The sequence below is a fragment of the Abramis brama genome, assembly GCF_963993115.1.
Source record: "Abramis brama genome assembly, chromosome: 19".
Taxonomy (NCBI): Eukaryota; Metazoa; Chordata; class Actinopteri; order Cypriniformes; family Leuciscidae; genus Abramis; species Abramis brama.
This window is the reverse complement of record NC_139981.1, coordinates 10,462,734-10,606,912: the sequence shown is the minus strand read 5'-3', so window position 1 is coordinate 10,606,912 and position 144,179 is coordinate 10,462,734. Positions and strand designations below refer to the sequence as shown.

The 144,179-nt window shown below is 36.9% G+C and overlaps 8 protein-coding genes across 11 annotated transcripts; 3 read left to right on the top strand and 5 right to left on the bottom strand.

Moving 5' to 3' along the window:
- Window positions 1–20,342: 20,342 nt before the first annotated feature.
- On the bottom strand, window positions 20,343–25,441 carry emx2 (empty spiracles homeobox 2). Its single transcript, XM_084092961.1, has 3 exons — window positions 24,574–25,441; window positions 23,088–23,272; window positions 20,343–21,587 (listed from the first exon to the last, which is right to left on the bottom strand). The coding sequence occupies exons 1-3, from the start codon at window positions 24,962–24,964 to the stop codon at window positions 21,420–21,422; spliced, it is 744 nt and encodes a 247-aa protein (XP_083949087.1). The 5' UTR covers window positions 24,965–25,441; the 3' UTR covers window positions 20,343–21,419.
- Window positions 25,442–30,280: 4,839 nt separating this feature from the next.
- eif3s10 (eukaryotic translation initiation factor 3, subunit 10 (theta)) lies at window positions 30,281–42,655 on the bottom strand. Of its 2 annotated transcripts, none has more exons than XM_084092959.1 (22): window positions 42,477–42,655; window positions 41,589–41,779; window positions 40,909–41,045; window positions 40,540–40,703; window positions 39,658–39,857; window positions 39,191–39,399; window positions 38,831–39,002; window positions 38,487–38,591; window positions 37,561–37,659; window positions 37,335–37,451; window positions 36,954–37,139; window positions 36,518–36,865; window positions 36,307–36,411; window positions 36,043–36,156; window positions 35,690–35,812; window positions 35,366–35,519; window positions 34,994–35,175; window positions 33,179–33,258; window positions 32,546–33,081; window positions 31,983–32,112; window positions 31,297–31,460; window positions 30,281–30,933 (listed from the first exon to the last, which is right to left on the bottom strand). In XM_084092959.1, exons 1-22 carry the CDS (start codon window positions 42,523–42,525, stop codon window positions 30,740–30,742), a joined length of 3,759 nt encoding a protein of 1,252 aa, XP_083949085.1. In that variant the 5' UTR covers window positions 42,526–42,655; the 3' UTR covers window positions 30,281–30,739. The 2 variants fall into 2 exon arrangements, with proteins under 2 accessions (XP_083949085.1, XP_083949086.1); XM_084092960.1 differs by having other exon boundaries at window positions 32,561–33,081.
- A 1,684-nt stretch (window positions 42,656–44,339) lies between these two features.
- Window positions 44,340–48,778, top strand: dennd10 (DENN domain containing 10). Its single transcript, XM_084092795.1, has 9 exons — window positions 44,340–44,836; window positions 45,159–45,355; window positions 45,945–46,024; window positions 46,233–46,381; window positions 46,620–46,731; window positions 47,158–47,258; window positions 47,341–47,448; window positions 47,527–47,621; window positions 47,773–48,778. The coding sequence occupies exons 1-9, from the start codon at window positions 44,797–44,799 to the stop codon at window positions 47,938–47,940; spliced, it is 1,050 nt and encodes a 349-aa protein (XP_083948921.1). The 5' UTR covers window positions 44,340–44,796; the 3' UTR covers window positions 47,941–48,778.
- A 141-nt stretch (window positions 48,779–48,919) lies between these two features.
- sfxn4 (sideroflexin 4) lies at window positions 48,920–53,939 on the bottom strand. Of its 2 annotated transcripts, none has more exons than XM_084092796.1 (14): window positions 53,764–53,939; window positions 53,579–53,644; window positions 53,312–53,374; window positions 53,191–53,217; window positions 52,498–52,552; window positions 52,326–52,351; window positions 52,158–52,211; window positions 52,016–52,078; window positions 51,825–51,893; window positions 51,272–51,362; window positions 51,024–51,139; window positions 49,644–49,729; window positions 49,435–49,552; window positions 48,920–49,318 (listed from the first exon to the last, which is right to left on the bottom strand). In XM_084092796.1, exons 1-14 carry the CDS (start codon window positions 53,800–53,802, stop codon window positions 49,241–49,243), a joined length of 951 nt encoding a protein of 316 aa, XP_083948922.1. In that variant the 5' UTR covers window positions 53,803–53,939; the 3' UTR covers window positions 48,920–49,240. The 2 variants fall into 2 exon arrangements, with proteins under 2 accessions (XP_083948922.1, XP_083948923.1); XM_084092797.1 differs by having other exon boundaries at window positions 53,579–53,630; window positions 53,764–53,922.
- On the top strand, window positions 53,926–56,856 carry prdx3 (peroxiredoxin 3). The gene is made up of 7 exons (XM_084092798.1): window positions 53,926–54,354; window positions 54,875–54,992; window positions 55,079–55,220; window positions 55,446–55,581; window positions 55,848–55,951; window positions 56,113–56,278; window positions 56,610–56,856. The coding sequence occupies exons 1-7, from the start codon at window positions 54,319–54,321 to the stop codon at window positions 56,658–56,660; spliced, it is 753 nt and encodes a 250-aa protein (XP_083948924.1). The 5' UTR covers window positions 53,926–54,318; the 3' UTR covers window positions 56,661–56,856.
- A 1,212-nt stretch (window positions 56,857–58,068) lies between these two features.
- Window positions 58,069–71,682, bottom strand: tm9sf3 (transmembrane 9 superfamily member 3). The gene is made up of 15 exons (XM_084092794.1): window positions 71,436–71,682; window positions 67,146–67,341; window positions 66,723–66,845; window positions 64,542–64,702; window positions 64,301–64,378; window positions 64,063–64,194; window positions 63,665–63,831; window positions 63,385–63,479; window positions 63,104–63,234; window positions 62,068–62,207; window positions 61,754–61,822; window positions 61,520–61,666; window positions 61,207–61,290; window positions 59,914–59,990; window positions 58,069–59,806 (listed from the first exon to the last, which is right to left on the bottom strand). Exons 1-15 carry the CDS (start codon window positions 71,526–71,528, stop codon window positions 59,739–59,741), a joined length of 1,761 nt encoding a protein of 586 aa, XP_083948920.1. The 5' UTR covers window positions 71,529–71,682; the 3' UTR covers window positions 58,069–59,738.
- A 1,550-nt stretch (window positions 71,683–73,232) lies between these two features.
- LOC311069207 (lysophosphatidylserine lipase ABHD12-like) lies at window positions 73,233–80,529 on the bottom strand. Of its 2 annotated transcripts, XM_084092198.1 has the most exons (14): window positions 80,417–80,529; window positions 78,973–79,116; window positions 78,489–78,574; window positions 78,297–78,390; window positions 78,053–78,172; window positions 77,465–77,495; window positions 77,337–77,382; window positions 77,096–77,225; window positions 76,908–76,945; window positions 75,073–75,161; window positions 74,691–74,773; window positions 74,460–74,538; window positions 74,222–74,346; window positions 73,233–73,987 (listed from the first exon to the last, which is right to left on the bottom strand). In XM_084092198.1, exons 2-14 carry the CDS (start codon window positions 79,047–79,049, stop codon window positions 73,960–73,962), a joined length of 1,026 nt encoding a protein of 341 aa, XP_083948324.1. In that variant the 5' UTR covers window positions 79,050–79,116; window positions 80,417–80,529; the 3' UTR covers window positions 73,233–73,959. The 2 variants fall into 2 exon arrangements, with proteins under 2 accessions (XP_083948324.1, XP_083948325.1); XM_084092199.1 differs by lacking the exon at window positions 80,417–80,529 and having other exon boundaries at window positions 78,973–79,133.
- On the top strand, window positions 80,525–138,217 carry srbd1 (S1 RNA binding domain 1). Its single transcript, XM_084092197.1, has 21 exons — window positions 80,525–80,615; window positions 81,096–81,163; window positions 81,428–81,731; window positions 82,566–82,817; window positions 83,011–83,177; window positions 84,249–84,366; window positions 84,476–84,614; window positions 85,767–85,863; window positions 86,045–86,207; window positions 92,700–92,803; window positions 93,729–93,836; window positions 93,920–94,077; window positions 95,875–95,965; window positions 96,051–96,158; window positions 108,199–108,290; window positions 113,846–113,928; window positions 125,202–125,308; window positions 126,728–126,895; window positions 127,618–127,767; window positions 134,890–135,074; window positions 137,589–138,217. Exons 2-21 carry the CDS (start codon window positions 81,096–81,098, stop codon window positions 137,879–137,881), a joined length of 2,955 nt encoding a protein of 984 aa, XP_083948323.1. The 5' UTR covers window positions 80,525–80,615; the 3' UTR covers window positions 137,882–138,217.
- Window positions 138,218–144,179: the final 5,962 nt, after the last annotated feature.

Sequence of the window (144,179 nt, the reverse complement as noted above, 5' to 3'; positions counted from 1 at the left end):
TTAAAATCTTCCAAATACATGATATTGCAATAACATCTCAGCTAACAGGGAGCGTTCTTTGGCTGACATTCTGGCAAGGTTGCTCAATGTTGTGGACAAATGTTCCTAATATTAAAGTTGTCTGGTCTTTAATAACATTCTCAAAACTGTTTTTTCTTAAAGAGCCCCTATTATGTATTTTTTGAAAATTATCTTTCATGTAGTGTGTAACATAGCTCTAAGTGAATAAAAACATACTGCAAAGTTTTAAATCTGAAAGTGCACCGTATATAAAGTTATTGTCTTTCAAAAGTAAGAGTCGACTCTGAGTCAATGAAATTAATCGTTTTTCAAACGAGTCATAATCCGTTTTGTTGTGGCGTCAAGACGAAACATTAGCATTATTGCTCACTTGCACGCGCAGACACCAGGGAAAACTTGAACCCCCTCAAACACTTCAATGCAGGATTCGTAAACCACTTGCTCTTGAAAGATGGTGTTCAAAATACTTAGTTTTGAGTTTTATATTGTGTAACAGTCTTACTGAAATACTTCTGTTAATCAGTTATGGGCCACTATTACCTAAAACTGTGTCTATTAATGCAGATTGTCTGTCGTTCTCACTACTTTGAGGAAAGATTAAAGCATTAGTTCACCCAAAAATGAAAATTCTGTCAGTAATTACTCACCCTCATGTTGTTCCAACCCCGTAAGACTTTTGTTCATCTTCAGAACACAAATTAAGATATTTTGGATGAAATCTGAGAGCTGGCTCACTCCTTCATATAGGCGTCTATGTCATTTCATTTTGCCGACCCAGAAAAATTAGTAAAAACATTACACGGTAGACCAATCACAATAGACTGAGCTGTCTGGCCAATCAGAGCAGAGTAGCTCGCGGAAAGGATGGATTTAGAGAGATTGATTCATCTGACGAGTCGTTTGAGAATCATTGAAAATGTGGTGATGTGCAAATGTATTTTATGAGAAAATGAAACAGTTTTTTGACCTTTAATGCATGTAAACCTGTAGGAGACTCCAAAACAACATTAGGAAACTTTAAAATAGCATAATAGGGGCACTTTAAAGATTTAGTTGACAGGAAGCAAAGTTAGAGAGAGAGAGTAGGATGGGATCGGGAAAGGTCCACGAGCCGGGACTTGAACTCGGGACGCCCGAAGTGCAACTGCGCTATATGTCGGCGTGCTGCCCACAAGGCTATTGCATGGTGTCGACAGCATAAAAATGTTAATCATACAGTACATCATACAGATGTCTTTCCTGAAACGTTTTAGTTGGGCCTTCCTCTAAAGTTTTTTAAATGTTGCTACTTGTTTCAGACCGTTTAGAGAACATTACAAAAGTAATGTTCCCATAACGTTTGCGAAATTATAAAATGGACCGTTCCCTTAATGTTTTCTCTAACATTTGCATAACCAAGAAGAAAACGTTTTTTAAAATTAAAATTATTAAAATTATAAAAAAAAATTAATTAGATGTTTTGAATGTTCAGAGAGCATTTAAAATAAATGTTTTCATAACTTAATGGTAATTAATTGGATTTTATTTCTCTTGGCTTTTAGTTTATCTTTTGATTAAGGTACTTATTGTGTAATGATCAAGTATGTGAAAAGATGAGTGAGAAACAAAGGCTAATTTTGAATAATTTAGGTGCCAAATTAAATAAAATGTTTTAATATAAAATTTCAAATAATAAAAAGTGCTAAAATATTATCTAATTTATAATAACTAATAAATACTTGATCTAAGTCTAGTTCTCTTGGAGAGTAGAGTAAGGATGGAGCGTCTGGCCATCATATTCTCCATTTACATTATCTTCCATTGTCAACTTAACTTCAGACAGGCTGTCTATACACTCTCAGAAAAAAAGGTACAAAAGTTGTCTCTGGGGAAGTACCCTTTCAAAAGCTACACCTTTGTGGTACACCTTTGTGCCAAAAGAGTGCATAAGTACCTCAAAAGTACATATTGGTACCAAAAGTGTACATATTAGTACCTAAATGGTACATAGAACCTTTTTAAAGGTAACCTTCCCAGTGACAACATTTGTACCTTTTTTTCTGAGAGTGTATGGAAAAGTATATGCAGATTTAAAAGTGAAAGTAATGTGAAACCAACTGCATTCTCCATCACATTCCTGGCTGGACTTCAACGGTCTACGCTCCCGAGCCACTGCCACATCAGATCTGGCACAGCTATGTTAATGAAAGTTTAGAGGTAAACCCAGAATTTAGCTTGAATTCTCTGGGCTTGGGACAAAGTTGTCATGCATAGGCCCCCACCCCTATATTTAGCAGTGTTTTAGTGGGCGTCTTGTCGTCGTAAAGCCGGGAATGTTTTCAGCGTAGCATTGGGTATATCACAAACTAGAAGAAACTGCAGATCTGATCACCTCATAATAGCAGAGAGAGAGGGTTCAATCCCTCAGACACGTGTATTCATATGCATGTTGATGACCGCAAACTTTGGATTTCTCCATTGCAAATATTTCAAGATTTTTGAAGATACAGTTAGCTAAATAACCAAAAGACTAAAACAACACTTCTTACTTAAACAATAGTGACTGTATTTCAGCTGTTTTAACTTTTCCAGTAACTAGGCCTACTTATTTAGATACAGCACTGTTTTTATTGCATCCAAGGCTTTACAGTAACCCTAATTGAGACAATCTCTGTTACGTGCTGTTAAGGAGGTCTAAATCATTCTGCGTAAACGATCTGTCTGCCTCCGACATAAATCCAGGTTTGGTACAAGAATCCTGTAACCAAATAGAAACTACTGCAATCCTCAGACTCTCTTTAATAAATATAAACGTTCTTATGTTACAAACACATACAAACTCTGACATATATCAGAACAAACAAAACCACAAACCTTGTTTAGTGCTTGTTTGATTTCACATGCTTATCCTTTCTCTCTCACACACAGACCTAGATCCAGATGTCCTTTGCTTTCAGTCCAGTCTGTCTGCCAGCAGAGGCAAGAGAGCCGTCCTGGCAAGAAGACACAGACAGATGAAAGAGAACCAATGGAGACAGAGAGTAATGAAGCATAGGGGGAAAGAGAATAAGGTATGAAGATAGATGTATATATATAGAGAGAGTATAAAGAGAGAGAGATGTATATATAGAGAGAGTATAAAGACATCATTCTCCCTGATGTCTTTATTAGCAATTCACCCTGGGAGCTCTTCACTGCTACTTGAGTCTAGAGAGACAAATGTGCTACATGTCCATTTCTATATCCTCTCTTACACTCTGCCAAACTGTCCCGTTTCATTTCAATTTTCCCTTGCACCTGTGTGGAGATGTAAGGTGACCAGATTTCTGGAATAGAAACCAGGGGTATTTCTAGTTCAGTGCTCAATAGATGAATGTAATTATCTATGAATTTAAAAAAGAGGTACGTCATCTGACTTACTACACTGAATTAATGTAACTAAAATGAATCGATAACATGTTGCATTGAAATATTTATTGCATACATCTAATGAGATAAAGAAAAAAACAAAACATAAATTTTGAGATGTTATATGGCAATATTACAGACTCTGGAATTGAAGCATACACTACAGTTTAAAAGTTTGGGGTCTGTAAGATTTTATAATATATAATATATTTATTTGACCAGAAATACAGCAAAAGCCTAATTAATTAAATAAATCATTTAAAATAACTTTTCTACTTTAAATTTTTAATTTTTTTTTTAACATTATTGTCTTTACCGTCACTTCTTTTTAATGTATTTGTCTTTGCTGAATAAAAGTAGCCTATTAAAGTAGCCTATTACATTTTTTTTTTTATCTTACAAACACCAAAACTTTTACAGTAGCCTATATATGAACGGTATATGGTGTGTTTTTGAAAACTGTAAAATTTTGGTGTTTTCAAAAATACATTTGGTTTAAATATTGTTTTTATTTATTAACTAGACAGACAACTGTTGTGCATACTCTCTTGAGTGTATGTACTTTTTTGAATAAATACTTACTTTGCAACCACTAAAAAAGTATGTTATATATACTATGAATGTGTGTAGTATGAATGTAATCCGGATGTATATTCCCCATATTGTCATTATCATGTGACCTGCCGGCGTCAGTTACGTTGCATCACTGCCATTCACAAATCCACTCCCATGGCCTGATGGTATGCACACTTCAGAATCTCGCTGGAAGAAGGTCATCCGGGTACTTTGTGTCTACAGTGAGTTCGGACATTCTCTTGTCACATACTGTTTTTCGTCTACTATATAGTAGAGAAGTATGCGATTCCGGATGCAGCCGACCTCTGCCAAACCCCTCACTGAGCAAGTTGTTCCTCTCAGCAGGGCTTCACAGGTGTGAGTGATTGTTCTTCCTCCACCCCCTTCCTGTCTGTTTTCTCCTCTTTTCCCTTTTCTTTCTATCTATTCTTCCCCTGCAGTAGAGGGTGCTGTCTGGGCTACGACTAGAACTATCTTCAGATCACATCCTTCCCCTCTAGCCTTTTTCTACCCAGCTCACACATCCCCTCCGACAGGGGAAATTAGGGCCAGTTTAATAGATCTCAGAGGCCACTAAACACCACCCGAGATTGCTCACTGATTGCTGGGCTTGACTCGTCGTCCACACACGTTCAAACACACGCTCTGAACCTGCACACACCCCTATAGTGCTTATCTTTGCCTTTGGCCAAAATCAGCTTCTTTACTCCTCTTCACTTAGAAAGAGCTGTCCAGAGAAAATATATAACCCACTTAATGTAGCACTCACCTTCTCTGAGGAGCTGAGAGATAGTATCATATGTGGGAGTTTCCCTGCACAGGAACCAGGGGTTTGTGGCTTCCAGAGAAACATACAACTGGTCAGATGATGCATTTAATTGCTCTGTTAATATAATAGTGAAGGATTCCATTTGGTTTGTGTTGTTTTAACTTTTTCAGCCCACACAAGCAAAGGATTATCTGTTTCTTCTTGAACAAGCAAAGATGCCCTGTTATTTTTAAATGTGACGAACCCTTTTTGGAGTGTTAATGGCCTTTATCCTTTTAATCTGTTGTGTTTCACAGCAGAGTTGTGGATCCAGAACCCAATTTTGATTCGTCACTCGTCACTGTAGTTTATTAGCACCCTTTGGGGTTGATCAACCTTTGGGTAAAAATGTCAAGCTCCTTCAAAGTATTAAAACCTTTGTGGGTTGTCTCTCATGTCAGGTTCCTAATTCTCCTGATGTACTGTTTTATAAGAGGCCGTGACCTAAGAGTGTGGCCCCCTGAGAACGCTCTGAGCATGCTCTGCGCAGAACAGCCAGGTGCAGCCGGCTCAACATGGCTATCAAAACAGAGAGATTTGTTTTGCCTGAGATGCAGCCAAGAGAAGAACCACTTTAAAACAAATCTTTTTTTCTTTTTCTTTTTTTTTGAGTAATGCAATGTTGTTATGTGTGAAACCGCGGAAGAAAGTTTTGGCACCCGGTCAAGCCTTTACATACAGAGGGAAAAACGTCAGCACAGGCTGCAGGAGTGCAATAGAAGGTGTGATTTATGGGATGAGATTGTGAAGAGGTTATATGGTTTACATGCTGTATGACTGGGTTATGATTGCTTTGACTCTGAGGTTTTTCAAAAGTATGGTTCTAAAAGTATATCTATTTATTTAGTTTTTAAAAAAAGTCACAAATGCATTGTTCATACATTGACACATGAGCATGTCCTTAATTTTAATTAAAATTCATTTTGATATATTTTATGGACATACAGTAAAAATTGTCTGTGTGTCATATTAAAGTGAGAAAATTTTTCATAATTGTATACTTCTTTTTTGAAGTATAATTGTATAAGTTCATAATTTGAACTTCTGTTCAAAAGAAATTACTTTTGTTTAGCAAAAACACAATCTTATTAAAAGTGACAGTAAAGACTTAAAATCCTAAAAGAATATATGTCACAGTTTCCACAGAAATATTAAGCAGCACAAACAGTTTTAACATTGCAATAACAAGACAAGTTTCTTGAGCACCAAATCAGCACAATAAAATTATTTCTAAAGGACAACTGAAGACTGAAGTAATGGCTGCTGAAAATTCTGCTTTGCAGCACGGGAATAAATGCGATTTTTAATATGTAATTAATAGTATTAATACTATAAACCTCTATTTTTCTAGTGTTGTAAGGTATAGGCTCAGGTTTCAAGTGTTGATTAGTAAAGGCTGAAGTGTTTCACATATGACATGACTGAGATGAGAAGTCTTTCAGCACTCGTGATGTCACTTGAACTGAAAAGGAATTGCAGAAATAAATGTATTGTCCATGTAGACGGTATTTGCAACGTCAAACAATTCACTTCCCTCAAGGAGACATTTAGACATCTTTTGAAGTAGCATAGTAAACCGATAGTTATGTGAAGACCAGATGCATTTTTAATAGTGCAGGTAAATTTTCGCTTACCGGTAGTTTGAACTTTTATGAGTTCAGGTTTTTAGGTCTTTTTGCAAGTAAGGAACTTTGCTCATAGATTTTTACTCAAACAAGTGTTTTGATTCTAGATAGCATTTCTGTTTCCCAGGAATTGAACACTAGCTCCTTAATTCAAACTATATTTTTAAACTCATACCTTGTAAAGTGCACACTGCAGTCTGTGTTCATAAATGAGTGGACATTGGCAAAAAGGCTTTTAGCTGTGAGTGTAAACAAACGCTCTAATTCTAGATAATAGTTCACTGCACATGATGCTCAGGGAGCAGCAATGACCAGTCTCAGTGGCTTCATTATCACTCTAATTTGTATTAGTGAGGCCTATTCTCAGAGGAATAATTATGTATCTAGTGTGTGCTCTCCTAATGAGGTTAAACTTAAGTCTTGCACTGAATGGGGGTCCAGTCTTTCCAGTACGTGAAAAAAGTGTAGTTCTCAGTGGTATGCTGCCTTTTTCTATAATTGCTGTTTGTTCGCCGTACACTATTATTACGTTTAATAAGATGGCAAATAGGCTTGAAAATAATACTGCCCTTTTGATATATGCACATGTTAGTAATCACATTTGTAATTAGAGCTCACCACTTAGTTCCGAGAATATTAATGCAACGTATACAAATGTACAATAACACAGCACTGTATTGCATTAGGGATTCGCTCCATATCTGCTATCACAGTAGCTTATCACTGAGCAAAGTGCATGTTAAGATCTCTGCTTTAAACAGCCCGATCCTGCTCCACAACTCACCTAAAGCCATTTAAACACTCTGACCTGTAGGAGATACAATCACAGAACACTCTTATCAAATAGATGGAATCCTGTCATCGCACAACCTCTCTAACCTTGTCTCAAGAAGCTGAAAATGTTGAATCCCCACTCAACTGAAGGTTACCAGATCAATCACTGTGTTGATGTTTGTTGGTATCTGTATTATCAGAGCTTTCACAGCTTACTTGGGTTTAAATATCAGTTCAGTAAAAATCACAGAAAACTTAAAATTACTTTTGCTGTTAAATTCTTGTGCTTAAGGATACCGTCTGCACCTAGATTTAAATCCCAGATTTACACAAAAACCTTTATACTGTTTTCAAAAAAGGTTTACATTTAATAAAAATGTCATGTGGTGTAACCAAGAAAAAAGTGACAATTTTGTGCACACATCATTGTTTTCAAAAAGGTTTTCAAAAAGTAAAGTTCAATGTAAATTATTATTCATATTAATTATTAATAATAAATATCATTGTTTTTTTGGGTGAACTGCACCACATGACATTTTACAACCTTGCCTTGTCGTGAAAAGGTCCAATTATCAAAAAAAATTAAAGTTCCCCCTGTGGTGAAAATCAAGTTTTAATGTTGTTTATATGTCTGTGGTGTTTTTAATATGCTTTAAGACAAACCATGTACAAATTCATGTCAACACTATTGCTGAGTATTTTCTCCTTAAAACTGCAGAGAAAAAAAAGTCTAAGAAATTCTGACAACAGAAACTACCTTGTGACCAATCAGGCCAATGTGTGACCTGGCAGGGTGGGGCTTTTTTGCATACTCATAGAACCAAGTATACTAAATGAGGCAAGGATGTAGAGTTACATTCAAGCTATTTTAAGGCATGAAGAATTTTTTTCAAGGAAAAACTTTTAAATATGTAATTTTGGTGATCAAAGATGAGTTTTAAGGGCTAAAATTATTGACTAATTGGACACAATTATGAGGATCTGCAGGGGTCCTCTCTATGATATCATATCGGGGGTCTGCATGTTGGTTGCACCACATGTGTCTGATTTTGCCAAATATTTATAAGCAGTAACGCTGTTTTTTAATACAGTTAAACAAAACTATTTAATATGGTTTTCATTTCATTTCATCTTTTTTTCTTCATTATGATATATGGGTGGTTTATGTTGTGCATTTTTATTGATTGCATTTAATGTACTTTTGAATAAAATCACAGACAGGACAAAGAAATGAGTGTCATTTCATTGACCCTTCTGTATCTGAGAACCATACATGTTATTTAGCTATGAAAATTCTGATGTTCCACTAATACTAAACTAATGGGGCACGAACATTAAACAAACTCCAATTATCTTAGACACCAGACCAAAGTACCAACTAGCTCAACACCACCAACTCACCCAGGCCTCCTCTGTCTCTTCTCTTCCTCGCTCCTCGTTAAAAACACCTCTTTTTTCTTCTTCTGCAAGGTTAGGGAGGCAAACCAGCTTATCAGTGATGGAGAGGGATTTATTAGTGAGAAAAAGATAATAGCTACCCATAGGGCCATAGAGGCCTGATTTACTGCCACTAATATTTAGGATTCCTACAGCCAGGCAGGCCGGGACTCTTTATCTTCCCCCCTGCCTGCGGCGCTGAGAGGTGCAGGGTCGAGGCCGGACGATGAGGGATGAACCCCCACGATACCAATGCTCTCACTCGCTCAATCAAAGCAATTTCGGACACAGAGTGAAGCGAGAGGAGGAAGTTAGAGAGTGCTTTAGGCATCTGTTCTAGCCCAGCGCAGAGATCTGTCAGGTACCTGCTGAGAAACAGACTTCCCATCATAGGCTCTATTTTTAATCTGTCATAGGAGTCAAGACCAGCAAACCATGGTCTTTATTCTAACATTTTCCTGTGTTCACATGGGCAGCTATTCACTGTAATTCACTAAATAAAACATTATCATTTGAAGGTTAACTGTTCCACACATACTCTCCTTTACAAAGCTAAAACGTGTACATACGGGGTCATGTACTGTTTCAAAAAACCTACACAAACACTGTGCAGTCTTATTTATCATTATTATTAATTCATTATTTTAATATTTGTTCATCAAGGTAATCTAATCTGTAAATCATAATATAAACCACAGTTTACCTCACTCATGACTCCACCGAACAGCATGTCAAATCTGAACTTGTAGTATCCTATGGAGCCCCGAAAGTAACTTTCTAATTAAATTGTGCACACAAAGCATGTTAGCACGCACGGAAAATTCTTTATGCCTCGGGAAAACAATGGTAGCGGTAGCGCATGAGCATGCAAAACAGTTTGTCTTTCGCGTCATTTGTGCATAGCGAAAAGTTTCTCGTGGTCACGGTAAAGTCTGTTTTTGTTTTTTCTCGATGTCACTTTAACTGCTCTGAAGGAAACCGACGTTACCTGAAAGATTTCTTATTCATATTAATGGAACCAACAGTCACATTTATTCATGTAAACAATGTTGTTAAGACACCCCAATTCCACCTTTATTCATATCTATTGATCACTAACTTACTCTTGGGTGTATTTAGAGACCTCCATATTGGACACTAAAACAAATCTTTTTACTTTCATTATGTACATGTTTATGTACCCATGTCTTTTAGTGGTATAATATATTTATAAAGAATTGTAGTTGTATATACATACAATCTTGTTTTGATACTTAGAGTCTTCACTTCCTTTACCTGAGCACAGGTGACATATCTTCAGGGCTGGATACACCGTCCAAGATGACAGAGAGCCTAACATATGAGGAGATATGCAGCTGTCTGTCCATGCTGATCCTGCGCTGACCGGGAGGCAGAGGGGACTTCACACAGCCGCACTTAGATGAGAGGGTCACGGGTTCAAACCACAGGTGTTGTGCCCTGCAGCAGGACACTTCCAGTCTAAACAGTGTAAACGGTTTTCAGGAATGTGAAAGTGCACGACTGGATCAAAGGAGCCAGCCAATCAGGAATCCTGTTTACACTGTATCTTTTGGAGAGACTTTGGTTAAGCCATCCTGGTTTAATTAAGTGCTGAGCTGTGACGAAGATGTAAGCTGTGTTATTAGCTGGCTTGTCTCAGTGTAATGAGGTAAACATAAAACTGAGATTTGGGGTGAAATCTACAAATGATATCACCACCACAACTGATGGCCAGGGACAGGTTCTCTTGTGCATTCATTTACCTTTTTGCATTTTTACCTTTGTTGCACAGACTATACACTCAAGCTAAGCACTCTATAGTCAACATGAAATGGAAGTTGCGTTAGCCTTCTTTTCCCTATTGTGATGATGTATATCCGAGTGAAACGGCTTCTCAAACAAAAACAAAAACAAAAAATAGTAGGGCGGGATTTGGTTTTGTTCATCGGGAATTGATTGGATGGTTGGATCATTGTGGTTTGCTATTGCTGTGATCTCATGTGAATGACGCCTTCGCGCCAGTAAACGTCATCATGTAGGCCTAAGTTATTTTGATTAAAGATTTCGAGAGCATGTGAATTTTAAAAACAAATAATGAGGATCATGGATAATAAATACTGCAATAATCCATTAAAACTTTTTAATTTAATGGTGGCTAAATTAACTTGTGCCCTTTGTTGTTGTTATAACAGCATAAGTGACTTTGCTTGTTGTCCTCACCCATTTAGAGCCTATTAATCAGGAGATTGTTGCATATATGTTGCAACCCATGTCACATAATCAGTGAGTGTTTTTCACCATTACTTTGTGCCTCAGGTGGTAAAAGCTCTGCCCTACGACTGCCTCACACCCTTTAGTGGCAAATAACACATCAGTGGAGCAGGTGGAGCATATCTAGCTGTTAAAAAAGGGGGGCACCACAATAACACAAAGGCATACAAATATACTCAATGGGCCATTGAGCAACTCATGAACAAAATTTCTCTTCTTTCTTCAATAAATTCCTGGCATTCTCTAATATTTAGGCTCTATTTGTATTAATATATTTTAAAATGCAAGGCATCTTATAAAAAAATATGACTGTGCAAGTGGACACATCAGAGTCTGGCAACCACAAATTAGCTTCACTTTAAACTCTTTTTTTAGCTGATTCAATTTCTAAATCTTTCATTTCCTTTTTCCACTCTGAAAGACATCACGCCTTCAGAATATTTCATCCTTCTCGCATATCGCCACCTCTTTAAAATAATCTCTTTGCCCAGGCAGAAATCTTACCGACAGATAATCGGAGATAAATATGCTTAATTGAGGCCAAGTGAACTTTCTCTATCCGCACCACAGTCAAGCAATCTAAAGTAAACGTGCTAATTAGAGCAAAGCTCTGTTCCTGCAGAATGCTGAGTGGGCCGGGCTGCTCCAAAGATGCTTCTCTACAGCTCAGCCATTAACATGGGGAGGTTCGCATACAAATGCATTGCACAACATCACAGGGGTGTTAGATACATAATATGCAATTGCTATGTTACTTGGTCAAATTAATGTTTTAAAATCTCCAGCATCTGGGTGAGAAAACTAGTTATCTATAAAATGTGTGTTATTGCAGATCACTTACTGTTGTATAATCGAAAATTATGGGGATCATTCACAAACAAATTACATCTTGCATGTAAACAGAGGCACAATGAACAGGTCCGAGTGAACCACACCTGCTCTTTTATGCAATGCAGATTCCTCCATTTGCCCGTTTACAAGTTTACATCTCGGCTAACTGAGATTCAAAATGTGGGAAAAACAGCTGAATAGCAGGCGGGAGAGATATAAGCGATTCAGGTCAGACTGAGGTGAAAATTAACATTTCTCTCCGTTTTTCTGAAGGGAAGCCTAGTGTCTGTGGTCAGACAGCAGGCCATAGCGCTGATGAGACTGGACCACTAACACCCAAGGGAAGCAAGTTCCTAATTACCCATTGTGCTTGACAGAAGCCTCTTAATTACCAACTTCATTAGCTTGCTGGTCTTTGTTTTTCTTCAGAGGGGGCCAGTAGGATGGGGGTGGAGGCTCGTATAGAAGGAGAAATGAGTTGCTGTTTTAGCACCTTTTCTCCCCTTTCTGAACAATTCTCTCTCTCTCTCTCTTTCTCTCTCTCTCTCTCTCTCTCTCTCTCTCTCTCTCTCTCTCTCTCTCTCTCTCTCTCTCTCTCTCTCTCTCATTCTATCCTCTCTCTGAGGAAATGTTAAGACCTCAGTCAAGGATCTAATTAGATTCATGGTGAGAATCAGACACCTTTTAACTAGCCTCTGGAGTCCCTAAAAGGACAGCAAGTGACTGGGCAGGAGAGAAGAAGAGCTTCTCACAATCACACATGTACACACCACCTTTCACGTGTGAAGTGGCCTGCTTTACTCTTTTCTCTCACTTAGATTAAAAAGCAACCTCTAGTGAACACAAACCGTAAGACTATGAAAAGGTCCAATGTACTTAGTTCTAAATGTAGTTTTATTTAATATCAAATATAATTATCAGCTTGAAAATGCAATGTAATCCAAAAATGTGTTCATATTGCCCCAAAATATGGCTAACACAATGTTTGAGGATCCTTGATACTAAAAATAATACAATAATTATGTGAATAGTTTATATGATGATAGTATTTGAGAGGGAACTTTTCTTAGATAGAAAAGTATTATCTTAATCCTCCATTATTAGCCCCAAATACTATGAATTAATTATTTTATTTAGCAGTTTCTGCTCTTCTCACATTGCTCTGCTGTTGATGGATATCTAGTGAGCTTTCCCAAAACTGTGGGCTATCAAAACATTAAGGTCAAAATGTTGAAACTGTGGTCCTGGGTTTGTTTTTCAGGCTTTGCGCATAACTGTCCAGGGGTGCGTTTCCCATATAACGACGTAACTTGCATCGCTGTCGATGCTAGTCACGACTGTTTCCCGAAACCGGTCGCACCTCTGTCGTTTGAACCACGTTATACAACAATATGACTATGACGTCAGTAATAACTTCTGCCAATTAATCGACTAGAGATCGATCAATATTAGTATAGTTCATTTAGCCTATAAACAACAGAAACCGTTCATTTTTAAACATTCAATATTTGAGGTAGGCCTAGGCCACACTTTATCCGTAGCCTATTGATGCGGTTCAATCAGTCAGCAGCTTTCTTCGGAATCGTCCACGTAGCCTAACGTATTTTCACGTAAAACATTTTTACGATAATTTTTCTGACATGCTGCTGTAACGAACTGAGGACTATAGCCTACTTAGTTGTTTTTTTTTTTTTTCTGTCGTTTTGCTTTATTTGATGTTTGATTTATCGCGGGTTCCCTCGGAATTCCCGTAAATGGCGCTGATTGTTGACATGATTGTTGACATGGTTGAATATTTAAAAGGGAATAAAGACATAAAATGTACTGAATGTTAGCTTGCTTGTTGTGTCCAAGGGCATGATCTATTTAAGTCCACATGTTATTTTATTTAGAAACTATGCTAGTAGCTATAATAGTAACTATTTAGAGCTGTAGTTCCAGCCACTTGAATTTGCGACTAAATTTGTTCTTTGGAAGTTGGAACTATGGTTTTTGGTTAGTAACTACGGAAAGCCAATGATGCTTTTGGTAAATGCACCTTAGGTCCAGTTATTAGTTCTATTAATTATTCAGTTCAAAACAATATTCATAATCTATGCTACTTACCCAGACTGGAGTCATTCTTAGAAAGTGAACAGAATTCCTCTTAACCAAACGTTTGGATCTTGTTCACCCTCCTCTCTGCTCCAATCTTTCCCACTAAATTCCATTAGCCAAACATGGATCATTAGCATTTTTTTCCCCTTTAAGAACATTTTTCTTTTTGTTGCATGCAACTGCAACTGTTGGACAATGTTTGGTCTATAAGCAACTCACCAGTTAATTTGGGACTGATTCCAGTTTGAATCAGGGATAGAGTCTTTGACTTTCAGAGGTTGGCACTGACAGTGAGTTATGTCAAGTGGTTTAGTGTTTCTGTCTGCATGAGAAATGTCAAAGGATTGACATAAGTCCCAAACTGAAAATGAAATGAGTCTGTGAGAATGCCAGACCACTGTCTGTGTGTGTGTGTGTGTGTGTGTGTTCTTGTATCAAGAACTTACAAGCAATTTGAGTGCACATAGAGTAAGATACCAAACATTTTAGATAATACAGATCAAGTTGGCCTTAGTCTTGAAATATAACTTTCAAAACTGTCAAGGCAGAATGAAATGCATAATCGTATAACTTGAATGTCTAATTTAAGACATTGACTGAATCTAGCAAAAAAAAATTGTGCTTGTGGTAGGCTAATAGAAATAATTTCAGCCTGAAGATGAGTTTAAGATCAACCGCTCATTAATTGTCACAAATAGGCTACATTCTATTCTTCTATAGACAAAAATAAAATAAAAAAATCTGCGAATAAAATTGCCATTGTAATTGTTTTAGCTTAAAGATGGACAAAATTATTTCAGTTCGCCACAAAGTGTGTTGTCTTAATCAAAGCTGACCAATGTCTTTCAAAACATACACTAAATGAATAGTGTTAGCATACCATTAACTTAGACATGAGAGGAGTGACCGCAAAGGCAGTAGACGAGGCGAATCAATACGGCAACACATGTGATATATTTAGTGAAGCCATTGTTTATTTTATTTAGTGAATGAATCGAGGATTTTCCAAACAGCGAGGCCTCAGAGATATTTTATCAGGTGTACAGTCCTGCCATGTGGAATACATTAGTACTTTAAATGGAATGCCATTTTTAAATTATTATTAATATTATTGTTGTTTTTATATTATTATTAATATTAATATCACAAAGTCTAAACTCAGAAACAAACTTTAACTTTGCACTTGCACGCTCGGCTTACGCCTCCGTAAAAGGCTCAAATATAATTTCATTTGAGAGAGAAGCTAAATAAGCTTGTCTACAACACTAATGTGATACTTTCAAACGTCGTGCATTGCTTTCAAATATAAAATAGGCTACGCAAGGCAGTGTGGGCTACTTGGGATGAATTCCATTGTTTCATTCATATATGCGAGGTGGCCAGTCCACCAAGTGGCTCTGCAGGAGATCCAAGCTGCAAGCTGCCTGACAAACTGACCGACTTTTACTATGCATTTACAGTAGGCTACTGTTAAAATTCCGTTATTTTGGCACTATAGGTGTAAGCGCTTCAGGTTTGTTTCTAGGCCTACAATATTTGTGGTCTGTAGCCACGTTCATGCGTGCGCAATTTCGCTCGCTCACTCGCTCTGTATGCGTCTTCAGACACCAAAATATGTAGAAGTGTGCTGTCTGTGAGATCAATCCATAGACCAATGGGGAGATATAGAGATTGTTTAATTTAAAGCTGAAGTTATAGATTTATGTTAAGTGAATTCTGTCTTCAGAGTTTACAGGTGTTACAGTTGTCTCTACTTTTACTTTCCAAAAAAAAAAAAAAAAAAAAAAAACGTTTACTTTCCAAGAAGCAGTATAGGCTAGTTTAAAGGTAGAACGCTAGTTGCACTTATATTGGTCCTTAGATAACGTTTACCAAAAGCATACAGTTATCTAACCAGCAACTAAAAACTTTCCTAAGTTAAAACGAAACAAGTCTGTGGCGTGAAAACTTTAAAGGATTATTAATAAAAAAATTACTATCATAATTGCAAGGCCATAACACTTTACAAGAATAAAAAAAGTAAATGTAATCTAAAAAGTGCTGGCAAAAATCCCCTTTAAAACAATGGTCCAGTCTGTGTAGGCCACATGATAGGTCCAAATTTACATGAACGATGACAAGGCTTAACTTTATAGTCCTACCTTGATAAGAATAGTGATTTCATAAAAAAAAAAAGACCCTTCAAGAAACAGAATTTGAGAGAGCTATTGCTATTTTCACTTGCTCTTCCTCCTCCTCCACCACATTCTACGATGGCAGGTTCAGCATGGCAGTCACATATTGGACGTTGGTGATTGATTGCAGTTATGAATGCATTGGATCTATTAAGTTGTCGACTAAAACAGCACAAAAGAATAGGTTAAAAAAAATGCAGTGTCCCTTAAAATGATTAACAATGCGTTGTATCTTGTTATATTTTATCACATGCATTATCTCCACGCAGCTGAGCTGTCCTGCATTTCTCATTGTCTTTAAAAAAATATTATAATAATTCTTCCGAAAGCTCAAATCATTTCTTCATTAGCCTAATGGATATTCAGAAAGTTTACTTTGATTATGTGCGATTTTGATGTTTGGCAATATTTTCACGCCATCCTAGGTAGGCTAATATTGTCGGACACAGCCTATGGGCTACTGGCGAAAGTTGCGGCCACCTTACAGCACAATGTAGGCAATAGGTTTATGATCTATGGTAAAAAAAAAAAATAATAATAAAAAAAAAAAATAATAATAATGAATGTGTATATATATATATATATATATATATATATATATATATATATATAGGCCCTATATATAATTATTATTATTATTTTGTTTTTTGGGTTTTTTTTGTAGGCTATATAATCCTTAAAAAAATCTATACAATGGTCTTTATATGATCTAAAGAGTGTTTGAAGTAGGGAAACCCAGTTTACGTCGTAAACTTTTCCATAGCTTGTCTGTTGAGCGACTTAAAGGTTTTCGTCCAGGATCATTTTCGTTTCCAACGTCACCATGAATAAAAATAGGGTAATTTTATACAAATAGCTAAACATAAATGCATTTTGCCATTGCAAGACTAATGCATTCACCTAATAATCGTGCCAAAAATTTCCATTATATATGCTATTAATAATAAGTCGACGCGTTTAAGCAATAGATTTTTAACACGTTTTAGCATTTGTATTCTGTAAATGAGATCCGACTTTTCAATGCGGATGAAAAACCCGGAAAATGTAATGACGTTAAAATTGTCAATGAAATGACGCTTTGTGCCATTATAGTACTGCAGGTGAAAGCCATAACAAAGCAAAGGTAAGCCCTGGATGGATCTCACGCTGCGGGCTCGATAAAGTCTCAGCAGTCACACTGCTGTCACCCGTGTTTTACCTTTGATCCATTGATATTTGTGTGTTTAGTGGAGAGGCGGGGATTGAGCCTTCATGCAAGGGTTAGAAGATTTGACAGCTGCCAAAAGATAAGTACAATGCACTTGACCAAGGATACAACAATTAAGGCCTATGGAATAAGGTTTAAATTCTCACCGCACTTGCATTATCTATATTTAACCTAGATCTGTCTTTTAGAAGTTAATTGTGCCTAAATTTCCTCAATAGGCCTAAATAACGGCGCAATTCACAGTCCTTCTTAAATCGTTTTAAGAATGGAAACTCATAGGCCTCTTCTTCTTCGTTAATAATAAAATGAGAAACTCAATCTAAGATGATGATATTTAATTTGTAACAACTATTTTGAAGGGTGATTATTTTGTAATTGCTCATTAGTCTTGTATATTTATCGCTGTACCTTATGGCAAGGCCGCGGGAATTGTGCAGGGGGTTGATTCTCCCATTACAAGGATCAGTTTCAAAAGCAATTTGTGAAACTGGATAGATTGTGTTTGTCGTGACGTCACATTTCAATCCATGCTATAAATATAACCTCAAACCAACATTAGTGGCCAGTTGCAACTGGAATGCGGCCCTCAGCAAATACAAAGTCCAACGAAACTATAAAGCAAAAGCCTGCAAATAATTTAATGACCTTTGATCAAAAGACAACTATTGTTTTTTGGGGTTTTTTTTTTCCAACTGTCAATAAATTGAAGTTGAATTGGCTACTGTAGGCTTCATCAGTTATTCACCATTATACTTTTAAATTGGTCAAGGGTAATCTTACATCAGTATAGTGCAATACATTTATAAGTTGCTAGGTAGTATTTTTTTTTAATCAAGGCATAACTTTATTTTGCAAAGCAGCCTTAGACCGTCCACCGTACTGTAAAACTGCCTTTAAGTGGGATCAGCGGACGTAATTAAAGCTAGTAATTGCAGATTAGAGGTTTTGGGTCATTGGGGCTATTTGATAGGAGGCTGATTTAAATGACGGGTAATTATTTAACATCTCTCGTATGGCGCAGGTTTTTCACCTGTTTAAAATCCAGACCTCAATAAAAAAAAAAACACTGCAAGCAAGGTACACCAACTTTTTTTTCTCTCTCACTGTATGATGAATCATGGCAATGGCCCTCTGTGATTGATCGTTTTCCCTCTGCACAAGCGTGGCGTTGTTGAACATTTAAGTTAATGTTGCTTCTGAAACAAGTTATCGCAGCACGGGGTAACTTAAGCGGGTCAGGAGGTTCTCAATACAGCGAGTCCCATGGCCCGTATGCTTGTTTAGAAAAGCAAATCGATTAATAGGCCTAGCCTATACAAGGTCGAAGTCATAGTCCACCGCTCACTTTTTTTGAATAATGACATTTCTGTGGGGTTGAATCTCTCTAAAATATTTCAATTATTAATTTAAACACATGAGTTGATTATAATGTGAATAATTAGTTCGACACATAATCGAATTAAACACGTTGCATATGCTTTGGAAACACGCTTGTAGAAAATAGAATACATTAAGTATAGCATCGGCTCTCTAATTAGCCTACCTTATTTTACTCTTTATTTTGCACGCTGAGACTTTAAAATTAATTTAGTCTTCTCAACTCAAATACGTTAGCAAATAATACAAAGTTTCTAAGCCTGTTCTGTTTAGTGAAATATAATTTTCCTCCTTTAAATCCAGCTAATTGTCCACCATTAAATGCAAAGCACCAGTCGCATTTAAATCGGCAATGCAAAATTAATAAAGGGGAGCAAGCGGTGACGAGGGGGTGTCCTGTCTTTTGAGGCACAACGGAGGGAGAAAGTGCGCCAAATTTGTTTGCAGCGGATCAAGGCTCACCGCCTTCACTGCACTTTCTTTATCTTAATTCCAACTTGAAAAGATATAATTATCTAGTTTGAACAGGGCTGCTATCAAATCCTTCTTTAGGCAGGGTAGGGAACAGCTCGAGTGGATTGTGGGCTCTGAGCCGCTCGGTGTTGCCCGAGATAGGAGTAATGAAGTTGTGGAGTCCGGAGATACAAAGGGCATTAACCTCATTAGCATGAAACCTTTTCTTCTAACTATTGTGGGACCCTTTCAGCCTTCTAATCCCTCTATTTCAAAGCTGGGTTTGTAATAAAGCTTTTAGGGGTTTTTCAAAGCTAATAGTATTCTCCGCAGATTTTTTTTTATTACCGTTATAGTCCACAGACTGTTCAAAAATCCCCTTATATAGAATGTGTATAGACCTCTGAAAATTGTAACCTTTATCAAACTACAATTAAAAGTTTTGGGGACAACACGAAAACGCTCAGTTATTGTCTTTCTTTGCATTTCGGAAAATTTGGTCACGTAAATAGGCTAATAGTATTTTTATGCTATTTTACTTATAAAAAGCTAATATTAGCTTTCTATAGCCTATTATTCATATATGAAAAAAACAGGAACTAAAAACGAAGGCTAGATACATTCCATCCGTTGCTGCCGACAAGATTTTAAACAAAGCTCCTATTTTGCGGCACATTGCAAACCTTCTCTTATCGCACTGTGAGAGGTAGTCAGATTGTACTAAATTATGTCCAACCAGGCCCCCTTGGATCCCCGGATTAACAGATTAAAGTGGACCACTGGGCAATGCATCCCCTTTCCCCCACATATTACTCGTATGATAATTGCCTAAACTGATTTGCACTTTCACAAAAGCTCTCAGGACTCTTTGTAGCTTGAACAGACCAGACGCTGCTCGTCTACCAATGGAAATAAAACTGGTTAATGCCAGTCTATCAGACTGAGCGGCAAATGAGGCAAGAAAAAAACAAGCACTTTGCTCTGGAAAAACCGAGCTCAAGACCGTTGTTAGCATTCTATTTGTGTTACATTTTAACCAGTCCTTTTCCCCGTTACATAGCCTACTTTATATACTCAGATTAATTACGCAGCTGGCGGAATATTCCATTGATAACTCCATTGAAAAGTGATAACTATACCTCGCTTGTTTGTCCTAAATGACAATGACACCAAGGGACCGAATCAAAATAAGAGAATTAACTGTCAGTGCAACCCATTCAATACTGTCCTATAATATTTGTCCAAAACAGATATAATACAATGCATCCTAAACCATTTACTATACAGGGCAAACGTTTCATTTTGGCATCTTTTTGTAAAAACAAAAAGGCTTTAATTTAATTCTGAGCAACATATTGATAAAACTTTATTGACAAAATATTGACAATTACATACTTCTTGGAAGTATACTTTGTGTTAAAATTGTAGCAAACTTAACACAAACACAAAATTATTTACATTCTTGTAAAAGACGATTTAACATAAACATTAGCTTTTAGTATCTCTATACATGGAATACGCTCAGTGCTTGAAGTTTTGCTGCCTAGGCGGCCGTCAATTCTTGCATTAATCCTTCGAGGCAACTCTTTAGAGGAGGGGCGAGTCCCGATCATATATTCGCACCAAGATTACGGAGTCATGGTAAAGCTTACATTTTTAAGGAATGTCATGGAGAATTTTCATTATAATTACTATTGTATGTGGTAAACTTTTTTTTTTAATATAATCTGGTTTTAAATTTGTTTTACTCCTTAAAAACACTATAACGCAGCACTGCTACTTCATATTGTTTTCACAATCACTTTAACACGAGAATCATAAATTCAAAGACTGCACACTGTTGTAAAATAAAAAAAGAGGAAGAAGCACACAACATTTCTCAGATTAAAAAAATCGAATCAAAACAAATTTACTTCGAAAAAGGTCAAATTAATTAACCTACCAAAAATTCATTGCTCTACCATGCAATTCAAGTTTTACAAAAACAGCTGTATATTTTGGTATCTTGATGTGGGAAGGTTCACGTCTTGAAAAAATAAAACGAGAGGGAAAAAACCTCTCAGAAGTGCAAATGTCCTATGCGCATTTGAGCTATTTTGTAATAGTGGTGATGAGGTGGTGCGGGTAGTGTGGTGGGGGGTGGGGGGGGCGCTGCATGTAATACCTGTCAATCACCTTGCCTTGGCAACGTGCAATTTATTGACAGTTCCCTTGTAGTGACAGCAGTGCCACCAACAGGATCTCTCACCCTCAAGCTGCCGATCTCGAAGAATCAAAATGTGATATTGGCTTTACCCTCTCCCTCAGTCAGTACACAGCATCCTTATCCGTGACATCCTTCAAGCCACGCCGCTGTCCCGCGTTCGAACAGTTCAAGTCTTTTAATCGTCTGAGGTGACGTCAATTTCCTCAGGGCTTCCTTGTTTTGTGGCCATTCTCCATCGGTTTATGTGATGAGTTCCTTTCTTTTTTTGTTGTGAATCCGACCCTTCTTCCTCCAGTTTCTGACGCTTGAACTTCGTCCTTCGATTCTGAAACCAAACTTTTACCTGGGGCGAGAGAAAAAAGGAAAATAATCAGCGTAAAATACAACAGCTTTTCGCTGGTCTGTGAATAAAAACAATTAAACAAAGAGAGTTGGCCTGACAGAAAGTATCACTAACGTGCCTTAAGAATAACTAGGGCTAGACGGACAAAGAACTGCCAGGTATCTCACAGTCAATCTAGTCGCGAGAGCATTGGTCGACTTTCATTTAGTGTCTTCGGTCTGAATAAATTAAAGCAACATAAAGAATTTAAATGAGGTAGCCTATTAAATACAATATTACTGATATGTGAGTATGAGACTTAGGCATGGCTTTCCTTTTAAAGTGCACCTGACCTGTTTACTAACGACAGGTTGTATCATCTCTATCATTCCCTGCTGCTACTTCAAACTCAAACTTAACTGATGAGAGGAAATTGACTCCGTATACAATAGAAGCAGCATGTGAGTGTACAGAATAGTGTGATACCAGTGAAACTTCACCGACACTGTCGCTTTTTATCACGGATATGTTAGCTGGCCTATTTACAATTCACCCCCTCATTTTATACATCCCCGTAAACCTTTTCTATTAGCATACATTGGTAAAGTTCAGTCTTTCCCTTAATTCATCACCTTTATCATTCATATCATCCGTAAAGCTCACAGCTGACAACTTGGCAAGTGAGGCACATTTAATGTGCATTCAGTGAGCTAATTGAAGCATTGAAGTGGCCCGTACGTAGTCCATTTCTCTCTCTTGCTCTTCAGAAAAGGCGCCGTTTAGAAAAGGGCCGGTGCTGTCACTGGGACAATAGATTCCGACCGGGCCACTGAACGATACGCGCAAATACGATCTTAAATATGCTTAGGGAAATTCATAGAATCCGCCTCATTCTTTTAAGTGTCCATTTAAAACGGTTAACTGGTTAATTGCCAAACATTTCCCACAAGAGCCCTCTGCCTCAATCGGAATCGTTCAACCTCATCAAAAACAGGGGTGAATTCGAAATGGTGGATTTAACTCACTCCAGATCATTCAGCTTTAAGAACAATGCTTAGCTCTTTCCGCATGTGGTTGCCAACAAAACGCTAAACAAAACAACAACATTTTCAAAATGTCGCTAAATCTGTACAAATAGGTTAATATATATATAGTAATATATAGTATGGCCACTTACTTATGACAATAGCCTACTCATTGCGACTACATGCAAATATGCTGGCAAAGAGAACGAATAGGCTAAACGTTAAAAAAAATATATATATATTTAGGCCTGCATGAAAAAAATAACAATTTAAAAGCTTTAATTATTAATTATATCATTCAGAATTGCATTTTTGTGACGCAAACACTGCATATATATATGTATTAGGCCTACATTTAAAGTGGCCTATAACCATAATATGTAGCCGTTTCAAGGACGAGCCTATTGATTTCAGTTGTAATTTAGGCCGTAGGCTATTATATCCACAGCACCATGCGCACAACCGCGCTAATGAAGACAGGTAAACATCTTCTTACCTGAGTTTCTGTGAGGCTAAGGCTGTGAGCGAGCTGTTTTCGTTCCGCACCGACGACGTAATGATTTTTTTCGAAAGCATGTTCAAGCCGTAGTAGCTGTGATGGTGAAAAAGCTGTACGAATCCTTTTGGGCTTTCTTGCCAGTGCATTGTGCAATAGGAAGCTTTCCGGACTCGTTTCGTTTCCTGTAATGAAAATGATGATAATCAAAACCCATATAGTCTCCCATTATATAAGCATTAATTTTCGATATAATTGTTAGACTACAATCATTGTTCTCATGAATTAATTGCCTACTATAGGGCCTGAAGTTTTAAAACATTTTATAGAATGCAACATCTTACTAAAAATATAGCCTGCAATAATATAAACATTTTCCGGTCATCTCAAATAAAAATAAGCAAGAGTTTTTTTCTGATGTTATCGGCACATAGTGATAGTGCTAATGTTTTCAGTGGCTAATTAAATAGTGACAAAATAATGTTAATTTACCGTTAATCATTCAAAATATAATGCTCACAATATTATTTTCCAACACTTTTAAATTAAACAAACGGAAATATAGGCTACGACTGTTTTTATTTCAGAACTTAAACATTCTCGAACTAATTCAATGGCCTTGAGTATCTTGAACAGTGGTAAATAAAGGTTTCCATACGAGTGTTTCGGTCAACAGCTGGGGTGACAAATGTTCCCCAATATTTTAATATTACAAAAGTAAAATAAAAGAGTTATACTTTGCTATAACATATATGTGTAATTTTAGTTTGATATGTAGCCTATTAATACGATAATATCACACTTATTAACGTTTAATAATATTAACGTTCATTTTTAAGGGAACAGTTTTACAACATTTAGGAGCCAGACAAACGCACTTTTAGATAAAGGCGAAATTATAATTTACTAGAAGAAGAAAAAACGAAAATATAGGCTTCTGTTCTATTCATAAATTAATTTGTAGCTCCTTTTTTCATAGTGATATGAATGCGTTTTTGTAATATATAAATGTTTCACATATATTCAACTGCATTCGATGTGTTTTATCATAATTAATTTTAAAGAATTGAAACAATTTAGGCTACGATAAAATAAATAGGCTATTTAAACCTGTTAAAATAATTACTTAATTACTTTTTAATTACTAACATATCAAATACGAAAGTTATAAATACTTTACTTGTGAGTTTTGAACCAGCTATAGTAATAAAGCCGGGTTCCTTTCTTCCAAAAATTTACTGAGGACCGTTGTATAATGCCATAGGCTACTTCACTCCACAACATTAGCCAATATTTTGATACAATAAAATGGTTATATATTTTTGTCGATAACATTAATTTTAGGATTTCTAATATATAGCACAAAACTGATATTTGGCTAAATATCAATGAAAAACCGCCGTGTCCTTGGGCCGTGTGGCCTTTTTTTTCTCTCTGGATGACTGGTCAAAATAATTGGCGAATAAAATATTTTGTAGCAACTTACCTTGAAATCTGTGACCCAAGTATCTATATCTATGTATCAACCACGGGTAAAAAGTTGAAGGGTCCCTTTGCTGGCTTGCGAAAAGAGGGTGCGGACTGTGCGAGGACGACAGTGGGTGAGCAGCCAAAGCATGAGGAGGAGGTACTGAATGGACTGGGACGGCGGAGTTTTGAGGATGTGAAACAGCCTCTGCGAACACCAAGTCCGGGTTTGAGTAGACGCCCCTGCCGCTGGAATGAAAGCCGTTTAAAAATGGATTCATCTGGCTTGAGTTTGCATAGCTGAGCGCCGCTGGTCGTATGGGCTCCTCGGATCTCGACGCTGGCAAAGGATTATCCTTCGCTACCAAAGACTCTATGGTAAAACACCTCTTCGGTGTAGGTTGAAACATGGTTCACCAGGCAGGATTCCCCAGTTTAAGTGAAAACGGTACACGCGTTAGCACTAAAAAATACTCCACACCCAAGACCAAAGTTTTGTCAGCAAGAGACAAGTTAGTGGCAGCTAAAGAAAGGGTAAAAAAAATCTTTCAAAAGCACACAGCTCAACACATCGTGAGAGAAGTGGCCGACTTCTCCAGACAATCCATGAATGTGATCGGTTCCTCACCAGTTGTGCTAGCGATTTGTTAGTTCATGAGCCTAATTAGCTCTGGAGTCACATAAACAGTTTCCTCTGAAGCCTGTAATGGCTTGGTGATTGGTCGCTGCCGCTCGCCTTAAGGTTGAGGGAAGAGTCTTTAAGTGCGTCAATACTGAACGAGCACGGAGAGGCGGATTCAAGCAAAACGGAACGGATTCGCCCAGAAACAGAGCTGTGGAGCAATTTACATACGCAGCTGATCCCATTGAGAGACTCAAGGTACTTCAGCATGTATTTGTGTTGCACACAGGGCATAACGAAGCTTTTACACACGCTGTGCCTCAGTTCTTAATCAGTGCACGTTTAGATGCATAACTACACATGCTGATTTGTACTTGACTACACAAGTATCAATGCGAAGCATCGTTTAAACAAACGACTGTTATCAATGCATTTCTGTCAGAAAAGAATCAGTTCAAATGACAATCTCTGCGTATATAACCTATATCAAACTTTTGAAGGTTCCACTTTTCTGTCAGTTCGGTGGGTCTGTCAAACGCCCACCTCTGTATTGTCTCCGCGTTTTCATTTTCTCCGATGGGTTTGTGATTAGTTTAGGGATGAGAGACTCTCTTTCTCTATTGGCCAGGAGACAAGGATGAGGCTTATTAGACACAGACAATATTTTCAGCCCTGTTTGTTTGTCGTATGACTACAAGAGTCCATTACCCTCTAACTACTCATTAAATTAGCTGAGTTCAATCCCATTATGGGTTACTAATGTGCATTCTGCATCTCGAAAGTTCAGGTATGCACAGTTGACAACGCGATATCTCTTGGGTTTAGAGTCTGTTTTGCAGGGTGTGAGGTAGTTCGGTGATATCTTAATAATGTTTTATTCTTTTTACTTTACATAAATCTCATACAGCACTACAATAGCTTAACATATTATTGGGTGCAAATTTAGGCCATATTAGTAGCTATAAAAATACGGAAACTGCAGACATTTTAGCACAAATTCTACACTTCAATTTCTACCGTTATATAGGCTATAACAGTAAAATAAATACATAAATAAAAAACTATTCTTCTTAATTTGTCCATGTTAAAAACTCGCGTTTTATGTAGGCTAATTTTTACAAGTGTGTTTTATGGCACGGCAGTGAGCCCATAGTGCAATGTGGGAATGAAATATTAGACTAAATGTTTACTAAATACATCTACATTTTCCCACGGTCATTGTTAACTTCAATAATTTTGCCTATTGTTCTCAACACCCCGCATTTGTTAAAATAAATTAACAATTGATCAGCTATTGGTTTAACGTACGGACGCAGCATGACAATGGGAAGTGGTACACGATTCATATGCTGCATAAAACATGCATAAGGAATTCTTCTTAGAACTATTATCCTTTCCCTTTAGCTTTTAGGCTTGTGTTAACGCACAGTGAGTTTATGGAGTAGTTTAGTTTGAATTATATTTAATTATTATTATTAATATTATTATCATTATTATTATTAGGCTAAATCTGAATATATGAATGCCTAGGCTATAGCCTATTAATTAGGCTATTATGTCGGTCTATTTTGCTTGCGTCTTATTTATTAGCAAATACTGTTGTCGGCGTGCCGGATTCATAAAGAAACTTTGTTTTTCTAATCCTTGCTCAAATATTCAAGTTCTTGATTCTAAAAAGAATCCCGAATCTTCATGCGTATAGCAGACAGATATCAAAAATTAGCTATCAATTCAATATTTAAATCGTTCGAGGCTATTTTTTAGTATGAGTTAAGGTCACTTAGTTTTTTCTATAGCCTGCTCTTCCGTGCAGTAAATGTTCTAGGCTATTTGCTATCGCACTTTTTGACTCCAAACAGCTGATAGGCCTAGCCTATACCCGGCATTTTTTCTTTAACTTCTATATCCTCGGCCACACATAAATAAGACACTACATTTCGATTTTTATTATGAATTTATCGTTTGCTGATGTAAATAAAGCACTTCGTTTGGAGAAAAACGGCAAAATAAATTGTGACACAAATTTGTTACACCTCTGTCTTTAGTGAATTTTCTAAATAAGGCATATAGAGGCTTTTAAAATCGATTTGGATATTTTACATTATAATTTCAGCTTTGCAAATAAAGAAAAAAAAAGGAATGTGCTGGATATGAGGATCTCCTGCTCTTCGATCTGGCACTGTGTAAGTGTAAGGATAGTGCGACACCAACTGGTACTTTAACTAAATGCACTTTCCAACATTTCTTGGACGTATGCTTCACAGTCGGTCGCAGCAATGGGAAGCACAGTTTTACTGTCTCGCTTGTCTACATTGCTAACTTAGTTTTTTCCAGGAAAATGACTGTCCAGGACATTTATCGTTAGCGCATGTTTACAACACCTATCGATGACGTTCAACGACATCGAAAGTTTTCCTTCATCGTCCATGTTACCACCTGCAGTTAGTGATGTTTCTAAAGCTTAGTTCTACCGGTCTCCCGTGGACAAAGAATGACAAGCTCATGACAAGCTTTGACTGTATGACGAAAACATTCAAATCCCGAAATTAAATTCACTTGAAATCAACCCAGAATTTGTATAGGCTATAGCCTATAGGCTACTAAACATTTGCAACACTTTGCGGTCCTAAAAACGTAAATAAATCGCATACAACATGTCAATACAACAAGCAAAATATTATATAATATATTATTATTATTAATAGTATGCCTAAATGATTGTCAGCTGGTTAACTTTTCAGATCTCTCCATTTACTCTTCATATTTTACGCAGGCAGTTCAATTGATCTTGAACTCTGTCGAAAGGAGGCTAATATTTAAGGGTTCAAAATAATAATTTGTTCCCAGTGCAATAGGCCTATATCGTTCATTTGTATCAAAAACACTAACACTTGATCAATATCAGCACATCGTTTAAGTCTCCAAAACCTAGTGATTTTTCTTCTGTAAGTAGCCTATAAAGAAAAATGTTAAAAAGTTGCCGGTGACGTAGTCCTAATCAAAGGACAAAAGCGCATTGAGCTTTATTCGACAATTTATTCGATCCATCCTTCAAAAATGTGCCGGATACGCAATAATTATGTGGATTGCTTTTGAAAAGATGTTATGAAATGTAACTGACGCCCATGAACAGCTTTTCGTAGAGCATTGCAATAGAAATGTCAGCTGAATTATGTTATATCGTCAAACTGCAGGCTTCACAATCATATTCAGTGTGCAAGATCAATTCCAATTCAAGAATTACCTCAGAGCTGTTCCTTTCACTCCATGTATAACTTAAGCACAGATCTATCGAAAGGAATTATTCTGGCATTTATATTAATCTTTCCACAAGCAAGCATTTTTTGACAAAATATTAGCCTACTCAGGTTTTTGTTTTTCTAATGATTTGCATTTTGAATTCAAGAATTGTATTCACACTTAAAGCGCATTAAATATAATTGTAGTGGGCCAAAAGCAAATTCATTCAGAAATTGTAGCCTATAGCCTAGCCTACTTGTTGCTAAATTTATATTTATCAACATAGTTCATTAATTCTATTGAGTAGGCCTGCACAACATGTTTGTCTGAATGATAAAAAACAAACAAACATGAAATTCACTTGCCATAACTTAAACACGCAAATTAATAGTCTACGAAATATTATGCTATGATCACCTGTTTTAGGGACGCTAGACTAGATGAAGCATTTGACAGCTAGCGTTGATCAGTTTGAATCTTACAAAAGTCACGTGTAAAATACGTTAGCCTACAAGCCATAGCCTATAAAATATTGTCCTAGACCATTAAGTACAGCAACTGAAGACTTTACAAGAAGCCTTTCCCACTATTAAACATTGTTTCTTGATCTCATGTTCATTATTGTAACATTCCAGTCTTCCATGCCGCTTAACGGCCGTCAATTTTTTTTTTATTTTTTTTTTTGCGAATATGATTCGTTTCTAACCTCTTGCTGCTAGTGATATGTTCGGAAAGAGTATGTATTTTATCGATTTTTAAAAATCGATTTGGTTCTGCGAGACTAAACTTATAAAGATGTTTATAAGTAATTAACCTATTAAACATGATTTTGAGTTAATGGCTGGCCTGGAACAAAAATGTTCTAAAGGCTACGCAATACGACTGTTTTGTTTTGTACTATAAGAGTAGCCTATGGAGTGTCGTTCAAACAAATTTATCAATGAAATTCTGTCAGAAAATAATCAGTTCAAATGACAATCTCAGAACATTGATAGATGGCATTGGGTGGCAGATGCAGATATACGTGTCGTGTAAAAAGGCATAGGCTATCCCACATTCACAAGCAGCACCCCTCCAGATCGAGGTCGGCGGAGTTTACACACGGTGACCCGTGGTCAACCTTCACAAAGCAGGTCTTAGCAAATATAAGGGTCTAATCTAGTTTGGGAGTTCATAACCTCTTGCGTGGGAATTTGAGGCTCCAATTGTGGGATTATTGGCCTTAATTGTGGATTTTCCACTAGAATGCAACAAAGACCTCTAACATAATTGTTTCTCTCTTTCTTTCTAGTTTTTTCTGCATAATGATATAATGCGAGCAAAAGTTTATCACCCTCGCAGCGGGAAGAATCACGATCCAAAGAAGCCCTTGCATGAAACTAAGAACTCGCATTGATGAGGTTTACCGAGGATTACCTCTTATCAACGTGTGCGTGTGGTCTTTCCTACCCCAGTTAGTTTAACCAAGAGCCAGTACGTCTTAAAAAAAGGGGGACGTACCACCAAAAACTTTCCTGAAAGAAAAAGGCCATCCTAATCGAGATTGAGACTAGATTATGCCATTGTTTTTTGTATAGATCTCACTCTACTGTTAGAATTGCCTGCATTTTTTTGTGTCCTATTTGCCACAATAGACTGCAAAGTTAATTAACATAAGTTAATAGATTATAGGGATCAAATTAATATTACTTGGTTTATTGATTTCTTGACATTTAGGTGACACCTAGTGGCAAAAAAGAAAATCAACCATTGAAATACAAGTAAGGCTACTCAATCACCGATTCTTATTCCAGCCAGTTCCATTTATGACAAAAAAAAGCATGATATTGTCACCTTCTGTGTGATAATAACTGAAATTAGTCACTTAATGAGCAAACGACTTTATTAATAAAGATTTTTTTTCATATTTCTTGAGGGCATACAACCACAGCATAAGCAGCAAGGACACAGCTGTAAGGATAACCTGATGATTTCATCTTAAAACCTCAGCACTACACCTCTGAGGTCATGTCTGCAAAAACTTTTATGTTCTACAACACCCGCACCTCAAAGAAAAAAAAAAAAAACCGTCTACTTAATTTTGTGTGACCAATTTAATCCTCTAAGCATGCATAACAAAAAGGAATGAGCTACTTTTCAAATGCAAGTTGAAGTTTTTAAAAAGGGATGAAATATAAATTGCCATGTTTGAAAACCCACAGTAAGTGTAGTAATTCTATGGCAAAGCTTTATGCATTTCATGTTAATGTAAGCAGTGACCTGTACTGATTAGAGGACACATCAAGGCTTAGTACATCAAGCAAAAAAAACTGATGCTTTAGTATTAGCGGCGGACAGTGGTCCAGCCATCATCATCCGTCTCGTTCTTGGTCCGACGCTGGATTTCCTTATCTTTGTCAGAGCGCCAGGTGCTCTTCTCACCGCCCTCACGGTCCCGTTCACGTGGTCTGGGAGGAGCATCTCTTTCCTCCTTGCGCTCCTCTCGTCGCTCCTCTCCACCACGACGCCATGAACCACCTTTGAGTTAGGAAAAAAAAAAAAGATAAAACTGACCTCTTAAATGTGCCCCAAGCACATTTCACTGACAGGTCCATGACTTTATACTGACACCTACTGTTGTGGATGTAATTAAGTCTGACTTATTTTCTTTTCTTTTTTACATCTGCCAAACCAGCAATTTCACAGTAAATGTATTGTCATCATTGCTATTAATAACTCTGGTCACTCATGATCCAACTATTAAACAGCTTTTTCTGGGCCACTGATAAGTGTCTTCATCTCAGGCAAGTGTACATTTTAAATCAAATCTGTCAAAAAGTTCAAGTTCTTTATCCAAACTGCACTATTAAAGGTGTATTTAAGACAGATCATAAGACTAACCTTCATCTTGGTCTCTTTGGGGGGCTCTAACATCACGTTCACGGTCTCTGTCATCTCTGCGTCCCCCTAGGTCACGGCGTTCACTACGGTCAGAGTCTTCACGACGAGAATCACGCCAACTGCTCGGCTCATCACCACCTCTTCTCCAGACACTCGCTTCTTCCCTGCACATGCACACACATTCATATTAAACTTCTTGGACTTTTAAATACAAAAAAGCCTAAACCAGGACTCTTATGCTGAAATATCTATGCTTTACTAATTTCAGCTGCTCACTCAAAAAGAAAACCTGCATTCTTAACAACCGTCTACAACATATTTCAAATAAAATAACAGCAAGTAAACATTTTCAATTCATTAAAAGTAGATCATAAGCAATTGTTAGCCATACATGTGCAGAACTACTCTCAGATTTAAGATTTTGAAGTTTAATAAACAGTTTAGTCCTTGTGATGTTTTTCTGTCCCTAAATTCAAGTCCTCTTAAAAATGATAAGACTTTTGTCATACCATTTAAGAACTGTTATGGCCTTGAAATGTCTTAAGTTGAGTTTTATCAAATTTAAGACTTTTTAAAGACCAGCAGAGAGCCTGCATCAGAGTTCAAAACAGAAAAGCTTTCAGACAAAGGTTTATTCTTCATATAGATTACATTTAATAAAATGTAAAGTTGCATGATATTTTCACCTGGGAGGATGGCGTTCTCTAAATCCCCCAGTACGGTCATCTCCCTCGCGCTCATCATCATCACGGTCAGTATCACGAGGAGGTGCCCAGCTTTCCTCCCGAGCCTTCTCTCGCTCTCTCCATCCACCTGCTAAAGGTTACATGAAGTAATTGCACAAATAAAAAAATAAATAAAAAAGGTTTATTGAAACTGAACTGACCACAGTTAACAAATAGTAACTGTAAATTCATAGATCAAACACAAAATGGTTAAAGGGGTCATATTTTCCCCCCCTGAGATCCACAAATATTAGTCAAGGATTTGCAACAAACAGTTCATTTTTTCTATTTTCCCACCCCTCCTCTGACTCGAGCCCCTGATACATTTCCTTTTCGTCAATGAAATGATACTTTGCTGCACTTAATTATGAGTTGTGGGTTTAAACTGCTCCATCCTCAATAACAGAAGATTGCATCACATTGAATTCCATTGTATCATGAGAGGAAAATTAGATTGCTTGTGATATGACCCCTTTAACACATATTTGTCAATCTGCCCTCATTAAGAAAATAAACGCAAATACCATTTGGGCTCACACCTGGTCTCCCAAGAGGTTTCCAGGGTCGAGGGTCATCTCCACGACGTGGGCCAGAGTCATCCATACCCCTGCGGCCTCCCCTATCATCATCGCCACCTCTTCTGGGGCCCCAGTCATCATCTGCCCCACGTCGAGGCACTCTGGGTTCATCCATGCCTCTACGGGGCCCACGGTCATCATCAAAGCCTCTTCTTGGGCCACGATCGTCATCACCTCTTCTGGGGCCACGGTCATCATCCATTCCACGCCTTGGTCCACGGTCGTCAAAGCCCCTTCTTGGCCCACGGTCATCATCAAAGCCCCTCCTTGGCCCACGGTCATCATCAAAGACCCTTCTGGGTCCACGGTCATCGTCACCTTCCCGGCGTGGACCTCGCTCATCATCAAAGCCACGTCGGAGTCCTTTGTCATCTGAGCCGCCACGACGAGAACTTTCTACGCCTCTCCGGAAGGGCAGTTCACGCTCACGGTCTTCTCGTTCAGGCTCTTCACGCCCTTCACGTCCTTCCTGACGCCAGTCCCTGGGAGAAAAAAAAAAAAAAAGGACACTGAATCTCCATACGTGGCATCTTTTTTTAAGCTTTTTTTAAACTTATCAATTAAATTGATATCACTTACTTGTCACCAACAGGACGTCGCCACTCTGACTCACCCTCACCACGTTTCCTCCAGCCGCTTTCTTCTCGTTCAGGCAATTCCTGAAGAAAATTATTTTAAAAATTTGACCCAAGATATAAACATTTGTGTTATATTTGATCAACTAACCTCTGTCATCATCTGGTTAACATAGAAAAACACAAAAGACATTTATAATGTTAAAGACTTTTTCAAATAAATGCTGTTCTTTAATTTTTTTATTAAATCAGAGAAAGAAAAAAATCTTACCAACGCTTAACTTTTGAACAGTGATATATAGGGCTGTTACAAACAATTATTTTGGCAATCGAGTAATTTGCCAAACGCTTGATTTATGATTTTTTTGACGGATAATATTTATCAAAGATGGATTTTTTGGACTTGATTAATAGGATAATATTTTTTGTGGTAATAAAAATAGACCTAAGTGAACAATAGCCTTTACAATAAGGGTGTTCTGATTGATCGGGCGCCAATCGCTATCGGCCAATAATACCCTTATATAGTTATTTTTGGTCTCTATAAAGGCCGATCAGATGACGTGAAACTCGGGAGACAATTTCTCTATGCACATCTAAAACCGATTCACTACATTCACCGGTCTGGCAGTTCTACCAAGTATCTGAAAAGGACAATAAATTTGCAACCTCTTTGCAGATAGTGGAGTCATTTGAACGACAGCAGCCCTACAGCAATGACAGCTAGAAACTAGGGCTGTGCGATTTTAGTGCATTTCTGTCTTCACAGCAGTGCGCTTTCTTTCCTCCCTAAAAGGCCAAACTTAACCTTCAAATTAGCTAGATCCATGATTGTCGTAAAATACAGTCTACTGTTGCAAGACGTGCTTAAAAAAAAAAAAAAAAAGTTATTAAAACTGTATTAAGTGGCTTTTCTGTGCGCACGCTCTAAGATGAGCCAAGTACTGCTTGCTCATTAACAACGTGTAGACAAGCGTTTTTTGCGTGCTTTCGAGGCTATATATATATATATATGGGGTGTAACAATACATCAATATAGATCGATGCATCGCAAGACGTTTGAGCGATGCATCGATGATTTTGACCTTTATTTTGACACTCTCCACATCCTCACGTAACATCCATCTACTTATTTCGGTACTACTCATCTACTTATTACTCACCATACTGTCTGCCGATGTGTCTTTATAACGTTATTTTCTCAGCTGAAATAGACACCTGCCAAGATTGACTGAACCCTAAACACGTTTTGTCACAAAAGCCAGTATTGTCCACTGTCAAGGCATCTCAAGTTCATGTTTTACAGTAGAAACCGACAAGCACTCTTGTTGTTTGTGAACACAACCTGATAAGTCCGTTTTAGCGAATCAGCGCACACTCCACGCAGTATTCAGGTCAGGTGAAAAGGCTGTTAGTCACTTCAAAAAGACGCGCTAGCTGAGAGGAGTTTCGTCAAAACTGACTAAAAGTGATCAATAAGTTCAACGAACTTGATGAACCCGTAATAACTTCTTCGGGGCTGAAAAGGAAAATAAAAGCTGATACTTTTTCACGGAACCTTGCTAAAGCAGCACGTTAGTGGTGAGGTCAAAGCTCCCTATGTTGTAATTTTAATCGTGATCTAAATGATATAGTTTAACGCCCAGCCCAATGCTATAATCTAATAATGCAGTTCATGGATTCTGCTAGCTCATAGACACGTAATATGCAAATCAAGGCTTTTTTTTAATTCGAGCACTCAAATTTAATCGAGGAATTGTGACAGCCCTAGTAGTATATGGTGTTCAAGCAAATTTTAAGCAGGGTTCACATGAAATACCTTGGTGGGTTTTTCTTCTGGTGCCCTCCTCTCCTCCTCTTTACGACGTTCACGCTCCTCAATTTCCTGTTGTCGGGCACGCTGCTTTCTTTCCTGTTCCTCCAGCTTACGCAGACGCTCCTGGTATTCGCGTTCTTCCTCCTCTCTTTGCTCCTGTTCCAAGCGTTCCCGCTCTTCCCGCTCTAAAACACACAAAATCAAAAAACAATTCAAAAGCATGCACATGTGGCAAAAAGAGTTTATGAATGACATGAAGTTTTTTTATGAAGCCATCATTTTTTACAAATTAAACAAAAGAACCCGCAAAGAGACTATTCATTCAATTATAATGAATCACTGTTAACTGAAGGTTGATGAACGGCAGATAAGAACCTTTTTTGAGCTGTTCCTCGTGGATTCTCTGAGCGTCCTCTTCTTTCTGGCGATAGAAGGCATTTCGCCTGTCTTCCTTGCGCTGCTTCTTTCGCTCCTCAAGACGCTTCTTCCTCTCCTCAACCATACGTTCTTGGAAGTGCTTGAGTTTTTCCTGGGTACATGAGAATTGCTCAAAGCTTAGCCAAGTGTTAATATCCTGAACGTCAAGGACTTTATGCTACTACATTTTGTACATTGTCCATACTAGTCATTGAGAGCAAATACATAATCTGTAAAACATTATCTGAATAAATTAGATTTAAATGAGAAAAAACAAATTACCTCATAGATGAAGCTTCGAGCTTCTTTAATTTTGGACAGAAAGTTCTCCTTGTCCTCCATCATCCTGGACATTCTCTGTTTGTGTTCTAGTGCCTTCTCACGCTCCATCTTCATATTGCTTATCTGAGCAACAGATGAGCACAACAACCTTTAGCTTCAATTACACTAAACAACATGACATCACTACATCTGAATCAAACTAAAACCAGACAATGACAAAGTAGGGCCTTAAGAAATACTTCAAACTACAGTTAAAGTGAAAGTATGTTCCAGTAAGTGGGGAATTTAAGACACTTTGACCAGAGGGCAAAGTAAATCACATTCAAGTGTAAAAGGCAGTATGCAATTATTACCCTCTCTTCCTCCTGCAGCTCCCATAACTCCATGTCTTTGATGCGCTGCTCTTCGTAGGCTTTCTTGATCAGAGGAATCTCCTCAAGGCGCTTGGCCCTCTCAAAGTAGTCGATCTGGAATATGCATAATATCATCACACCACTGTAATATTCGGCAGTCATCTACTCACCTAAACAGAATTAACCCTAATTCTTTGACATTTTAAACAGATTACCAACAGTTATTTGCAATAAAAGTACTTAATGACTGGGTAAGGAAGCTACCTTCTTTTCCTGGTTTTTCAGACGCTCTTGAAGCTCTTTCTTCTCCTTTTCTAGTTGTTCAACCTGTTTGGCCATGATGAAGTCAGGGTCCAGCTCCTCCAGATCCTACAGCAGAAAAAGCAGATATCTATTTAATTTCCAGGGTATTTTGCCAATAAAACTTTCTGATTTGTTCTGGGCCCAATGGCCACTTCCCTAACAAACTCATTACCTCAATATCAATATCTTTGAAGGCCTTGGCTCCAAGCTCAGTCTTCTTGATCTGCTCCAGTCGCTCACGCACTGTCTTCTTTTTGATCTGCTCATGTTCTTGCATGATACGCTCCTTCTCTCGCTCTTTGGCCTCCTGTTTAAGACGCTCCTCCTCGGCTTTGCGCACCTTCTGAAGCTCTGCCTCCCGCTGCTCCAGCTCCTCTTTCTCCCTCTGGATGTTGAGGCTCTCCAGACGCTCCTTGCGTTCCTCAATTGTCTGTCGGCGAGCGAGGATGCGCTGATGCTCTTTCCGTGCATTCTTCAGGTAGGCTGTGATGGCCAGTTGACTCTGTTCCTCATGTTCTTGCTGGGGGAAAAGGTGGAGTTGATCATCAAACTGAAAACTGAAACTGACCAGCAGGGAGATATTCTATGATAATTAACGGTTCTCTTACCAGTATGGAGGCAGGTTTGATGACATCAATGGCTTTAGCCAAGGAGGATGACATAGCAGTGAGCTGATTTCGTATCTGTTCAGAGGGCATGTTCTGTAGGAATGGACCTACTGGAGAATCCTCTTTAGTAGAGTAGTTCAGATCGGAGCCAAAACTCAGAGTGCGAGATGAATGATCAATGCGCACCTTTAGGTTTAATAAATACAAAGTGAAAGTTACTACAACATTTTGAAGATTCTCCTCTTTAACATTTATACACCTACACTAATATGCTTGCATTAGAAGCTAAGTGTGAAATATATACATGTGCTGGTTAAGAAATGTTAAGACAAATGAAAGCCAGATATTACTGTTTGATGAGTAAAACTTTATGTACTGTACCTGCAGGTCACAGTGCCGTGCTGCATCTACAATGGAGCGCTCCAGTTGGAAAGCATCAACAAATGGTACCAGAGATGCCAACCTGCTGAACTCAATGCTTTGGTAGATCTGAGCCACCTGATACATTAAAACACAGAAGACAAGACTGAAGATTTGCAGAAGACCTGTGCATGCAATGATTCCTCAAGTAGATATTTGAAGTCTGGGGGTAGATAATCACACCAACCTGCTGTAGCAGTCTAAGGATGGTGTTGTTCTGCAAGTGAGGAACATAATGCTGCAGGTCTGATTCCTTCTCAGCTTGGTCCCTCACCCAGTTCAATACCTAAGCATCAGCAGCAAGAACACAAACACTACATGAACATTATGTCTTTAATGTGCATTGATTTCAAGAACACCACAACATTGAAGACTGCTGTGTCAAAATGGTCTAACAAGGGCATCACTCTTCCTCTTAACTACAATTAAGTTTATGAAAATTTGTCACTTATTAGTTTTAATTAGGGCTGCACGATTAATCGCAATGAAACCGCACGCGATTTGGCAAAGGCTGCAGTTTGTCAGTGCAGCACGGATGATCAGTAGTAAATGCTGCTCCATCTGAACACCAGAGGGGGCTGTCGCACAGACAAGCCAAGTATGATAAAACTCATTCCAGGAAATCCCTATGGGCATCATCTCACAGAAGGATGCTCAACTGTCGTCATGAAGTGAGTTTGGAGTAAAAGCATGTTATTAAATGTTGTCTTTTTTTGGACATGAGGTTCATAAATGCTTCTCATGTTTGACGAGTGTTGCTTTTTGCACAGTATAAGTGACTCAAACTCAGTGCTTTCAGATGGAGCAGCGTTTACAGAGCCGTACATCAATGACAAGCTGCGCATAAATAAATCGCAGCCTTTGCCATTTCATAATCGTGAAAAGCCAAATGTAAATTGTAAATGTAAATTGCAATTAATCGTGCAGCCCTAGTTTTAATGGTACAGCGTGGATGCATGTTAACATTATTCTGGAAATGTAAATTCTTAGATCATCAAAAAAACAAAAACAACCAGAAAAGACTTAACACAATTTAAATGAAATGAAGCTAACACGTTACTTTAATTTAAAGGCACAAAAGCAAATATGCATTATGTGGCAAGTGCTACTCACCTTAGTCACTCTTCCACAAAGTTTAAGAGGATGGAAGTCCATCTCCAACCAGTTGTAGAGCTCTTTAACTTCAGGGACAATATACTGAAGCAGGTTGAACCTCACCTATGACAAGAATAATACCCACAAAGAGTGTATAATTTGCAATATTTGAAATCTTTTCTAACAACACTGTCACACATGATCTACCAAATATCAAGAAATTCATTAAAAATATCTTAATTTGTGTTTAAAAAAAATAAACAAAATGTTATGGTTTGGAGCGACATGAGGGTGAGTAAATGACAATTTTTTATTTTGGGGTGAACCATCCCTTTGAGGTATGACAATAGACAGGCTATTACCATGTCATTGATGAGACTCTGACGGGTGGGTGGAGACTGTAGGCCAAGTAGAGTAGCCAGTCTGCGGTGTTTCTCCACAATGATGCCATCCATGTCCAAAAGACGAGCGATATCAGTGCGCTCAGGGGTGATGGGAATAGACAGAGTGGCCAAGAGCACACGAGTGGACATTCTGAGGGAAATGAGTACAATATATAGAGCAATTAAAAACTTTCAAGTCTCAATGAACTAATAAATGAAATGATAAGTTCTGATTTCAAGGGAAAACTACCCTACATTAAAATGACAGAAAAATAATTCCACAAAGCATTTAATGCAATTCCTTCTTCAAGCTGAAAATAACTCCTATTTAATGCTAACCTCTGCATTTCTTCTTGGGTGAGATTCTTGCGCATTTCTCGGGAGAGGTGATAGAGTCTGTGTAGGGTACAGGCATGGAATAAGGCATTGCCAGACTTCCAGAATACAGTGGACACCTTGTTGTAGTAGTTGGCCATAAGCTGAGGTTTAGGGGGCTTCTTTGAGAGGGCGAATAATCCATGGATGTCTTCAACTGCTTTGAACGCTTCCTATGTTTGAATGCAACCAGTGTGATCAGTCATCAAGTCAAAGCTTGTGCAACATATAACAAACAAAAACAGCAATTCTTTGGCATTTTATTTCTTTTTCTGTAATCTCTCCTTTGCACTGAAAAAAAAAAAAGGTTTAAAGGAGCAGTATAAATGGAAAGTATATGCAACTAAATATATTTTAATTGATCAAATTCAACATTTCTATGAATTTAACATTTCTATGAAACATTGGTGCCTACAATAGAGCACAGAGACCTGCCACAGCTCCATGCTAATAGCGCTGTCCAGCTGGACCAGACGTGTCTCGAGGTGCATGGACTGGCTCTCGGGGTTGTTCAGGTTGATGGCGGTGCTCTGGTTGTGATGACGTTGGATCTGCCCCAGGTGCATTCGCAGGTTGTCACACAGCTTACGGAACTCTGCTTTGCGGGTGTACTGAAGGCAAAACTTAAATGCTATGAGAGAAAAAAGATTTTTTTTTTTTTAAATCACTGTACAAACAAAATGTACATTTTAGGTATTATATAACATGATTATACTTATACTTTCGTTAAAAAGATTGAGATCAATGTTTCTCTTTTTTTGGATGAAACTTTTAATCAGCAAGGATGCATTAAACTGATCAAAATGACAGTAAAGTCATTCATGATGTTACAAAATATTTTTGTTTCAAATAAATGCTGTTCTGTCTATTCATCAAAGAATCTTAATTTAAAAAGATGCATCGTTTCCACAAAAATATTTAGCAGCACAACTGCTTTTAAACATTCATAAAAAAAATTTATTAAGCACCAAATCAGCATATTAGACACTGACAAACATCACAGGAATACATTACTTTAAAATAGAAAACAGTTATTTTAAGTTACATTAATATTTCACAATATTACTGTTCTTACTGCATTTTTGATCAAATAAATGCAGCCTTTGTGAGAATAGAAGACTTCTTTCAGAAACATTAAAAGAATCTTGCCGATCCCATTTTGGATGGTAGTGTATGTATTTATCCACAGTAACCTGAACTACATCAATAGGAAGGAACGACATTCCTGAACTCAACATATAAACCCTTATCTGTACCATATGCTAAAACTCCCATAAACAGATGTTTCTGTATTATATGAAGTGTACACTGACCTTGCTGAGCAATGTCATGGTAAAGGCGCTCAACTTTGGAGTTATTCCTTAGCAGGTCCAGGCACTGGCGGTACGACTCCCACAGGAACTTGACCCAAGGCGTGAGCAAAAGTCTGTCAGTGCGGTCTTGAGTGTCTTCGCCACTGACGGCACTCAACAGAACACTAAAAAAAAAGGATTTTTTTTTTTACTTGATTGTCCTCATGAACATGAATTTGAATGTAGAAGTCCTTTCAGCATGTTAAAATTTAACATGATTTCTAGATGTAAATAAATTCTGAAATTACGGAAAAAAAATGCACAGCAACAACAAATTCTCTATAGAGACGTCACTAGGAAGGAACTGTTTAGGCCTTTAGGTTCCTGTACCTTTCTGGGGTCTGAATGTTGTCCAGATCCTCAATGTCCAGCACCATCTGCTGAGACTCCTCTTTCGCCGTCTCGGTCTTCTCTTCCGCAAGTTTCAAGTAAGCACGGACCACATCTTCCAGAGATTTGATATTCACCTGAAGCATATAATTAGCATTAATCAGTAACTTCATCCTCAAGAAGAATGGAATTGATCATTTACATGTCTGTTTTCATCTATACAGAAATTTGAGGCCAATTCTACAATAAAAGGTTCACTGAAAATCGTCACGATTGGAAATATTGTATAAACATAACCTAAGAGCATTATGACACAAATAACTAAAGTTTAAAGTCACGATGAAACAGAAGTAGCAACAGATCTTTTATTCCATATTGTGAAGTACATACAAGTGTAACAGATTATTGAAAAAGGAATAAAAAACATTTGCATTTTTAAAGTGGAGGCAGACAAAGGTTTAAGCAGAAGTCATGTATGCGTCACCAGAGAATAGTCTGTCGTTTTCACTGGAAGATCGAGGACAAAGCATTTTTTTTAAATGAAAGATGTATTGTTCACAATGAGATCTTTAACATGCAATTAGAAAATTGATAGGGTGAATTTTCATTTCATTCCGACTTTAAAATGTATAATTTACTGCTGAAGTAAAATATATAGTTTGTATAATAGGGGTGCAAACCTGTTGACAGATGTTTTTGTACTGATACAGTCCCTCCTTTGCCAAGTGGCTCTTTCGAAGGTCCACACAGAGCTCCAAGTACTTGAGCATAATTGGCTCGTGTATCTTCTGCCATGTTCGATGTTTTTTGCTCTTGATAACATCGTAGAGAACATCCAAAGCTGGCTGCTTTTTACCAACTTCAAGAAACTCTGAAAAAGAGAAACAAAGACTGTCATGACCTGCAAACCTCTGGGAATTTGTTCACTTATGAAATATACTGCATCCAGAATGGAATGAATCACTGGGACTGCTGCAGTATTTCATTTATTTATCATATAGCCTTCAACCCAAATATGACATTTACAGCTGACTATAAGATCAGAGAAAATAAAAGAAACCATTTTATACGTTCAAGCTGGTGGCAGGTGCGCAGTGCTGTGCCACTCCACTCACAATCTGTTTGTTACTATGACCAAATGACAACGTATTTGCTCTTCATTCATGAATAAGCGTGAGACTGTTTCAGTATTAAGGATTTTTTTCCACACATATTGTCATTAATCTTTATCCTTCGATACCATAAGTTGTCAGAGCTAAGCTAGCGGAATGGAATAGCTTGCTAACACGCAAAAACGCTCTCCATCTGTTTTTAAAAAGAATGCCGATTATTTACACTTATTTTTTTAACCGAGTCCTCTCTGTGAGCACACTAAGAAGAGGTAGATATGATTGAATGCAGGACATTTGAAACGCTGCATCATACGTGACACACGGGCCCAGTAACGGTGACATCCGGCCTGCTCCAGAGCCTGTGAGAAACATGGCTACTCCAGCACGCGCCATATCGAGCTAACAGCTAACTCACGACTACAGTCCAAGAGACGGCAGGTTACAATATTCACTCACCGTTTGCTCGTTTAAGAGCATTCTCCGGTCTCTGGAAATAGGCTGGCATTGTTATAGCTTGCTAGCAGGCGGTTTTCAGGTTGTAGAGGCTGTTTTATTGACTCTGCCTGTCCATCCGCGCTGTGACTTCTCGCCGCTCAAGCTAGAAAGGACTAGCGCACGTGAACAGCACCCCGGCGACGAGGACGAGAGTTCCCGTATGGGTGTGCGCGCGCACACTTCCTCTTCTTCTTCCTTGAAATTTTATTGGCGGTTGACAAACAACAAAATGGTGTATTACCGCCACCGACTGGTCTGGATTGTGGATCAAAATGACATTTTGATATATTTTGCATTAGAATCCTTCTTTCAGGCTCGTATTTCTGACAGTATAGCATAACATGTTCCACAGTTTCTTCTTGCCCACAAAATTCACACCTTCCCGTACCATGTTTACCCATTTTATAAAGTGTACTGTTTAGTCTTGTATGTCCAAATCTCATCCTTGAAATTATTATCTCATCTCTCCTGTTTTTTCCTGCACTTCTCACCTCTCCCTCCCACTTTCCTTTGAATTCTGTAAAACCATCGACCTTTCTTCTCCATATCCCATTGTTTTTGCCACCTTACCTTCAACCTTTCCTTAATAATAGCCTACTCTTGATTTCATTCTTACTTATACACTTATGTTAATGTTGTTGTTTTTTATGGCTTCTTTTGCTGCCTTATCTGCCATTTCATTTCCTTGGATACCAATATGTGCAGGTATAAAAATATCACTGTAAGTCCCATCATTTGAATTCTGTATATTGTTTGCTGTATTTCTATTAAAATGTCTGGTCTACTTTCCGAATGGCTGTATTGTATGGGAATGGCTGTAACCAATGAGGAACTTGAGTCTGAACAAACAACTGATTTCAAAGGTCTTATCTCCTCTGTCCACTGCGCACACTTCCTCCACGGGCTCATCTACAGTTCAGATGACAGACATGATGCAATAACATGCTAATTAAATATAGGCCTAAATAAATTAATCAGTACTGAAATGTTACTCAAGACGAATCTGACGAAAGCCTGTGTAACTTTGGAACTGTACATTTTTCAACCATTAAAAAAAGAAAATCAATTACCTGCAGAAAAGCAGTTTGACACATTATGACAAGAAAAATGAAATTGTCTGCCTTTTATTGTAGACATTTAAAGTACACATTATTCAAAGGATGGCTGTTTGACTTTTCAATATTTTTTTCTTCTTAGAAAAGATTCCTATAGAATACAAAACACTTAAAAAAAAGGTAAGAATATATATTTTTACAGAACACATAGTCACAATTATACTGCATGCATATTGTATTAATATTAATTCATTAAAACTATTCTATGAACAATTATTATATGTGCAAGCATTAGGCCTACATAACTTATTTTATGTTTCACAGAAGAAAGAAAGTCTACAGGTTTGGAACAACATGGCTGAATAAATGATACAGATTTTTTTTTTTTTTTTTCATGGCATGTATACCTCTAATTCTGTCTTTTGTTTAAAAGTTAACAAGGGAAATTAGTAAAATTTCACAACACTTCTTTCTTCTTGTTAAAATAAACGCTTTCAAAAGCGGACACAATTAAACTTAGAACTAGATATTATTAATTATCTTTGTTACCTAAAATGTTTACTTCAAATCAATTAATGATATTTATACATGTGGTGAATTTTTAAGAGTAGCCTAAGGTTTAATTTGGACATTGAATCTGAGGAACATCTGTATAGTTTCTCCAAGTTTTGTGACATTTAAAGATTATTTGAAAATGTATAATTTATTGTGTTTGAACTTTAAACGCACCAACACACTAGATGGCAATATGTTTCTGAATATTTTGGTTGAACTCAGAGAATTAAACCCGGAAGAAGGCATGTTGGTCACTTGACCAGTAGTGGAGATTCACTGTTCTTGATAAGTTTTCATTTTATGTTTATATCGTTTTCCTCTTTATATATCTTTGTTACACATACTCGCCGGAATTATTGCAATTCCACAACTGATTCACCTACACTGATATACAAGAAACTAATTGATAATTCGTAACGCTAGGCTTTCAAAAGAAAACTGCAGCTGGATTCAACACTAACATCTATTTTGCAAGGAGAACCGTTTTGGCATTTTAATTTTTTTTTTTTTTTTTTTTTTTTTTTGGATATGCTGTCCCGGCATATTTAACAATGGGTTATGTCTATTCGCTCTGAAAAACATTTTCATCTGCTTCCCAAACTGCTGTAGACATAACTGTTTATAAATCATTAAAGCATTCGAAACAGATTAACGTGGATAAGGAATGGAATATGGCTACATCTGACCTGATGCTGAGTCTTGGACTTATTGGTAAGATCGAAATAACGGGAAAAGATAATATTTGTATGTACATTGTGTATGCATTAGTTCACCCCCCAAAAAAGCTCTGTAGCAGCTTACTCGCCCTCATATTTTTCCCAACCAGAGTGACAGCACTTTTTTGTCAGTCACTATTCACTTTCATTTTGTGGAAATGGATGCAGTGAAAGGAAATGGTGACTGAGTCTAACGTCTTATTTTGTTTTCTGCAGAAGAAAAAGGCCATATGACAAAATATTTTTGGGAAAACTGTCCCTTTAGTTATAGAATAATGATTATTTTGTCAGTAATTGAATTTGTCCCCCATACACAGAGAAAGATGTAAATGCAGACACGCTTTGGGTTTGGTGCTATCCTTCCATTGGTGCTGATCTGCGAGAGGTTCTGTTGAGAAAATGTTGCCTGACGTTGGACAATCGGGTGCTGCACACGTTTGTGTTCGGACAGTACTGCAGAACCTGGTACTACATCACCACTGTCGAGGTTCAGGAGCCAACTGCGCTTAAAAAGGTACCAGACTTCATGATTAGGACACCACTGCCATCCTGAAAGCTTACAAACCTGTGCTCAAATAACGTAAAATGAAGAATTTGTTTATTTACCCATATTTTATGTCATTCCAAACCTGAATGAATGACTTAATTCATATACACAGACATGCACACACACACACACACACCGATATATATAAATTTAATAATATACACACACACATATTATGTAAACACAAACTTTAATGTTAGATGCGATTAATTGATTTGACAGCACTAATATTTACCCTTTCAACAACTTTGTTTCCTTTAAAAACTGTTCCCAATCTTGTAAAAACCTTTATTTATTTTTAAAAAACAAAACTAGGGCTAGGGGTATATATTGTTTGACTATTGTCGTGGACAATAGGGGGCCTTGGAGAAGCCCTGCTATAATATATTGCAATTCTAACTTATTTTGTGACAAATCTGACAACTCAGTATATCTCATTACGCGCTTTTCACCGTAAGTGCTGAATGCTTTGTAGACAGATGGTACTTATTTTTAATCTAAATAAATGATCAGAATCATGCCGGCTTGCTAACTGACTGCTCAATTTCATTCAAAGGTGACACATTTCTCAATAGTTGTCACAGCTAAGGACTTCAACCCTGAAAAATATGCTGCATTCAGTAGAGTTCTGTGCAGGTAGGTTTAATTTAAGTAAAAACCATTTAGTGCGCAACATAGAGGTTCCCGCTTGAGTGTAGATTTTTGTTTTGGGTTTAAATAATTGGTCATTTAGCATTATTACTTTCAGTAAGCATCTTTTGTTTGTCATTAAGTAATTTCTAAGGACATACACCAAGTTTTTGTGTGTTTGTGATGTTGCATCTTTAACATTGTTTTTGCTCAGGATGTATATTAAACATGGAAGTCCTGTGAAGATGATGGAAGGCTACATTGCTGTTCTGACCAAAGGGATATGCCAGAGTGATGAGAACGGTTCCTTCCTTATCAAAGATTATGACGTCAGGAAGGCCTACCTGGCTGGCTCCTTAAAAGGTTAGGGGTGCACCTTTAAAATTAACATTACAAGCACTTATGGCAACATGAAGAAAGAAATGAACTGCTAAAGTCATCTGATGTTTACTTTTGGTACCATAGCCATTTGCTCCAATTAGCTTCATGGTTGTTATTTGAGAAATCTTTCAAGAAAGCATCTCAGTTCTGTAAAACATTTATGTATGGTATCCAGTTTGCTATATTTAAGACTTCATGAGATATTCCATCTTTATTCTAGATGTTGTGTCACAATTTGGTATGGAGACCATCATCCTTTACACAGCACTAATGCTGAAAAAAAGAGTGGTGGTCTATCACCCACGGATTGAGGCGCTGTTGGAGTTCACAAGGTAACCATGGAAATGTTCATTGCACAACATGATCATTAAGTTAACATGAAATCAAAGTTGACTATTTATATTCCTAATCGCATTGTGTATGATTCATTGACGTACATTAATTCAAACTAGAAATGTCAGAGTATGGAAGTAAAATATGTTGAAAACCGCATATCACATTGAATTTAAGCATCTTAGTGTTTATGTCCTGTGGTGCTGTAAAAAAGAGCAGCAGGTGCTTATGGTTCTATTTCTTTCTTTCTGCACATCATGTAAGGATAAACAGTCAACCATTGGGGTCTAGATTGATTGATTAATTTATTTCAAGAAGAAAACCAAAATAAATCGTACTGACCCCAAACTTTTGAACATGTTAACGATAATCGCCATGCACTAAAAAGGCTGGAAGTGGTAATGTGTTTTTCTTTTTAAAACCAGAGCTCTTCCTGGCCTAGTATGGCATAGAAAAGACTGGTCCATACTCCACCCTTTTGTTCACCTGGATAATAATGAGCTGGAAAACCTCAAGCTGTGTACAGGTAGGAGGGAAAACGGGTCCTTCTCCCAATTTATTGTTATCACTCTTGCAATATTTATGAATCTTGTTCACTTTCTCTGTAGGGTATGTTGCAGGGTTTGTCGATGCTGAAGTCAGAGACAGATCAGACCTGTTTGATGTGTATGTAAATCTACCAGACAGTGAGATCACCATCTCACAAAATGCCAAAGGTGAGAGATTTTGCTTTACAGATTGATAGAGACTAAGTAGAATTGTCAAGTACCACTTACCATGCCTTGTTTTTTCAGAGGCAATGGCTATGGGAAAACTCCATAAAGAGATCGGCAACTTCATTGTCCAGGCTGCAGAGGACACTGATCGCACAGATGCACAGGTTATTAAGGTAAGTAATAAGAAGAAGGTCCTAAGTATTAGCAAAGAAACATCATATCTGTAGCACAATCTACTTTTGATGCATTTAAATTTTCCAAGACTTGGAAATCCTGCAACACTGTAGTTTTAATCCACTTTTTTATTTTTCAATCTGTTTCCAGGATATTTCAGTAAAAACTAAAGAAATCCTCAGTAATCTGATGTCTCTTGCTGATGAAGCAGACAACTCCAAATTGACTTTGGAGACTCTGAAGCAGCGGCATTACCCTCCAGCGACTGAAAACTTCCTCTTCCACTTAGCTGCAGCTGAGCAACTCTTGAAGATTTGACCAATCAGTGCATCTCATCCAACTGGCATGCCTCACAGTAATCACTGAGATAGGAACTTACCTTTCAAAGTGGAATCACAAAATGAATTGTAACATTTGGATAATCTCTAATATCAGGGTTGTAAATGGGACTAAAGTTTTATTGGGAAAATATAAAGATATAGATTTACAACACATAGCTATAACATGATGGGTGCAATTACGAATGTTGAATGTGTCATTTCTAAGTAATAACACAGGTTTGAGGTAAATAATTATTAATCAAACCTTTTGGTAGCACTTAGATCTTGAGCCAATGAACAATTTATATTTATATCTCTGCAAGTATTTACAAGGTATTGGCATGTTGTTAGAAATTTTATAATATTTCATAATTGCACACCAATAGCAAAAGGCTGACGGTTGCCTAGTTCATGCCTAACATTTGTTCAGCTGTAAAATAATAATACTGTTATAGTAATTGTTCAATTAAACAAATTGAATTGCTCTAGAGGGTCCCATTAAATTCAGAATGTAAAGCCACTGAAAACTTTTTTTTACCAAACTATTCAGTGCCAAAACCTAATCATAAAGTTAGGATGTTAATTAACAATCTGTAGGTGTATTCCTGTAAGAGTACTTTTTATGATTATATACTCTAATTTAAATATACAAAGTCATTCCTGTGGGATGGAACACATTCCCACATTTAGCATTTCCACATAATATTGACTTAAGCATTCCTTTATATGTTTTATGTTTAATCTCTTTATTAATCTGAAAACCCATTTTATCAAGGGCTATCCTCTGTGCCTAAATAGATCATAGAAGATTTTCTGATAATGTGTTGGGTGCAATATATACTGAAAAAAGAGGATGTTCAAACTGTTAATCTCTAAATTCTTAAACATTGTGATAATTTTCAGAGAGTTGTAAAATGCTGTTTCCTTGGATACTTTTTTAAATGCATGTGTGATCATTAAATATACAAAATAAAGTATACATGAGTGGCAACAGAAATTTTATTGACACTAACAAACAGAGTGAGGGACGGGTATAATTGTTTAAGTGTTATTATTTAGTAAAATCCATTTCAATGCAGTGAATTTAGCTATTAAATGCATATGAATTCAAACCTGTACAACTTAATGTGGTCATTAGGCAGTAGTACAGAATTAAATAAATCCTTTGGAAAAAAGAGTGTATGTTTTTAATACTTCTAATGTACACCATTTTGAATTTTTGTTGAATGTCAAACAAACCCTGTCAGCAAACCGTCAATAAAAGTCGCCCTCAAATAAGCAAGTCTGCAATAGCAACATTACAGTCCTCTGTGGTAAAACAGTTCCCCATTACTTTCAAGTGACTGAAACTCCTCTTCTAAATTCTCCCTCTTTATCTGCAAACAAAAAATAGGTTGCTTGTATGAATTTATTTACAAAATTAAAATGGTAAATGTATATAATGAATCTGCATTAAATATTTAACAAACATCAGTTATCTAATGTGTGTTACCTTGCCAAACTGTGGGAAAAGACTAAAGGACACAGGAATCATCAGGCCAAAAATAATGGCAGTACTGACATGCCGAACAGGAGCGATTATCATGGGGTTTCTTTGGACAAACTTTGCCCTGAAACATTGACAGCAGACTTTACATTTAGACAATCAAAACTTTTAAGAATCAAATTGTAAAACAGAAAGCAGATGGTTTTGACTTGTACCTTTTAAGGAGAGCCAGCAGAAAACTGGGAACAGCTGCAGTGGTGCCAAAGAGAGCCGCTCTTGAGAGGGCTGTTTCCTTTATGGCCTAAGACAAAGACATGATGGTAGAAACCAAATGATCCATGAATGATTAGATGTGATACATCATTGAATACCAATTACATGTAAAGAATATACACAGATGAGACAAAACATTATGACCACCTGCATAATATGCTGTTGGTCATCCGCGTGCTGCCAAAACAGCGCCGACCTGCTGAGGCATGGAATCTACAAGACTCTTGAAGATGTCTTGTAGTATCTGGCACCAAGATGTTAGCTGCAGATCCTTAGGTTGCGAGGTGGAGCTGTTGTGGATTGAACTTGTTGGTCTAGCACATCCCACAGATGCTCAATTGGATTGAGATCTGGGGAATTTGGAGGCCAGGGCTACACCATGAATTCTTCATCATGTTCCTCAAACCAATCCAGAACAATGTGGGCAGTGTGGCAAGGTGCATTATCCCAGCCACTTCTGCTGGGGAACACCATTGTCATGAAGGGGTGTACCTGGTCTGCAACAATGCTTAGTTAGTTGTCATGTGTCAAATTTACGTCCACATGAATGGCCAGACCCAGGGTTTCCCAGCAGAACATCGCCCAGAGCATCACACTCCCTCCACCGGCTTGTCATCATCCCACAGTGTATCCTGGTGCAATCACTTCCCCAAGCAAACGGTGCACATGTACACGGCCGTACACGTGATGTAAAAGAAAATGGGACCTTCACAAGGCGACCTTCTTCCACTGCTCCAAGATCCAGTTCTAACGCTTGAGTGCACAGTGTAGGTGCTTTCGACTGTGGACAGGGGTCATCATAGGCACTCTGATTGCTCTGCGGCTACACAGTCCCATCCGCAGCAGAGTGCGATGCACTGTGTGTTGTGACACACTCCCCCTATAACCATCACTCAAATTTTGTGTGACTTGTCCCACAGTAGACCTTCTGTTGGCTCAGACTAGATAGGATAGCCTCCGTTGCCCTCACACACCGATGAACCCAGGGTGCCCAACACCCTGTTTGTGGTTTGTCCCTCATCGGACCACTGTTAGTAAATTCTCACCACTGCTGACCAGGAGCAACACACCAGCCTTGAATTTTTAAAGATACTCTGACCCAGTCGCCTTGTCATAACAATTTAGCCCTTGTCAAATTCTTTATTGCTGGCCATTTCTCCTGCATCCATCTAATCTGCCCAGACCTTAATATGTGGCCTTGTTAGGAGATGATCAATGATATTTACTTCACCTGTGACTGGTCATGTTTTGGCTCATCAGTATATATTTAAGTAATTTAATGATAAGGAGCTTAGGTGGAGCTCCTTAAGGTTCAGTCTCACCTTGGAACCAGCTTCCTTTGAGACTCCGACAGCATTCCCATTAGAATCAAACACTTGTATTCCATTTTCGGACTCTTCACTTCTCACCACCATTACACTGAATGCAGCTAGACAGGCTAGAAAACCATGTTTGACTCAAAACCTTTCAAAGGTATTATGACACTAGAATGCAGACTTTAGATCAGGAATATGTATGAAATAACTATGTAAATATGCTAGGTGGAGTGCATATACTTTGGTGTTCCTACCTGAGAGAGGAATAGGTAACAAGGTTCTACAGAATGTCTCAATCACAGCACTGAAGAGTCTAAAACGCTGGAGTATAATCTGTGGAAGAGCCTGAAAAGAGAGCATATCCAGGTCTCATTTCACCCCAAAATCAAAAGAAAATATTTATCTGTACTATTAAAATACAACAAATGATGTGTCGAAAAAAACAAAAATCTTTCCTCACAAAACCTTAATGAGAATTAAATGATTTTTTGCATTATGTTAATGGTAATTTAGAGAAAATGAGTGCCTAATTGTCATACACAATAATGTGTATTATGTGTATTATTAAAATAATAATGTTCAAAATCGGAATGGTCCAAAATTAGGCTTAATTTTCTGTAAACGAAATATAATCTTTTTTCTTTCTTTTAATTTCAGGGGGTGAAATATGACCCGGACATGACCCTTGAACCTTGACAGGTTTCATGAGTTTCACACACCTGTGTCAACAATTTCCAAACATAAAATCATCAGATGAAACTGGTTTATTGACTGAGAAAACAGGACAGTGACAAAAATGTCTCGTACCCCTGCAATTGTTGAGTAGGAAACTGTTCCAACCATAAGAATTGACTGCTTCATTGATGTTGTGTTATCCTAAGCAAAAAAAGTGAAATAAATATAACAATTCAAATCCTGTATCAGAACACTCTTATTATTATTATTATTATTATTATTATTACTCACTTACACAAAATGAAAAGAAAATAATTCTTTACCTTAGTCGCTGTTGCATTTCTGTTAGAATGGTTGAATCCTGCACAGTATGCCTGAAGCAAAAACTATAGCAAAAATTGTCACAAAAATGTATAGTTGATAAGAAAAAACTAAAATGAAGACATAAATGTAGAATGTACTTACTTGCCAAAACAAAGCATGTTTAATGCCTTTGTGGGGTATTAAACTTGCAACAACCTGTGGAAACAAAAATATGTGGATATATTCATTTGTGGATTATAAAAACTCACAACTCACTAATTAACATTTTAAGTTGCTCATCTCCAGCACATTCTGAAATTAAAAACTCACCAAGGGAGCAGATATAGGTAGAAAACCTGAAAACAAAAAAGAAGTAGATATCATCAGAGAAGCAAAAGAACATTTTCAGTTCAGATGAATGCAAATTGCTTCACACAAAATGAAGAAATATCCCAAGTGCATAAATTACAGAAAACACAAACCCTCAAGTTTGTTATTATACCTTGAGGACGAAACACTGGTGAGATTACAGCTCCAGTATCAGCATGGACAGAAGACTAAAAATGTATAACAACATTATTGACAAAAAAATGTTAAAGTCACCATGAAATCAAAAAATTATTTATCCGTGCTTTAATCAAAATAATCTCTCTCTGATGGCGTGTTTTTCAGCACGAGGGTGGGCAATCACATGAGATTACAGTAATGGCAAACCTCAACCATCCAATCAATTCCCGGTTGACAAAATCAAGTCCCGTCCTACTTTTTTTTCCCCCAAGAAGCCATTTCACTTAGATATATGTCAAAATAGGGTACAAATGACTTTCACAACTTCCATTTCATGCTGACTTTAACAAATGTTTCATTTTAGTGCAAAATCAAACTGTCTCTTCAAACCACATTTGGACTCTATTACCATAAAACTCTATCAAACCATAAAAGTACTCTATTACTTTTAAACATTTCCATTTTGAAGTGATCCACAGAGCACTCTTTACACATTCACATACACAGTATCATTTGTGAAACAATAGATAAAGCAAGATATCACACTAAAAATATGTGAAGTGAACATATTGATACAAAATAATGTATTCTTTCAGTTCTGTAGCCTCTTTTGTCCTGTGTCTGCAGAATCAGTGAATATCTATACTTTTGTCATGTTCACTTGAAAAATGTAAATTCATTCACTTACAAGAGACAGTAACCAGGCATTAGCAACCTAGAAAGAGATAGGAATATTGTTATGAATGAATGAATGAATGAATGAATGAATGAATGAATGAATGAACTACTAAACATATTGTGCAGCCTACTTTTTCATTTCTCTGTTTATTTCCCTCTTTCTGAAGAAGTATCCGGGCCTCCTCAATTTCAGCCTAAGGAAAAATCATATTATGTATTTTGCTGTCATCTATTAAATGTAAACATTGTTATATGTAAGGGACACATATCACAAATGTTCTTTTCATCCTGTATAGTGCGCGAGATACTGTTCATATAGGCATTCTATAAGAAGCAATTGACAGTACTGATGTGATTTATGTTACAGTATGTATGCTGATTATGCTGCTGCTACTCACCTGTGATGACAACACATAACGGGGGTCGAGGATGTTGAACCAGAGACGCAGTCTGCTCAGAAAGGACTGCACAATGATTCATTTATTTATTTATTTATTTGTCGCTGATATAATAATTTTCATGAACAAGACAAATATAAATCAAAACGTGATTTTTTAAACTACACACATATTCAAGAAAGTACCTGTCCATTGTTTTGCCAGTACTGCAAGTTGGGGTCCATTTTGGCTTTGTAATGACGGCTCTACAAGCATTACCAATTCATTTTATGATTCTTAAACAAAGCTTAACTTGTGTAGGTCACGCAGATGAGACATGCTTAAAGTCTGCGACGCTTCCGCATGTCACGTGCTTAGACATCATCCAATTACACTTCGGCATGATCAGGGGATCATTTTTACAGTCTATGGTCAAGACAAATTTTTTACTAACAAAATCGAAAAACATGAAGTAGGACATACATAGGCCTACACTGTATGCAAACCTTATAGCATATAAAATCGATTTTTCGGACTTGTATTTAATATGTCAGGCTTTACATGGTTTTATAGTTATCAAACCTTAATTCTTGTCTGCACCAATTTATCTATTATATATTTGTATTATTAAACAATTCTTTTAAGCAACTTCTTGTATCGGTGTGCGTGTGCTGCGCAACTAATGCAAAATTAGTGCGCAGCTTTGATGCTCAAGGTGTTTTATTGCGCACTGCATTCATTGAGCAGAGCACATTAGCAAGATGGCAGCCACCATCGGGAGACTTCTCAGGACTTCTGTAAGTTTCATTTAGCAATAGCGATAAATAAGATTTCTGCTGCGAAACATTATTACGAGGAACAAGTGCTGAATTACAATTAGGTGCAAGTGTGATTTGGTTAAACTCTGTTAGTCGTCGTTTGGTTATCAGATACGTTTCACGATATTTAACCTTTATACAGCTTATACAATGTGCACGTCAAATACCTGTCAGAAGAATTGCCATAAATAAACAGTTGTTACATGTAGCTTGTGCAGATCTTTTTGTTTTAAATTACTTGATTTTTAACCTAACGTGAAAACTAGCCTATTTATGTTAGATAAAAGTTTTGAAACAAACCTAATCTCTCTACAAATGTGTTCACAAAAGTGTAAGTTTACAGTATTCTTGGAAAGCGCCCTCTTATTAAGCGGGCCTGTATAGTTTGAGATATTTGTACGCGATGTGCACGATGTTAGGGCATGGTGCTATCTGTTGAAAAGCGATAACTGATTTGTATAACGGCTCTTTCGTGTATGTCCCCTCCTTTTAACAACAGGCAAGAAGAACTGCAGTTAATGGACTGAATGTCTTGGTCCCTCACAATGGACCATCAGTGATCAGGGCCCCACAATCCCTTGCTTGCATTGCTGCACAAAAAGCTTGCTTCTCAATCAGTAAGTCTTAAAAGAGTTGAGTTTTTGCCCTTAATTAAATATAGTATTATCTTTGCTAATCTATCATGCATGTTTGTAAATATCAGCCACTGCAAGATGGGCCCCAGCAGTCACTCAACAGGCCCCACATTTCAAAGGCACTGCTGTTCTCAATGGAGAGTTCAAGGAGATCAGCCTAGAAGACTTCAAGGGCAAATACCTGGTCCTTTTCTTTTACCCACTAGATTTGTAAGTTTTTCATTGTACATTTTCTTAACAATAAACTCTTAAAACAATTTAACGGAAGTTCATTGGTGTAGTACACTAATCATTTTTAAATAACCTTTATGGAGTGTGGAAATACAGCGTTCACTCATGCATAAGATTGTCTATAATATCTCAATTGTAATTACATTTGTACATCACTCTAGGATTATGCTTTTTAATGCTTCTTTATTTCTGCCCACTCGGCAGCACTTTTGTTTGCCCCACAGAGATCATCGCCTTCAGTGACAAAGCCAATGAGTTTCGTGATGTAAACTGTCAAGTAGTCGGTGTTTCTGTGGACTCTCACTTTACCCACCTGGCCTGGACCAACACCCCGAGAAAGGTTTATACTTAACTTCACAAATGCTGTGTACACACTGCAGCTAAATACAGTTGTCACTTTGCATTGTTTACCAGGCCCTATTGATTAGTTGGCTGAAATGAAACACACACACACCGTTACAGGTTGTTCAAACAGTGCAACGATTGACATTGTGCACATTACGGTCTATACAATCTCAGTTCTCTAAATAGGATCAAGGGATTGGGAAACTAGCATCATATTAATGCCAATTGTTAATCTTGCCAACCAAAGTGTGGTTTGTCTAGAGTGGAGGATTAGGAAAAATCCACATTCCTCTGTTGGCTGATCTCACAAAGCAAGTGTCCAGAGACTATGGGGTCCTGCTTGAGGGTCCTGGAATTGCTTTAAGGTACCACCATTTAATCAGTGTACTTGGATTACTTTATTATAGACATTCTCAAACATTTGTTTTATTTCCTGTATCTGTATGTTTGTTTTCATGCATTGCTAAGCTGGATAGTTTGCTTTTTTAGCAAATTATCCATCACTAAATGATGTTTCACATTATAGGGGTCTTTTCATCATTGATCCTAATGGAGTGATCCGACATATGAGTGTAAATGACCTGCCGGTTGGACGCTCTGTTGAGGAAACCATCCGTCTGGTCAAGGCCTTCCAGTTTGTGGAAACCCATGGTGAAGTCTGTCCTGCCAGCTGGACCCCAAAGTCACCCACAGTAAGCTTTTACTGTTTTACTGGTGTCAAAGTATGATATGATTACACTGTATAATATGTGGTTGGTGCATAAAAGACTTCTAAAAATTGAAATACCTCAACTTCTGAATGAGTGATTGAAACCTTTTTGTAAATTTGTACACACGATTTTTTTAAACCAGCTGGTTGAAAATCAGCAAACTTGCCCATTAATTATTGTAAATGAGTAGTATTTAAGCCAGATATGAACTACGCAGGTCTGTCATGGCCATAGATAATAGTGTGAAATGTTTGTTGGGTTGTTGCTTTTGTTTTGACTTAATTTATGTAATTGACTTTTTATTTTATTTTAGATTAAGCCGACTCCAGATGGCTCGAAGGAATACTTTGAGAAGGTCAACTGAAAACCCTAAAACTACTGGTACTGACTGATCCTGCAGATCTTAGCACTTAACTGAAACAAGTTCAAAACCCATATCCAAAATAAATATAATTATTTATAGACATCATGTATCAGTATGTTGGCAGTTAATAGGGAGTGTAATCTGTTTTGATTTATGTTGTTAAGCTGTCTAATTAAAAACTGCACTGTTAAATTTGTCTCTTTGCCATAGCACATGCTTTCTGTCCAAAGGGCTTCATGACATAAGCAAAGAAATTTTGACATTTAAATTGTGTGGTCAAAAGTTTTTATAAAAATATATGCTTGGATGAACTGTTAACAATAAAACCAGTAACATGCATTAAGAAAATAAATAGGGTCAATTTTGATTTCATGGCAACTTTCAAATATTATACCTTAAAGGTATTTTTGGCTCTCTAGCTGTTTAAAACAAAACTGCATGCGTTTCGGGGAAGAACATTGTTTTGGCTGTGCTTCGGATCTGTGCGACTGTGTGGATGAATATGAGCCTTTGCAATAGATAATGCTTTACAATGAATTCTGTTAGAGAGCTACATATGGCAGTTTATCTGTTAAATAAAATGCCTTACTCATTTGTCGAGTAGCAAAAGCCAAGCCAGTGTTGATTTTCATTTTATTATGAGGTGTGTCATGTTCTCTTTTTGCCAGCACTCTCCTCTGTTCTGCTTCTTTTTTTTTCTCTATTTACAGACATGACAAAGTGACGTATATACGCAATTTTCCACAAAAACCATCCCATCAGGTCTAAAATATAAATACTTATAACAGAAATAGTGAATCAGGGTAAGACAAAAAGCATGTTTTGGAAGAAAGATTGATGATGTTTTGATTAATTTAATCGCTTTCATTTATGTTAAATCATTTATGTTAATTTTGAACATAAAAAAAGTTACATAGTGTACCTTAAGTGTATCTCAGCAAAACAATGATCCTAGGATATGGTAGAATAGGATATATTAAAATCTTAAGCACTGTAGTTCATAATTTTTGTTACAACAAATAATTGTCATTTGTAAGCGCAAGAGTTTAAAACGATGCATTTGTTACTAAAAAGGTTGAGAAATCCTGCTTTATATTATTGTTCAGAGACGGGATTTGAGGGCCGTTCACTGCAGTTAAATTCCTTGCTAAAAGGTACCGTACAATAACGATACAGCAATACTTTGATCTCAGTAACTAGAGTTTGACTGATTCTTGACCAAGTTTTTAGAAACATAATATGTTGAAGACAGATGAAGCTGCCGTCACACCATTTGTTTATTCTACTGAAAAGTGCAATCATTACATACTGACTGTGTAATTCTTGTAGCTTCCATCAAGTACTCAGCTGTCCTTGGGGAGAACATTTTAATTGACAACTTTTCCTTCATATATAAACCATGCCTACATAACCTCAAAAACAATGTTTATTTCTTTTTTTCTTCTCCTTTTTTACAGCAAGTTAATATTGTGTTTAAAATGTCTCTTTAGACTTCACATGGAACATGACATGAAGAACCAGAAATAATTTTTTTAAATTGGGAGAAATTAATTTTAGAAAAAGGCTTTGCCACTTCTCAAACTTTTTTTTGTTACATACTGTATTTACACAATGGAACAAGAAAAATAAGAACAACAGCTCTAAGTGTGTCTGCACTTAGTAACCATGAAAACATCTAGTAAAGTGTACAATAACTTCACTTTGTACAGTATGTTTGCAGAGTTTTAGCATGTGTGCCTAAATTGTGTCTGACAAATCACAATTTTGGTTCAGATCATGGATACAAAAATAAGCACGAGTCAGCTGTCCAAGACAATGAATAGCCTTTCAACTCTTTAAATAAAAAAAAAGAATAAAAAAAAGCTGATGACTATCTCCTCTATGAGCAGCACAAAGTCAATGAAGCACTTATTTTTGAGACCGTTCTACAAGATGCAAATAAAGGGTAGTGATGAGGGTCACCTAAAATGTAATTATGATCAACAAAAACAAATAGAATCTGATCATTTGATTTGGTGAAAAATTCATGCAATATCAGGCAAGATGTAACTGTGCCACGAAGCCCACCCCAACCTTCAAAAAAAGTAACAAAAAAACCTAATCTGACTGTTCATAAAAGAAAGAAAAGACACCCTTTAATAAATCTGTACAACCAAAATACATTTGGGATCTACATCTACTGTTACATTATTAAGGTTATATACATGGCCAACCCCCTCCATATATTATCTTTACGAGCAGACTTCATTCAAACCCAAACAACAACATAAAACTGAACTGGAAAAAGAAATCACATCACACATCCCATTAAAACAATCTGCCACCAAACCATCATTTCATATCACCAGTCTCACTAGAATCTGCTTGTGGATAGCGAACTGTATCTGATGTGCTAAGCTCTGTCCCGCGCGGGTCTGTGGATCTGAGCTACAGGACAACAGATGCCCTGAAAAGGTAGAGCTAAAACCTGTCTGCTTCACATCATATTGGTTTTTTGCTATTTATGAAAAAAGAAAAGAATTTCTGTATTTTGGAATTTCAAACCACGTTATGCTTTTGGTGCGATTCATAAGCATGTAAAACAATACTACAATGAAGGCATTGTACGACTAATACAAAACAGACAAGCAAGAGGATGGACGTAAACCCCACTCTCTGATATTCTCATATAATAGAACAAAGGCTCTCAATACACTTTGGCCTCTTCACTGAAGAGAGCTAAACTATTCCATCAATAAAGATCTGTTCAATGGTTTTGGGGGGTGGGATAAAGTTATAAGAAATAGGAGCAACGTTGTGGTGTACTTTCTTTCCCCTTTATCTGCATTTACTGCCTGCATTGCCTCTGAAGGGAAAAACGAAAAAGCAGATAAAATAAAAAATAAAAAGTCCTGTTTATTACACCTCTCATTTTACCCTCGTGTACGCATCATGCCGCAACTTTTAATTCATTGAGAAAATGGAAAACTAGATTTTGTACAAGATACCACAATCTCTTCTTGCAAAATAAATGGAGACTTTGTGCCCGCGTCGATCGGGAGGAAGTGTCGGCTGATCCGCAGCGTCGCTGCTGAGTTTCTAGTCGATTTTTACATTTGTGTAGATCTTCCTCACAAAGGCACTTGTTCCCATGTAACCTACCGCTCCTAAAAACAAAGAGATGTTATCATAAGAATATGTCGCTCCCCTACCCATATAGCAACACTTATGATTAACGAGGAGAATCACTGTAAAGTAGTTTTCTTGTACTCACCACACATGATTCCCAGAGCAGTACTGAACACAGCCATGTAGCCAAAATAGAATGACGTCTGAAATAAGCCATACATCCTGCAGATAAAATGAGTACATGCTAATCATTGGTATCAGATCCACAGATTTAGATCTACAGACAATTACCATATTTTCTGGACTATAAGTTTTATCATATGAAACAAGCTGCAACCTATATAATGCTATTAAATTCAAGCACGACTTGGTTTTTTTTATCAGCACAATTTTGCCCCCGTGCGACTTCTACTCAAGTGCTACTTATTTTTCGGAAGATACGGTAATACATCCATTAAATGAAAATGAGAAACAATTTCTATTTTTCAAACAATGTACTTGCAATTTAGGGATGCACCAAAATGAAAATTCTGGGCCAAAACCGAAAATTCTAGATGCACTAGGACGAAAACCGAAAATGCTTTTTAAAAATTATTTATTTATTATTTTAAATTAGCTTTTATTTGTATAATTGTATTAATATTAGAATTTTTAAATGAAATTCAATCATTTTATGATACTTCCAATAAAATAACCACACTAAAATTGGACAGAAAATATAATATTAAATTAATATTAAATATCAATATATTATTCTTTATAATTTCTATGCAACAGAATCAGATTTAACAGATTTATTTTTTGACCAATTATCCAAACAATGTATAGTCCTAAAAAGCTATTATTATCAGAGCATGTGAGCAGATCAGTGATTGAGAGGGTAGCGCCATTTTACCATGTTACAGCACAGTAGGGTTAGACTACGTATAGTATACTACAACTACATAGAAATTTCATGTCAGCATTATTTGAGCGGACTTTGCTTTTCCAATGACCATAAACGGAACATGAGTGGAGCGTTCGCATGGGCCGTGAGCAACTGAGCAGAGCGCATGTGCATAGAGAGGAATATTGAGCGGAGAGTCACACTGCACAATAATAACGGCTAGAGCGAGAGTGAAACCTGAGCGCTGAACACTGAGGGGTGGGGGAACACTTTTCGGCTGAAAATTCAGTGCATAACTATTGCACACAAGTAACCCAAATGCTAAAAGTGATACTTAAATTTCAGCATGTTCCTCACACACAGATTTAGTATGTAATTTCTAGCATTTTTATTGTATTGCAAGGTTTATGGAGCTTGTCACTTTATAGATAATGTTTTATAGAAAATAGCAGCTTGGAAATTCTGCAAGTGACCGAGGGTGAGTAAATGATAAGACATTTAAATTTAGAGCATTCATACAATGACATTTAAGGAAAAGTAACTAAAACTCACTTTGTTTTAAAGAAATAGTAGTAGAAGGAGTACATGTAAACGTAAACTGCTGTTGAGGCTGCAGAGAGAAAGCTGGTCCACTGCCTGCAAAAAAGAAAAAAGAAAGGAAAATTACATTAATCTTAAAAGAAATACTGTCATTCAGTCTCATGATGTCATCTGGTTATGATGCATTTACGTTCCTACAAATTTAAACGCCTCTGCGGTCTGTTCACAAGTACACTTGGGAGGATGGAAACGGAGGGTGGAAACAAATTAAAATACATAAGCAAAACAGCATTATAAAGACAGTATTGCATGTAATGCTCCTTACCATCTGTAGTCTTCTGCATTGAGAAGGAAGTAGGTACAGACGATGGTAACACAGACTGTAACAATGCACAGGATCACCAGCACCAGCATCATAAATCCGTACACATAGTAAATCTTGTAGGCCCAGAAAGATGTGAAAATGAAGTACCTGAAAGAAAATGTAAGATAGTTTTTAATCTTACAGATATTCATAGTCATTATGGGTGTGTGTGTACCCAGAAGTGTGCAGACTTACATCTCAATGAATATTGACCCGAATGGAAGAATGCCACCTAGACACACAATAACCGCTGGCTCCATAAACCTGCCAATTCAGAGAAACATTTAGTAAGACAAATTTATTTATAAAAGTCTATAACAATCATTTTATCTGATGTATAGAAAACCTTCACATTATTTACATTCAAATCAATTTGATCATGTTTGAACATCATGTAAATCACAGAAAACAAAAATGAAACAATGACACAATGGAGAATATGGGATGATATCAAGACAACTGAGCAGGTGTGAGACACTCTGTTATGTGTGAATCATGATTGAGGTTACCATTTCTTCTCTGGGATGGGTCTGGGTACAGCATTGACCCTACAAGGAAAGTTGGGCTGACCGGAGAGGTTCCTGCCCAGGATTGTCCCCACCAGGTTCAGAGGTAGAATTACAAAGAAACAGATGCAGCACACTGCAACCTGATAAAATAAAATAAGATTCATAATATATAATATTTGAAACAAATATTGCACCAAAGCAATTAATGCTTTAAAGTGTTAGTTAACCCAAAAATGAAAATTCTCATGTCATTCCAAACCCACAAGACTTTCATTCATTTTCAGAACACAAATGAAAATATTTTTAATGAAATCTGAGAGATTTCTGTCCTTCCATTTTCCCTCTATTCACCTAAAACTCTGATGGTTCAAAATGTTTAATAAGAGATCATAAAATAAATTTGTATGAATAGAGCAGTTCAATCCAAGTCTTCTGAAGAGACACGATCGCCTTTATATGATAAATAGATTTCATTTAGGCTTTTATTCACATATAAACACTAAACATAAATTCAAGTATGCTTGCTTGACACGCAAGAACCAATGAGATTCATTCTCACGTGTCATACCAACATGTTCGAGGTTCCACAAGAACCAATGAGGTTTGTTCTCGCGCAATCAATCAAGTATTGTTGAGATTCTGTTATTAAATGAGTGCTCTAAGATCAATGTTTATATGTGAATAAAAGCCTAAATTAAATCTGTTCACCATATAAAGTGATTATGTCTCTTCAGAAGACTTTGAATACCAGTCTTATGGTAAGTCTTATGGGTTTGGAACAATATGAAAGTGAGTTATTGACAATTTTCATTTTTGGGTGAACTATCATTTTGAGAATGATAGGGGTATAAACCACTTTCAACAAATTGCATGCGTGATATGTAGCAGACTTGAAACTAAATGGCACTAGCATGTTCACAACCAAATTTTCTACTCAGCAATTGATCCCAGTTGTAAAATCAACCTGAGATTGACATTATTGTCTGAGATAGGCATGTATAGACTACACACTGTATAAGGCAGATGACAAACTCACCATGGTGCCGAATGGGATGGCTCTGGAGGCATGGTAGTAGATTGCAATAAAATTGATGAAGAATGCTGTGCCACACACCATGGCAGGGATCAGAAAAGCTCCTATGAACATCTGCTTTATCCATCTCCTCCCTGCAAAAATTATGCAAGAAACAACAAGAAAAAAGTCTGTAGACACCTAGAACACCTTCAATAGGTTACCTTAAAAGCATAAATGCTAATACAGTTAAATTGACATTTGGACATCCTTATCGCAGACGTTGCAAATATCAGTTTGCATACCTCCTTGTTTTGCATAAAGGCTTCCACCAAAGTAGCCATTGACTGGGGATGTGGCAGCATAGACAAATATGGCTGTACTCAGCATGGACCCTCTCCTACAAAGGCAAACACGAAATTCCTTTGATGAGCACTTCAGAAAATGTGAATATCCCTTACAGCCCACCTTTCCATAAATGTCCAAATGTATATATCATGGTTATACAACAATGTAATTTGTATTGAAGCCTTTATTTAATTATTAGACAATATCGTTGCCCTGTTAATCATAGGTGAAACTCACTCTGTATACAAGTCCTCAATCATGGCCAAAATGATGACTATGAGGGAAACAGAGAAGATCTGACACCCAGAGCCAATGAGGGAGGAGAATATCAGCGGGTGGCTGGACGGTCTGAACACATCACCATGAACCTGCTTCCATCCATATTCATCACCGAGATCACGATCCTGAAGAAAAAAGAATGTGCATCGAGTTTGATAAAATGCAGAGAGGAAGACGCCATCCCTGAGAGGAAATTTGGAGCTGTTATCAAAGCTATAAAACATCAGCCATTGTGAGGTTGTGAATAAACCAATTCATCACAGATACAAGAGAAAACAAATGTGTAACTTAAAGGGTGATGGGATTCATAAGGCTCATGTAATAAAGAATTCCAAAAATGTTCTGCAAGTGATCACCATATCATCCATTTCCTCTTCTTTGCTGTATCTGGCGTAGTCTTTCCTTAATGTCCTCATCAGGATCATTGAAACAAGGCCCACCAGGAAAATCACCATCATGAAAGAGTTGAATATTGAGAACCAGTGAATCTGTCAGGTGCAAAACCACACACAAAAAACATTCCATAAATTCATTATCACCCAGCACATTTTAAATTAGCTGGGAAGGAGTTAGCAAACAATATGTGCCATTTACCCGGTGTTGAAAGAAGGACGGATCAAGATATTTGTCAAATCTATCCTCAAATTTCACATCAGATTTCTTCCACTTCACCTGTGAGGATCGGCAATAAGTTTGTAATATTATAAATTATTCTTTCACACAATACGCATTAGTATTAATTTTCCACACAAACTTCAATTTTAAATGACAATTTAATTAACCTTGTATTAGTTAATATTAGCAGGTTTCTGAGTTTTAGGAAAGCTTTACTCACAGAGTATGACATGGGAATTCTTGTGTTTGGCACAAGCTTGACCTTCCCCTCGCTGGTCAGGTTAACATCCACAATTCTGTTCCCATTGTATCCGATCTCCAGCTTTTTGTAAGTCCAGAGATAATAGTCCTCTCCATTCTCATCAGCTTCACCAACAATACCTTAAATAATCCCACAAAACAATCCTCAGAAAGCTACTTATATCAAAAACATAACTTTTACTTCCTCTAAAATGAATGGAATAACCACTAACATCACAGCCTAACATTTTACAAACCAACCAAACCCTAACGAACAAGTCTGTAGAACATCATTTCCTCTTGAATATTGTTCAATGTGAAATGCTTCACAGAACAGAGTGAATGGCATTTCATGCTGTCATTTAAAGTAAATAACCAACAATGACATTTAAGCTATCAAGACAAACTTTTTATAATGCATTTCAAGTCAAATGCAATATTTCTCCAACTATTAGAACACGTAATAACCCTACTGCTCTTTCAGAACAAATGGTTTTACAATGAAATTTAATTTCATTAGTTCTGTTGAACAATAATGGTTTGTTAAAATGTACCCTGGTGGGAAACAACGTGTTTAAAATACATTAATAAACTGATTTCCCTTTCAGGCACAGTTTATTATTCCCTTTTTCTTTTTCTTTTGAACAATGTAATGGCTTTGTAACATGCATTATCTAAGGTACAATATCACTTGAGATTTAGAGTGAGAAGATGGTCAATAAATGGGAAGCTTCCAGAAAATATTGTTATTTTGGCAGCTCACAATGGATCTTAAAAAACGTTCTGGCATTTCTGTACCAGCGTCCCTACAATGATGACTGCTGACTTGAGTCTCCCAACTGCTGTGGAGATGCCCTTACACAAGCTGTTGGATGTGAAGAATTGTGTGTAGGGTGCAAAATGCCATGTAAAAAGAGACCATATTCTAGAGCACCTATAAGTATGGTGGCTACATCTGAAGTCTCTTTTGGGAGTGGACATGCTCTGAGTCTGCACATACACTGCTGACATAACCCTTTCCTGACTAACTGGGAGGAGACACTCAGCAGCCTGACGGTGGATGGGCTGAAGCTGGGTGAGCTTTGTTAAGGGGTTGTCAGCAATTTGAAGGAAACGTTTGAGTTCTCAATGCTCTAGGTCATGAAAAGCTACATCAGCGTTGACAGCTGAAAGTCTTGCCAACCTCGATGGCTTGATAGGCCTCAATCATAAACAGTTGCATTCACGTTGTGACCAAAGGCTCAAGGGACAACAGAATTCGAGGAAGAATTCAAGAGCGGAAGAAACGACTAAATGGGAGACTCTCACCCAGTGGGTGAGCATCCATTGCATCCCACTGAATGCAGGGTTGGAGCCGTGCAAACTGGGAAGCAGGGCAGATACTGTTGTTAACTTGTGGAAGTGGCTAACATCCAGATACAAGATCTTGGAGACCATTTTCTCTGGATATTGAAACCACTTATTTCAGTCATCCTGATGCTCCTCATAGGACTTGTAATGGAACATGCACTTGAAAGTCACAGCCAGAGTAACATGACATCAAGCATCTTCATGACCTTCTCTGCAGCCTCAAATGTTGCATAATGGACAAATCAATACTCTTTAGATGCTTTCTGTCTATCAAAAACTGTCACAGAACAGGATGTCCCAGAATGACCAGATACATACATGCCACTTTCATTTCTTTGCAAAGATTAATCAACTAGGTGTACAAAGTTAACTGTACCCTGGAGAGCAGTTGGTCACCCTGTCTCTGCACACCCGCACAGAATTTTTTTTATCTAAACACAATGAATGCAGCAGGATTTTACTCACATTTCAGTGAAGGTCAACCACAAGCAAATACCCCATCTAGACTTTTTGATGATTAAAATGATCATCAGAAAACTGTTTCTCGTTTTTGTTGTTTGTGCTAACAGATTGGTCTCAAAAATATATTTTGTGACCTTCACAATTGCAGTCTCATTTTTATAATGTCTCAGCTGAAGTGTTATTATTAACAAAAACTATTAAGAATATTGTTCTATCATCAAATAAAAATATAATATAAATAAAATAGATATTAGATGAAAAACTGATTATATAAAGATTATAGAAATAAAAAAAAGAATAAAATCTCAAAAGCAGGCTTGCCAATCACTCTGACTTCCGGTTTACTCACCCCAGATGGGAAGGTCATCTATGTACATTTGATACCAGTAGTGGTTCTTGATGGCATAGACAAACGCATCTTTTTTAGGTTTGTCTAGTTCAATGTCACAGTATGTCGTCTGCATCACTTCCTCTGTAAAAGACAAATCCACATTGCATTCTTACAATCATCACAAGAGCAACAGTCTTACTATCAAACATGTGGATGAATGATCTACAGATTTAAATAATGTAAATTACATTCATAGTACTTGAATGCTTGTTGATAAGCTTCATTTGAACAAGTTAACATGCTAGCCACAATAGTCAAGTCACCTTTATTTATATAGCGCTTAATAGTACAATACAGATTGTTTTAAAGCAGCTTTACAGTGATAACAGGAAAATTATGCATTTCGGCTGTTGTTCAGTTGAACAGGTATCAAGACCATACCTGTATACTTGATATCCAGACCGCTGAACTCCAATTCAACCCCCTGTAGCGCCTCTCCTAACGTCTCATGATAATGACTAATAGTTTTCTTCGTGCCCACACAGAATGGTAGGGAGAAGTACTTATAGGTCTCCTGTCGGTTGTGATAAGGGCCCACTGTATTCATCCATAGAACCACCTCCTCTTTATCAGTGTACTGGAGAAGAACGAGAACAGTCATTAGCTACCTGTTTCAAATATCAGCATCTATTCTTTGTGATGTTAATTCAACTCCGGGATGTCACCAATTAAAAGAGCTCAGACTACAAGAGGGCTCCATCCTCAGACTACAAGGGCTCAGACACTGTTGTTTTTGTATTTTGCACCAAAAACAAATTTTTTTACATTTTGCAAACTAACATATTCATTTAAATAAAACTGGGAAAATAAAAACAACAGTCTAAATCCACACAGACACACTCTCTATGGTGCGTGTGTGGCTCAAGCACACCCATAAAAACTAGCCTACTCCATTCATTCGATGCAAGAATGTGGAAGTCAAGTCAGCTGGAAGTTAAGAGGTTTTAGAATTGAGACTAACAAAATGATGATGCTGCCAAACCCTCAAGCAAAACAAGATAATAATAATAAAAAAAACATGCTTCACAAAGAGAAAATTCATTTGTCCAAATATTACACTTCATTTAAAACTTTTCTGTTCAAAGACTTTAGATCAAATCTATTCATCCTCCAAGTGGACAAGTAAGCAAAAGTTATACAATGCTGTAAAAACACAACAATAAAATCAATGAGGTCTCTGTTGAATCTAGAGTTATTGATCTTATACCTAAATGACAGCGATTCAGCCATGTCTATTAAACCTTTGACAAGAACCATCACAGTGCTGACCCAGAAAAAGCAGTTATCATTAAACAGCTTCACAAACTGTCTTTTCAACCACACAGTATCATTATTTCTGTGTAACAAATATTTAAATTATCATAGAAGTACTGGGATAAAAGTTAAAAACTGATGTAAACATTGTGGTCTATGGTAGCGATCAAAATATAGCATTTTGAAAGTAACTTGGTGCTTCAAATAAGGACTGTATTAATTCCATTGTTACACCACTAGGTGGCAACAAGTGACTGTTAAAAATGTATTTGTCATTGGCTACGTTTACATGCATCCAAATAATAATTGACGGCTCAATTGGACTTTCATGAAAAAAGCTTTCAGGTAAACAACACTTTAATCAATCCGATTGAGCTTGATCCGAATGAAATTTCGATCCGATTGAAATGGGTGGTTTATTCCTTTTCTAATCCGATCGAGAGGACATGTAAACACTTGATCGGATTGAAAACTGAAACTGAAAGGACTGCGCATGTGCAATGACGCTGAAATAGCGCGATGTTTCTTCCTGTTGAATAAAGTGTCATATAAATGAGTGTCCCGTCATTCTAAAATTCTCATCCACAGACGAGTGGTTTTGGGCACGGGGAGGGGTATTTTTTACAGCGTTATAAATATAAGCAGCACGGCCCAATGGTTCAAATGATAAATATAAGCAGCATGGCCCAATGGTTCATATGTTCAAGGTCTTTATAACCAGAATTGGATAACTATTAAGTCTGCTGTTTAAAACAAATAAAGAACCAATGTAGGAGAATAGTTATTACGCGCAAACAGTGGGAAACTCTGTATATTCGTGCAGTGTGTGCATGTCAACCCGATTTAACGTTGATGTACGTTTAACGTTCATGTAATCACTACATTCAGATTCATCAATTGGAATGAATTCAGTCCAATTGAAACAAAAGTTGTGTATGTAAACGTAGCCACTGAATCATTCATTCAAGAGATTGTTAAAATACCCTGATTCATCCAGTAATGAAACAAGTGAAGTATTTGAGTGAGTCGTTCAAACCAATTTAAAAAAAAAAATTCATTCAAATTAATTCAACGTTTTAAATAGACTACTACAGCAATTAACATTATGTCAGAACCTCTAGTAAATTACGTTATTTTGTTTAGTTGTCTTTTCAGAATCGTGGGACAATCGCGATTTGAAACAACTACAAAAATCTAAAATCGTGCAGATACCAGACATTTCCAATGTCGAAAACTACATAAATAGCATTAAAAACTTTCAAGTTATTTATACATACTCAATCTACATTAAACAAATTATACAGCACAGATTTTTTTTTTAGTGACCAATATGATGTCCTAGAAGCAACAGTACAAAAAATGTTTTGCTTAAAATGTGCTTGCTCCCTTTTACACATACATTTACAGAATAAAGTATGCAGAGACACAGACCATTGCCTCTCGATGGTTATTATTAATATCCTGTTGTATCTTTAACAAGTTTTTCAATTTTTCAAGGCAAATGACAATAATGGAGATTTGATTAGACATAATAGATCATTAGATAATAGAAATGTAATTGATTCTGGGGTGGAAACAATCTTGATGCAGAAATGAATGCTTAAAGGTAGAGTTTACCAAAAATTGTCTTCAAACAAACCATCATGTTGTGCCAAACCTGTATCTTTCTTCGTGGGAATATAAAAGAAGATTTTTCAAGAATGTTGGTAACTAAACCGTTTTGGTGACCATTGACTTCCATTGGAGAGAAAAAACAAACAATTCTCAAAATATCTTCTTTTATGTTCCACAGAAGAAAGTGGTTCATACTGAACTATCCTTTAAATTCTTTGAATTAAGAGGCTAAAGAAACACAGTAAAGACAGGGTGTGAACCAGTAAATCAGGTAGTGTTACTACGCCATCCTATCTGAATCTAGAGAACAAATATAAGAGCAATGCAGCAATACTCATGACACTGGATAATGAAAATGAGAATAAAAGGACAAAGACAACTGCATGGTTGTAACGATGAAACCTTAAACACTGTCTCCCATGCTCAGAGGTATTCCCATTGGCACTGGTTTGAATAAAAAGAAGCACATTAACCACCAGAAACCCCAGATCCCTTGAGACAAAAGAAGGAATATATATACGAGAACGTATCCTGTTTTATGAGCTATAATTCATCATCACAGATTATGTGTGGTGCTGAATAATTCCAGTAATATTATGAAAGATGTGAAAGGGGCTGCAATAAAAGTGAAGATTTAAATCTCTGCAAACACCCAAAATCAACTTGTCTAAACTGATCAGTGTCATACCACAGATGCTTTTCATATTGTATTCAATCGTGATACCTACCAATGTCTGAAATGCTGATGAATTTTGTAAGCATCTTCAGGACACCAGAAAAACGAGTTCCAGGTATGACATTTTGATGAATTTTCTTTTTTTTAATTAAACATGCACATGTGAACTGTTCACAGTAAGATGCATTTAGAAAATAGATGAAGTTCATTTTCATTTCATGCTGACTTTTAAGTCGTCTCAAATCAAAATCAAACATTATCACAATACTATAATGCTGTACACTGAAAGAGTGTAAAAAGTGTAAATATGCAACAATATAAACTTGCTAATTGCTTAATTGTAAGCTGCCTTATATAAAAATCTTCCTAACCCATGTAATTGTAGTCTAAAAATATTTAGATCTTATTAAATATTTCTGAGTTATGTTAGTGGCATGTGTGTTACGTGATAACACAATAATTGTGATGAATTTAAGCAGCCTTCCATTGTACCTAACAGATTTCATTAGCTTAAATAGGTTGTTATTTTGACATATTATGATTTAATGACATATAGTTAGGAACTGTAAAATATACAGTCACCAAAATGACACCGGGAAAAGACTACCACTCCGTCACAGTAAAATTATTGCAACCAAAGCTGCTCTGTGTGTAAACGTAACAATGTTTTACAGTGTATCGGTCATATAAAAGCCTAGACGAACCGGATGTGTGTGTATAGACGGACATATTTATTTTAGCTAACGGCGGTTAGCAGACCCTTCAGAATAACCTCATACATACACAAAAGAAACGCACACGAAACACATCTTATGCCTAAAATAACATAATACTTATTATGCATGATACGAGGAGTCGAAGCCGAGGATTTCGAGCACAGCCCTGCTGTTAGAACAGCATAATGTAATAGGATAGCTGATGCTAAGCTAGCCACGTAGCTTCTGATGTGCTTAGCATTTCTAACATAGACATGGGAAAATAAATCATTCATCGTATCAAGTTTATAGGATTTATTTATGTCCTGTGATGTTAGGCACTTTTGCCAGAGCAACCAGCTCAATATCTAACGTCTCCCGAGACTATACACACCGAACACAGAGGGCTTCTCGGCCCGCAGTTTATCTTACCTTATGTTCGTGTTCATCTGCTCGAACTGGCAGCAACGAACTAAAAACAGTCGTCAAGACAACCACTTCAATCGTCCACCTGCAGAGCCCCATGATTTTCTAGGGAAAATTCTGCGACTGATTTGAAATGGTATCTTTTTTGGGGGCTATCCCACCTTCCTTCTTCCTGGTTCTATGACAGTAGTTGTCTTGAGGTGCTCACATACGAGTTTGTCGTAAAACTGTTCAGCGAGTGATCAGCGCGTCCACCGCTGATGGGTGGGAACAGGTCACATGGGTAACTTGGACCTATCGTTGGAGAGAGCGATGAGTCAACGTAGAGGAAGAAAACCCTCCGCTTCGCCACCCATGGCCACGTCATCTGAGCGCAAACAGAAGCGGTGGAAAGGCAGGCTGCTTAGCAGGATGTAAAAACAACACTGATGAAATATTCATTGATAAGATCTTCAAATAGTGTAGTTAGTAGAAAGTTACGCCCTCATCAGTAAACGTATCGCTATTAAACGTCGATTTATTAAAGACCCTTGTTATTCCTCACCAAGCTGCCAAAATAAAACATTTCACAAAAACTTCAGTTAACATGAATGCAACTAATTTCCCCCAATTCTTTTTTTAAATAATTTAATTTTAATCATTTAACAACAAATTTGCATGTTCACGGTTCTTTTATGTCAGATGGTCACATGCCATACAGGTAAATAACAATAATAAAATATTTTAGTAAGTGTTATAATGTTTCAATTGTAAAATTATTCATTTCAATTTTATATTTTTATTACTGGAATTATTATTAGCTTTTCATTAACTCACCAACCCCCTGCTTTTCCCTCATGAACCCCCAGGGGTTTTCAAACTGGAAAACCCTGGCCTATATGTATTTTTGTTTTGTTTGTTTGTTATTTGAGATGGACAGGTAGTGTAGCATGTTGGCTAATACCTAATTACAAAAAGCATTTGTCTTGCAAAGTAGTTGAGATTCTTTGAGAACTCAACTTTCACTTGATGATGAGTTGATTTTCCTATAACCTTTTACCACAACAACAACACAGCATTTAAAGAGCACAACTGCGCGAGCCTTTATGACGTCACAAATGTTACAGTATTTAATGGCATGAAAGTCTCTTGCTCATTTTGTAGGTTGACGTTTTGGAGTATTTGATATCAAAATGACTAAATAAATTTGTTCAAAAGCTTGGCCAAAACCTTCCATATTTGCTTCCATATCGGATTCATGACTGGCATGGTATGACTGACCTCTGTGCACAAGGTAATTGTTAATTCTTTGTTTTGTTAATCAGGTGGCTGTGATATTTTAGTGAAGGGGCCATCAAAGTGGCAAGCTGCTATGTTATTTTATAACATCTTATTCATGTTAATCACATACTATTATTACAAATGATTTCTCAGTAGGCAAACTGTTTTGTGAACAAAGTCCTTATTTTGGAAACCACCTCCATCTGTCATAATTTCTTTCTTTTAGGCTGGCTATCCCAAACTCAAACCCATGGAGATCGACTCTACATTAATCGCCAATAAGGGCCCCAGCGTTCCTCAGATAATTAAATTGCTGGACTGGCAGAACAACACAGACCACTACATCATGGTCAAGCTGTCCTTGTCTTGCATGGACTTGTTGAGCTTCATGGAGCTCCACGGAGGAAGCCTTGAAGAGAAGACAGCACGTCATATCATCATGCTAATGTTTGCTGCGAGCGTGGTGTCTTCCATCGGGTCATCAACCATGGAGGTCAAATTTATTAACTTTGGGTATGAAGAAATCTGCCTTCAAAGTCTTCATTGGTATGTGTTGTGAACTGCTTTATTAATTAGCTCACAGAAATGCATCCCATATATAGTCAACTTGCTATGGAAATGTATTAAACAGCAGACAACATCTCTTTCCTCCAGGCACAATAGCATGTCCTCCAGAGTTCAAATTCAACAGCAAATTCAAATGCAAAGCCGGCGACAGTGTGGACACTCGGTAGCCTCCTATTCTAAATGAATTGAATAATGAATAAAGCAATTAAATAATGAAATCTATATATATAAAAAATAAAAACTGCATAGTCTTCACAATATGAATTAAATTGATTCAAAGCTACTAAAGTTCAATCAAAGAGCAGAAAGTGATTTTCTCTTTTTCTCTTGTTGTTTGATTAACATTAAGGATAGAGCAGCAGGTATGCTAGGCTGCTGCCAATGCACGACATTGGCACACATTTGATTTCATTCCCCGTTGTTTACCTTTTGTTTACATCAATATTCGCTTAAATGGTTCATTCAGTCAAAGCGGTTCATTGTGCTTTTTTAACACAGTTCCCGTGCTGTATTTTCTTATTCATAACAAGACAGTAAATTCACCCTAATGAGGGTCCTTTTGTAAAATATACTTCAGACATTACAATGTTTTTATCAAAGTAGTGCATACCGTTTACAACAATTCTAAATGTACAGTTACAAAACCAGTTACAGCTTTAGCTGGCTCTATCTTGGTGTAAATCCTTCCCCTCGTGTGTCCGTCTCATGCCTTTAGCGACTGCACAAACTCTCTGTAATAATAAACATAGGCATTCATTTTGCTGCCATTATCTAATATTTTTCTGTCATTAAGTGATGTATGTCCAACATTATATAAAGTAATGCATAGCTTACTCATCATAAGTTACTTTTTATTGAAAGTATTTATCCAGAGCTGTCGTTACTTGTAACATGTTACCCCTAGTATCGTGAATCTCCTATGATAATTCTTTGAAATCTTAAAAATGAATAAAACATGACATCACCTTATGATATTTGGCAAACCAGGGTCTTTATAGAGACCATTATGAAGATATCCAAGCGATCCATCAAATGGTACCAGCTTGACCCGTTCATCTGAGTTCTGGGCCTTTTTTGCGATTCTGTAAATCTGAACCAGAATAAATGTAATTTAAAGCAAAGATTTATTTCCAAATTATTTTTTTATAAGGTAAATTAAGTACCTTATACTTAAACACGTAACTCAAACACGTAAACTCAAACCTCTTGAGCCGTGGCAAATGGCACTAAATGGTCGTCTTCAGCATGGAGAATCATAATGGGAGTTCTAATTTTCTGCAAACTATCAAAAAAGAAAAAAGATAAGAAAAGCGAGACAAAAAAAATTACAACAAATTTTCATATCTAACATTACACTGGCATACTATTTCAATCACATTTCTACTCATATTGTTAAATATATATTAATTACTTAAGTGAAACAATGTCACATACTTCTTCTTAGTTGGAAAGACCACAATGTTGTTTTTCAGTGGATTGGAAAGGAAGAACTGAATGTATGGGAACTTCCAATAAAACTAGAGAGAGAAAAAAGAGAGAGGTACCAAACTGATTAATGACCCATATCATCTTGTGTGGTTTGTCCATGTAAAGTTTCAAACTTCTAATTTCATCAGAATTAAATTGGGATTTTCTTACAAAGTAAAATGTACTTAAAATCTGAACAATTACAATGTTGTGAAAGGTAGGTTTAAAAAACACTTAAAAAATGATCAATAAAATGCCTAATAAAAATATCTAGAATGAAAACATCTGAAACTCATTTGTCAGGACCAGTTGTTTTTCCATGATTTCAAAGATCCTAAACGTTACTTACCCAGGAAAAAACGTGTTCAAAAAGTTGATTAGGTGCCACTTCCCCGGTTAGGAATGCACCCTCAAGTATTATTCCATCAAACTGTTTTCCTGTCAATAAATGTGCAGTTTTTTAATCAAGAAAAATGTATATATACAGAATACAGAAAAATACACCATTCCCCTCTTGCAGTCAAGAAATGTTTAAAAATATGTAAAGTGTGTAAATTATGTTCCCCATGTCTTTTGACTTTTGTGTTACTTCCTGTTTCTGTGCCATTTTTGTAGTCCCATGTTTTTCATGTTGATTAGTTCCCTGATTGCTGATTCCCTGATATAGACCTTGTGTTTCCCATGTTCCTTGTCAGTTTATGTTTGCTGTGGATGAATGTAGATGGATCGTGTCTCTTCTCCTCATGTTCCCTAGTCTCAGAACTCTCTGTGCTCTCTCTTATGGTAACAGAAGCCATTCTTGAGGCCAACTCTCTGGGCTCTCCGTCTCTTTTCCACCATGGCCTCCTGATTCTCGGTGGTCCTCAGCTCCACCGGTTCAACCGTGGTCTTCAGCTCCGCCTGCTCTGCCCTGGTGGTCTCCTGCTCCTTCTGCTCTGCCTTGGTGGTCTTCAGCTCCACCTGCTCCACCTTGGCCTTTAGTTCCGCCTTGGCCTTCAGTCTGCCTGCTCCGCCTTGATGGCCTTCATCTCCGCCTGCTCCGTCTTAGTGGCCCTTACCTCCGCCTTGGCTCCCTCCTCTTCCTGCTCCGCCCTGGCTCCCCGCAATTCCTGCTCCTCTGCTCCGGCTCCCTCCTCTTCCTGCTCCACCCTGGCTCCCCGCACTTCCTGCTCCCTCTGCCCTGGTTCCCCGCTCTCTCTGCTCCCTCTGCCCTGGTTCCCCGCTCTCTCTGCCCTGGTTCCCCGCTCTCTCTGCTCCCTCTGCCCTGGTTCCCCGCTCTCTCTGCTCCCTCTGCCCTGGCTCCCTGCTCTCTCTGCTCCCTCTGCCCTGGCTCCCCACTCTTCCTGCTCCGCCCTGGCTCCCCGATCTCTCTGCTCCCTCTGCTCTGGCTCCCTGCACTTCCTGCTCCCTCTGCCCTGGCTCCCTGCTCTCTCTGCTCCCTCTGCCCTGGCTCCCCACTCTTCCTGCTCCGCCCTGGCTCCCCGATCTCTCTGCTCCCTCTGCTCTGGCTCCCTACACTTCCTGCTCCCTCTGCCCTGGCTCCCCGCTCTCTCTGCTCCCTCCGCCCTGGCTCCCCGCTCTCTCTGCTCCCTCTGCCCTGGCTCCCCACTCTTCCTGCTCCGCCCAGGCTCCCCGCTCTCTCTGCCCAGGCTTCCTACTCTCTCTGCTCCGCCCTGGCTCCCTGAACTGCTGGCTCTGCATTGGTTACAAGGCCCACGTCCACCTCATGGCCATCCATCCCTCCCCGGTGGGGGGGTTGGGCTTTATGTTCCCCATGTCTTGTTTAGACTTGTGTAACTTCCTGTTTTGGTGCCATGTTTGTAGTCTCTTGTAGCCTAGTTTTAATGTTGATTAGTTCCCTGATTGTCGTCTTTTTAGCTTGTTACCCCTTTTGTATAAACTGTATAGCCCTTGTGTTTCCCTTGTTCTTTGTCAGCCGATGTTTGCTGTGGATTTATGTAGACGGATTGTGTATCTACTCCCAGTGTTCCCTGGTTTTCCTGTTCTTGCCTTGTTCATATTTTTTCAATAAACCCCTCACATTTATATCTGCGTTTCTGCCTCCCATTACATGAAGCTTACTAAGCTATACAATGACAAGTGAAAAGTAAAAAGCAAGACAACAACACTGAAGAGACATTGAGACAAATAAGAGCATAAAAGTACAATCAGTCAAATTCTTACCTTCCTCCAGTAATTTCACTGCAGTGTTAGTCGTTACACTATTGAAAAAGAAACATACAGCTGTTATACTGTATATGTAGAAAATTCGTATTTTATTTACAGTCATATTATATTTATTGTCTTTGTTTTTTTTTTTATACATTTGTAGAAACTTAGCAAAAGTCAATAAAACAGCAGATTCTACACACCCACTACCAAGCGAGTGCCCCCACACACACACCAGGCTGTTTCCACTGCGTGCCTTAACCCAGTGGTACAAGAATAAGGCATCAGTACTCAAACCGGCCTCTGTAGGTTCCCCAGTGGAGTCCCCAAAACCTGACGGATTTTAATACATTTGAGTAAGCATTGCCATTGAAAAATCATATGAAGTTTGAAATGAGTTCCAGTGATTGTGGGCTACAGTGAAGTGACAACATTTTAACTCACCTCTGTAGTCCAACACCAAGACATGATATCCAACACCACTCAAGACCTGTATGGTCAAGACACTTCAGTCATTGTCTCTATTCAAGTTCTTAGTCTTTCTACATAATGAAATAAGTGAGTTTGCTCACATTTGCAATTCCAATACGATGGGGTGCAGATCTGTTTATTGAGGGTACAAAGGTCATGACAGCATCAAGACAAAAGCAAATTATTTACATGTATTTTCAATATAATGAAAAATGTATCACTTTATTTATTGATTTATATATTTAGAAGAGAAACAATTTTAAATAGTAGGCTATCACAAAGGAACTCAATGTGCAAATTAGTCAAAAGGAATAGGCCTATGTGGTAATTTTATTTAAACAAGTTGATAATATTGTGGTAGTGTTTACACACTTATAGTTTTTAGGTTTGGTTTCATTGGACTTTGATCTTTTTTTTAAATAGTGAGGTTACAAAAGGATTGAATGTGGAGTGATATGCTGCAGTTGCCCATCCCAGTTTTTTAGTAAGGTAAAGGTAAGGTAAAAAATGCACAAGTTCAATGCATGTAAAAGATATGTAGGATCAATGATCAATGTCAAGAAATTATGTAGACATTGCATAGTGTCTGCATGGTTAGCATATCAAAGGCAAACTTTAGTGAACAGAGATTAAAAGTCTTAGAATAAAAGGTGTTCTCTTGTGTTTTAAGTTGATTAAAGGTTTCTTGCCTGTTACCCCCATTGCCATGGAGGTAGATGAAAATTGGCGATCCATCCCCCAGAGCTTTCTCATACCACTCTAGATTCTGCCCCTGCGCCTCCTTCCATCTATGTGCAGGTACAGTATACCTACAAATTAATTATGTATAATGCAAAAACAAAGAAAAATAATATATTGACAACATCAATATTTGTTATTGTTGTTTCATAGTTTTTGAGTATATATGTGACATGTAGGTGTCTTAAAACTAACCACACGCCCACTCTCACCCCCTCCTCGGGTTTGAGATAGATATTTATAGTGTGATTGAGACCTATATCTGAAGGTTGGCTGAGGTCAACATAGTCTGGAGAAATAAACAAATGCATTTATAGGAAAAATCCATAAACTACAACAGTATATAGATGACAACACATTGATATGGGGGGGGGTATAATTGCATACCAGAGAAGAGATACATTAGAAATGGTATTGTTGCAGAAAGCACGCACATCAAAAGAAGTCCCATTTTAGTCCAAGTCCACTGAGATCTTAAGAAAAGAACATTCACAGAATCTGTCATTTTTGACCCAATGGGCTGTATTCAAGATGTGTTGAAGACAAATGTATTCTTAAACCAATCCAATGGTATGAACTCTTCTGAACTCCTGATGAATTGTACAAATAACCTTCTAAGTTTTAGCTTTAGATTGTAGTGAAAATGAAACATCAAATCACCAATTGCATTTTATTTTTCTTTATTTGACACGGATGATGCATTGTCACAGTAAAATGAAAATCATTTAATTTCATTTTTAATTTTGTCATATTTTGCACACAGTTTTCTTATAATGAAATTGTTTATCTGGTTTTAGTTTTCATTTTTATCATTTAATTGATTTAAAATTGGCAGAAAATGCCTTCCATAATAACAACAAATATGACTTGCCTTGCATGCTCGTTCAAATCCTTAGATCTTCCTGCAGACTGCAATTTTCTTTCAGATTTATTGATTCTTCGCTTCATTTTGCAGAGCAGGGAACACTCTCGATGGTTACTTTACACAACTATGTCAATAATTGACAAACAAACCCTGCAACTCACAGAAGTGGATGGATGTAAAGAGCAAAGAGCAAAGAGCAAAGAGCATAGACTGGGCTTATGTGCACACATTTTACAGGTTTTTTTCCACTCAAGACAAGATACGTCATTTGTGACTTATGAATATACACTGCTCTTGATCTGCTTTATTTATTGGTTCAGTAATGAAAATAAAGTGTAACAGAAGAAGATTTCATTAAATTGCCACTGTGTAAATCAATGTCCAAAAACAAATAAGCATGTTTAGTGTGCATGTTTGTATAGCTTTAATTTGCAAAGTAAGCTATATATACATATCGAAACAGGGCTTTAAGGTCTGTGTTTTATGGAGAATAACCCAGTTTAGGTTAGATTTATAGCACCATGGTAGCCTACATTATAATGTCATTTTAATGCTGAAATTCTCAATGAAAAGATTTCAGTGTCATTATTCATATTACATTTTTATATATTTATTTTTTGCACAAAGCACTCTACTCATCAAACATTTATATCTTGCCTCTCTTCATACCAGCCAGATGGCCAAAGTTCTGGCAAGGTTCTCTCAAAGTTATGAACAAACATTCTTCTAGTAACAATGTTCTCAAAACATTAGCACAAAAATGATATAGCCTACATTCTGAAACATATTTCAGCTATATTTCTGACAAAAGACAAGGAACTCCCGCACACTATCAGCAGACCTACTTGCAAATGAGTATAAAAAAATGTATTAGCAACGTTTCGGTCTCACGACCTTCATCATATACAACTATTCAAACTCAATCCCATTTAAAATAATCACATTGCCAATCAACGTAAAGATCCATTTGTAACCAATTAAGCTCAATGACTGAATACATTAACACCACATCATCATAAACAGTTACAAACATAATTGTTAATAATGTAAAAGTAAAAAATAAAAAACAAAAAACATGGGATTGAGTTTGAATAGTTGTAAATGCAGGTGTGCGATGGTGTTTGCCAATAGCTAGACTATATTTCTAAAACATTTTAGTTGAATAAGTTACTCTGTTGACAAAATTAGCTAAACATTAGCGAACATTCACATATCCAAGATAAATAATTTTTAAAACATTAAAATAATCTGGATGTTTTGAATGTTCTAAGAACATTCAAATTAAATGGACAGTCACATCACATTTAATAGACTGCAATGTTTGGAGGAATTTTTTTTTCTGTAGAAGTAACTTAACGTTATAAAAAAGCTATTAGCCTACCATTGCAAATTGAAACGGTGAATTTGTATATTTCATTAAATTGCTTATTTAGAAGTAGAGAATGCTTACCAGCTTCTAATTCTAATGAAATTTTAGATTTTTGATGGAAAAACTTTTGATAAAAAAACGGATGAAGATGAACCTTTATTATATATTAAGAGTTTGAGAGCCTTAACTACATCACTTCCTGCTGCTGACGTCGCTGAGGAAACAAAGCATCATTCAGTCGTGAAATGAGTGATAGTTTGATGTCTGTCAAAGAAACATTGTAAGTTTTAACAGTTCTGTTATCGACTACTGTAGGTGAACATCTCTGGTTTAATGTTTGATCATTTGGAAAACCATTAGCTAAGACAAATTACACGTACTAAATTACACGCGCGCTAAATTCAAAATGATTTTGTCTTTCTACACACAGTTTCTGTTTGCTAACATTTAACATTCACCACAACAACGTTAAACATGATTTTGCATTGCGCTGAGTAACGTTAACTTTGCACATATTTGACGTGACACCTGACGGGCAGGTTTTCATAATTATCACTTTGTCTGAAAGTCGTTATATGAGAAACAGATTATTTTTATACTCACATATGAGCGTCCATTCTTTATGGAAATATTGATTGGGTTGAAAACATATCCACGTCCAAGTTATAAAAGAGTTATTATTTTTATTTTACCATACACCCTTATTTGTTACTGTCATTTAGTCCATCATTTAATTGTATTTGTTGTTTCCCACACAAAGATGCTTCGAAGAACAAGAACAGCAAAGGTGTATAAAGAGCCAGAGACTGATGATGATGATTCTGACATGTGAGTTCTTTTGCTTTGCTTTCACAATTCCAACACAATTTTTTTTCAAATTAGCTTCCAAAAGATTAAGATGCAACACTGTGTACAGTGAAACGATTTTAGGCTCTTTCTGCCAATAGATTAACAGTGTTGAAAACATGCTGTTGAATTTTAGGTAGAGACGTTGATAGAAAAAATGTTTTTTTAATTATGTAAAAATACAAGATCTTCTATTTCTTGTTCTTTCTGAATGCTGAATGAAATAGAAATAATTTATTGTTACAGAACAGGCAATCAGAAAGATGACAGTGAGGAGTTAGATGAATGGTTGCCAAATTTAAATGAAGGCAAAACTAAAGGAAGATGCCAGAGGGGGACAGATGAAACCGCAGAAAAGAAAAAAGTGACCAAGAGGGTGGCCAAACCTAAAGAGCCAAAACCTAAAGAGCCAAAACCTAAAGCGGAGAGGAAGCCAAGAGCTGCACGGGTTCCTAAAGCGAAGAAGGAGAAGACTAATATTGAGAATCAAACTGAGGATGCAGTTCTACCCAAGCCTGAATCACACCAGCATGTGACAATCAAAGAAGAGGCAAGTTTTAGTATTTGACTCGGCAGCAGTAACTGTCTTGTAATAAGTGTACTGTAAGTTGCTCTGCATAACAGCATCTTCTTTTCTAAATGACTAATTACTATATGTTATCTATCTACCCTGACTCACGTCAGCAGTTCTAATATAATTTTAAAATGTATTCAAATCACTTATTTCATTGGGATGTCTGGTGATTTTAAAATCTAAGTATATTCTATGTTCTATAATTTTATATCTTGGTTAATTTGGCTAAATTTGACTTTTTCTGTACACACTACAATTCAAAAGTTTGGGTTCAGTAACTTCAGTTAAAAAAAATTTGTTTGTTTTTTAATTAAATTAATACTTCTATTCAGTAATGTTGTCAGTCTTTTCAAAAGTCTTTTTTGAAGTTTTTTTTATTCATTTTTTTTTTTAAATTGTAAAAAAAAAGAAGAAAAAAAAAGAATAATAATAATGTAGCCACAAAAAGATTAGGCTGCACAACTGTTTTTAACATTGATAATATTAGGAATTGTGAATTTCTAAAGGATCATGTTACACTAAAAATAGAGTAATAATTGCAATTATTCCTGCAATTACAGGAATTAATTACACTTTAAATATAAATTAATATAGAAAACAATCATTTTAAATTGCATTAATATTTTACAATATTATAGTTTTACTCTTTTGTTAATCAAATAAATGCCATCTTGGTGAGCATAAGACTTATGTACGGTAGTATAGCTTGACATTGGCATTAGTTAAAGACATTAGTTAGGCACTTTTCAAATTAGCAGTTTTAATATAATGTACTCAAATTACTTGATTCATTCTGTTGCCTTATTTTAGAGGTTGTCCATCAACTTGAGCAGGGAGTTCAGTAATAATGCAACTGTCCCAAGAGATATGCCTGATGAGGGTCCATCCTCCAGCCAACATATCCCCAAGATGAAAAAAGAGGAACCAGATGACAGCTTCACCTTTGATGAACCTGCTCAGAAGAAGCAGAAGACCACAAACGTGCCCCAGGGAAGACCTATAAAACTCAAATCGGGCAATTCCTGTGTGGAAGACTTGCAGATGAATTGGGATCCCATTCGGGTGGGTTATTACTTTCCTGAAACATGAAATAGTGATTGACTCAGTGTTGTTTTTGAAACATTTGGATAAAGGTTGTTAACGGTATTATTATTATTTGCCTTTTGTTGATCCAGTCTTTTTTTTTTTTTCTCACATATTACAATAATAGTAACTCAAATATTTCAAGACCATTTATTTTTTTCATCCCATGTAGGTTCTTGCTAACAAGACGGGTGTGGAGCAGTGGGTGTGTGAGAACATTGCACAGCTCTTCCAGGAGGAGAACACTATTCCCTTCATGGTGCGCTATAGAAAGGACCTGATTAACCATATGGATGCAGATGCTGTTCGAGATGTGCAGCTGGCTCTTGAAGAGTTACGGTAAGACACAGGAAGGACAAGTTAAAAAAAAGAAAAAAGAGAGATACCAGAAAGGATCTTTTTTTCTTCTTTTTTTCCAGACTTATCTGATATAGTTTAATTAAATCTATTTTCATTTTCAAGGAAACAGAATAAGTGTTTTGGTTTGTGGTTGCTGGATAAAGCTTTTATTTAATCATTTTGCAGAAACTGGATGGATGTTTTTTTTATTTGTATGTTTTGACTGGTTCTTTGCAAATAATTCATTTAAATGAAAATGCTTTTAGTAGATGGATGTCTCCAGTCCAGTGACACAAAAAGCTGATATTTGAATATGGCTATTACCTGGCTTGAGTTACCTTGATTAGGTTTGCTGAAATCAAGTGTGACCTGTAGATGGCAGCAGAGATTATGCTGCGTAATGAGAACAAATTGTTCTTCATGGAATAGTCTGGTGATTCTGTAGAATTTCAGTCTGGTGATTCTAAAGTAAACTAATTTTAACACTTGGTTCATTTGACTAAATATGACATTTTCTGTTCATAAACTGTTGTTCAAATGTTTGGGGTCAGTGAGGCTTTTTTGGGAGAAAAAAAGAAAATAAATAAATTGATTCAGCAGGGATGCATTAGATTGGTCAAACAGTAAAGACATGTATAATGTTACAAAATATTTCTATTTCAAATAAATGCTTTTCTTTTGAACACTCTTCATAAACAATATTAAATGTATAAATAAAAAAATAATTATAAGAAAATGATTAAAGAATGTAGTACGGTGTCCTGCCATTACAGGAACTATTTACACTTAATATATTAAAAAAGAAGACTGCGATTTTTTTTTTTTTTTTTTTTTTTTTTTTAATTATTATTACTTGATTTGATTTGATTTGATTATTGTATTGTTGACCAAAAACATGCAGCATTGGTTAGCATAAGACAAAATGTTTAAAAAACATTAAAAAAATCTTACTGACTTTTGAACAGTAGTATAACTTGACAGTGTAATAGACAATTAGTTAGCCACTTTTCCTAATGAGAAAGCAAAGTGAAAAGCAAACAGGATCAACTTAATTTTATGCATATGTCTTAGGTCAGTGGCCAAGAAGAGCAGATCTGTGGCTCAAACACTAAAGAAGGAGGGAGTTCTTACTTCAGACCTGGAAATGGCTCTAAAGAACTGCATAACAGCTGATGAAATAGACCATGTGGTGAGACAGAACAAGCTTCTCAGCTTATTAACTCTAAAACTTTGATCATTTGGTGTGTTTTTGACTGTGAGGGATGTAAAGATAGCATTTACTTTTGTGTTGTCTTTAGTATGGCCCCTATAAAAAGGGCAGTAAGCTGTCCAAGGCCAGACGAGCTAAGGAGCTAGGACTGGAACCTGTTGCCCTGGCTCTGCTTCAGGCACCTCAGACACTGGATCTGCACGCCTCAATCCAGCCCAACACTAAGGGTATCAGTCTTCTGTATACTACTTGCAGCAAGCAGCATGTTATATTGGTGCTTGTATGCCAGAGGCCTGTAGTATGAAGCTAGTTGAACAAACAGTAGGTTTAGAGTTGACAAAACCATACAAATCCAGCCGGGTGTAGATCAGGTACGCTCTGTATAAACATTCTCTGTCAACTCAGGGTTTGATCCAGAGTTTGTGATTAAATCTGAAGTGCATGCCATGCACCTAAATGTGTGACGTGCAGCGAACTACCAATCACACGGAACATGGAGAGCATCAGTTTGATTTACTTCTTGCCGCTGTTATTGAAGCTTATATTAAAGCTTGTATTTATATAGGCTATATTTATATGAATTTAAATATTTTTATTTTAATTGTCAATTAATGTAATTATTAAATGAATATATTATTTGAATTATTCATAATTATAATTTCTTTAATATAAATATAATAAGTAATTAACAGCAAAAATAATTTTACAAAACAATAAACTGCTTTAGTTTGTAGCGAGAGATATAGGGGGAGTAGCTTTATTGCATCCAATATATGTCCATTTGCTCACAGCTGATTAGTTCAGTTTTGTTTTGCAATCTCAAACCCAGAATAAAACCGGCTCTGGAGCAGGGGTGTGTTTCCCAAAGCCAACTATGGTCGCATATTCCAGTGTTACCAACACAATTCAACGGAACTTGTGACCATAGTTGGCTAACAATGCTTTTGGGTACAGTACATTGATTTAACAATAATAGTTTTTGAAACAGATTAATGGTCACAACATTGCCTACTTAATTTCTATATCAAGTAAAAAGAGTGATAAAAGTCATTGGGTCAGTAGAGGGCAGCAAAGGACTTCAGTTTTTGTGTGTGTTGTCTGCACATGCTTTTGGGCAGTGTATTTTTTGACATTGACATATCACAGGAGTGACATCGGCAGCATTGTGACATTTTTCCATATGTATTTCCAAGTTTTACATATATTACCATATAACTATGTGGAATATTTGTTCTGTGGATTATTTGTGCTGTATAAATTAGCAGGAGTATTATTCCACACTTTTCACCAAAGAAATTCAGTTCTCATAAGTTAATGCAGGGTCACTGATAACTGTGAATGTTATGTGAGATTTCAGCTATTTCTCTTCCTGTGTGTAGGGTTGTCGACCCTGGATGAGGTGGCCACGGGTGTGCAGGAGATCCTAGCAGATATGATTGCAAAGGACAAAGAGACTCTCACCTATGTCCAGTCACTGTGAGACATTTAACAAACCATATTTTCTCCTAATCTCCAGTCCCTCTTAATTATCATCTTTCTATTACCTATTAACCTATCTGTTTGTCTTGCGCTTTTATGCATCTCCCCTTACATTTTCTAACCTGTCAGTCCCAATTATGAGTGTTATGTTTGACTCTGCATATATGTATGGTCTCAGGTGTGACAGGAGTGCAGTGACCATTCACTCATCAGTGTCTAAAACAGCCCTGAAAGAACAGCAGCCACAGGAGGGAAATCAGAAGAGCAAACCAAAGGACATTGCCAAGTTCAGCCTGTATACTGACTTCACCTGCGGCATCCAGCGTATCCAGCATCATCAGGTATAGTCACCTCTTATCTTGTGCCATACCAGATTCACTGTGCAGATAGGAAACTTTTAGATCTTTTTTTTTTATCTTCCTTTCATCCAGAGATTTAAATATCATGCAGTGATATTGCTTTCTTGGCAAATTACACAAATGCCTGTTCCACAGTGATATGCTAAAACTGCTATTTCATTATCTTTGTTATTAACATTATGACATATTTTCTAAATAATAAAAAATGTCAGATATGATAACATTTCTTGCCATGTGGTCAAAAGTGTGGTTTTGTTTTTCTTTTGGTCCTCTTTTAGTTCACTTTCAGTGTGAATAGTGGAGATAAGATGATGCAAATGATAGGGATAGGAAGCAGTAGTGGTAGGGGTGTAACGATATATCGTGGTACGATTTATCGCGATGCAAAAATGTCACGATATGTATCGTAGAGTTATGACGATATTATAAATTTTTTTACATTTAAAAAAATTTTTTTTTACGATTTGACGTCCGTTTTATCCTAATGGTTGAGCTACCGCACCCGCGTTAATATTAATATTAATATTATTATTATACATATTATATATTTTTTCCCTGTGTGTGTGCGTGTGTGTGTGCGTGTGTGTGTATATATATATATATATATATATATATATATATATATATATATGTAAGCAATAAGGTAGGAGAGGCTGTGCTGTATCGTGAATAAGTAACGGCTGAAGGGCGTTGTTACCCCTTCAGCCGTTACTTATTCACGATACAGCACTTGTCTCGAGTACCTTATTGCTTTTATAAAACGGTTATCACACAATGCAACTATTAAAGCCGAAAAACATGTATCTATGCAAATTTTATGAAGTAAAATCACTAAAAGCCTTCCTTCCGCTGGAAAAAATAGTCCCTGACCGTAAACAGCAACAAAAGTTACATACATTATTTCGCCAATAGATGGCGGCAAAGACCGTTTTTATGAGTGAGTCAGTCAGTAGAGAAGACTTTTACATTGAAAGGAATCAAACTTGTGAACACGGAGAAGGAAGACGCAACTGACAGATAACTATGTGCACGGAAAAAAACCTTAACTTTTAAAATGACAAAATATCGCAGTGGACATTCAAACAGATTTTTTTTTAATTATGAATATAACTGACCTGAAGGAAAATGCTATATCTACTGTAAATGCAGGTACACTCGCTTACTCGATCTCTCACAATACTCTACTATAGCTTCAATGAATAAGAGTGGTTGCTAGGGGTGTTGTGTAGTGATACATAGAACAGTTGTGTGAAGCGGTCTTAGCCCTGTTTTATCGTGAATAAAGCAGCTATTGACCAATCAGAATCAAGGATTGGAACTAACCGTTTTATATATATATATATATATATATATATATATATATATATATATATATATATATACACATATACACAGTGCAATGCATAAGTGAATACACCCATGCTAAAGTTGACTAAAAAGAGGAATAAAAAATCATATTTTGGAAATTGAACTTAATGCCTTAATTTAAAAAATTAGGAAAAATCCAACCTTTAAGGACACCAATTTTCTTTGTGAATGAATAATGTACCGTAAATAAATAAATGTTCTTCCTTAAAATACATGGTGCATAAGTGAGTACACCCCTATGTTAAATTCCCATAGAGGCAGGCAGATTTTTATTTTTAAGTATTTTTAAAAAAAAAATTTTAGGATACTATGCATCCTGATAAAGTTCCCTTGGCCTTTGGAATTAAAATAGCCCCACATCATCACATAGCCTTCACCATACCTAGAGATTGGCATGGTTTTATTTCAGTTAGCCTAATAGCTAGTTTGATTTGCATTGAGAGATGATCTTATGGAAAGTACCCCATGCCAATCTCTAGGTATGGTGAAGGCTATGTGATGATGTGGGGCTATTTTAATTCCAAAGGCCAAGGGAACTTTATCAGGATGCATAGTATCCTAAAAAAAATAATAAAAAAATACTTAAAAATAAAAATCTGCCTGCCTCTATGGGAATTTAACATAGGGGTGTACTCACTTATGCACCATGTATTTTAAGGAAGAACATTTATTTATTTACGATACATTATTCATTCACAAAGAAAATTGGTGTCCTTAAAGGTTGGATTTTTCCTAATTTTTTAAATTAAGGCATTAAGTTCAATTTCCAAAATATGATTTTTTATTTCTCTTTTTAGTCAACTTTAGCATGGGTGTATTCACTTATGCATTGCACTGTATATATATATATATATATATATATATATATATATATATATATATATATATGTATGTATGTGTATATATATATATATATATATATATATATATATATGTATGTATATACTGTATGTATATGTGTGTGTATAGGTATATGTGTACCTATTTCAATTAGCGAAAAGTATTTGTTGTGAAGGCCTGCGCCGAAATACGTAGAGAACTTATTTTCCATGTAGCCATGAAATAATAATGTGCCATGGTCATCTAGCATTTTGTTGTTGAATTATCTTAACTCGTGACCGTAGAGTACCTTCACTTAACGGTCCACCTATGAAGCACCATTGGACATTTGTTTGATGATTTTTAATAGTTTTAATTTTAGTTTTATTTAACAATAACAACACTGGCTAAAATAAACGTATGTAGTGCTGTGGTCCCACCAAACAAATCATAATATTCATCTCCATACTGAAATCTTAGTTGGCCAGACAATGATTCATCTTTTCTGAATCATTAAAATATTGGTGCCTGGAACTTAAAATGCCAGGGCTATTTATTAACACTAGTACCAGTCAAAAGTTTGGACAACCACATTTACCTCCGGTTTCACAGACAAGGCTTAAGGCTAGTCCCAGACTAAAATGCCTGTTTGAGCTGAAAGGAACTTGCACTGACATATCTTAAAATATAGTACCATTGTTTTGTCTCAAGATGTACACCAGTAATGTTTTTTTTTCTAAGGCACATTTATAAAAGGTTCTTAAATGTCCTAATTGAACTAAGTCCTTGTCCTGGCTTAGCCTGTCTGTGAAACCAGGGCTTAGTTGTTTCTCGTGATCTTAAAAATCTTTTAAACCTTCCTTCTCTTCTAAATGCTTCTGCTAGTTTTGTAGACCAATATAAATTGTGCCTGCATCTGAATTTCTTTGAATTCCACTCTGTAAATGAATGAGTTAGTGGATAGTAAAGAGCTAACAAGTGTCCTGCATGTACTTCACTACTATGTAAAAGCATCCCAGGACACAGCTCATGAAGTCTCTGAAAAGGGTGGACACTTTGAAGAATCTGAAATGTACTATTTTTTAAAAACATTTTAGCCACTACATAATTCCCATACTTGTGTTATTTCATAGTACAAAAGTCATAATAAACGATGAGTAGGTGTGTCCAAACCTTTGACAGCTAGTGTATGTGCACACAATCAGACGCAAACCACCAGTCCACTGACAGTGTTGTTCCATATACACAAGTCCTCGTGCCACTCTTCAAAGCTATCCTGTCAGCGCTGTTTAACTGTTTATGTTTGTGTCAATGGCATCCCCTTCCCCCCTCTCATTTCATGGCTACCCGCTTATTCAGAGTTGGTTGTGGGCCACATGTCACAGTGACTCAGTCATCCTTTTCTCCCTCTATTCGTCTCTCTCACCCTGTTCCCTGTCCCCCAGTCATTCCCCATCTCCCCCTCTTAACATATGTGACACGTCCCCATCCACGTGCCTGTGGATTAAAGGCTAGGATTGACAGACACTGCTTCATGATGACAGCCGCTCATGGGCTCTGTGAGGAAGGAGGGGGATCGGGGCGTGAGGGTGAGAGGGAGAGAGACAAAGAGCGAAAGAGAGGCCGCATGAGTGAGTGAATGAGTGCCGGCGAGATCTCCCGTGAAGCATACAGTTTACCCGTTGTTAATCTGCTGACGTGGTTTGTCAGTGAGTGTTAATTTGAGTTTGCCGTGATCTGTGAGCTGTCGCACTCCGGCTAAAATGAACCTTTTCGTGGTTTTGCTGAGGAACAGTGTGGAATGTATTTTGACAGGAGGCATGTGTATACACACATACTTGCTTGTTTAATTTAACACATCAGTTGTGAGAGTGTATTAAGGACAAATGTGTGTGCGTGTGGGTTCCACATGTCCTTAACGAAAGGTTGAACCAGTTGGTGAAAGGTTTTGTTGGTCTTAGTGACACCATTAACAGAGGGTACATTGGTGCTTTGTGTAAATTAGGCAGAATTTATGCATTTTTATTCAAATCAATCATCAGACAAATAATTTTACATATTGAAAGACGAAACATGAAACAGTGGTGACAGAAACATTCATAATAGATTAATACACAAACTGGCAAAACGTCAAATTAAGTTTAAATACATTTTATTTTAACTTAAATATTATATACACATACATGCATACATGCATACAGTATATATGGTAATACTTTACAATAAGGTTCATTTGTTAACATTAGTTAACTACATTAGTTAACATGGACTAAGAATGAACAATACTTCTACAGCATTTATTAATCTTAGTTAATGTTTTATTTCAACATTGACTAATACATTATTAAAATCAAAAGTTGTGTTTGTTAACATTAGTTAATGCACTGTGAACAAACAATGAACAGTTGTATTTTTAATAACAACTGTTAACAAAGATTAATAAATACTTTATGTATTGCTCATTGTTAAATTAATGTTAGTTAATACATTAATTAATGTTAACAAATGAGACAAATTATATACTTTATATACTGTATAACTGTAGTGGCGTTCTTTACCTTCTGAAAATGTAAAATATTATTTCATCCAAGAAGTCCAGCCTACTTTTTTCAGAGGCTTGTTAGTCCAACTCTGCCTCAACTGAATGTCCCGTTTTTGTTATTGTACTTTATGTGATTCTGTGATTTCTTAAAGATTTTTAGTTGGAAAAAAAAGTTGAAAGTTTTCACTAAAAATGTGCTCAAAAATCGACAAATCACCAGTTAGTAACAAATAAAAAGTAAGACCACCTTTTATTTGTTACTAACTGGAAATTTGTATATTTTTGAACTACACATTTTTAGAAACGCTTGTTTTTTTGAGCGTATGATAGGTTGACTACAATAATCAGGTGTTTTTATAAAACAAAGCAGCTCTCGCTAAAGCAAGAGATCGTGTTTATTTTGTATGGAGAATGATCATTGTTGTATTTTAAACCCCATGTTGTGCATGTTTGTTTTTCTGTACATGCAAAGATAGGAAGTGAAAAGTTCATCCTTTCTTTCTGTTTTTGTAGAGGCCATCCTCTATTGCTCTGTTCCATAGCAATGTAGTTGCCTTTATTTGGAGAAAAAATATTGAATCGGAATAGCTCAGTCTTTAAAATAATATTCATTTCTGTCGCTTACATTCCTCATATTTTTCCAATTATGATTTCATTGTTATTGAGGAACATGATATGTTGAATTTTTAGACTAAACTTTTCCCCCTTCTCTGTTTTGAACATGTCACGTCTTGTACTGGCATGTCTTAAAGCTGGAGAAATTACACTAAACTGAATCTGTGAAAAATGGGTTTTTAAAATGGCTGTTTTTTTTATATTTGGTTTTTCAGTGACAAGTGTTACACTTAAACCTTATTTTTGCTCACATTCTCTTTTTTTCCAATTCATCAGCATTGTTTGTATGTGACTTTAATACTGGCTGAGTGATATGACAAACAAGAGTGTATTTTAATGGATATCTGTGCGGCCAGTTTTTGACAGCTGTTGAAATATATTGTCCATGAATATATAAAGCTATGCTTGCTTTTATTTTTAGGATATGTTTATGTTTTTGCTCAGTTTAGTCCTGTGGTAATTTTACACATGATTCATGATTTAATGTATGCATTACTATTAATATGATATTATTAATAAATATTCAATAACTACACAGTGCATAGTTGGAAATGACACAGGGAATGGAGAAAAGTTTGATATTTGTTTTGACATTTCCCTCATCACATGCGAAACTTCAAATGCGATAAACATCGCATGAGAAAACCCAAGTAAACAGCTGCCTTAGGGTGTTGAAATGCCAAAATATGGAAATATAATTTTCATCATATTTCTGGCTGCATTAATTCACGTCTTGATCGGGCCATTAGCTGTTGAGCAGTGCAGAGGGGGCGGATGCCTGCTCTGTGGTGGGGTGTGTGTTTGTGTAGGGGGTTGGTGGCATTTGTCAGCTCGGTTCTTCCGCTTGGAGTCCAGATTGATGGGTCATCTTTTCCCTCTTGTTTCCTTTCAAAAGGTTTTCCTCAGAAAAGGTCAGATACTTAAAACTATTTGCTTCACAGCATGTCACTTCCCCTTAGAAGATCAGTAAGGGAAAAGTGAGAGAGGCACTGAGCTTTTCGGTGCGACACGAGTGCGTCTTAGTGCGCTCTGACTTGTTTTAGGAGAGAACGGGAGGGGGTGGTACCGACGGTGCACTACCCTGCCTCGCCTTGTGTCGGCTGTCTCTACAGGTTACTCTCTTGTTTCAGACGTTAGCCATTAACCGTGGGGAGAATCTGAAGATTCTGACAGTGAAGGTCAACATCCCCGACTGGGTGAAGAATGACTTCTGTAGGTGGTGCGTCAACGTCAGGTCAGCACACACCCACAGAGTTCATACATGCACCACGCCTCATCTTCTTACTTTCTTCCTCGTGGTCTGGCCCAGTGCTGTTGCCTGCTTGATGGGCAATGGGTTGGGAAGTGACTTTCACGCTGCCAGGTGTTAAAGATTATCCACAGGTTTTGATACTGATGTAGCTCTTTCCAATATGCCTCAGACCTCATTTCTTAAAAAATAATGTTTTTGATTATGTAAAAAAAAAAAGATTGGTTTAAATTTATTTGGTGAATATTAACCCACTTATCTCCATATAAAAAGAAAGGGTTAAGCTCAACCTAATATTACCTAAATGTAAAAGCTCTATGGGTTTGGAAGTTACATTAAATATAATTAACATTAGCATACTACATGAACAAATGGTAACACTTTATTTCGATTGGTCCATTTTAATTTTTAATTTTTTATAAGTAACTTTGTCAACTTATTCTACTAACTCAAACCTGACAGTCTGCTAATACTCTAATGAGAGTAAGCTGACATGTAGTTCAAAGTTAATTAAGTTAGAATAACCGGAAAACAATTTTTTTAAATAAAAATAATTATTTTTTTAAAGTAATTACTTTAATTTGAGGGATTTATTTTTTTATTGAATTTGTATTTATTTTAATAAGTTACTAATTTTTTAAAAACATTTTTACATTGAAAAGTCATTGTGCCAAAATAGATTTTTTTTTATTAAAAGAATATTTCAGCTGCAATGAAAAACACCTTGTTCTCAAAAAGATCATTAGTTGTCTCCTTGATAATTTACACATTTAAAATTAGAAGTAATTATTTCCATGTAGTAAGTACACAATCATGTCAGATTTCGAATACACTTATTAGTGTTTTTTTGGGGAGGCTGTACGAGCGTGTAAACGGTCTATCAGGACTTTATCTGCCTTTTGACTTACAGATGGAGGCCACAGGGATTTGCACAGCCAGAACTGATGACGATTTTGAAGAATGCTGGTGAAGATTCCTACAGAAGATTCATTCTGCCCTTTCTCAGTCGAGGCTACAGGTCTGTTCTCACCAGATAGTAAAGCTTCTCTTTTTTTAATACTGAACACAAAGATGCATTGCCTCTTTTTCATCTTGTCCCAGGTCTAGGTTGACTGCTAGTGCAGAAAAAGAGTCCATTGCCATGTTTGTTCGTAATCTGCGTCAGCGTCTTCTGATGTGTCCTGTGCGTGGGAAAGTCATCATGGGAGTGGACCCAGGGTTTCACCACGGCTGCAAACTGGCAATCCTGTCCCCTACCAGTAAGACACCTGAGTAAATGTGGAATGAACATGGAATAAATTATATATGCAGGCGTACACACACATACCTGTATATGTGATTTAAAGGGAGTCTCCATAGGCGTAATTGTTTTTATAGTGTATATTCAGTCCTCCTACACTAACCCTACCCCTAAACCTGCCCATCACTGAAAACGTCACAATTTTTTGAATAATAATAAAAAAACACACAGTTTAGTGGGAAGTGTCCCATAAAGCATGTTTACATTGTAATACCCATGTCATTATACACATTTGTGTCCTCATAAACCATATATACAAGAACACACACACACACACACACACACAATAATATTGCATTTTCTAGAACTGTTCTTAATGAATTATTAAAAAAATAAATAATAATTTAAAAATGATATATATATTTTTCAGGATTCTGTTATAAATAAAAAATTCAAAAGAACAGAATTTATTTGAAGTAGAAATCTTTTTTTACCAAAATAAACGTGTTACTGTCACTTTTGGTTAAGTTAATGTGTCCTTGCTGAAGAATAAAAAAAAAAACTAACTTATCCAAAACCTTTTAAATGGTTGTGTTTCCACAAAATTATTAAGCAGCAAAAACTGCTTAAGCATTTATAATATGAAATGTTTCTTGACTAGCAAAGCAACATATTAGAATGATTTCTGAAGGATCATGTGACAGACTGGAGTACTGGAGACTGGAGTAATGGCTGCTGAAAATTCAGCTTGGCCATCACAGGAATAAATTGTATATAAAAATGTATTCAAATAGAAAAGAGTTATTTTAAACTAATCATATATTGCAATTTTATTTTTTTTACTGTATTTTTGGTCAAATAAATGCAAAAATCCTTGGTGAGCATAGAAGACTTCTTTCCACAAAAATCAAACAAAACGAATCATAATTCTTCTAGTAAAACTAGAAAAAAGTTAACTTTAATAAACAATAATACAATATTTAAGAACAATTGACAACAATACCATATCATGCATGTCTTTTTGTCAATTGGTTATAAAGGTGTTGGGAGAAAAGAAAGAAAGATACTTTTACTGTAATATTGTAATCGATATGTTTTATTATAATTTATCGTTGTTTATTAAATTGATCTTTTCTAATATTTTTCTATTTTTCTATTGGCTGTCAACTAACAATCAAATAATAATCTAATAATAGTGGATAGTTATGGTAAATTTGAGCTGATGTTTTGAAATCTTTGTAATCAACCAAATATAGTCTAGTATTGAAATAGATCATATAGTCATAATGAACTTTTGCTGTTTAATTGTAATTACTTTTAGTTTAGTGCAGCATAATTTTAAAGTTGATGAAGGAGAGTGTCTGATTGGCAGGTGTGATGAGAATGCCCGTTGTGTCCTCTGTGCGTGGAGCTACACGCTGTGCCCTGTGTGCCCCGCGTCCAGGCGACTGATCGGCCTGGCGGGTGTGTGTCAGGTGGCATTGCCATATTTGCCCTCTGCCCTGCAGCAGCACCACACGCAAACCCAGCTTGACTGTGACATGTCTGTGGGTGTGTAGTCACATGACCTGCCTGGCTCTTGAGGTGTCTATTGCGATTAGACTGCCTCTCTCAGGCTGACAGAAAACGGTAACCGTATTGTCTTGAGAGGAGAGGGGAACAAGGTGGAGGCAGTACATTGGAGAGGAAACGAATGGGGGGCTGCTGTACCTACATGATGATGATGATGATGTATTGTTAAGTTGATTTCCACATAAAATCTAGTCACATACGTCCTCTACTGTCCTGACAAGTCTACTCTTTATTCTTTCCTCAGGTCAGATCCTGCACACAGATGTGGTGTACCTCCATGGCTCTGCTAAACACAAAGAGGCAGAAAAACTGCGCCATCTTATGTTCAAACACAGGTATTGCAATCATAATGATAACATTGAGTAATTTGCAGGCACCCTAAATATCTATGAATAACTTGATATTTTTGTTCTCCCACAGCTGTCAAACCATTGTCATAGGAAATGGCAAAGCATGCAGGGAGACTGAAGCCTTCTTTACAGACCTAATTAAACGGCGCTTTTTCAACCCCATGGATGTTTCCTACTGGTATGACATTTCCCTTTTTTTAGAAACAGAGCAGACCAGTGAGCAATACATCAGATGCTGTTCTTCTGAGAGTAACTCAGCATTTGTTTGAAGTCACATCAGGCTCCTGTACAGTCTTAGTGCAATTGCAGATTTAAATTAGAACATTTTTCATCAATAAGCTATACTAAGAGTGAAAATAGCAACTTTTAAGCAAGGTATGCAGAAAAGGAGCAAAGGAAATGGTGCCGGTCTGGAATGTGTTACTCTTGCGGGTTTTAAATGGTATCTGGACCTTGTTTGACTGTCTCTAATTAAAAACAAATATTTCTCACCGCCCTTCAAACCAAACCAGTCCGACGTGTTTTCCTCCAACCCAAATAAAGGCTGGATCTGGGATTGTCTCTCTCTCCATCTAGCTAGACTAGTGTTTGTTGACTTTTGGTTCTGACTGGAGAGCTGCCCAGAACCGCTCTGAAGTGGCCGTTTATGGCGTACACTGATGGTGGTTTTCATTACAGCTCTCCGCATCCCTCAGTGCAGCTCAGATGGGTTGCCAAGTCTGCCTCAGTAGTTCTCAGCAAAGCATGATGCGTCAAAATTGACATCCAAGGCGCTCTACAAGTGGATCCATTTCAACCTCCATTCTAAAATGAAAGTGGAAGATTTGAGATCTCAAAATTGGCAGTGCAACGTCGTCGACTGCTGTGACGGGTGTGCCAGACAGTTTGAACTTTGTTTCCTGTCCTGGTAGTCACAGCCAAGTATTTGTAGAAGCAGGGTGCAAGTTAAAATAAATACTTTAAAACTGCACGCTTAAATGTTCCATTAAGTGGAAAAATGGATCTAGTAGCTGTTTTTGCGTGAAATGCTTAAACAGGACATGCATTCTCGCTTGTGTTTCTCATTTGTAAGTCGCTTAATTAATGTAAATAAAAAATAAACTTTTTTTTTTATATATATTCATAATTAAATTGTTGTGATAATACTTCACCCTTTGCTTTGTCTGACCCTTAAACTTCCCTTTTTTTTTTTTGGTACTTGCCAATGAGACTCAACACACAAGAATGATTCAATAGAACGCTTACACACATACATTGACTCTTGCTCACCAAGGCAGCATTTAAAAAAAAATTATATTGTGAAATATTATTACAATTTTAAATAATTCTATTAATTCTATTTGAATATATTTTAAAATGTAATTTATTCCTGTAATGGCACAGCTGAATTTTCAGCAGTTACAGTGAGGAAAATAAGTATTTGAACACCCTGCTATTTTGCAAGTTCTCCCACTTAGAAATGATGGAGGGGTTTGAAATTGTCATCGTAGGTGCATGTCCACTGTGAGAGACATAATCTAAAAAAAACAAATCCAGAAATCACAATCTATGATTTTTTTAACTATTTATTTGTATGATACAGCTGCAAATAAGTATTTGAACACCTGAGAAAATATCAATGTTAATATTTGGTACAGTAGCCTTTGTTTGCAATTTCAGAGGTCAAACGTTTCCTGTAGTTTTTCACCAGGTTTGCACACACTGCAGGAGGGATTTTGGCCCACTCCTCCACACAGATCTTCTCTAGATCAGTCAGGTTTCTAGGCTGTCGCTGAGAAACACGGAGTTTGAGCTCCCTCCAAAGATTCTCTATTGGGTTTAGGTCTGGAGACTGGCTAGGCCACGCCAGAACCTTGATATGCTTCTTACAGAACCACTCCTTGGTTATCCTGGCTGTGTGCTTCGGGTCATTGTCATGTTGGAAGACCCAGCCTCGACCCATCTTCAATGCTCTAACTGAGGGAAGGAGGTTGTTCCCCAAAATCTCGCAATACATGGCCCCGGTCATCCTCTCCTTAATACAGTGCAGTCGCCCTGTCCCATGTGCAGAAAAACACCCCCAAAGCATGATGCTACCACCCCCATGCTTCACAGTAGGGATGGTGTTCTTGGGATGGTACTCATCATTTTTCTTCCTCCAAACACGTTTAGTGGAATTATGACCAAAAAGTTCTATTTTGGTCTCATCTGACCACATGACTTTCTCCCATGACTCCTCTGGATCATCCAAATGGTCATTGGCAAACTTAAGACAGGCCTTGACATGTGCTGGTTTAAGCAGGGGAACCTTCCGTGCCATGCATGATTTCAAACCATGACGTCTTAGTGTATTACCAACAGTAACCTTGGAAACCAGCTCCTCCCGTGTAGTTCTGGGCTGATTTCTCACCTTTCTTAGGATCATTGAGACCCCACGAGGTGAGATCTTGCATGGAGCCCCAGTCCGAGGGAGATTGACAGTCATGTTTAGCTTCTTCCATTTTCTAATGATTGCTCCAACAGTGGACCTTTTTTCACCAAGCTGCTTGGCAATTTCCCCGTAGCCCTTTCCAGCCTTGTGGAGGTGTACAATTTTGTCTCTAGTGTCTTTGGACAGCTCTTTGGTCTTGGCCATGTTAGTAGTTGGATTCTTACTGATTGTATGGGGTGGACAGGTGTCTTTATGCAGCTAACGACCTCAAACAGGTGCATCTAATTTAGGATAATAAATGGAGTGGAGGTGGCAGACTAACAGGTCTTTGAGGGTCAGAATTCTAGCTGATAGACAGGTGTTCAAATACTTATTTGCAGCTGTATCATACAAATAAATAGTTAAAAAATCATATATTGTGATTTCTAGATTATTTTTTTTTAGATTATGTCTCTCACAGTGGACATGCACCTACGATGACAATTTCAGACCCATCCATGATTTCTAAGTGGGAGAACTTGCAAAATAGCAGGGCGTTCAAATACTTATTTTCCTCACTGTATTCCTCCAGTCTTCAGGTGTCACATGATCCTTCAGAAATCATTCTAATATGCTGATTTGGAGCTCAAGAAACATTTCTTATTATTACAGTATCAATGTTGAAAACGGTTGTGCTGCATATATTCTTGTGATAACCGCCCAGATTACATTTTTTAGGATTCTTTGATGAATAGAAAGTTCAGAAGAACAGCATTTTTACAGAAAAATATCTCTACAATATAAATTTCATTACTGTTATTTTTGAACAATTTAACGTGTCCTTGCTGAATAGTATTAATCTCTTTCTAAAAAAATATTTGTTTACTGACACCAAACTTTTGAATGGTACTGTAGAAGTGTAGATGCATTTTGTGCTATTGGGTTTTAGGTTATATGTTTGTTAGGGAATATGTAATTAGACTGTTTTTTTTTTCATTCCCTTTTGAAAGTTCGTCTCCACACAGTGCACTTTGTACATCACTAGTCAATCAAATCGACGGCTTCATTTGCACCGTCTGCTATCTGTCTCCCTACTCCTCAGCTTGTTCAGAAATAAAACCATCCGTTGCCCCCACCTACCATCCCGTGCTCCCTCCCTTCTGTCCCGACGTCCCCGCTAGCCGTCTCCTTTCCTTTCGTTTGCCTCACTGCTCCTGAGGAATGACAGGCAGTGCCGGCAGACTGTGTGCGGGATGAGCCTGCGGGATGAGCTGCACGGCTCTCAGCGACCTGGTGCTCTTCCTTTAAATGAAGGGACACTTGCCTGTTGAGTTGGGGTTGTTACTCGAGTAAGACTGGGATAAACACTGACTTCTTGACATTTTCTTCCGGTTCTTTCTACAATAAGGCCTTTTTTTGGTGATTTGTAATAGGACTAAGATGTGCTTTTAAGGAAATTGGGCAAATTGTCTTCACACAGGACTTTACTTGCATTTAATAGTGTGGTATAATGACGTTACTGTTAGTAATACATAAGTGTTGTTTTATCTTTATTTTTAACTGGCTTCCAGTGTCAATTGCTTCCAGTTATTTTACCTGCCATGTTATGCTGCTTGATATTGCAAACTGGTATTTGTTATCATATTATTTTAATTCATTATCGTAATCATAAACGCACTGGTTTGTGGCACTAATAGTACTATTTACGGCACTGTGTTGTTCTAGTTATTTACCAATAGTGACTAATGAATCTGAAGTCTTTCACAGAAAATCTTGCACTTATTTCTGTGTTGTAAAATATGTATTATAAATATTGTGAATATTAAATATACATTATATAATTTATTTAAATTAAATATATTTTGTATGATACCAATATTATTATTGTTGTTAATAAGTAATAAAAAATACTAGCAGGCGTGCACATAATCTGTGGCCGCATTCGAATAGCCATCATTCACAAAGTTCTACACATTCCCAGTCCTTGCTTAATTATTTTGGCTAATTTGTTAATGCTTACACATTTTCCATATTCAAATCATTTTTAAATGTTTTAAAAGTTGTGTACACCGCACACATAGTGTTGGTCTTTTTATTAGTCTCTCTTGTAATAGTTTGCCTTAATACCCGTGTTGTACACTGAGAAGATCACATGAATGTTGAAGAGTTGTCCTCTCTTTGAACTTGCACTCTGTAGTTTGTGCCCCAGTTGAGTCGCGTGAGATTACACCATGCTTTGAACCTCTCTCCTGGAACCCCTCTGTGGCGCCCTCCTCTGGCCCAGCACTCTTTACTGCCAGGTGCTTTTATCCTTCTAGACCGCTACAATGATTTGAATTGGTTTGCATTATGAATAAAGGTACACATAATTAGCTTTGAACTTGGGAGTGTGAGATTCCTGGAATACTGTCTCTCACTGTATGTGTGTTTTATCAGTATTGGTGTGTGTATGCTGCATTCTCATGACTAATACATGCTCAAAGGGCCTCTAAGATGACCCAATAAAAGTTGACCTTGGCTGACATGGTGTCTTAATGCTTCTGGTAGAAACGCTTGACGCTTTGGTCATGGATTTGTCATAGTTATGTTGTACAAATTTGGGTTAGAGGTTCATTGCGTATTGTGTGCCATACAGAATTGATATGTTTTTAAAATGTTTATTTTAGAGCAACTGCACTCTTATTTACTGAGTATCATTTGTCAATTTTATTTTATAAAATATCCTTTCTAAGAAACATGTTCAGAAGGTGCTGCTCTGACTCTGGTCATTGCTGCTGTTTGGCCCTGACTTTGCTTCTCACCCCTAAAGGACAAAATGACATGTATCTTGCTTAACGAGGGAGCCTGTAGTGTTTCGACTGTCAGGACAGTGATCCTGATACTGAGCTATGGCTACAGACTGATTGGACAGCTCTGTCAGTTCTTAAGGTTGAAGACAGTGGCAGTGACCACCCTTCTCCCCTCAGGCTTGCTCTCTGCCACCAGCCGGCCAGTCTCTGGTCATTAGTCTCACTTTGCAGGAGAAAGCAGAATTACAGGAGCTCTCTCTCATCTATTCTTTTTCATTTTTCTTTTAGTACACTCTACTGCTGGGATCAGTTGTTAAGCATGACCACTTCAGTCTTAACAGGAAGGAAACTACCACTTGCTGTAAATTATGAATAGTCGCGTCTTTACAATTTCCTTAACACTTGCAGATGCAATGTCAGCATGGATGAAGAAATGTATAAATGAAACGTTTTGCTTATATATATATACTACTATATATATACTTTACAGCAAGCTTGCACCAGTTAAAGTGAAATAATAAAAGTAATATTGTGTGTATGTGTATATATATATATATATATATATATATATATATATATATATATATATATATATATATATATATATATATATATATATATATATATATATATATATTAATAATAATAATATCTATTATTATTATTATTATTATTATTATTATTATTATGCATAGCTTATATTTATATATTTCATGGTTTTATTTATTTCATATATATGCCCAGATATATAATATTAATACTTGCCCTTTACTGCCAGCTTGCTCCTGGTAAAGTGAAATCACTTTTTGCTGTAAGGTCTTGGATGACTAGAATTTTGCATCAGGAAAGTTTGTCCTTTGAGGAGGATTCTGGGTAGGGTGATTAGGACAGTGAGGAATGAGGAGGAATATTTGCCAGTCACAGGCCCACGGCTAATGGCTCACTGAGGGATAGATGTCCGCATCACAGAGGACACCCAGAACCAGTGGCTCAATGAGCAACTGTCTTGAGCCTCCCTAATTTTGATTGACTGATGTTAATTTATTGAAATGTATGGTAATGTCTGTGTGTGGTTGACAGTGGTGGGGCTTTTATATACGTCAATTTGGGTTGAGTTGAGTTGAACAATGTCATCTTACATTTGCTCTTAGATTTATCTTGCCATCGAAAAGTAAAGCAGTCAGGTTTTTAAATGTGTAGTATCTCTATTTGATCTATAATATCCTACTATATACAATAATTTTTAGAATAGAAAACACATTGACCAATTCATAATAAAGCTATAAGCCATGACAGGACATGTGCTGCAGGTACGTCATGTTCAGAATTAAAAACAATCAAAATATTTCAACTAATATACTTTGTTTACGTAAATCTGGGCTGTTTAAGTTAGCTAAATGACAGTAATTTGTTACATAGAATTTAACTGATCTGTGGTGTCATACAATACCGTTCAAAAGTTTTGGGTTTGGAATAATTTTTTTATATATTTTTTGAAAAAGGTCTCACCAAGGCTACTTTTTTCAAAATAAAAAAATACAGTAAGACAGTAATATTGTGAAATGTTATTACAATTTAAAATAAATGTTTTCTATTTTAATATATTTTAAAATGTAATTGATTTCTGTGAGGGCTAAGTTGAATTTTCAGCAGTCATTACTCCAGTCTTCAGTGTCACATGATCCTTCAGAAATCGTTCTAATATGCTGATTTGCCGCTCAAGAAGCATTTCTTATTATCAATGTCAAAAATGTTTGTGCTGCTAAATATTTTTGTCTGTGTATTTTTGTTGTTGAATAGAAAGTTCAAAATAACAGCATTGATTTGAAATAGAAATAATTTGTAACATTATAAATGCCTTTACTGTCACTTTTGAGTCATTTAATGCATCCCTGCTGAATAAAAATATTAATTTCTTTAAAAGTAAAAACAAGTTTTCAGCACTAGTGTATTAGCATGTATGTCACAATGACTAAGAACATGGAACATCCAATCATAAAAAATCTAAATGAAATTACATTCTATGTTATAGAAACTTTTTATATTAAGAGATTTTGGCGTCTGTGTTATGAGACACGCTAGCTTACTATGAATACTTTCTTGTATTTAACACAAAGTTTCCAGAAGAACGGACATGAATACTGCAATGTCACTCCCTATCCGTCTAGTGCTGATTGATCCGTGGCAGCCAAGCATGAGATCAAGCAAGCCGTCCGCTTGAAGTTTCCATTGCCTTAAACTCAGATGCCAAATCCCCATTTGTCAATTTCTAATCTAATGTGCTCTTGTGATGTCAGAACAACTGGAAGCAATCCCCACCAGTAAAGTTTTTAACATGCTGCACATTTCATGCCTCATTGACTTGTGTTAGGCCGTTTTAGGTTGTAGTTTATGGCCCTTGGAGTACAGAAAAAGAAAACGCGAGCAACATCAAAACATAGAAACCTCAATTCCACATCTGCATATATGAACTAGGCTTCCAATGAAACTGGTCTTGAAAATTAGAATACGGAAAGCTCTGGAATATCCTTTTTGTGGGCTATACTTGAGTGCTTTGAATTGCTAGATCCAGTCCACAATGTGAACCATTAAACCTCCAAAATATTCTTGGTTAAGATGAGGTTCTTGAGTTTAAGGCTTGGACACCAACATATTCAAAACCCCCTCTACTGGCTCCTGCCTGCCACACACAGGAAAACATCCAGTAATCTGGACAGCTGACTCCCTCTTCCGCAGTTCTTTGGGTGTTTAAAGGAGGAAGGGGTGTTGAGGGGGTGATGAACATCTGCCACCAGTTTGACGTGAGTGACTGTGAGGTTTTGCTCTTTTCAGACTTGTGTGATGGTGGCAGCTTGAATGTGCTGTTAACTGCACCTCCACGCTGACTAGGCACTTGCTACCCCCTAGCACAGAGCCTGAGACTGACGGCCTTTGACACCTGCCATTTTGGCCCTTTTCTAGGCAAAAAATGTCATAGTGTTTAGACTTGGCATTGGTCTGATATCTCATGATTGTTTTTTTTCTCTTTTGGGAATCCCTTGGGTCTGCTGGCTATGAGTAATTGGCCAACATTTTAATATTTTTTTTCATAAGAATGTCATTTTTTGTTTCAGCTTACGTGAAAGACAAAAGACAGGCTTTAGTAAATTTCACACATTTGAAGATGATATATTGAGCTTAAATTATTTTTAATTTAAAATGATATATTGCTAATAATCTATATCCCATTCAGTGCACATTGAAATAAACTGAATTTTATATACACTACCAATCAAAAGTTTGGTCTCAGTAAGAGTTTTTTTTTTTAAAGAAATTAATATTTTTACTCCGCATGGATGCATTAAATTGATCAGAAGTGACAAATACATTTATAATATTCAAAACAATTCTATTTCAAATAAATTATGTTCCTTTAACTTTCTGTTTCTCAAAGAATTCTGAAAAAAAAAAAAAACAGTTTCCACAGAAATATTAAGCAGCACAACTGTTTTCAACGTTGATGATAAGAAATGTTGATTGAGCAGCAAATCAGCGTGTTAGAATGATTTCTGAAGGATCATGTGACACTGAAGATTGGAGTACTGATCACAGGACTAAATTTCATTTTTATAATTTATTAAAATAGAAAAATGATTTCAATTGTAATAATATTTCACAATATTACCTTTTTCTTGTATCCAATTTAACATTTATCTTTCATAGGATAAATGCATAATAATACGTTTATTCACAGAGACCTCATAACTATAACGACTGGGTAGTTTTTGCCCTGAAAAGCAAACTCTTAACAGAAAAGTTGATTCGAAAAGAAGTAGCAGGCAAATTTTCTACTCTACTGCATAAATATTTTTTTTTGTTTAGCTAATTTACTTAACAGTTTGCAGGGCCAAAACTTTCATTGTGTAGAAGAATTTAGAATTTCCTCACCTTTTTAGATAAAAACAGCAAATGTGGTCTTAAATTTAACCAGTAATATCAAGAACATCTACAGGTTTGGAGATACTGTGACGATATTTCTTCGCCTCGCAGACAGATCTGATGAATGCGTTTAATTAGAACATGTGTTTAGGGGGCAAGTATCAAAGTATGTATCCATCTCTTGGTGTCACCCGGTGGTCATGGACATTGGGAGGGGGAGATGGACCAGCCTGGAGGATGATGACAAACACAGAGAATACCACAATTACTTCCAGTTAGAGGGGGCCCGGCCATGACTTTGCCCAGAGACTCTCACAGAGACATGATAGTCCCCAAAGTGTGGGTGTATTGAGTGTGAGTAAGTGAGTGACTGTCAGACCTCAAGGGTCATCAAGTCATCTGCTACACTTGCAGGCAGGTTTTGTCTTTGTTCTTATGCTGGGCCGAGTGCTCACAGCCTTCTGCTGCCTGCCCTTTTACAAGTTCAGCCGTGCCCTTAATGAAGAGAAGTGGTTGGTCGATGTGATGCATATCCATGTCAGAATGGTTCAGGGCTTGTACCCATTAACCCTTGCAGCCCTTCTGATTTATTCAAACATGACAGGTTCCTCTCTTTATCAATATCAAAAACCTGCTCTCTCCTTTTCTGTCTTTCAGCACTGCTGTCATATCATTCTGGTGGAAAGAATGCAGAAACATTCTGCACACTGAAGGACTAGTACTAAATAAACTATTTTAGTTTGATAAGGACTGACATGAAATTAATATCACAAACTATAATTAAACCATAGAATCAACCACAATCTATAAATAAACTGAATTCAATAGAATATTTAATGAACATTTAATTTATTTGAAGGTTCTTAAAATTAGAGATGGGCATATTAAGTGAATTCAAGTAATCTTTTACATGAAAATTTTAATAAGTAAAAAAAAAAAGTATTAATTTGATATTCTTTTCAGGAAAAAAAGAACAGTATGCATCAAACAGACACATTTTAACAATAAATGTAAAAAAATTATTAGTCAATTACTTGTGCACATCCTGAGTCAAGAGGAAATACATTTGTGTAATAATAATAATAATTATTAATATTTTATAATAATAATAAAAATTTTATTATTATTTCTATACATTGTATATTATAATTATTAAACTAGATAGTTTATTATAATTACATCATTCTTAATATATTAGAATTAATGTAAATATAATAATATATTGTTTAAAAGGTCATATTCTCATATTTAAAAAAAAACAAACAAAAAAAACATATGAGGCGTAATGCTTAGTGAATGTTTATTGGCCATGCATTGTCTCTGTGTATGTCTGAAGGAGACATTTAGATAACTTTCCATCCTTTCAATTCATGAAGAACAATTAGTTTTATTTATATGGTTTATTTATCATATTTTAAATAATATGTGGTTTTATATTTATATGAGTTTTATTTGAATGTTTATCAGGGTTGGCATGTGTTTCCTTCTTAATTTGTTAATAATCTTTCTAATAACCTGCTCCACCGTGACCACTAGGTCATATGCCAGGGCTCGTTAGTCCTGTCATCATGGCTACTGTATCTGTCAGCTATTGGAGTGAGAGGGAGGAGGGGAAAGGATCTGGGAAAATGAGGACACCAGTCAAACTGGTGGTCCATGTCACAAAGCCTCTGCATCCTGTCATAAGTATGATGACACTAATTGGCAAAGTTACCCAAAGAGCCCTTAGGCACCAATAGAAAGGAAGCAAATGTAATGGAGGCTGCAGTGGTGATCTGCCCTAATTTGTATGGTCATTCTGTAACAGTGGTGATAATCATGTGCGGAGGACATTTATCCTGGCTGTTGTTTTCAGAGAGAGGTCAGTTTTATCATGTGCCCAACCAGGCAGTTAAGTTGTAAAGGAAGGAAAGGCTGGTTTTGAGGTTTTAGAAAAGGAAAAAATTGATAACTTGCATAATAACATATAATAAAATTGTGTTAAAAAAAATATCTTTCAGATTTCTTTGTTAATTGTATTTAATAATTTACAGAATTATTAATGTATAATAATAATATATTATTATTAAAGTAGCTGCAATTATCAATCTGTTCCAGCAGGACTGTTTAACATTTATTTAGAGTTTTTCATAAATATAGTAGACAAGCACATTTACCATTATGTCCTCTAGATGGCAGTATTTACCCATATTTTCCTTGGCGTTAGATTACTAGAACATTTTATTGCACAAATTAATGGTTCAAAACTCTTAATATGTGAATCAGTGGTATTTTGCAGTATGTCAGTGGTTAAATTGTTGAAACTTGTGTTTTATGTGGTAATTATTGTTAGTGTTGTATTTGTAGCCTATCAGGTATGGGCTTTTTGTTGGTTCAGGTTCAGGTAGAGTTAACTTTACTGATGGAAATATAACCGAGTGCACTCTTTCACCTTTGAGCCTATGTGGTCGTCACCCTGCTCCCTGCGGTGGGACTGACTCTGCAATTAGTGTAATATAAATCACTTTGAGTGGCAAGCTGAACAATACACATGCTACTGAAAATGTGTTGAGAGTCAGTCTAGTTGACACCCAAGTGAGAATCACTAAACCAGTGATTCACAACATGGTGCATCCAAGGGAGTACTTGGAAAGATGCCAATGCTTTGCTACATATTTGGGCTGTCAGATGGTTTAAATAACTTTTAGTAATTAATATCATGTTTGCACTACTCTTAAGGAATAAATATTCCTCAAAATATGCATGTACAGATTGTAAATGTGTATGGATGACACTTGTAACAGAACATTCTAAATGTGCATGGCAGCCTTAAAAATGCAGTTATAACCTTCTGAACTCAGGAAAAAAGTTTGTCAAAAAATATTTAAAAAAATCGAATTTTCCAATGAAAACAGGGCTGAGTTTGTGTGTTGTAGTATTTCTTCCATGCATTGCTGTGTACTCCAAACTTCGGTTCCTGCTGTATAAACTACAAGCTTTCTATGGAAATGTATTTAAATGGACTCTTTGGTCTGACGCCTCCTAGATGTACTGAGGGAGCTTCATAAGTTCACTGGGGTCTTCATGAGGTTACCTCTCTGATTTCCTTGGAAGCCAGCTTCAGTAAGTCTTTGTTGTTTCAGCATAACAGATGAAGCAGGAGCGTCCATCTACAGTGTGAGTCCTGAGGCTGTTAAAGAGATGCCAGACATGGATCCCAACCTAAGGAGTGCAGGTAATTTACATATTCCTTCTTTTCACTCTCAAAACTAGTGATTGACCATTTTATTTTTTTTTATTTTTTTTATGTCTGATATAATGCAGATTTATGGAATGGAATTTAAAGATGTCGAATGAGACATACACAAAATCTGAAATCAAAGAAACACTTGTTTGTACATAGTTTTTGCTCAAAATGATCAACAAACACTAAAAACAGAAAATGTTTATCAGCCGTTGACAAGGTTATTGGCAGATTTTGTAATTGAGGCAAGGATTTAACATTATCTGTATTATTTGCCAAGCCTGCTAGTGCTAATAAATCAATAAATCAATAGAGTATTATTAAAAATATTATTAACACTCACACACATATATATAATTAAATATAACAAAACAATAAATACAGTATTTTTTTAAATTAGTTTAAAAAAAATGATGGTGTAATAAAGATTAAAATACATTTTTTTAAAGCCTATATACTATACATTAAAATAGTTTTGTTTAATCACATTTTACAAAATTCAATGCAGAGCAACACAATATACACAATTCAAACTAAATAAAGAGTCCTAACATTTTGACAATATCTCTCGTTTAGTGTTTTAAGTTATTTACATTTAATGGTAAAGATGCTTTTATATAAATGCAAGGCTTTGGTTTTAGGGTTTTGCAAACATACAAACTTGTGTACGTGAAAGTCAAAGCTTCACTGGCAGGATATATCTTGTTTTTCGTACTAACGTACTAACACTGAATGAAAGCTGTCCCTCTGAATGATTCTCCAGTTCCAAGTCTCCAGTCAAAGGCAACCGCCTTACCTGTCAGTCCAGCTCAGCTCCCACTCAACCAGACCTTTACGTGCCATTTCAGTCAACCTTGTCTCCTTAGTCTGAAACAGGCTCCCTGTCTCCTTTAGGCCACATTCATTTCTCCAGTACTCGATACATGGACTTCAGAAGAAGAAACAATAGTTTTTCACAGTCTATCAAACCATCTAGAACCATCTGTTTCTGTGAAACAGAACTTTCTGTAAAAAGGTTTGCCTGTGTTTAGACCACACAAGCACCCTCTACTCTAACAAAAATAAAAAAGCAAGGCGAAAAGTTTGGAAATCACTCAAATGTTCTCAAAAACAGGATCTGAGAATTATACCAGACTTCCTCTATAAAAGCAGTAAATCAGTATGGGATTAATCATAAATTTTCCTCTGGTCAAATGCAAGCGCAAACTAGGGAGCTATATTTATCACTTTTATGAGAGGCGTAAGAAATTGGACCGTCCTATGTGGGATGTGTGTTAATGTGTCCAGTGTTTTGTGTTTTATGCATTAAACACAATTCTACATTACTAGCATACATAATGTGTGTGTGTATATATATATATATATATATATATACACACAATATTACTTTAGAAATATTAAAAATAATTAAAAAATATTAAATAACAAAATAATTCTTAAGATTTCTGCTTACTTTCTAAATTTCATGGTTCTTCAAAAATATTTAGCAGCACAACTGTTTTCAAGATTGATAAGAACAAGGAAGGTTTATTTCCCTCGCCCTGTATCTTACTCTCTCATTGGCTGTAGGTCGTGGCCAATGTCATTTCCAGTCAAAACACATTTCACACTGCAGGACTCGGGGTCGCAGACAGGTCCAGATATTTGCCATGCTACATTTTTCACAGGCATGAAATATTTCAGTGACGCATCGGTGCTTCTAAGTTTGCGTCTTTGATAGCACACACTACTCGATTGTCACTCACGTGATTTGCTTCCACTTTCAAGCATTCATCTGTGATTTCCATGAAACTCTCTGCGAGTGAAAATCTGGGCTAAAATCATGCAGTGTGTGTACTAGTAGGCATTACTGAGCACCAAATCAGCATATTAGAATGATTGCTAAAGGATCATGCAATCATGTAACTTCCTTCTTTCTTCAGCCCTGTCGCTGTATGCCGCTATAGTCTCTGTACGTGAAGGTGTGTGGGCTTTCCCACTCCCATATCTTTAGAAAATGCAAAAGAAATTAAAAATAGCATTCTGCTGTTGTAGAGTGTTGTGATATAAACTACAGCAGTGCTCAGTGCATTAAATTATTAAGTTAATAATCAATATAATGCAGGGGAAAAACTGTCATATAAACTGCAGCAGTGCTAAGCTGTTCACTGCATCATATAGTTAACAACATAAACAATCAATGTATGAATCCAACTCACTAAGACTGCCGACAGTTTCTTTTACATGCATCATTTTATTATGTCCATGTATGTGGTTACAGTCAAATAATATAAAACAGTGAAATCGCTCCAGAACTCTGTCCTGTCTTACCTGCACTCGAGACAGTAACGTGAGCTCCACTGACAGTCTTCAATGCTTGTGAAATTCTCTGCTAATTTGTATAAAGTTACAATTTCTGAGCTTTTGTCGTGTGACTTGCGTCACTTGACATGCCTACATTCTATCGCCAATGGTCACTGTCGCTCGTGTCGCCAGAAATGAATGGGATCATGACGCTTTGTCACTGTGTGTCATGTGAACGGGGCTTTAATATACACTCACCTAAAGGATTATTAGGAACACCTGTTCAATTTCTCATTAATGCAATTATCTAATCAACCAATCACATGGCAGTTGCTTCAATGCATTTAGGGGTGTGGTCCTGTTCAAGACAATCTCCTGAACTCCAAACTGAATGTCAGAATGGGAAAGAAAGGTGATTTAAGCAATTTTGAGCGTGGCATGGTTGTTGGTGCCAGACGGGCCGGTCTGAGTATTTCACAATCTGCTCAGTTACTGGGATTTTCACGCACAACCATTTCTAGGGTTTACAAAGAATGGTGTGAAAAGGGAAAAACATCCAGTATGCGGCAGTCCTGTGGGCGAAAATGCCTTGTTGATGCTAGAGGTCAGAGGAGAATGGGCCGACTGATTCAAGCTGATAGAAGAGCAACTTTGACTGAAATAACCACTCGTTACAACCGAGGTATGCAGCAAAGCATTTGTGAAGCCACAACATGCACAACCTTGAGGCGGATGGGCTACAACAGCAGAAGACCCCACCCGGGTACCACTCATCTCCACTACAAATAGGAAAAAGAGGCTACAATTTGCACGAGCTCACCAAAATTGGACATTTGAAGACTGGAAAAATGTTGCCTGGTCTGATGAGTCTCGATTTCTGTTGAGACATTCAGATGGTAGAGTCAGAAATTGGCGTAAACAGAATAAGAACATGGATCCATCATGCCTTGTTACCACTGTGCAGGCTGGTGGTGGTGGTGTAATGGTGTGGGGGATGTTTTCTTGGCACACTTTAGGCCCCTTAGTGCCAATTGGGCATCGTTTAAATGCCACTGCCTACCTGAGCATTGTTTCTGACCATGTCCATCCCTTTATGACCACCATATACCCATCCTCTGATGGCTACTTCCAGCAGGATAATGCACCATGTCACAAAGCTCGAATCATTTCAAATTGGTTTCTTGAACATGACAATGAGTTCACTGTACTAAAATGGCCCCCACAGTCACCAGATCTCAACCCAATAGAGCATCTTTGGGATGTGGTGGATCGTGCCCTGGATGTGCATCCCACAAATCTCCATCAACTGCAAGATGCTATCCTATCAATATGGGCCAACATTTCTAAAGAACATTGTTGAATCAATGCCACGTAGAATTAAGGCAGTTCTGAAGGCGAAAGGGGGTCAAACACAGTATTAGTATGGTGTTCCTAATAATCCTTTAGGTGAGTGTACTTCTTTCTTTATTGTTGGCATTTATATGTTAATGAATTTGTCATTATATGACTCTTCCTGACCTACTCTCTCATGCCTGAGGTATAGAAATGTTCATATCTTGATTGAGGACAATTGTTTCCAGAGGTGTTTGGCTTTCTATAAAGATCAAGGTGTATGTGCTCGCTGAAGTGGGTGACTGTTGAAGGAGGTTTTGAGGTGGCTTGCTGGAGCGTGATCACCAAGCCTCACTCGCTGCGTCTCCACATTGAACTCTGTGGGAAATTGCTGCCTGTAATAATATTTGGAAAGGGATGGAGTTTCAGCTCAGGCCTTGTACAGCACACACAAAAGCACTTCTCTCCACTCTGACTCTGTAATGTGGAGGTTGTGCTTAGGCAGAAAACCACGCAATGTCTCACATTCTGTCTTGTGTTTTCTGTCTGAGTCGCTCTCTCTTTCTTTCTCGCCCTCTGATTCTCGCACACATGGTTGAGTAAAGATGAAAATCTGACTTTCATTTGCTGACCTTCAGCAAGACTAGATAAAGTTAATGGAACAAGTGCGCCAAACTGCTTATGTTCATTTCATTTTAAAATATTGTGTTTGGCTGGTCACATTTCCTGGGATAAGTTAGATTCAAGTTTTTCTGAAATGGGTTTTTATTTGTCTTTAATTGAATTCTTATTTGACCTGACCTCTCTTAGTTGGCCCATGTCTTTGCCTGTGTATGACAATTTACTAGGAAAAGGGGATTCTTCCCAATCTCTAACCGTTTCTCCTAATCTTCTCCATATCGCTTTAAAATATAGCATTCTGGGCAGAATTCAAATGGGTCTGATATGTTTTGTGGTCTGCGCCAACTCACTCATATGATCCGCTCTGTTCTATTGTGTCTCTGGACCGGAGCAGTGCGTGCTGCGGCGGTTCGCGTGACACTAACATGAAACCAGACTTCATTTGCCCCGATGGAAAGCATATTTACACTGTCTCAATCGTTCCCTATCCCCTATATAGCACACTATGTGCGATATACCATGTAGAAAATAGTAAGCGTATGAACAAGTGAACTGATTTTAGCTGCAGCTTCAGCGTCTATTTATAATGTAGGGGGTGGGATGCTTCAGATTCTACAGAGCATTTGATTGGACAGAAAATCTGATGAGTAGCTGAAGTGCAAAGTGATGTCATCAAAATCATTGCTCCATATTGGCGGAAGTGAGAGACACTAAGTTTTGAATGCTTAGATCTTCAAAATGCGAATTTTGTCATTGTTTTGGCTATGCTTATAGATAACAGTAAGGCTAACATTCATACTAAAAAAAACCTTCAATTTTGATTTAAGATTAAAAAATATATATTTTGATGACTGAATATGATTGACGACAATGACATCAACAATAATAATGGATAAGCGATAAAATGTGTATATTAATTTCTGATAGGTCTTTCTTTGCATCTATTTGCATACTCATTTGTGATTGGCCTTCCTTTTTCGCATCTATTTAACCATATATGGTCTCATTTAAACTGTAAGCACAGTTGTGTGTTGCAAGCCCTGATATTTCAGTAAATGCAAATCTAGTTTATTAATATAATCTGTGAAGATGTGATTAGTGCAGTATGTTCACAGGCCTTTGCATGATTTAAATACTCTAATTGGCATAGATTTATGCAAATGTGAGCTTAATTTATTCTTAATTGAGTCTGTGGGTTTATTAAAGTGTAAATATTGCTGTTCTCTTGAGGCATTCATTATTATATTTGAGCATTAACTGCACATAATGGTGAGATCATTTTCTTCCTGTATTCTTTTCTTTGTCCTCAGTGTCTATTGGGAGGCGTGTTCAGGATCCTTTAGCAGAGCTTATTAAAATTGACCCCAAACACATTGGTATTGGCACCTACCAGGTGAGTCACATCTCCTCTTCAAAAGCATGCTAATAATGGATTGTTAGTTCATTATTTAAGTGTTTTTATTGCAGTAATGTTTAATGTGTCTTTATTAAACGCACTGTCAACAGCTGAGTATCACATAATACTGTGTACATGATGTTGTGCCTGGCTCTGCTCTTGATGCAGTCAAATGTTTGAAGTGATTGTAGGCGCATTCCCAACTTTCTAAGCCAGGCTCTGATTTTTAGTTTTGAGTAATAGCAGTTTTAAACAGAAGTCAGCTGGACTAGTGAGCTAATCCTGTCTCTGACTGTTTGCTTTTGCAGTCTCATATTATGAGTAATCCATTTTTCTCATGAAATTAATTCTACTATGATTCCCAGTAGCATCATTTGTTGACTCAAGGCTGGGCCTGATTTGAGTTTTTTTTTTTTTTTCTTCTTTTCGCTCTTACTTTTCATCTTTCGGTTTTTCATTAGCTGCCCTGCATACTTGATTTCTCTCTCCTGCCCTCTGCTGCTCTTTTTTTATACATCAAGATATTTAACTCTGCAGAACCTCTTGTTGTTGAAATTTTTTTATATGCACTACCAGTTTCCACAAAAATATTAAGCAGCACAACTGATTTCAACATTGATATAATTAATACATGTTTCTTGATCAGCAAATCAGCATATTTGAATGATTTCTGAAGGATCATGTGACTGAGGACTGGAGTAATGATGCTGAATATTCAGCTTTGCCATCACAGGAATAAATAACATTTTAAAATAAATAAAAATAAAACCCTTATTTTGGTAACACTTTGTAATAAGGTCTCATTTGTTAACAGTGGTTAATGAATTAACTAACAGATTAACAATGAGCAATAAATTCTTACAGCATAATGTTAGTGAATACAAATGTTCAAGTTCATGTTAGTTCACAGTGCATTTAATAATGTTAACAGATACAACTTTTGATCTTAAAAATGTATTAGTAAATGTTGAGGTTAACATTAACTAAGATTAATAAATGCTGTAGAAATATTGTTCATTTTAACTGATGTAGCTAACTAATGTTAACAAACAAAACCTTAGTGTAAAGTGTTACCCTTGTTTTAAATTGTAATATTTCATGTGACTGTTTTTACTGTATTTTTGTAGTTTTTTTTTCTTCCCTACTGTGATGTATGAGTGAAACGGCTTTTTGAACAAGAAAAAATGTAGGGTGTGACTTGATTTTGTCCACCAGAAATTGATTTGATGGTTGTGGTTGGCTTTTGCTGTGATCTCATGCGAGTCATCCCGCCCTCACGCCAGTAAACGTCATCAGAGAAGATATGTTGTTGCAAGAGTAAGGGGAAGCTATTTTTATTAAAGATTATGATGGGACAGAAATAAATAAAAATATTGATGTGCACGGATAAATCATTTAATTATAAATACTGAAATATTCCATAAAAAATAAGAATGTCAACTTCGATTTCATGGTGACTTTGGGTGTTTTCACACCTATAGATCATTCGTTTTGTTCCGAAACAGGGACTTAATTTGTTGCAATGTTGCATTTTCTTCTTGGTTCGGTTTGCTTTCACAATCCTCTCCTTCATCCATCAAGATGATTGACAAGTTTGCTTCATGAGCTTATTGCAGCACTTTATTTGTAACAGTCAAGATACACGTAAACACTATACGAATGTTATAATGCAGCTAGAGCAGGAATCTGGAACAAACGCTCTGGTGTGAAAGCACCCTAAATGTAGTTGTTGTTATACCTGGGAGAGGGCAATTTAGATTACTAAAGTACTGTACAAAGTAATTGTAAATTAATTCCACTGCAACCTTGGAGCCATTTCCCACATAAGGAGAGGAAAGGAGAGGAAAGAACGTCTTGCGTCTTTGCAAAAGGATCAATATCACGTATCACATATTTCTCACTGCCAACTTTTTGACCCAAAAAACATGCACATGTGCTGATGCTCAAAGGTTTAAGTTAGCAGAGGATCAGGGTCACCTCACCTTGCCCCTTGCACAGTGTGAGTGTTGTCTAGTGTGCATCACAGCGACCCCCTGCACGTCTGTCAGCACTTAGCGTTTATTTACCCTGCCACATAATCTGAGCAACACAAGATGCCTCTCCACCACACTGACATGCTGAGTGATAAGTGTGTGTGTGTGTGTGTGTGTGTGTGTGTGTGTGTGTGTGTGTGTGTGTGTGTGTGTGTGTGTGTGTGTGTGTGTGTGTGTGTGTGTGTGTGTGTGTGTGTGTGTGTGTGTGTGTGAGAGAAAGAAGTTTACAGTATGTATATCTGTGTTGAGTAGACAAATACACTGGACCATGTATAGTGTACATCTTATTTCTTATCTTTAGTATCTCAAGTAGGACCGTAAGCACTATAATCATTGACGAGAGTTATTAAATACACACAACCCTCAATCATGGATATGAGGTTTTGAGAGCTATTTAATTGTGACAGGAAAAAAGGTATTTTAGATTGTTTCTGTAAGGTTTGCCTTTAGTGGGTGTCTCAGTTTAGAATTCAATTAAAAATATATATTTTTTACTTTAAAGTTCACTTAATTGTCTTTCAGCACTTATTCGATACCAGTACGCTAATAATTAAATTCATGGTATTGCTGATATAAAATTTCTAATATGCTTCAAATGGTGATACAGTGTGAAAAATGTATATTTATGTAGATTTACTAATTAATAGTAATATTTATTAGTCTTTTTATAAAAATATATCTAGTTGACAGAAAAGGCTATTTAAATATAAACATAAATATAAATATCTAATGTTGTACAGTGTATATATAACATAGACCAATACAGAAAAAAACTCTAACAACAAATATGGACCGATATATTGTGCATTCCCACATAAAATGTAAAATGCTAAAAGAGAAGTAATACTGTGAAATGTGTGGGAACTTTTACTGTTAAATTGCTGCATTGCTCACTTAAAGATTTCACCTTCACATTACTTTTGATTGCACATCGCCCTCTATTGTTGCTTGTATTTTCATGACATGCCATTTAGTCAAAGTGGGTGGGACCTCTAGAGTTTAGCTTTATATAGTTAACTGTCAATCACTGAGACATAGGTGGAAGTGTGTTCAGTTTTCCCAACTGCTTAAAGGTCCCAGAGGGCACATTTTACCATTTTACCCAGCTGTGAGAGAAAACACCGTACAAACCCCCAGATATTAAGGAAACTGTCACTCTCCTTGGTGCACTTTCTTCTGTGTTTCTCACCCCAAACATTTAAACCAGCAATAAACCATTTTTGTTATTATATTATGTTAATCAGTGTTTATAAAATGTTTTTCCAGGACGCCTGCAGGAATATGCATATGTTAGGTTGTACTTTAATTTTTAATTATACAATAGGTTACATTTGAATGTTTGTTCACACAAGGACCAGCCTGTTTGTTACATAGATGTATTTTTACACCGTTTATTGCGTGTTCGGAACAGCAATAAGTAATCTATTGGTTAAAAAAAGTTTTTGATGGTTTAGAAGCTTGTGTAAAGAAAAAGCACCAGTGATGTCACTCCAGCCTTCTCTTTTTAATGAGCCTGCTGAGACTGTTCCCTCAGGGTAAAACGGAAGAGAGTGAATGAAGGTGTAAGTATTGACTGACAGGAAGCTGATTGACGATGATTGATAGCTGAGTCCAATTTCGTGTGGGAAAAAGGAAAAGTTATGCACTCTGCTGAACACATTTACTCACTCTGATCATGTCTGATCTAGCTTTAATTTTTCCATCTTTTAACTATATGACTTTTCCCTCTGCTGGGTAAAGTCAACAATTATTTTTATCTTTCTTGTCTTATGGCTGTTCACATTCCATAGCAAAGAAAAGTAAAGTAAAATAAGCGTGTGTGTTTTTTCTCATGACTTTAGTGGGTGAGTCCAGTAGTGCGTGGGTGCAGCTCATGTTCTGTTTGACAGGTGTTTACTGACTCTCCAGACCTGGTCTTCAGGCTTCACCTGAGGTAAAGGAAAGATGGCGCAGAGTGTAGGTGAGAAAAGTGTCAGAATTAGTCGTTAAAGTGTCAGCCCACTGCCAGGAAACTGCATCATCTTATTTGCTGCCAAAATGCTTTTTTGAATTCATGCACAATGTTTTTAGTGGAGCAAAGCAAGCTTTGAATAATTATTATGTACAGAGTTCACAAGGCTGTGGCAACCTGGAAACATCAGGGAATTGTAAATATATATATATTTTTTTTTACTTCCTGGAAAAGTCATGGAATATTCTGAAGTGAATATTTTTTCTACTAATGCTCTACTCTAAAATATTTCATTGACCTGATATTAAGCTTGAATAGATGTTTGTTATTTATATTTTTTGTGGTTTATTTTTTAATCTGTTAAATCACTTCACACATTGATCTGATTCATTAGCAAACCAGTCTGAATCGTAATGAAAACGCCTATTCAGTAATAACAAATGACTGGAAAGATCCTGGAAAAGTCAAGAAAAAAAATCAATGGTGAATATACACTACAGTTCAAAAGTTTGGGATCAGTTTTTTATTATTATTTTAAAGAAATTAATACTTTTTTCGGGATGCATTCAATTGATTAAATGCTTTTGAACTTTCTATTCATCAACGAATCCTGAAATATAATAAGCAGCACAACTGTTTTCAAGATTGATCATAATAAGAAATGTTTCTTGAGCAGCAAATCAGCACATTAAAATGATTTCTGAAGGATCATCTGGAGTAATGATGCTAAAAAATTCAGCTTTGCCATCACAGGAATAAATTATATTTGAATATGTTTTAAAATAGAAACGGTTATTGTAAATTGTAATTATATTTTGTAGTATTACGTTTTTTTGTTCAAATAAAGGCACCCCTGGTAAGCATAAGATACTTTTTTCTAAATCTTACTGACCCCCAAACCTTTAATGGGAATATATATTTTTCTACAAGTGCTTCAATGAATATGTCATATAGTCAAAATAACTCTAAAGATCATGGAAAAGTCCTAAACATACGGTTTTCTATTAGTGCCTTATGAATCTGTCAAACTGGCTCAGACTGAATCAGAAAAATATGTATCTCAAATGACTGGAAAGATGGAAATTCATTGGTCAAAAAGATGGGGAACATATATGTGATCTTGCAGTTAAGACTGCTCTTTTAAAAATATCTACAATTTCTACCTATTATGTAAATATGATTTAACAGCTCTGTCAGTCTTTGTCATCTCTTACACTGCTGTCAGTATGTCTTCAACTGTTTTCAGACGCCTTGTTTGGAGCTTTTGTGTTTTGCTGAAAACGTAGGTCTCTGGTTACGCATGAGGCAGAGCTTTGGGAGGTATGTTAAGGAATCTCCTCAGTCAAACATCTTTGTGTGTTCAGCTCTCTGGGAAGTGTGTTTTCAGAGCCTGCAGCTGGTTAGATCTACATTGGGTCATGAGGGCGGGGAAAGAAGAGAAGAACTGATTGACATCTCAGAGTGGCAGCATTTAAAAAAAAAAAAAAAAAACACCCTGTTAACTGGGCTCAGTGTGGACAGACATACTTTGTTCTGGCGCTGGGGCCTATCCAAACCAAACAGGACCTCGCACCTGAATTTAATCCAGCGGTTTGTGTAAGCCAGTATGTTTTTTGTGCGTACGTGTGTGCATGGCTTGGGTCGGAAACCTCACCGTGGCTCTGCTAGGCTTGGTGAGGCAATGTAAGTGCGTATTTGTGTTACCATTGGCCCGTCCCCTCCTCTATACCTGGTGTGTTGGAGTCCGGGATATGTGTGTTCAAACAGAGGGCAGGTTTAAAAACTATGTGAACTCCCCACCACTTTTCTTCACCTATTCCCCAATGCTTTAATTGAGTTTTGGTTGTTTTGTCTTCAAGGTTACCACAGCGCTAAGCCATGTCAAAGCTCAGCTGTCAGCCACTCTTCCTACTGTGAATGAAGACCAGAGAGTGTGGCTTGTGCGCGTTTGAAGACAGATGGAAAGCTTAATATCAGCTTTAGGCGAGCATGGTCTTTCTCAGCCCCTCTTGGAGATGTTCGTTTGATTCTTAACGTATGCTCTACCAGATGCAGCTCAGTTTTGCACTAATTGAAATGGTTATGTAGTCTTCGACATATCCAGTAGGATTGACAGGAGATTGGAGAGATGATGTGGGTGAAAGCCAAAGCCTTTTTCAACTGCTACTACTGGAAGGATTTGAAGCGTCTAGGCTGATTTTTCACATCTGACCACAACAATCTCAACTTATATTTACTTTCGTGTTCAGCTTTGTTCAATTTGTCCACAGGCTTGATATGTTTTTAAAGCCTTAAATGGATGGTTCACAAAAAAAGAGAAATCCAAACCTGTAGGGCTTTCTTTCTTCAGCAAAACACAAAAGATGATGTTTTGAAGAATGGTGATAACCAAACAGTTTTGGCGAAAAATTTACTTCCATTGTATGGACAAGAAACACTGATAATATCTTATTTTATGTATGCTCTAGCAGATGCAGCTCAATGCATCTCAGTTTTACACTTACTTAATTGAAATGATTACGTAGTCTTCGATATATCCAGTAGATTGACAGGAAATAAGAGTGATGTGAGTGAAAGCTGAAGCCTTTTTCAACAGCAACTACTGGAAGGAGTCTAGGCTGATATTTCTAATGTCCACAACCATTTCAGCTTATATTTAATTTCAGCTTTGTTTGTACACAGTGATTGTTGTGTCTTCAAAGTCTTAAAGTGTTAGTTCACCAAAAAATGATTTCATTATTTGCTGACCTGCATGTCATTCCAAATTTTCTTTCTTTCCTGACATTTTTTCTTCTGCAGAACACAAAGATATTCTGAAGAATGTTGGTAACCAAACCATTTTGATGACTATTGACTTCCATTATATGGACTCAAAAAAGAAAAGAAAAGTAATATCTCAAAATATTGTCTTTTATGTTCTACATAAGAAAGTCATACAGGTTTGGGAAGAAATGAGGGTAAGCAAATGATGACCAAATTTTCTTTTTTGTGTGAACTATCCCTTTAATTCGCTCCCTCCTGACCTTCCAGTGCCAGACGGCCCGACAGTTGATACGGATCATTGGCCGCTCTCTTGTTCCATTATATGCTGTTCATTTGACTTTTTCTCCCAGTATGTGAGAGCTACTATCGCAGTGGTGGCGTCCCACCTCGTAAATTAGTGTACCCGAGCACATAACTTCATGGAACATCCTTTAAAAATAGATCTGGGGGGCTTGATGATTGATGGCTTTCTAATGAGTGCGCATTCCATCAGCAGATCACAAAACCGCCCGGAGGCGACACTTTTTGGGTGTCTTTCTCTCTTAGCCTGCTCAAAGACTGTGAGAATTTTCGCTCCATCCGCGCTCAAGGCGCTTTATACAGCCGACCGGCTGCCAAATACTCAAAAGCTAACCTTAGGGTTTGGGAGCAGCTACATGGGAACCTGTCCACACACTTCTCAGGTTGCATCCGGCTATTATGCGGCAGTAGGTTTTTGTATGATAAAAATAAGGACTTGTTTGTTGTTCTTTGTGAGAAGTATCTTCAGCGTGCACTGATTTATTGATTATCAGCAAACTGTTTGTGATTTTAGCATTATAATCTGTTTGCGTGCGTCAGTGATGTGTTGATAAGTCTGAGTTACTGTTTTGAAATCACCATAAACATCACATGGAAAAATGCATTAAACTGTTTGCAAACTTGTGTGTGTCTGAGCAAATGAGGATCATTAGGAATGATTGGGCTGCTGTTGAATATCTCAGCTTCTGCCTTCAGGCTCTCATGTTTATTGTTTAGATTTCATGTTTCATTTCAACACAGGCCTTCCAATAGCGTACAGCATTTTCACACCTCTCTTGGGTTACAAAGTAAAGGTATGAGAGATTTTGACAGAATTTTACAGCCGATAGTGTTCTCCCACATAAAGGCTGTTTTGTGCAATAAATGTTTTGGCTGTCTGATATTACAGTTGTTTTTCCAGCTTACTAACTAGATTTAGGAGGTGATATTAAAATAAAATCCTTTTTTTTTTTTTACCAGTTGCAATGAACCGCATTAACCACTAGAGGCAAATGAGTGCATGCCTTGTGAGAGCTTTAAGACGGATTTGTCATTTTTCACACTAACACTTGCCCCCAGGGGATGTTTAGTGCTCAAGATCTCAATGCCGCTACTGTTGTTTAAAACCATTGCCATTGATGTTTATTAAAAGTTTAAGAAAATGCACAACCTGGTGCAGAATTATAACTAGGTATTGCAATATAAATATATTGAATGGTGTGATTCTTTTGTTGTGTCTGTGATGAATGATTTTATGTCTTTGCTTGGATAAGATTACTCCATTGAATACAGCCTGACAGTATTTATCACACAGAGATCCTTGTTCCAGTGGCAGTCATCCGGATCTTGTCAGGTCAAAACATGCATTCTTCTCTTTGCTTTAACCCGCACAGCTCACCCACTCCACTACCTAGCAGTCACTCGAGATCTCTTTCAACCTTAACCCACTGAGATATTACCATTGTGCTGGTGTAATCCATGTCTATTTATCTTCACTCAGTTGTATCTAATACGATACTATTCCATCACTCTGTTTGACATTGAAGGACTAAGCATCAAAACCTCATCACCATTGCTCTGCAAGAAAACATGGACCCTTTAAGATGTACCTTTATAAGAGATACCCTGCCTTGCAGGAGTACAATATATTTTTTATTTAATATAAAATGGTATTTATTTTATTATTTTATTCACTTTTTACCTTTATACTTGCCTTTTATTTTTATTTCAACTTTTATTTTTTAATTATGTTACCTGTTTATTATTTTTTTTAGAATCAGCCCACAAAATTCATTCTGCCATCAAAGAAGAGGAAAGTGTTCTTATCTCGTAGTATATCTTATCTCACCTTTTCTCAGAGTGCTTTGGTGCCTGCTCTCAAAGGACATGTGTTTTGTGGACAAACAGGCAGATCTGCTAATGAGTTTACAAGATCAGATTTCTCTCAGCAACAACATTTGTTTTGAGGGTGATTTTTCTTATTTGTGTGTGTGTGTGTGTGTGTTTGTTGAACATCTGCTTCTCAGACCTCTTTGACATTCTCATTGTTTTCTTAGCCACATTTTCCCAGTCTGAATGTACTGTATTGTCTTACATTGGATAACAGTTCTTCAGCTGGCACATTGTGTTGCTTTGTGTTTAATGTGAAACATGATTGCCATGGAAGGATACTAACTGACTTAGAATATTTATTGACTGACTAGTATCCACCATACATGTATGTAGATAAAGGAACCAAAGAAAAGGATATCTTTAATGTCATCCTCTAAAAAATGTTTGTTTAATACCACCTAAATTGGTCTGTTGATGAAGCTAGTTCATTTATAATATGTCTGAGAATGATTAAAGCAAAAGATATTAAGTATCCCGTTCCACACCATCTCAGACCCACCTTTTACTTTTTCCCCATTGGTTGTGCAATTTCAAACACTAACACTCTCTGAAAGTAAACCACTGTGTCCAAATATGAGGGAAATATATCTTCTATGTCTTTGTTTATTATTTCTGCCTGTTCTTGTTAGTGTGTGACTGTGGGTAGTTTGAATGTGCATATTGAGTTAGTTTTAAGAGGCTTGTGGGATTCTTGGATTGTTTTATATACTGAATTTGTATTCACACAAACACTATAACACAATAGCGCACGCAAAACAACTTGAAAATATTAGATCTTACTTGCACTGTAAATTTACACACGGAAAAGTACACAGAAATGGCAATACATGTCGTACACTCCCAAACAACCACAAACTATCATTGCTGCTCTTTTTAAATGTTGGGTTTTTCCCTAATTAAAAAGAAAATGAGAGAATACAGTATTCTGAGCTCTTCATGTTTCTCATCACTCTTTTAAAATGGGCAGGTGATTCAAGTCACATGCTCAACAATTCATCAAAAGAGCTTTGAATCAATTTAGATTGTAGAAGGAATTGAAGTCAGTGAGCTTTTTCAGTAGTTTAACTACATTTGTGTTTTCTGTGCTTTTGAACTCAAAAGAAAAGGTTTAAAGAGGCATACATGTACAGTATGAAGTTTACATTTTGGTGCTTTTTTTTTTTTTTACCTATATGATGCTGTTTCATATTGAATGACTAGGCAGATTAGCCCTATTAAATCCAGCAAATGAAAAATCTATGTTTTAATTCCATGATATTGATCTTATTGTGATTCATCCATGCACGTTTCACTTTTTAAACATAAAAAAAAAAAAGTTTATTCAGACTTAGTCTGCTTAAGCTCGCATTCAGTCAGTTTGCCTCCATCCAGTCAACAAACCATTCAAAAAAACGTTTTTTTTCTTTTTCGATAATTAGTTTCACTCTAATGTTCATCACAATATGGAAGAAAAGTGTTGCTACTTCGGTTTCATCACAAATTTCAATTTGAGTGAAATTGTCCAGTTTCCCCCCAAGCCACCATGGTCGACTTTAACTAGTACATGCAGATCTTGTTCTAAGTGGGGAAGGTGTTCATCGTAATGAGTTCTCCCAAATGAAGTATTACACATTTGTCTTACAAGGTCTAAAGCACTGGTATAACTTCTTCCATATGGATTTAGGTCCCAAAGCAAGACAGACAAAGGCTTGTCAGAATTCCCTGCTTGCTCCTAATTTTGGTCAGTTTTGGATTTGGCCTTGTGGTTTTCTTTGCTTTGAATTCCATCTCCATTTTAGAAAACCGCCTCCAAAGTGTGAAAAGTTCGGCTGGATTAACTTTATCAATTCCTTGCACTTAATGGAAAACCCCTGTGAGAGGACTTTGAAGTGTCACAGATGCTTTCCAATGAAAACAGCCTCAGACCTTCTCTCCGTGTCTCTTGAGGCAAAGCGATCCACTGGCTGCCTTTTTATTCAGCCGTCTCTTTTTTCCCCCTCATACCAGCATGAACACCGCAAAGTATTTAGGGTTACCGTTTGATTGCCAGTGACACAACATTGGCCTTGTGAAATGGCTTGTTTTTGGAAAGTGACTGAGACAGCATGATTTGTTGCTGAGATATCTAATAGATGTAGACTTTCTTGACATTTCAGAAGACGCAGAGTAAAAAGTTTAAATTATTTTCAAAGTAACCGTAGCGATTTAGTGAACTCTTAATGTACATCAAAATTGCGATTTGACTCAATTCAACATTCTAGATAAAATATCCTCCAAGGTGTTTGATTTTAATTTCAGAGTCCAGGTAAAATACAGAGCCCTTCCTTCTTTCTTAAACGAACACACATTCTAAGACTGGTCACTCTTTCCAGCACGACGTGTCGCAGAGTTTGCTGAGGGCAGCGCTGGACGGGGTGGTGCAGGAGTGTGTGAGCTTCGTGGGAGTGGACATCAACATCTGTTCAGAGACGCTGATGAGGTAGAGACCAAATACTTTCCAGCAGGAGTCACAACATGGCAACTTCTCACTCGCCTCCCCGCTATTGCTTAGCACTCTGTTTAGTCTGACACCCTACATGTCGTGCATGCGCGCACACACACACACTGTCACACAAACTGTAACATCTTTTCACTTCCCCACTACACACAAACATTGTGATCTACATACACAAACATTGCTGTTCCCTAACATATACACAAATTGAGATATATAGCCTCGAATATTAGTCACATAAACTTACAGAAACACTGAAATGTACACATTCATTATATCCACTCGCTCTGTCTAATACCTTGTAGGATTTCGTGAGTAATTGCAAATTGTTTGCACTATGGAAAAAGGTGACTTGGAATAATATATTTCCAGAATACAATAAGAATCATGTCTACATGCCCCTCGACGTGCCTTAGAAACGTTTGCTTTCATTTACACAGCTTATTCTTGAAGAAAACAAAAATACTTTCGACACTATGAGGTTAGTATGTGTACTTAAGTGAGTTAAAAAAAATATATTTTGATGAAAGCAGGTAGACTTTCATATTTCGTCAATACACTAAATTTAGATGCATGTAAGCATTAGACTGAAACAGGCACACATTTCTCAAAGATCAGATTGCTATATTTAATTCTGTAAGCTTATGCCTCTGATTTATAGTGTACTAAGTCACACATACATCACTATTCTGAGCTAGAAAGCTATATGATCCCATTAAGAGGCAGGGTTAAATGCTCGTGAGGTAGTCTGGGAACAGGTCATCTGTTTACCTGACTTTAAATGAGCTCTCAGTACCAGAACTCCAGACGACATGTTCGTGGCTCCAGCATTATTCGCCCCTTATTTATAAGTGATGACATACAATGTTTACATAGCTGCTTTTAGGGGAGCTGCCACTTCGAATTGGCCATACCAGGTCACAAAAAAAACTTCTCAATGCCTTTCTGTTTTGTATGAAAAGGTCAAAAAGATTATGAGATCTTAGGCAGCCATTTGGTAATTCTGCTGGAAAATGTTCTCAATATTTTACTAATATCTGACTTCTTGTTTGTGAATATATAGGGATTACTTAAGTATGAAAAATAATTTCCATAGCCTTGGGTGGACTTCTAAGGTGAAGTTCTTCATACAGGATGTGTGGTTAATGCTGGGTATTGACATATGAAGCAATGACTAATTCTAAAAACAAACTGTAATTGAACCGGGCGTTCAAGCGGGAGGTTGTGAGAGATTAAATGTAGGCTTTTCTAACTAAATATCTGTAATATCTGACAGATTAAACTTCATTGTGACAGAGATATCTTTTAGGATGCCATTTCTGAACGTCAGAGAAAAATAGCAATACTAGCAAGTCAAGCCCATCAGGACAAAAAGATAAAAAATGGTGTGTTTTGTTTTATCAGGCACATAGCAGGTCTAAATGCAGGGCGAGCACGCAATATTATGGAGTGGAAAGAGAAGAACGGACCTTTTCTCAATAGAGAGCAGCTAAAACTGGTCAAAGGCCTCGGTCCTAAGAGCTTTCAGCAGTGTGCCGGCTTCATCAGGATCAACCCCGAGACAGTACCCAGGTATACGGCTGGGCCATGCCACTTCTACTTCTACATGTTTTTGCACCAAGCTACCTTTATATCCTGTAGGAGAGAATGGGATAAGATGCGTCACCCCTTAATACATATGCATATGTATTAAATATGTATTAAAATATATGTATTAAAATACGTATGCATTATTTTTCTCACATGACCATACAGTATATTTATAAACATAAAGGCTTGTGTATAAAGTGATGTAAATTGTTTGTCTAAACATTAGCCATGAATTATTAAATAAAAATGTTCCATGTGTCTTATGCTTCGGTTAAGATGTGCCAGTGGCTAATAGTGATGCTGACTTTTGCCTCCAAATGCTATGAAATTAAAATACTATTACAAACACTATTAATATCACAAATGCTATTAGATAATGTAAAACAAACTTTCACTACATTAAAAGTTTCTTAATATTAAACCTTTTTCTGGCTGATTTATGAAAATGCAAATAATGTGCAACACAAAAGATTTTGGAAAGTGATTGTTTAGTGAATTATTTTACTTAGTTTCTCAGTTAAATTCATATATTTGGGGCAAAGTGGGTCAAGTTGTCTCACATTTTTTTACTTATAATTTGATGGTCATTTGTTATAGACAGTTCTAATCTCATCCTGATTTCATCAGAAACATCTTGTTGAAAGCAAGTAAATAGTGGCACATCTTACCCAAATCACCCTTTTTTGTAATTGTGCTTCATACAGTATCTGCTCTAGAGGGAACGAAGACCTTGAGGTTCCTCAGAAACAGACAGCTAAGAAGAGAAAAGTCAAGGGCTCTGATAGCACCTCTAACGGGTTTAACCCTCTGGACCAAACCTGCATCCACCCTGAATCATACAGCATCGCTTTGAGGTGAGAACAGAGCATGGCACTGAACTATCACATTACTGCACTACAGCAGATGATCACTGGATCTGCTTAAGGATTGAACCAAGTGGTAGCGAGTGTTTACCTCAAGTGGGAGCATCTGGGTTGCTCAGTGTGAGAGTTGTGCGAGCTGCTGCTGCTGCTCGTATGAAAAGCACATTCAACGTGTGTTCAGCACTCTCTGGCAGTGAATGACGCTCTCTCCACAGCTGTGCTGCTCAAGTCTGTTTAGACTACTCCAATCTGACACTTGTGCCTGTTGCTTCCAGAAGATGTGCGCACGGATGCCCTGTGGTTTGGATGTGCTTGCGTGCATGACAGCTGCAAGTTAAATCAAAATCAGTGCATGCATGTGAAAGAGGTTTTTTAAAATTGAATATGAACCGTGGGTATAGTATCCGAGCGCTGTGGAATTTGGAGGATTTATTGGTGAATGGCAAGTATAATTTAGAAACAAGACATTCATTCACTGCCTATTACTCACTTTTTTAATTTCCTCCATAGCTGATGTCGTACTTTGGCGTTAGGTGTAGCACAGTGTGTGTACTACTAGTGCAATTACAGTTTGTGTCACTTTGTTTGTGTATGTGTGCATTTGCGTACTGAGACCACATTGAAAATCTGGGATTATTTTTTTTAAACCTGGAAATAAACAAAGAAAATAAAACAAATAAAGTTATGACTTAAAAATGTACCTTTTATATATATTTCTATGTAGTATAGTATAGTTTATCTATATTGTCATTTTGTTTTAATTCTATTACAGATGTTTTATTTTATCTTTGTAATTCAATTAACATGCTTTAATTTCAAATTATATTGCATAATAATAAATAGAACATAATATAATAAATTAAATAGATTTAAAATAGACGTATTTTCACTGGTGGTCTGAGACTTGTGGACCCCGCTGTATATGCATGTGTGAGTGAATGTCCGTCCACTCTTTCTCTGCCTTATCTGTCATCAGAGGCGCCTTTTGGGGTCAGAGGTCTAATAAAGCCACTTAGGGGTATAGAGTGGGGGAATAATCACCCTGTCATATCCTCCCTCCTCTCCTCCTCTTCTGTTTGTTTTCATTTCTCTCCGTTAGGCTTCATTTCCGACTAAACCAGGCAGAAAAGCCTCCCTTTGCAGTCCCTTGTATTATCACCATTCTCTATCGTTACCAAATGCTGTGCTAATGGACGTTTCTCCACTCCAATTGTCATCATGAGCCCAAGCATATTTTTCTTGGAGTAAAAGGATTTGATTAAACATGGCCACCAGCAGTGCTGAGTTGGTAATGTAGCGCCCAGCTAATGTACTGGACTTTAAACAAGGGTTTCTAGGGGGCTTTGGAGGAATTCTGGGTATTGCTAATAAATTGTATCAAATATGTTGCGAGCTTCAGCCAGGGCTGGAATCATAAGGCTAATGATGCGAGCAGAACCGTCTGAGCGATGGCTTTATAATGATGATGACAAGCTTGACATATTCCCAACAATCTGTAACCCATTTCTGTACTGGGTTCATCACTCTTGTCCTCTGTTTCACCAGCTCATTCGCTTTCTTTCCCATTGCAAATTATTGGACATCTCTTTTTCACTTCCTCTCTCATTCTCATTCACGACCCTGTTTATTTATCAATGCAGCAGTTAATGAGAATAGAAATTAAATGCACCCCTCTCAGCATCAGTAACTGGTTTGCACTTAATATTTGTGAAGTCGGGACTGGAGGTGGCTTAAATGAGTCACACATTGTGCTTGTGAAAACATGCAGCTTGTCTTCCTCCATTTTGTGAGTGATTTCGTTCCACGTTGGGCGCTTTGTGAAGCGTGGGCCAGCGGACGGTAATGGCGGATCATGTTGCTCTAATGTGATGAACTTGATACCCTTAGCCCCACCACTTCCCACTCATTCACACACACACAAAACACACAAACAATATGTAGCGCTGACCCCCTGTATGTAGTATTTATGTATTAGCTGTGAAACAAAATTTAATGCTAGCTCTTATTGGAGACTCTTCTTTGGATATGGAAATTATAACAAAATAAGCTCTGATTTCACTCTAGACTGGTTAATGCTTGATATTTATGTTATTATAGCCAATAACCGAGAGTGCTTACTTAGTTTTTCAACATTTTGCGAGAGCATGTAGAGGAAGGTAGTGATTAGGGCTGTCACAAAACAGTGGTTTTGGCAATAATAACCATGATAATTGAAAAATCAAACAATGACGTCTTAATACTACACCTATGATAATTTTGTAAATAATCCATCGGAAGAAATCTGGTTGACACTTCTACATTGCACCTTATTGCAGGTTGCCAACCGTTTTAAAGTGGAAAAAAATAAATGACGAGGCAGTGTGTAGCTACTACTGCCGCACAAAATAGTTTCAGAGGAGATAACATATGAAAGCAAGACACTCTATCCGCACCTAAAATAAATTAGCTTGCAAGTGGGAGTTTTTTTTTTTTTTTTTTGGATTACGTAAAAAAGACTGTGTTAGACACCCCAGTCTGCAGGAAGTGCTTATCAACAGTAAGTTATTTTTGTAACATTTTTTTTTATACATTTAAATCCTGTTCACACAAATAATTGTTTTGAAATTGATTCCTATGATATCGTTCCTTTGTGTCATTATCATTATATTTGTGGTGTGGACTTACCTATTTTCATAGAATTAGAATGATTATTAAAACTCTGTTGTTATCGTCCTTGGTGTAAACGTGCCTTTATGGTGACAAATTCTTATGGTTTTTAAAATTTCTATAGATGTCGTGATAATATTGTTATTGTTAGTTATTTTGGCCATGGTAATCATGTAGTGAAAATCTTGTAACAGCACTAGAAGTGATGTATTGGAACAGTTCACCCAAATATAAAAATGCTGTCATCATTTACTCACCCTCATGTCATTTCAAAGCCTTATCACTTTCTTCTGTGGAACACAAAAGAAGATATTTTGAAGAATATCCTGGCCACTCTTTTTCATATAATAAAAGTAAATGAGGACACATGCTGTCAAGCTCCAAATTTATTAAAATAAATAAATAAAATCATAAAAGTGCTCCATATGACTGTTGCACAGCATTCCAAGTTTTCTGAAGTCATATGATAGCTTTGTGTGAAGAACAGACCTCTGAAATCTATAGCAAATGTGTTGCAGTTAGTTATTGCATTAGGTTTAACGTGAATTATGGCCGTTTTCGTTTTGTGAACTATTCCTTTGAGTACTTTTCTGTCTTCAGCAACCAAGCAACACACAGATCCATTTTGCCGTTATGAGTATTGCCAAGATGAGTCTGAAGAAGTGAATAGCTCTTCTTCATCTTCTTCAATGTAGCATTAGTAACTTATTTTTCTCAGTCACTGAATCATCTGAGGGTTGATATCAAATTTCTCACATTCACTGATGATAAAGAATTAACTTCAGGGTTATTGCTAAAGGGACCACACACTAAATCAGCCTCATTGTGTCTGGATAGCCTCTATCATTGGGCCCACCCAGTAGCTTACGGTGTGGGGAACAGAGGCCTCATCCACAATGCTCCTCGGCAGAGCTGCTTTTCATTATGCCCGGAGAATAAGGCCGACTCCACTCTTCTGGATCCAAAAGAGCAGAAGCCCTGGTACCCCCTAAACACTAACACACCAGAGGGAAACATAAGCCCAGCTGAGACCCCCTCCAGAAACCTGAGCCCTTGGGCCAATCGCCCACCACCGCCACACTCACATTGTAACTGTTCATAAATCACTCAGAGTTCAGCACTGCACCCTCCTCTCTCTCTCTTCATCTCCATTCTGTCCTTGTGCCAACTCTGGCATTCCAGAGGGACAGCTGGAGGGAAGCACAGTGTCCCTGACCAACATCACGGAAATCTGTAAAGTACTAGTGGAGGATGATGGGTAGTTGCTGTTGGGCAATATGAGTGCTTGAGTAATTTGTTGAAATTGGTACAAGTACAGGGCACAGGTATATGTGTGAAGTCCTTTACAAGCAGGCGTTGACAGGACACTATAAGCTTGAGTCTGAATTTTCAATTAATTGATTTTAATAAAAAAATTATTTTATTTTTTTTATGTATGTATGTATGGTTTTTAACATTGAGCAAAAATCATACCGACTTAAAACTTTTAAACAGTAGTGTATATAAATTCTATAAAATGTAATGGTCAAAGTTAGACCATTAGTGCTGTTGTTGCTCTGGACTGGAGACTGCAGAACATGCAATGCCACATGCAATGCCACATCAATGACTCTGTTCTGCAGTTCTTTCATCAAACCTTTTACTTGAGAGACAAGCTGGAATTCGTCCACAGTGTGTGTTCGTGTCTGTTACTCTTTGCATTTTCATCACCTCATTGCTCAAAGGCCCAAAAGAGTCTATGATTATTTTTTGTTTCACTAGATCTAGTTCTGCTCTAGAACTGTTTCAAAGTGAGCATGAAAGGCTTCTTTTGGCACTAAACTTCTGTCTTCACGGGTCAGTATTGAAAATAGATGGCCAGCAATTTTTAGGGTTTTGGTTCATTCTTAGCAGGTTTAGCTCTTAGTATACCTTGGTGCATAACTCATCCCACTCTGTTTGTGCTAAGCCATAATAACTCAAATCTCACAGCTTGTTAAAGAAAGTTAAACGTATGATTTTTGCCTGGTGGACGATAAAACAGGCGTAAAATCCTATAGACGTGCACAAGTCATCTGAGCTTATATTTAGATCATATTTTTGAGGGAGTTGGATTCTTTTGCACCTAGGAACACCCTAAAAACTACCCAGAACACCCTAGCAACTATGTAAAGTTCCCTAGCAACACCCTGGCAACCATCCTATCATTGGGTATCATTCACTAATAATTGTGTAGATAGACATTTGCATACACATGGATTTGTTCTTAACCTTGTTCTAATATGAATTAATTTGGAATATTCTTCTAATTGAAAGAACTTGTGCCAACAGACCCAAACCATCTCCATATTCTGCACAACCTTTCGCCACTCTCAGCAAACATACAGTATGATGCTCTCTACACACAGTCTAAAGTTGCATGCTGTCAGCATCCTTCCTGCCAGTCATACACTTTTTTTTTTTTAAGGAGGGTGAGTCAAGAAGAAGCAATGATCTGTATGTATGAGTATTAGTGTTGTATATCTGTGTGCGAATTGTGAAATTGTCTGAGTACATACAAAAGAAGGAGCGCGGGTAGATTTGCCTGTCACTGTTGCTGTCAAGCCCTCTATCTGCAGCAGGAAATGGGTGGGGCTTGAACCCACCTGCCCTGTCAGTCACACAGAGGACAGCTGCGCTGGCGTCAGGCTGTCACAACGATGGCCATCCATCAGCAAGCTGGCTCAGCAGGTCCGCCCCCTCCTCTTGCCAAAACTCACATTCCAGTAATGCCCAGGACCCCAGCATTCCACAGCCACCTCTGGACAGCTTGACCCCCTGCTACAGGCTTGTTGCACGCTCCAGGACATGTGTGTCCCTGTAGAGGTTATACAGCTCATTTGCATCGTGCTCTAAGAGAGCAGTATTCATGCACACACTTAGTGGTTGTATGAAGGCAATATGAGGAATTATGGACTGGCCTTTTTTTAGTATGCATAATTTTACATATAAATCAATGATGAAATGAAAAATACACAGGGGACATTATAGTGATGACTAAATTCACTTTATTCCATTTAGCATTTATTTTATAAAAAAAAAAAAAACCATTTTATTTAGACAACATTGTATAGAATTTTATTATCGACCATTTATTGGCCATAACACAAACATAATCAGTATTAGCCAGAATTTTGCATTGATGCATAACAATTTTAATCTGATTATTTAATTACATTTATTGATTGAAAAAGCATACATAGGACAAAACATTGAAGATCATTTTTATGAGATCTGAAAATTCTGGCACTAAAATTGCAATGAATTTAGTTACAGATTGTTCCAGTTTCTTCGGCATGTGTCTTTTTGTGATTATTATAAGCAGAGCTGTGATTTTAAATCCGTTAAGCATGTTCTGTAAATGATCTGTAAATTATTTAGCCTAATAATATTTGTTAATACTGTTAATATGGGTTCCCTTTGAACCACAAACAAATTTTAAAATCAACAGTGTTTGAGCTTCAAGTACTGACAGATGTGTTCAGAAGGTTTTTGAATGCACACACACCCTCAAACTTATAACAAGACTCTAAAACCTGAGAAATGTGGCGTTTAAAAAACAAAGCCATATAAAAGTTCCCAAACAAAACTTTTGTTCATTTTCTGCTTAATTTTAGTAAAGCACTAATCTAGAACCTTTAGAACCTGGAAGTGTCACCGCTGGGCATTTATTTGTAATCAATCATTTCAATGCAACTCCCTAAACCAAATCATGATGTGCCTAAAGATTCATACCCATCCATATGTTGTGCATTTACACAAGCAATTTTCTATTTAGAGCATATGGCCCTTACAGGCTGACCTACTATGCAACACAGTATGAAGCTGAAGTTTGAGCACTATCTCTGTGTTGCAGTTCATGATCACATTATGAAAATATTGGCTCATCCTGAGCCAGAGATTATGGGTTGTGCCAAGTAATAGGCCATGTCTGGATCATTTTCGCTGGCTGTGTTTGGTCTGTGTTCCTGCTTCACTGCTACTAACCTTTTTCCTTTAATGTATGGCGCTCACAAGGCGGTTAGATTTATGAAGGGAGACAGAGTCTTCATCTCTGGGACTCTAGAAATCAAGATTTAGGGCATAATTAGTCTCACCTCCCCTCTCATATCTACCTCCTCTCCCAGTCTTTGCTCTCCTCCACTCCGTGTGTCGACCTTCAGGCTCCTTGCTGGTGTCGGGGGAGTTCCTCCACGTGTGCTGGGCTCTGGGAAGGGCTATTAAAAAGCCATTCATTAAGACACCACCTCCCATGGACCTCAACAAACCTCGCTGCCTTACCGCAATTTCTGAATCAAGTGTATGTGTTCCTATGTGGACTGTTTCTGAATAAGATATAAAGTTTACAGGTTTTATATGAAATGTCCTTAAAAACTGATAATGCACGTTTATTTCTTCACTTGTCAAGATCAAGAAGAGTAATTTTCAGTTCTTGCTCTCTTCATTCAGGTTCTTGTCTCAAATAGGGGGCAGTTTGGATCAGATGGGCAGTGCTGTTCTCAGGCAGAGTGTTGAGAGCAGTGTTCAGAGCAGTGGTCTGGATGTCTTGGCCAAATTTCTGGACACCACACCTGAGACACTACAGCTCATTGTGGACGGACTCATTCAGCCACCTGGCTTTGACATTCGTCAGGGTAAGAATCAATCTGTGACGTGCCCACACTGTTTCCTCTCTATAGAGGACAGTATAACCTTTGTCTCTAAAGATATTTGCAGGGCTAAAAAAAAAAAAAAAAGATTACCCACTGGCCCAGCAAGTTAATGTAACGGTCACTTGCCCTTTCCGGGTCAGTGCTGTGTTGCCACAGTCACATTCATTGATCTTGTACATTCATTTGTTATGTCTTGAAAACTGCTGATTTGTCACCTACAGTAGATAATGTTATCTCACTTACATAGATGAGGTTTTGTTGAAATTGCAAAAATTACTTAGTTTTTAGCAAAATTGCTGAAAACTTTGTTTTGCATCTTATGTCATCATTGTTCAAAATATGTTTTTTATGAAGTTTATGACATTTATGGAGTTACATTATAGCTGTGAAATGCCCTGCTTTTCCAACACACTTTCATTGCACTGTAACTTCTTTACATTTTGGTGAATTGATTTCAAATGTGTACTGCATTATTTTGTATGATCTCATTCATACATTTTGGTATGCTCAGGGTTAGGTTTAGTTTTTTTCCATGCTTAGTTTTTCCTAAAAATGTTTTTGTATGATTTCATATGAAATTGCCAACTCAAAATGTAGTTACGTTTTCACATGAGATCGGGGTTGGCTTTTTAATACAATGCATGTGTTTTGAACTTATGTTTTTCGTATCGTATAGCCTGTGGCAACATTTTAAAACAGAAGTTTACTGTACCTTAGGGTAACACACAGATGAAGGTTTTGAAATTAACTTAGCACAACACTACCACAGTATCAAAGTACTTTCTCAACATGGCCGCTACTCAGATCATAGACAATGCTGGCATCTCGTTCTCTTTTCCTCCTTCCCATCTAACAATTTCCCTCCCGTCTCCCCTGAGTCCGTCTCTTGTCTGTGAGATGACTGGGCGGCGCTCCAGGCTTTTGAAGTCTTGCCGCGTAATTTGGGGGAAGACCCGCATTATTAAAGCAGACCTGCCGACAGATATATCATTAATGAGAGAGAAAGCTGCGTAAAGAGGAAAGCAGAGTAGCCTTGATCCCAGTGCTAAAATCCCCTAGTGACTCTCCGAGTGAATAAAAACGACCGAACAACAAATGCCTCTTCTGGTTTTTATGTTAAGTTCAGACATCCGAGAAGACATTGTTTTCCTTCTGCGGGTGTTGATAGTAAATGTAATGTTTCATTAAAGGTGACAGGATTATAATTGAGATGAATGTCTTAACGTGTTTTCAGGGTAGGGGAACAAAGTTCATTATATTCAGAAAAAGGTTTTCTTTGGGAAGGGGAGGAGGTTTTATTTCAGTACTTGAAAATATGATGGTAATGTTCGTTGAATTTGAATTAAGACTCTGCTGGAGGAAAAACTAAAAAAAAAAAAAACATTTTGCTCATATCTGAATAAAGTGTTTTTTTAACGTTATTGATCGAGACCATTAGTGCGGGACACTCCAGATGATGAGATGTCATCTCGTCTGTGTCGTGCACTAGATGGGACGCTAGCTTTCTCATTAGAAGGCTTGCAGGCTCACTTCCGCTGGTTGGAAGCCTGATGGGTTCTGCTCTGTAGCCAGCTGTATAAATAACTGCCATGGGAGCGGTGCTCTAGGTAAGGTGGCCCGGATAAGAATAATCAGAGATGAATGTTTCCTGGACTGCAGAGCCTGCTGAGAGGCCATGTTTATGTAAAAAGCACCTCCCAAAGAAAATCACCCCAAAAAACAGACAAAATGGGCCTGGAAAGAAGAGGTTTGAGAGGCTTGGTAATATTATTTGTTTTAAATTATTAACCAAAGCTTGTTTCTAATGTCTAGCTTTGGAATTCTTGGATCAGTTTGAAGCAGGGTCCTTAAGACACGCAGGGAAGAAGGGCTAGGCTAGGCTATGTCAGTCTTAAGGCCCGGTCCGTCACACCAAGGACGATAATGATAAAAATCATTCTCAATATTAAAGAATAGCAGAGTTCACACCACAGCTATAACAATAACGACACAGAGAAACGATATCATTGGAATCACTTTCAGAAAGATTTTATCCAGCTGATGAACGATAAAAACATTGACAGCCAATCAGAATCCATCCTGCTGTAACAAGCTTGAGCATTTAAAGCGGCAGACAAACACGCACTTAGAATAAACATAACGATATCGTCCGCTAGTGTGGACGCTAATAGTTATCTTTATAGTAATCATGGTGTGAACGGGCCTTTAGTTATTGGAAATAGACCAAATCTGTTTAAATATTCTCTCTCTCTCCTGAATTTCATCTTTGTTTCTATCGGGGCAGTTATATTTACCGTTGCTCTGCGGAATTTTGCAAAATCCAGGAATCTAAGTGATCAAGTGTTCCGCGTGAGGGCGAAAAAGTTCCCAATGAAGTTGTTCGCTTGGTTTGACTTCTGTGTGAACTGTGCATCATTCTTTTTTTAGCCACGAAATTTCAGTAATGTGACTGCAACTTACCCTAATTCTTTTTTTTTTTTTTTTTTCTCTCAATAGATTTTGAGCAGGCAGACTTCAAGCGAGAAATTGTGTCCATGAATGACCTGCACGATGGCATGGTTCTGACGGGCCGTGTAACAAACACTGCTTTATTTGGAGCTTTTGTGGACATTGGAGTCGGCCGTTCTGGTCTCATCCCAAAGCGTTTCATCACACCGGAAAAACTTCCTATTGACCAGAGGCGAAGAAGCCTAGCTCTCGGCCCAGGTGAGCGGGTAGAGGTACGGGTCATGAATGTGGATCTTCAGAGGAATCGGATCAGTCTGGACCTCATTAGGGTTCTCAGATAGGAACTATAATTGAGGATTTACTGTAGTCAAGTGTATTTAACTGTTTTCATGTGGAATAATGTTTATGGAAAATGAAAATTGAAAATTGTGTTGACTGCTGAATGAAAAAATGTCTTAAATGTTTTTATTTGCACATTTGCAAGTTTCTTAATCAGTCCACAAATAATAATAGTAGATTGTTTTTCATGTCTGGTGACGACAGTCTTTTGTTCTTGTACAAAGATGTTGGGGTTTTTTTTTTTTTTTTTTTTTTTTTTTACCTGCTGTTACTATAGTTTTCAAAACCTTCAATAAAATAGATGTTATGTTTCATGAAACATGACAGGATTATAACTGAGATGAATGTCTTGATATTCCCAAATATGATGATTCCAACTGCAAGGGACACTTCCTAAAATATAAAGGCAGTTATATATTTAAAAAATATATTAGGGATAATATAGAGGCATGTTGTTTTCAAAATTAAATTGGTGTTTGCATTATCATTGAACTAAAGCCAAAGCAAATAATAAAATATTATCTGGAGAATATTTACTTCATTTTAAGCTGACAGTTAAGTTAGTAAAAATAGAATGAAACATAAATATCTTAAATTAACAAGTAAACTTTGTCCTTAAAATACTTTTTTTGTGCGTGTAAAAATGCAGTAACCTTTTCTTTCTCAAATTTAAAATTGAGTTTAAAGTTTAAAAACTTGTGGTATAATGGATCTGAATTTCTTCTGCAGTTAATAATAATAATAATAATAATAATAATAATATTTAATATAATACTAACTGAAATATTATCGATATTGTTCTTTTTACATAATGTTTTGTTATGTTTCTTTATCCTACTTTTATACTGTAGTTGTTTTCTAGTGCAACATGATTGATGACTGAAGAGGGCGTTTCAGAGGACAGTGATCCAGACACTATTATAGCAACTGGATGCTGTTGCTAAGAACCACACAGGATGCAGCCGCAGTCACAGATGTTGCCAAACTCAGGCCTGTTTGATTGACAGACACTTATCAGGCAGAGAATGGGGAAGGTGGGGGGGAGGGGGTGTAAAAGCAGCTGCCACATTGCAATATGACTAGAGGCCGTGGGGAAAAACGAAAGCTAATTATCCTAGACTAGCCACGTGCTAATGAGCCCCTTCAAAATTAATCCCACGCTCCCTCGTCTCTATTATCTAATCTGTTTGTGTTTATATGACACAAATTAAAAAAATGGATAAATAAGGAACTTGAGGTGCCCTGAGCACTTAAAACAAACCACAGGGAACGAATTCCAAATGAGTGTGTGATATTTGCATTGGGGACGTTGCTTTGTATTACACTGAAGTTTCATCAGAACTGAGCTGCAGTGGAAGGATTGAAGCATCAGTGTATGACCAGGTGTAGTGGATTTTACATTGTTTTTATTCAATAATACTGCCTTAATCTAAGTCTAAAACCCTCTAATTTTGGGCAACATTTAATTCTTTTTCACTATAATTTTTTAACTGGTTTGCTAAAAAAAAAATGTTTTATAAATGTTTTAGTTCGATTAAAAAAAAAAAGCGTGCATTTATGTGCACATGCTGCACTTTATTTGTTAAAATATTTCTCAATCTTTCCCTATTACATGTTTTTTCATTAGCTGAATTAAGAAAAGCATAGGGCTTAGATGTCATTTAAACATGTGGTTTAACCACATGTCCTGCAAAAACCCAGGACAAAGTACCACTGGACCAAGCCCACGTACACACTGGAGAGTTTTGGGAGTGACATTATTAAATGCGGAAGTGAATCCCCAAATCAGCGGTTCCTTAATCAGGGAGCCGGGGCCCACTAGGGGGCCTCAGGAAATGTCCAATGGAGCCTCAAAATGACTTGTATATATAACTGACAAAATAACTGTTAAAATAAGCTAATTAAAAATCAAGATATTCCTTATTTTATTGACCCCTTTAACAACTGTTTTTCTTTGAAGATCCGAGTTGCCATTTATGGGGGGTCAGAAAGCTCTCGGATTACTTCAAAAATATCTTAATTTGTGTTCCGAAGATGAACAAAGGTCTTATGTGTTTGGAACAACATGAGGGTGAGTAGTTAATAACAGAAATTACATTTTTGGGTGATCTAACCCTTTAATCTTTATCCAGTAAATCTCAAACAACTGGAAAAGTCATGGAGCTATCGAATATGGGGCCTATGAGATTGAGAACTATTGATCTGAATTATCATTTAGAGTGTGAACAGAGTTCTGGAGTCATTCCTGAAACTACAATGATTGATATATTGGTAACCATAGCAAACTTAGTGTCTCTCAGGTGTGAAAGCAGTTAAACCTCTTTGGTATCTGCTCTTTTTTAGGGAAGGAATGTTAGCAACCAGACACATGAATGCCTGAACGATGGCTGAAATTCTGTTTTACTAGCACTTATTGTGTTTATTGCCTCTTTAAGATGAGCTTGTTGTATTGCTCAATTGTAAGTCACTTTGGATAAGAGTGTCTGCTAAATGAAAACATGTAAATGTAAGAGTCAGATTGAACATTGAACATCCTAAACTTTGGACTTGGATTTGAGGGATTTTAGTTCGCACAGGAGAATGAGAACCATTTAAATAGACGTGTCAAAGAGACTCATACTGTTTAACTGCATATAACAGCTCCTCCAGCCAAGAGCAGAACACTTCTCTCTTTTTCAGTAAATCAAAGACGTATCCCACAACTTCCACAACCACACACAACTTCCATACTTGAAAAGTGTTCCAACTGCACCCACTGCTGCCGTCATGACATGCAGTGGGTGTTCAAGCAAATGACCGTACAACTTCATGATTGAATCATTGAAAGCCTGTTCTGCACACTTGTAAAAGCTTCATATTAGTTGTGTGGATTTCCTGTGAAGCCAATATTGCTGTGTGGCTGTAGTAAAATCTAATTAGCCTTCCATCCTACGGAAGAAAAACACCAAGAGTGGAACTGGAATTTTACTGCAAAAGTACTTTGTGTTGGCCATGAGGAGTGAGTTTATATGTCCCTTTAGAGAGTTTGCTATGTTCCCACTGTTAGTTTTTGCAGTTTCCATCACTCCGTTGGGAGAAAGATGGTTTGTACTTGTCTAGTTTTGTAAATGAGAGTGGATGGCCATAAACTTGTATATGTGGTGCCTTCAATGATAATAGGAGTAAGGAATATAATATTATATAATTTATAATATAATATAATATAATATAATATATATCCACAGAGTATATAGCGAGGTAGCACACACACACACACACACACACACACACACACACACACACTGTATATAACAAGGTAGCTAATAGTCATTTTCTAATTAAATCTTCTTAATAAAGTTAACCCTATTTAACTATCCTGGCATAAGATTATATAGTCATTTTATAATTATTATTATATGCATTTAGTATTATTTTTCCCTGCTGTCCCATAGAGTAATTATAAAAAACTTCAAGTGCTTTGGCCACACAGACCATTAAAACAACTCTATTCTCTCAGACCCAGTTTGTACTCATTCGCTCTTCTCTGGATGCCTAAGGGCAAGCGAATGGCTGTTTGCATTAGGCTGCACCTTGTCAACAGAGCTTATAAAAACTGTTGTCCCCAAATGAGAGTGATATCAAAACCTCAACACAAGCATTCGATTAGCAGGCCCATGAGAAGCCCCTGTCTCCCCAGAGGCCCCCTGCCCTCCAACCCAACTGAAAGTCATCTTGCTCCCTCTTTGGCGGCCATTAGACTAACTGTGTTACCCAGCCCTGGTATCCCCTGCAGCCCCTCAGCTCATCTCCACTAAGTGGATAATGTCTTTAGACTGATTATGAGAGTGAAGGATGCTATTGAGATGGGGCCCTGAAGCAGTGAGTCCTTTACAGGCCAAATATTTTCACAGCGGTCCAGGTGTTTCACTCTCAGGAGGGGGAGGGTATAAAAGGGGGCTCACTAACATGATTTACGCAAATGTGAGGAGAGACATTTCACTTAGAATGTAAGCTTAGCTTCTATATTCATCTTAAAGTTGCTATATATATATATGGCACTGATGTAGACTTAACCTTGATTCTTCCACCAACACAAATCGTTTAAAGTTTGGTTGATTCTGCCTTTTGGCCTTCAGTATTATTTACCAGGCTGTCTCTTTCCTCCTAACAATACTGTGAAATCCCCCATCAGAAATATTTGTGGACTCAGTAGACCTCTTCCTTTTCTTGGGCCATCAGTGTAGGCCCCTTGCTCACTGTGATTGACAGGCCTGAGTAGGAAGTTGTGTTTCCACTCGCCCTCACCTCACTGGTCCCCTGATATACGAAACCTTTATCAGTGAGACTTTCTTGTAGACCTTCTGACTTTTTCACGTCTCTCAACTCATATGCATATTTCATATCCACGGATCATTTTCACCTACCGGAAGGAAAAGAGGTACACATGAGGGGGAAAACCCTATAATGGCCAGAGAAACCTGCAATATTGTGGTCTAAAGTTGAACATACACCATTGCAACTATAACAATGAAAAATAAGAAAATAAAAGCCCAACCTATTGCTTTATTGTTGTTCTAATACATCTTTGTTTCTAACTTATTGAATCTACATTGAATTAAACTGCTCTTCTAAGTAAACAAGTACATTTTAAACAATCTGAAAAATTACGTCAATACTTTTACATTACCGTTAAAAAGGTCAGTACAATTGTTTAATAATTGTTTGAAGGAGATTCATATTTTTATTCAGCAAGGATTATATTGCATTATATTGATTAAAAGTGATAGTAAAGATGTTTAAAATATTTCCATTTCAAATAAATGTTCTGTTTTCTGTTCATCAAAGAATTGTGAAAAGAATGTATCATGGTTTCCACTAACGTGGATAATAATAATAAGAAATGTTTTTTAAGCACCAAATCAGCATATTAGAATAATTTCGGAATGATCATATGACACTGAAGGCTTGAGTAAAGACTGCTGAAATTTCAGCTTTGCCATCAAATTAATAACTTACATTTAAAAATGTATAAAAATAGAAAGGTATTAATTTTGATCGAATTACAGTAGGTGTCTTATTGTTACATAATAGGGTAACACTTTATTTCAATAGTCCACTTAAGACATTCTACTAACTATAAGTAACTTTGCAGCTCCATGTCAACTAACTGTCATTAGAGTATTAGTAGACTGTATGCTTAATATTTGCCTACGCTTTATTTTGTTGGTCCTCAAACACATATTCTACTGACTATAAGTAACTTGGAAACTTCAAGTCAACTTATTCTCCTACTTATTAGAACCCTAACACCTAACCATACCCTACCAGTCCACTACAGTCTACTAATATTCTAATGAGAGTTAGTTGACATGTAGTTGCAAAGTTACTTATAGTTAGAATGTCTAAAGTGGACTATCAAAATAAAGTGTAACTCATAATAGTTTTCATAATTTACCATTATGAGAGAGGCCTTAAGGAGATTTATGTTGAATCATCAAGATAATCATGTATTTTGTTTGATGTTAATGGCCTAAAAGCATGTTTGATTCACTCCTAACAAATTGACAATCACATACAAATTCATATTTAACTTTATTCTAAAATGACTGTTAATCAACACTTTAAATTTCCTTAAAGACTTAATTGAGACCTGATTTATTAAAGTCACCGCTATAATATTTTGTAAGATTATTTGATGTATTTTTCTTTAATAAGTCCCCTGTAGCCAGTGAGCTTCATTGCAAGCATTGGTAATGACAGGGGAGGACATGTCCTGACGTGTCTCTGAGATGCTGATGGTGGCTGCCAGGACATAAAACCTGCTGAGTAATTACCTTTCATTTAAGATATTCGACTTCTAAACAATGAGTAGTAATAATACCTTATCAATGTCAGACTGACTTGTCACATTATGACAGATTTACTGTTAAAACAATACCACTGGCTCTCGGAAGCAGACCTGCCCTGAGACGAGCCGTCTGCACTCTTCCAATGCTGTCGCTACATCACATTGCACACTCCCACCCATGTCACACTTCCACAAAACCTCATAATGCACTGTTCTTAAATAAAATAAGTCTTAAAGCATTTATTACGGTTTCATTTTAAATTTGAGGACAGGATGAAAGCTCTTTGACACCCACAATAAACTCCATTTTGATTTGGTTAAATGTAAAATTTGATACTGTTTTCTTAACAGTTTGGGAAGCTTTTAGATTCATTTTTGTTGATTTATATCTGCTAAGAACATTATATATTATTTGAAATTCGTAGTGTGGGTGTGTATGTGGGTTGGTGTCTGTTTCTCTGTGTGATCATTTA

Coding starts and splice junctions, on each gene's coding strand:
- tm9sf3 (XM_084092794.1), bottom strand. CDS start 71,528: ATGGGGCTCTGCAGGTGGACGATTGAAGTGGTTGTCTTGACGACTGTT. Junction 63,235..63,384: donor CCTTTATGCAAAACAAGGAG/GTATGCAAACTG, acceptor TAATTTTTGCAG/GGAGGAGATGGATAAAGCAG. Junction 61,667..61,753: donor GGGTCAATATTCATTGAGAT/GTAAGTCTGCAC, acceptor ATTTTCTTTCAG/GTACTTCATTTTCACATCTT.
- srbd1 (XM_084092197.1), top strand. CDS start 81,096: ATGCTTCGAAGAACAAGAACAGCAAAGGTGTATAAAGAGCCAGAGACT. Junction 86,208..92,699: donor AGCGTATCCAGCATCATCAG/GTATAGTCACCT, acceptor CTCTTGTTTCAG/ACGTTAGCCATTAACCGTGG. Junction 135,075..137,588: donor TGGCTTTGACATTCGTCAGG/GTAAGAATCAAT, acceptor TTCTCTCAATAG/ATTTTGAGCAGGCAGACTTC.
- eif3s10 (XM_084092959.1), bottom strand. CDS start 42,525: ATGCCAGCCTATTTCCAGAGACCGGAGAATGCTCTTAAACGAGCAAAC. Junction 39,858..40,539: donor CCATGACATTGCTCAGCAAG/GTCAGTGTACAC, acceptor TTTCTCTCATAG/CATTTAAGTTTTGCCTTCAG. Junction 35,520..35,689: donor CTCGAAGCTTCATCTATGAG/GTAATTTGTTTT, acceptor TCATGTACCCAG/GAAAAACTCAAGCACTTCCA.
- emx2 (XM_084092961.1), bottom strand. CDS start 24,964: ATGTTTCAACCTACACCGAAGAGGTGTTTTACCATAGAGTCTTTGGTA. Junction 23,273..24,573: donor CTTGGGTCACAGATTTCAAG/GTAAGTTGCTAC, acceptor TTTTCATTACAG/GAAACGAAACGAGTCCGGAA. Junction 21,588..23,087: donor TTAGCCTCACAGAAACTCAG/GTAAGAAGATGT, acceptor CTCTCGCCCCAG/GTAAAAGTTTGGTTTCAGAA.
- prdx3 (XM_084092798.1), top strand. CDS start 54,319: ATGGCAGCCACCATCGGGAGACTTCTCAGGACTTCT. Junction 54,993..55,078: donor AAAAGCTTGCTTCTCAATCA/GTAAGTCTTAAA, acceptor TGTAAATATCAG/CCACTGCAAGATGGGCCCCA. Junction 55,221..55,445: donor TTCTTTTACCCACTAGATTT/GTAAGTTTTTCA, acceptor CCCACTCGGCAG/CACTTTTGTTTGCCCCACAG.
- sfxn4 (XM_084092796.1), bottom strand. CDS start 53,802: ATGGACCCCAACTTGCAGTACTGGCAAAACAATGGACAG. Junction 53,218..53,311: donor ATAAACAGAGAAATGAAAAA/GTAGGCTGCACA, acceptor ATCTCTTTCTAG/GTTGCTAATGCCTGGTTACT. Junction 51,894..52,015: donor GAAATGCAACAGCGACTAAG/GTAAAGAATTAT, acceptor TTTTTTGCTTAG/GATAACACAACATCAATGAA.
- dennd10 (XM_084092795.1), top strand. CDS start 44,797: ATGGCTACATCTGACCTGATGCTGAGTCTTGGACTTATTG. Junction 46,025..46,232: donor TTCAGTAGAGTTCTGTGCAG/GTAGGTTTAATT, acceptor GTTTTTGCTCAG/GATGTATATTAAACATGGAA. Junction 46,382..46,619: donor CCTGGCTGGCTCCTTAAAAG/GTTAGGGGTGCA, acceptor TCTTTATTCTAG/ATGTTGTGTCACAATTTGGT.
- LOC311069207 (XM_084092198.1), bottom strand. CDS start 79,049: ATGAAGCGAAGAATCAATAAATCTGAAAGAAAATTGCAGTCTGCAGGA. Junction 76,946..77,095: donor GGGCACTCGCTTGGTAGTGG/GTGTGTAGAATC, acceptor CTTTTTCAATAG/TGTAACGACTAACACTGCAG. Junction 74,539..74,690: donor GTCTTTCCAACTAAGAAGAA/GTATGTGACATT, acceptor CTTTTTTGATAG/TTTGCAGAAAATTAGAACTC.